Below are 122,153 nucleotides of genomic sequence, written 5' to 3'. Positions count from 1 at the left end.
ATCCTGTGTTGTCTGATCCTGCAGTTATGTGTTAAAGTATGTGCACATGCAAACTCAAAAACGTCTGAAAATACGGAGCTTTTTTCCCTTGAAAACAGCTCCTGATTTTCAGAAGTTTTTTTAAGTGTTTTGTTATGGATGTTTTTGGAGCTGTTTTTCTATAGTCCATGAAAAACTGCCCCACAAAGGCTCAGAAAAGTGACATGCACTGCTTTTTCGCGGGCGTCGTGTAAAAAAAACGCCCCAACAGAACGCTGTATTTCCGATTGAAATCAATAGGCAGATGTTTGTAAGCGTTCTGCGTGTTTTTCCCCCCTCAGGTGCTTTTGGAGGCATAAATGCCCCAAAATATGCCTGAAAACTGCTTGTGCAGAAGCCCTAACTCTACTTTTTGCTAACCGATAGAGAGTAGAAAAGGAGGCTGATGGAAGGGAGTAACACATGACGGCAGGACCCCCTTGAATCTGAGGCTCAACGTCAACCTTTATTGATCGGTCTGTAGATAAAACACAAAATCAGTCACCGCTGGATTCCTTTGTACAAAAGCACCAGAGCGAACATTTAAACTGCGCCTCCTACTGCTACTGTTTTTGTTTAGGTCCACAAGTCTATATGAAAGTTACATGATCTAATTCTGACGGCCTGCAACTACGACAAGGGGGGGCCTGCATAGGGGTTTACATTTATTGGGAGCGGTATAAGGCACCATGCAAATTTGTGTACACCAACTCCGTGTGTGGTGGTACCACCATAGTCTCCACGCTTCTGAAGGGGCATACCGACGTTATTTGGCATGCGATGTCACCTGACATAATTTGTCTCCCCTTTTATGGAGTCTGCAAGATAAATGCTCAACACCAAACCAGAAGTACCGCATGGTCCTGTAAATTTCTATGGGTGTTGTATTTGGGGTCTGTGTACAAGAGTACTAAGCGATCTTGCTCCCCCTAGTGGTGGCTCCATCCAGTCAGAATGGCTTTGCTTTAATGTATCTTTGGACAAACTCAACGTCCTTATTCAGACGACCGTGTTCAGTACGTGATACACAGACTATCTCTGCAGCATTTCCCGGACCGGCCACCGTTTAGGGAGCTAGACTTTAGCATCATAGTTATGTATGATGCTAGGAGTCCCTGCCTTCCTGTGGGAATATTGTCCCGTACAGTAATCATGTTTCCAATACAGGGACACGATCCATATATCATGGACTGAACGCTGCCGTCTGAATAAGGACTGAGGGGAACTTGTCAGGTTGAAATTCAGTCTGATCTGCGGATAGTATGGTATAGCACAGGAGAAGCTGAGCAGATTGATAAATTAATTTGGTGGGAAATGATTCCGTATAATTTGTAATTAATTGATATAAACCTCTGCTTTTTCTGGACTTAGTAGTCTGGTGGGCGGTCCTACTCAATGATTGACATCTATCTCTGCATACGTATTCATACAGGAATGGTGGTCTGTCAGGGTAGGACCACCCACTGGACTACGCAAATTACTTATATATCTATATCCTCCTGCTCCATAACGTGCTGCCTGCAGATTACACTGCATGTTCAAGGTGACAGGTTCCCTTTTAAAGGTTTGCTGATGAGTCCGTTATGTGTGTCCATGGCCCACCACAGGGACCGTGCAGCAGGAATGAGGCATTATACACTTTGCTTTAAATCAATACGCTCTCGTCCTGCATACACATGGGTTCCTCCGGGGGGAGCACTACTATTTACAGTTACTCCCTGCTCTTGTGGGGATGATGTCTCCCTACTCCTGGTAAGTGTAGTCCCCAACATTTGAAGATGTTTTCTAGGGACACTTTGGAGATGACAGGGTGTTGCTTGTTATGGGACTTGGTTTGCCGGGTCATACCCTGAATCTGTTTGGTGAAGGCGTACATAGCCTTTACGAGTGGTCTGTCATTTGCTGTAAAGGCTATGTACGCCTTCGAAAGTGACGTTTATATAGAAAAAACAAAAAAACTTTTGTTCAACTTTCAAATTAGTTTTTATTAAAAATTACTTTTTACTTTTTGAGATACAGCTGCTCTGTCAACAGGATACAAATCCGCTCTAGCTAGCGCTGAAACCGGTGTCTGTCAGGTCTGCGGGACTGACTGGTTATGTGAAAGCAGGATCCACCTGTTAGATGGGGATTCACTAAACCAGTCAGTCCAGCGATCCTTGACCAATTCCGGTATCAGCGTTCGATACAGTTGCTCTGTATACATGATACAAAGCAGCTGTATCTCAAAGCAAGAATTATTTTTAATAAATACTAACGTGAAAGTTGCACCAATCATACAGATTTACACTTTTATTAAAAAAAATGATATCACTTTGGAAGGTGTACATAGCCTTTAAAGTTTTTTTTTGTTTTTTTTTGTTATAAAGCCTGGATTATTCCCTCTTAATCCAGGCCACTAAAATTCAGACCAGACCCTAATCATAGAGACTATACACAACCAGGCTGCTTTAATTAGTCCCCTCTCCTTGTTTCTGGCACAGGGCACTGATGTCCTGATGCTGGGCCGCGTCAGGACGTCATCTGTGGGATGGCTGCAGTTCAAGAGGATCTGAGCCTGCGGAGGAGGAACGAGGAGAGGAGTAGAGTAATTAATATGGTCTATCTAATGGCTTAAACCGACTTTAATAAAAAAATATATATATACCTGCTGCCCCGAGACACACATTTGTCAGAATTGGGCCTAATAAAAATAGGGACAGTCCTGGAAAATGTTGGCACTGGTGGTTACCATGCCTACACTTACACACTATGGTATAAAAGCTAGGGGTGGAATCAAATGGGGTAAATACTCTGCAATTGTTGGCATAATGCTCTCAAGGAATGCAGATCTCTTCATATAACCATAGGGGGCAGCAGGGAGCTGCGGAGACGATACATGAACATGAAAATCTTTGTGTCTGGCGCAGCCTGCAATCTTTACACCGGCTCTTTCTTTTCATTACTGTGATTGGTTGGAGCATGGATGACAGGACAGGCATCAGCTCTCATGATTGGTCCATGGCCGTCATGTCTAGAAATAAATTCAATGGCTCTTGAAGGAAGGATTTGTCACGATCCACGAGATCAATGTAAAACGAATCTGCAAAGTAAGAGCCGGAAAATCCGTTCTCATTGTTGCTGTGATTCGGCTTCTCCAGACATTTGGCACGGACACGCGACAAGTTCTGCGTCAATTCAAATTGTGGACAATAAGTAAATAAATATTTCTGTTCATGTTAGGTATGTCTGTGTCTGGGAAAGCTGGGTGATACATCATGCTGCCACATTTAATAGTACCCAGCTTTTCCAGCAGATTTGCCATTCAGGAGTGGTGGTCACCTGGCTTTTCCAAGAACGAATGTAACGAAGGAATGGATGACTATAACCGCTAGACGGGGGTTGTCTACATGGTTTCATTTGCTGTCATCGTTCCTTCCTCCGACCTGTAGGTAATCCATGCGCTGCCATACGGTGCGCTGTACCACAATGTATTTCGGCGTCCGATGGAACATGGCAAAAAAAGTTCCGTATGTCTCCGAATGAAATCCAAGCCATACAGCGGTACAGTATAGCCCCATAGACTTCTGTGGGGTTGTATTATGGATTTGCATAGAATTGTAATTTGGCTATGTGCATGTGAGATCTATAGGTACTCCCACAAGTGCCCATTCTATGCCATGGCGAGGCCGTGTTCCCATCTGTGAGGCCGCATTAGCAGCAGACTGCAGGCAACGTTATTGTGTTCAGATGGGCTCTTTGTTCTGCCCACAGGATATGCCATAAGTGGCAAATAGGTTGGACTGCCACTTATCGGTAGAATAGGATTCCTTTGCCCCCCCCTCTTCCAGTTGCGGTGCCCGCTAGTCACTATCCCGACATGCATGTGGCAGCTCTCTCCATTTAAGTCTGGAAGTTATAGGAACAGCCGAGCAAGGTTGATTTAGTTCTCTTGATGGCTGGGGGTCCCCCAATATCTTTGGCTTATCCTATAGATTTACCCTTCAGGTGTAGGATAGCTTAATCATTCAAAGATTTCTTAAACTTTCTGATTTCCTCACCATTTTCAAGATCGCTTCTTGCTTCCAGTGTATGACCATGTTCAATTACAAGTGCAGGACTCATCACAGTGTATCAGAGCTCTCTCTTGTAATGATCCCTTCGGGTATGTTCACACGCACTAATTACGGACGTAATTCGGGCGTTTTTGCCCCGAATTACGTCCGAAAATAGCGCCGACAAACATCTGCCCATTGAAAGCAATGGGCAGACGTTTGTCTGTTCACACGAGGCGTATATTTACGCGCCGCTGTCAAATGACGGCGCGTAAATTGACGCCCGCGTCAAAGAAGTGACCTGTCACTTCTTTGGCCGTAATTGGAGCCGTTATTCATTGACTCCAATGAATAGCAGCGCTAATTACGTCCGTAATGGACACGGCGTTCAAGCGCCTGCACATGCCGTTACGGCTGAAATTACGGGGATGTTTTCAGGCTGAAACATCCCCGTCATTTCAGCCGTTACGGACTCCCTCGTGTGAACATACCCTTCATCTGTAGAAGTTAGATGGGATCAGGAGATTTTTTTTTTTTTTTAGCCTGGGGATGTAGATAAAACGTGTTCATTCACTGACCTCAAGCAGAGATCTTGAAATGGTGAAAAAAGTATATTCACGATACATAATAATAAACATAAACGCACATATATATATATATATATATATATATATATATATATATATATTTCCTGATCGTTCCATGGTAGCACACTTAAGGGTTAAGGTACTTCATCCGACTGGATAGAAGAGACATATTACTCGGCAGTAATTAATTAAACAATTAGGAGGTCCCAGGTAACCTTAAATAGAGCCCAAATCCCTTCAGAAAGCAGCATATTTTTTCTCTTCTATGAACATGGATAGTGAAGACGTCTATATCTGATAGCTTCATACAGGGAGTTCCCTCTGTCCCAAAGCTGCGACCCATGAGGACATGGGGGGCTGTATATTGGGGGTTTCCTCAGTCCCTCGGCCTGGCTTCTAAGTCTTACCTGGGATGAAGAGAAGCCACGCTTCCATTCTGGAGCGGCATACAGGTTTCCTGTCCCTCGGCTCCTAGGGATGGGTGTACTAAGAGGCCCACCATCAAAGTAAGGTGTATGCCGGCGCATGCGACGTGCGCTTTCCCGACTTGGTGCGGACGGCGCATGCGCGTGAACGGAAGTCTCGCTGGATCCCGGCGCTTCAACAGGGTACCGCGTATACCTCATTGTGTTAATGTTAGAGGGGTTTCTTCCTTGTTGCCACTTACAGGTTAGATTGTAAATGACATGCCTCTTTCCCCAGATGGCAAGTCCTGCATCTCAAGGGAAACGCAGGAGGAAATGCAAACAATATGTGTAAGGTCGTCAGCAAATGTTGCCGGGGGATTGGGACCAGAGTTTCTGCTCCTCTTGTTAACCTCCTGAATAATCCCTCAATACTGAAGCCAAGGGTTTACTATCTTGGTTTAAGGATCAGCTTACGGACACCTTTCAGGAGATGAAGTCGGCTTCAATGCCGAAAAAATCTAAGGCTATGTTCACACGACTTATTTTCGGCCGTTTCTCAGGCCGTAAACGCTCAAAAAACATCTGCCCATTTCAATGGGAAAACGGCGTTCTGTTCCGACGGAGCGTTTTTCGCGGCGTTTTTTTTTTAAACTTGTGTGAACATACCCTAAAGGTAGAAAGCGGACGCCCTCTCCACAATCCCCTTCTGAATATGAAATATCGGAGGGGGATCTGGATTCAGAGGACTCTGATGGGGAACCTCTAGATAATATTTATCTGTTAGATAAAGACAAGGTCCTGCACTTGCTGAAAGCAGTTAAACGGACCGTGGAGACTGATAAAGATGTGTCTCAACAACTTTATTATTTTCCTGTCAACAAAGACAGAGTCCTTCCCTCCCACCCTGTTATTACAGATTGGGTCCAGAAAGATTGGGATAGGCCGTAGAGATGTATCGATCAAGGGGGGAGGTTTAAACACACCTACAAAATAGATCCCAAGTTTAGTTCTAACTGGGATGTTCCGCCCCATGTTGATGTGGCTGTTGCCAGATTATCAAAGAAATCTGTTTCCTTCAGAGGAATCCTCACTCTTAAAGGATCCAATGGATCGCAGAGCGGATTCGATATTAAAAAGTGTCATCAGGCTCCATCCCGGTTGCCAGAGCCTTTCGTACATGGCTTAGTCAGCTCTCACAAGATCTAGAGGACGGTGTACCGAGAGAGAAGATCTTACATAACATCCCTCTAATGAATGCGGCTGCAGAGTTTTTATGTGACGGACCGCTGGATGTCTTGAAATTTTCTTCTAGATCCCTGGCTCTCTCATGTGGCGCGTAGAACCCTTTGCATCAAGCAATGAACAGGGGACGTGCCATCCAAGAATCATTTCTGTTCCCTACCATTTCATCCCTCTTCTCTCTTCGGACCTCAGCTGGAAGATATCCTTAAGTTGATAAATGATGAGAGAGGGATTTCCTTCCCAGCCCTCCAAAGAGGTCGCCTTTCAAAACTGTTCCAAAAGGTCCCCTAAGGGTAAAAAAAAAATTTGCAGTGGTGACAGGCAGCGTAGGCTCAAAAGCAAGCAAAAGGGTAACCCTCCCCCTTCAGGAAGAAATCCCCCTTTCAAAGAAATCTTAACTTATGACGCCAAGAGAAAGGAGTGTCCAGTAGGTGGAAGGCTAGGAAAGTTTGCTCACCTATGGCTAAAAACGTTCACAGACGCCTGGGTCCAATCCACCATCTAGAATGGCTACTCATTGGAACTAAACACCATTCCAAAAAACAAATTATCAGTCTCATTCTAGACTTCATAAGGAAGGCAGCATTGGAAGAAGTCCCGTGTCATCAGCGGGGACGGGGAGTGTACTCTCCTATCTTTGCCGTTCCAAGAAAGACAAGTGGTGGTTAGTGATAGATGTGACATACCTGATCACATTTTTTGTAAAGAGAAAGTTCAAAGTGGAATCCATACAATTGATCATAAATCTTATCCAAGAAGGAGATTTTCTGGCCACTATCAATCTGCAAGATGCATAACTTCATATCCCGGTCCTGAAAAAGCACAGGAAATTTCTACGGGTAGCAGTTCTTCTTCTTCATCAAGTCTTACATCTTCAGTTCATCTGCCTGCCCTTTGGGATAACCTCAGCTCCCTGAGTGTTTACGAAGGTAGCGGTGGTACTGTCTGCAGTGCTACGAATGAAAGGGATCTCCGTATGTCCATACCTGGACGATTGGCTGGTGAGAGCCCCTGATCTCGCACGGTTTCATGATAAACCTCCAGAAGTCTCATCTAACACCATGCACGAGGTTGAAATACTTAGGCTTCATGGTAGACACACAAGAAATGTCGCTTACATTGTCCAGTGATCGGATATATTCTATCCGTCAAGGAGCTCAACGATTAATATCATTGAATCAGTGCTCCATCCGTCAGGCCATGAGAGTGTTAGGCCTTCTAATATCGAGGCGGTACCCTGGGCGAGGGCACACATCCGAATGTTACAATCCAACGTACTGAAAAGTTGGGACAAGAAAATAGTGTCTATGTCAATGTCTTCGGACGTGAGACGAGACCTCTGGTGGTGACTGGTACCCTACCATCTCGATCGAGGCAGGTCTCTGAGACCAGGTCATCGGATACGCCTCACTATGGATGCCTCAGGCTGGTGTGCATATGTGGGAACATCATGGGTGCAAAAGAAATGGTCCAAATACGACAGCTGCCTTTCATCCAACATGAAAGAACTCAGGGCGATCAAACTAGCCCTGTTACATTTTCAGGCTGTACTCCATTGTCACAATGTCCAAATTCAGTCGGACAACCTCCCCGCAGTTTTTTATGTAAACAAACGGGGGCACCAGAACCAATTCCCTCAAAAAGGAAGGCAGTCAGATCATGCGGTGGGCAGAACACAATCTGAGATCAATCTCCACAGTCCACATTCGAGGAGTGTTGAATCTGAAAGTGGATTGGCTGAGCAGGAATCTGATTCACCCAGGAGAGTGGAGCTTGAATCCGGAAGTCTTCTTTCAAATCACCAGGAAGATGGGCAAACCATCTTTAGATGTCATGTCGACCGCGAAGAATACACAATTGAGGAAGTTCTGCTCCCTCAACAGGTCGGATCACCCATATGCTATAGACAGCCTATCGTTGTCTTTCCCCCTATTCCGCTCATTCCTCGTGTATTGAGGAAAATAAGGGACGAGAAAATGAAGGCCATAGCAATCATTCCTCATTGGCCTAGAAGGGCATGGTTTCCGCTCGTGTTGAATCTTGAACGGCAACTTCTGGAAACTTCCATTACGTCCAGATCTGCTACAGGAGGGTTGGTTTCATCCCACATTAGACAGGTTAGGCTGGGTTCACACGACCATGTTACGTCCGTAATGTACGGAACGTATTTCGGCCGGAAGACCCGGACCAAACACGGTGCAGGGAGCCGGGCTCCTAGCATCATAGTGATGTACGACGTTAGGAGTCCCTGCCTCGCTGCAGGACAACTGTCCCATACTGTAATCATGATTACAGTACGGGACAGTAGTTCCACGCAGTGGCAGGGACTCCTAGCGTCGTACATAAATAAGGGCTTCTCCAATGAGGCAATCAATACCTTTTTATTAGCCTCCAGGAAACCCAGTACAATGAAAATATATACTCGAATATGGCTTATATTTTCTAAATGGTGTCCGGATAATGACAGGTCACCAGATAGTGTCCACAGTATTGCAGTTTCTACAAGAGGGATACCAGAAAGGCTTCAAGCCCAATATGTTAAAAGTGTATTTGACGGCCATTAATACCAATTCAGAGGGGAGATTCTCCAACCATCCACTGATAACCAGATTACTGAAAGCGGTTCAAACATTAAGGCCATACTATGACAATCCTCTGCCCTCTTGGGAGTTGCCCATTATTTTGAAACACGTCAGCCGTGCCCCGTTTGAACCACTTCACAGTATAAGCCTTACGCTTCTCTCATAATAAACACTCTTCTTGATAGCAATTACCTCCGCAAGACGGGTTGGCGAGTTGCAAGCTCTGCCTGTAAAGAGCCTTATCTTAGGATACTACCCGAGTGTGTTATCCATACCTCCCAACTTTTGAATTCGGAAAAGAGGGACATTTTAAGCCACGCCCCCTAACCACGCCCAATATCCCGCATAAACACATCAAATCACGGACAGATCACATTCTCACTGCGGATCTCCAGACTGTCTGGATATCACAGATATTATGGATCCGGTTATATCGTCTTTGTGTTACTTTTCCTATCTTGGGTACAACATTTCCTCATCACGGCGGCAGCACGACAAACCAAAAGGCTCAAAACAATGAAAGTCAAGAGCGAGACCCTGTGGTGGATGACTTTTCAATTGACAGGTAGTAGAGTTACATGATGGGGATTTTTTCTTTCCAGTTGTGTAACTCTGCTACCGGTCAATGGGAAAATCATCCACCAGAGCCCGCCCTCTAGATAGCTCCACACACAGCCCCCCTGTAGATGGCTCCACACACAGCCCCCTGTAGATGGCTCCACACACCGTCCCCCTCTAGATAGCTCCACACACAGTCCCCCTGTAGATAGCTCCACACACAGCCCCCCTCTAGATAGCTCCACACACAGCCCCCCTGTAGATAGCTCCACACAACCCCCTCCCCCTTGTACATAGTGCCACACAACCCCCCTCCCCCTTATACCTTGTGCCACAATGCCGCCAGGGCGGTAGAGGTAGCCGGCCCTACTGCTGCCACTCTGCTCTTCTTTGATGTCACTCACCGTCAGAATTAGGCAGGAGTCTTGCAGCAGTGTTTTCACAGGTGTCGATGTCGGCCCGGGATTGGACCAGTCCAGTCACCTGACCGGTGAAGTCAGATGACAGGTCAGGTGACTGGACTGGTCCACTCCCGGGCAGGCATCGATCCCAGTCAGAACACCGCCACAAGACTCCTGCCTTCTGATCGCTGCTGGAGACGTCTGGCATGCAGGGCTTCTGTCAGCAGCGATCAGCTGTTTTGATACAGCTGCAGCGCCCAGCGGGACATTTTGCAGACCGCCCGGTTTGGCGGAACAGCGGTGAGAAACCGGGACTGTCCCGCCGGATGCGGGACGGTTGGGAGGTATGTGTTATCCTTAGGACAATGCCAAGGTTCTTACCAAAAGTACCGTCCAGCTCCAATTTGAATCAAGAGATAGTTTTGCCAGTCCTATCAATAGACTCCGCCTCTAATGGCCCTACTGATTCACAATTCTTAGATGTAAGGAGGTCCCTACTTGCGTATCTGGTAATAACGGCCCCTTTTAGACAATACGAAGGGCTGTTTCTCCAATTCCAGGGGCCAAATAAGGGGAAAAAAGCCAGCAAAGCCTCACTAGCTAGATGACTCAAGAAAATCATCAGGAACTGCTACTCCTTGGAAGACCTCGAGTCCCCCTTAGATATTTGGGCCCACTCAACCAGATTCACATCTACATCGTGGGCAGAAATATGCCATGTCCCCTTAGACCAAGTCTGCAAAGCAGCCCCCTGGTCTTCTTCCTCGACCTTCATTAAACATTATAGGCTCGACTTATTCTCTTCTGAGGGTTCAGCCTTTGGCAAAAAAAAGTACTAGTGGGAGAATCCAAAGCTTATTACGTCTGAGTCAGATGAAGTATCTTAACCCTTAAGTGTGCTGCGGACTCCAGGAAATGAAAATTTCACGTAATACATTTTCCACATATATAAAAAGTGGATTCATGAACCAGTGTTACATGATTAATAGGTATAAACACAATATCTCCTGGGGCCGTTACTTGTCTTCTATTATTGCCGTTTGTTCTACACCAAGGAGTTGATTCATCCTTTCACTGGTAACGTGCACATGGCCTGATACTCCGCCTGCTTTGAGTGCTGTGTCTTTTTTCTTTATTTTTATATATATATATATATATATATATATATATATATATATATATATATATATATATATATATATAGGAAAATCCCTTTTTAGTTGTAGGTCTCGTGATTGTTACTTTGAACTTTGCTGAAAATGTGCCCACATGAGAAGTTCAAACGTCTATCGGACCAGGAAAAATACATTTATTTTTCTTTCAGCGTGAGTGTCTGTAATGCGTTAAAAAGTCAGGCCATAGATGTCATTTTGTAGGTATTTAAAGGGCCCCTGTCTCATGATGTACTCGCTGAATGTGGGATTTATACACGTAGGCATGTATTCATATACTGTATATTGGATGAAATTGATCTCGTAATATACACGCCACCCCGCAGTAACGTCAGGCGCACCCTTTGTTCTCAGGATTGACCTGTACATTATTTACATCTTCATATAATTACATGTCATTGAAAAGCGTGGGAACGTCGCCATCTTGTGGCTATTAATAGTATAGCCTACCACCCAAACCCTGCAAAACGAAGGCTACATGCAAACCATTATTGTTTTCGTCAGTGTGATATCCACTTTTTAAACCTAGCGCACTGACTCATTCATTTCTATGACCCCATGACTACTGTTTTTTATGGAGCCGTGGGACCAGCCTGCAAAACTCAAAATGGGTCCTATTCCTGTCCGTGTTTTACGTCTGTCCTGCCCAATAGTCTATAGTGACCTCGAAACCATGGACATACGGAACAGATGCGGAGGACACACTGATGAGACACGGACTGCAAAAAAAATAGACAACGTATCCGTTCTAATAGGCCACAAAATACAAACGGTCGAGTGCATGTGGCCTAAGACTAGGACTATACGGCAACATTGGCTGCAACACTGGTCGCACGGCTGAAGACTGCTGTTCTGACTTCATCAGAGTAATGGAAGTGAAGGTGGCTGTGATGCACGACAGTCGCATGCAGTCCTTCAAGTTTGGATTTCTGGTGTCGCGGTAACCTGCGGATCGCGGCCACTTTTTACTTTCATTACTGTGATGCAGCCAGCCTGGCACAGTGATCTTTGGCCATGCAACCAGTCTCGTGGCCAAAGTTTCTGTGTAGCCCTAGCTTAAAGGCTGGTTTTAAACTCTACATCAGTGATTTTCAACCAATGCCATTCTAGCTGTTTCAAAACTATGACTCCCAACATGCCCTGGTGGCCAAAGGATGGCATTTGTAGTTTTTCAAAACCTGGGGAGCCACAGGTTGGGGGCCATGGCTCTAGTTGTGGTCTCTGAAGGTTTCCTCACAAAATGGAGCAATAGCAAGACAGAAATATGTTATTATAGATGAAGCAGAGCTGAGTTTGCGATTTGTCATCGCCCATTGTTATATCTCAATATATTAGCATTTTGTGTAATAGTTTTACATAGGACTGCACATACACATGTTACATTATCTTAATTCAGAGATACAAGTGTCTCATGGTGAACAAATGCTTTAGCTCTGCTACATCTAAGATTCTAGCAGCTCTATAAGAGATTAGCATACTTGCTTGTTTTTTTTTTATTTAGCATTGACATCCGGGAGATTTTGATAAGTGGCATCATGACCATACAATATTTCTGCCCATATTTTTTAGGTGACACCTCCAATCTAATGCATGTGAATTACAAGTAATGCATGTAACTCCATCGTACACTAAAGTGAATTCAGAACCTGCAATTACCTACCTCGCCTCACTTGCCTGCTCTGTCGGGGGTCCGGGAAGACTCCACTTTTCCCCGGAAATAGATATGTTGGCATAACTACATGAAAAGTCTAATATAATTTAGTCATCGTTTTGTTCTTATTTTTATTTTCAATACAAAGTTCTAGATATCCAGGTAGAATTGACCAAATCTGGTTAAGACTTGTTATTGATTGATAGTCCACAGCAGAAGTCGATATGATGCCTTAAAGGAGCGCTCTGCCTTTAGTTCCTATTTTTGAGATTGGAAAAACATAGCTGTAACCATCCAGAAATAGCGCCACTTTTATCCGTTGGTTGTGTCTGGAATTGTGGCAGAGACTGCCCATGTGACTGGGGCTGAGTTGCAATACCAGACACAGCCAATGGACAAAAGTGGCGCTGTTTCTGCACAACCCCGTCAAAGCTCTAGATCACAAATTCATTATATTAAACAACTTTTCAATTTACACTTGTCGGAAACCCTACATGATCCCTGGAAGTTAAAAATGGTGGCAGATATGACAAAACTCTGAGCTCTCACTTGTCCTGCGTTTCAAAAGGACCATCTGGCTCATTCCAATTTTTCTCTTGATTTTTCTTCCGATTCCTCTCAGCCATTACAATTGCAGCAATGACGGTAACTAAAACGGTTATTGTGATCACCAGTACAGTGGCAGTCTCTGCTACACACAGCTGGTTGTCCACCGACACTAGGGCGGCCCCAGAGAGTTGTGGTGGCCCTGCACAAGTAAGGTTTTCATAGTCATCTATATGGAGATGCCTCACACTGGTTATCTTTCCAAACACTCTCTGCAAGTCACAGTCACATATCCAGGGGTTGCCAGATACCTGGATGTGAGTACTAGGGGTTTGAAGGTTGAGGAACGTTTTGAATTTGAGATGACTTAACTGGTTGTCTGAGAGAGACAAGAGCCGTAGGGAGTGCAGGGAGGTGAAGGACTCTACTGCAATGCTACTGATATTGTTGTCTGAAAGGTCAAGAAGTTCTAGGTTCTGCAACATGAAGAAATAACCACCTCTTACTGAATCCAGAAGGTTGGACTGGATGTGAAGGTGACGAAGCCTGGAAAGTCCACGAAAGGCCCCCTGTTCTATAGAACCCAGATAGTTTCTACTTAGGTCCAATTTCTCCAGACTTTCCATGTGTCTTAGACTTTCATAATTCAAGGCAATCAACCTATTTGAAGGAACTTTCAGTTCTCTCAAGGAGCCCAAGCCCCTGGAGAAGTCTTGAGGAAGGCTGCTGAGGAAGTTATTAGAAAGGTCCAACCGTTCAAGGAAGCCAAGTGATCGGAACGATCTCGCTAACACAAACTCTATCTGATTGTCAGATAGAAGAAGGATCCGTAGGGACCACAAGGCTTGGAATGAGGCAGGTTCAAGGCGGCTGAGGTTATTTTGACGAAGATCTAGCATCCATGTGCTATGAGGAAGGTGATGAGGAACTAGGAGGAGATCTAGTCCTCTACACTCCACTAGGTTAGAGGAGTCATAGCAGAGGCAAGACTGTGGACATGGTTGAGAGGGATTTGCATCTGTTGTATAGATCAGCAATAGGAGGGTCAACAGTGCTGCCATGATGGAGAACTTCTTCAAGTCTCTTCTTGCAATTTATCTTCTCATAGCTCTCAAAATAGTAGACCGTAATGCCTCCGGTGTCCTCTTCCTTATACTCTGGAGGTATAAAATGAAGTAAAACTTACTATTATTCTATTATTTTGTATGGTAATTCAAGTATTCTACCTAATTATCACAACCTGGGAAGATATTGTCATTACTGGACCACTTGATTTATCTTTGTCCTAAGCCCCATAAAAAAAGACCTTCCCACCAGTAATAAAAAATCCATTCTATACACAAAGTAACACACAAGACACAAATCCATCAACTTCAACCCATTATCCTACAGTACTGATCTAGGTGAAGGCCAAACAAACCCTATGAGGCAGTTGCCTATGAGATGGCCATGTTAGCCCACTAAGACCCAAGCTGATGGCCTATTTTTTTTTTGGGTCACACAAAAACCTCTTCAATAATGTCAGGAGCCCATGTAATTTGGAGAGGTGCTGATCATGGTGGAAGAAAACATGGGTGGATATCCAATTTTGGGTTCATTTATAACATAAAACAGTGGTCATTTTTGGGGGGTGGGTATCTACAGTATAGGGTAGAGGTAGGGCATTTGTCCCCTATTAATGGTTAATATTATTGTCTATCCTTAAAGGGGTTATCTGCTTTGGACAATCCAGTTTTATTAGAAGGGTTCCCCATTGATCAGATGTAATCTGTTGGAGAACCCAGAAGCAAGTGTTCAATTCCCCTACAGCACCACCACAGGGGAAATTGAGTATTGCACAATTCCTATTGAAATTAATTGGCTGTCTGTGTAATGCACGGACAGGCCGTGTCCTTTAGACCAAGAGATACTCTAATAAATAAAGTTCCTTAATGGGGGACCCCTCTGATAACCCAGAATGCCCTAAATGGGTTATTAAAAAAGCCTTGTAAACCTTTAGATGCCAGCAACCAGATGCCCCCTTGCATTGTCTTTCTTTGTCTATGGGACATCAATACACCATCCACATATATGTAAATAAATATACTACAACGAAGCAGTCAATACAATCAAAATAAAGCAGAGTCCCATGTAGTTGAGTATTTTCATTTAAACTGACTCTATTTGTGATATTTTGGTAATTCTCTGCGTTGAATAATCCCATTCACTATATCTAAACTGTAGCCTCTGCCCATCCCTCTGCATTATATACATCTATAGACTGGGTTGTACCTCCCACCCTCACTAGATATAACTAATATATATATATTGTATATGTATCTATGCCCTGTCCTCTCTATATTTTCTTACTCACCCCTATATTTCTCATTCTCCCCTGAATTAATGTGACATGTCCCTCATCCCATGCCCTGACTATGTAGATGTGTCACATACCGGTGATGACTGCTCCCGGTCAACTCGCCAACGCCTGTAGATGTGGGTCAGATATGTGTCTTGTAACATAAGCTCTACGTAGAAATCAAATCCCTCAGCAGGATTATTAGGGACGGATTATACCCATTCTGTCCCTTCAGCTTCATGGCAACCAGGGGTTTGCAGTCCTAGTATGACCTGCAGTAGGACATCATTTCTTACCTTTTCCATTTAGATTTCATGGATACCTTCTCCATCTCTTATCTTCTATCAAGTCCCTCAATGTTCTAGTTGTTGCTTCCTTCCTGCGCTCATGATTTCACTTCCTTCAGTCTATTATTTCCAGTATCTCCATGACTTTTATCCCCCATGATGTCCTTAGCTTTATGCATAATTAAAGAATAAGGCCATTGTTTGCCTCTATAACCATATACAACCTACAGATAGAAGGAGAACGGGCTCTCACCTACCTTCTATCTCGTCCAGATGTGGTCCCCTTCTTCAGGGACCTGCACTAATAAGCCTTCTGCATCTTGTGGTCTTCAGGAAGGGAACACCTGTAACGAATGCCTTGTCCCTCGGCCGCACAACACTAGCTGCGGCGTAAAATATGCATGGTGATCATATATTATTGATGATGTTCTTTCAGGAAGCGTGGGCTCTTCACTTTACAGGGCAGCGTAATCATTGATACATCTGGTATGTAATCTGACCGCTTCATTACCATCGGTAGCCTTCGCAGCAGGTTCCTTAAAATGTTATGTTGACTTCTTCTTCCAAGGAAGGAAATTGCTTGCCCTTTAGATGACTCCTCCGCTGGTTCTGTAGCTCTTCTATCGAGATATCTGACCAGTACAATACATAGCTTGGGTTTATCTGAATCGTATGATGGCCTGGTTCCTTGACAATCACAGAATGGGTTAAATTGAGTATCTCATTTATAGGACCCCCATTTTCCCACCATTTTTTATTTGAATCTTGGTACTCTGCTGACCCCTAGGACCTAGTATATGATCGCTGGAAACAAAGTTTTCTGGTAACATTGGTACCACCATTTGGAGCAAGTGACTTTGTGTAGCAACAGAGGTGTCGTAGTCATGTAGTCAGGTCAGGATATACTAGTTGAGTGCAGAGTCAAAGAGTACATATAGAACAGAGAAGTGCAGTCACCAAATGTAGTACATGAGGGCACAAACCAATGAAGAAAATCAAACTATCTTAAGTCAAGATATGGAGGTCAGTAGTCCAGATGTGGTATATAAACTCCTGGTCAAACAATCAACCCGGGTCAAACGCAAAGTACATGACGAGCAGCTAATAACAGCAAGTTACAGGGCATAGAACACAATAACTGGCACCAGCCGCAGGTCAGATTCAATGGTCGGGTGATTGGTTAAGTGGACAATTTACTCAACTTATTTTTCATACGTTCCGTCATGTTTTCTGATGTTGTGTCACCATTGTGAAACCTTGACCAAAACTTTCTGTGTTGTCCATTTCTGTAGAAATCTTCCTTTTCTGGAGAATTTTGACTACTTTAAGGGTCAAATCGAGGAATTTTTTAGTGACATAAAGTAAGTCATTTATTATCCTCTTCAACAAGATAGTCATAGGTGGCATGATTATGGACACCTACAAGTTCTAGGACCTCCGAGATTCAAGAGCTTATACAAGACGGGGGACAATACTAATACCCTTTAGAGCTTACGTAACAAAAAATAACTTTTTCTGTGGGGTGGATAATGCAGTAATCACCTTGTATGTGTCTAACATTATTACACAGTCAGGAATTTACCATTTATGAGAGGTGGTGAGAACTTCTTCGATGTCACCTTAAAGGGGTTTTCCAGCTTCTGACAACTGATGACCTATCCACCAGATAGGTCATCAGTACATGATCTGTGGAGGTCCGACACCCGGGCTCTGCACAGATAAGCTGGTCCGGTGCCTCCGTGCACCGAACGTACATGCCTTAAGCAGTTGGCTCCGCCCACGGAATAGCGGCCGAGCTGCAGTACTGTATTCAGGTGAATAGGAGCAGACCTGCAGTTCTGCAGCACGGCCGCTATGCTATGTACGGAGCCAACTGCTTCCGGGCTCCGTACATAGCATTATGTGCCACAACATCCGTTGCCCGCAGGCCACCGGAGCGGCTTATCGGTGCGAGGTCCAGGTGTCTGATCCGCACCGATGACCTATCCGGTGGTCATCAGTTGTCAGAAGGTGGAAAACCCCTTTAACTTGTCAGCAGGGGCAACGTTTTTCCAGAAACAGCTCCACTCTTGTTCATAGGTTGTGTCTGGTATTGCACCTCAGCCTCATTCACTTGAGATTCTGATGCAGTCATCTGATTTAATATTCATACCTCTTTATTAATGGATAAAGGAAAAGAACTTGAGTGTTTTTTAGCATAAGACGAGGTCTATTGTTCTTTTCATTTACCTTTCTTCATTCTAATATGCTGCATCTATTATTCATTCATATCACAGATCATATCAAGATTTATGCAGCTTGTTATTTCAGTCACTTGATGTAATGGGTAACAAAACTTTTTAAAATCTTTTGACATGTCATAGTGACATGTCAGAGGTCTTGATCAGTGGGGTTCTGAGCACTGAGACCCCCACCAATCGATAATATGAAGCGGCAGAAGCGCTTGGGTGAACTTCGTTTCTGATTGGCTTTCCTCAGAAAGCCGAGCGAACAGTGTAGAGACTCGTAGACTTTCTATTGAGTTCGTGCAACGCTCGCTTGGCTTTCTGCACTTCTGCCGTTTAGTTTTAGCGATCGGTGGGGTCTAAGTGCTCCGACCCCCACTGATCAAAACTTCTGACATGTCACTGTGATGTGTAAATTTTTTTTTAAAAGTTTAGTTATCCTTTAAAATTCATCTCTATTCCAACTGGAAGAGTTTATATGATGCGTTATACCTGGTTGACCCTTAAAGAGATCCGGTTTAGAATACCCATTTTCTATTTACACTATTAGCACGTTTTAGTTAATTGAGAGGCATCCCTTATTCTGGACCTCATCAATTAAAGAGTAGAGTGGCTACACAGACGATCTCTCTCGCTGGAGGACCCAACACTTCTGCATTACTTTGCAATACTTCATTTACCCTGTGGTGGCACTGCAGGAGAATTGAACACTTGCTGCTAGGTTTCCCTGAAGATTATAGCTGATCACTGGGGGTCCCAGCAGTGGACGAACTATCCAGCTTATTATCAGGGGACCTATCTAACTAAAAGGTATTGTCAATGCCTTTAACCTATAGCAAATATATGTATGGCAATAAGGACTGGCATGTATGTGTATATATATATATATATATTTCTTTATTAGAGATGAATTATGAATTGGAGCTTGGATTCATGAAAATAAATAGGGCAACTATAGCCAAGGATGGCACAGAAATGTACCCAACCAAGGATGTATGTACCATAGAGGCCGATCAAGGTAGCTGATATGTGGCCCTTTTAGAGGGGAGAGGCCCAGCCCTACTTGGTCCTATACCCTTTGCATTTTAGGTGGTGAGAACCTGTGCAGAATCCCCTCCCCAGAGGGGACTGCATTGTTAGTAAGCAAGGGTTGGCGGGGGGGACGACACTAGGCCCTTCTATCCTGGGTTGCAAAATATGGCACCATAATGGGGGTTCCAATTTAATCTTTGGTCTGGGCACCCTCCCTCCTGTGTATACTACTGAATCAAAATGTCCCGAAATACAATCCAGGTATTCTAGCCCAAAATGGGAGGGGCCATCTGAAATGGGTGTGGTCTCATATATGATTGTTATAACCAAGAGTTATGATATGGTATAAAATCACTGTACAGAGTGGGGGCAGAGTGAGGTTTAGTTCATTTTTTCAATATTGTCTTCAACTTTTCCCATATCACAACTTTTATAAGAAATGAGAAAATCTGAATTATTTGAGTCTGTTTAATGTCAAACTTCCTTTTTTAATCCAATCCATAATCCCCCAAACTCTTCTGTTTCCTTTGCCGCAAAACTAATTTGTCTTTGTATGTACATCCTCCTTCCTTTTATTTCCTCAGTTACAGACCAATAAATAGACAGATAGTAATTTGGCACAGTATCACTCACCCTCCTTACTCACTCACTCCCCCTAGTGGCAGTCCTTCTCACCCCATGCATCCGTTGCTCAAAATATACAAATAACCCGTCTTCTTCTCTTCAAGAACAGTGCCAGTTTTAATCATGGCAAATACCAACTCAATGCCATCAGACTCTTCCTTCTGATCGCTCTCATAGGTCATCTACTGTAACAGGAAGGGATAACCAGTTACAAACATGGCTGCCGGCAGCTTCCTTGCCAGAAATAGTGGCTTTTCATGACTAGCACTGTATGTTATCTGCATGTGCGGTTACAGATTAAAAGATTTCAAGACCCGGCAGAGATTGACTCACAGTTATACAAAGCTATATATATATACAGCTGTGATGTGACAAGCTGGCACGCCTGTGTATATAGATGTATACCATATATACATCTGTATACACACACACAACATACATACACACCTGTCGCTGCTCTGTGGATTGCACAATCCAGTCGTGCACGCACCTCCTGGCATGGGTATTAGGTGCCATCCAAAAAATAAGCATTTTTGGGTACTTCTACATAAATATATGTATACATTATAATATGCACATATTTGAGAAGTCTGTCTTATAGCAAAACAAAGCTAATGCATTCATCCTGGTATACAGACCTTACCCATTACATACTATGCACATTAGAATTCAGTGCATGCTCTAATCACACGCACGGGTACTTCACTATCCAACTTATGTTCGTCTATGTCGCTAATGTTTGCCCCGCTGAAAGCATCGTCCATTTTATGGGCTGAACCAACATCCATGGTAGAAGCATCTGCCAACCTACCAAGAAGAAATTGCATTGCAGAAGTATGGGACACCTTGATCCTAATGCCCCCATAAGTTAATAAGTCGAATATTGGTTCTAACACAAAATGACGTCTTCCAATGTGGGTAGACGAGGGTTACACTTACACTCACTTGCCTTAGTCACAATTGGAAAGAGCGGTTAGGGTATCACAGATTGTAAATAAAAGTTTAGGTGGGTAAAGGTGTGTGGTACACACTGATCTTGAGATACCAAGGGCAGGTAAAAGACAGAGACCACCAGCACAAACACAGCACAGAGATACGCAAAATCCAGGTAGGGAGGCCGCAGTCACTGCGTAGGCCACTAGGGCGCCAAAGACCCCAGTCATTGCAATGTCCTCATTAAGATACAGCCATTGGGGCCACTGAATAAAATATCTTGAGAAGGGGCACAACCCAAGTTCCGGCCTGATGTCCACATAAATACATGGTTGGTGGGAAGACACAGGCCATGGTGCTGTAGCCGCAATTCATCCAGCTGGTATCCATCGTTGCCCAGTTAGAAATCAAGAAAGAACGACAATCACTTGTCAACATCCCAGTTAATAGTACTCCAACCCCACAATATAATTGTTGGGGTAGTAAGTGAGCTATGGGAAGGGGGCAATTGGCTGCAGTTCCATCACTGGGGCAGAAATCCTGCAGGGGTGGAAAAACGATGCCCACCTCCTGCCCAACATTCCCCATCCTTCGTAACATTCGAACTAAGTAGGGGTGGAACATTGGAGGGTGGCAAGCTTCTTCTCTAATTCTGAGACCTGGGTTGGAGAAAAAGGGGAGAAATACATGAAGTATTAATAATACATAGTACAGAAACACATAAAAGGATAATTAGGGTGGGATTGGCACCAAGGGTACCCCCAGCCTTACTAAATAGTTAAAAATAGACATAGATGGGGGTCGGTGAGATAACACTGACCGTAAACATTGATGTAGCAATCCTAAGCATGCCTCTAATCGAAGGTAAGCTATCAGACAAAGCCATCCACCATTAAAGGAATTTAACATATTGGGATGTATTTGCCCTCCTGCAACTTTTACAAAAATATTAAACCTCATCTTGATTGTTTCCACTTTTACCACCATTCCAACTCTGTTACTTAGAGATAGTGGAGGTTTCCTAGTGAGGCGATAGACTGCATGATAATGTACAGTATGTTAGTTATAAAAGCAATATGCATTATGCCCCGTATAAAATAAAACAACATTTTAGGAGGGTTCTTTCAGGACCACAGTCATAAGAAAGCAATCTGTTTAACAAATGACGGTGTTACGGTCAGGCAACTTCCAATGCGGCAGACATACATCGATTGAACGTTACTTTAATGGATTTTGATTATGTCTTCTTGTCTCTGAATGGTCTTCTTGTTTAAAGGGCTATTACACCATGCTTGATCTTGGGCAGCTCCTTCCTTGCATGCTTATTCGAGGCAGGGAAAACTATAGCAAAGGGCCTGCTCACAGGTACCCGTTAAGTATATCAATTGGCAGCTGCACTATATGATAGCCATTGGAAGTTACAAGAGATAATTATAAGGACCTTCTCCTGTAGCTTCTGGATCTCTGCCGCATGTGAAGTCTCCACTTCTTCCAGTGCTTGCTTCTGCATCTCCTCTTTCTTTAAGAAGTCCAGTTCCCTAAAGAGAAAATCAGTAAAAAAAAATCTTATAGGGTGAAATACACATGTCCTGGTTCCCATATAGAGTCATGTGTTATTAAACAATAAAACATGAGGTTCATCTTAAAGAATGAAGACTAGAAGTTCAATCAAAGTCTAGAAGTTTAACCAAAGGTGGTTTGTGACAACATTGCTTACTTTTGCTGGTGCTCCTTGATCAACCTTTTGGCTTTACTGTACTTGCGCTCTAGTCCCTGGTGTTGGGCTTGGGTTTCTTTTAGATGCTCATCCACGGCCTGACACAAGCTCTGAGCCTCCATCCAGTATCCCTGGAGCTTCTCTACACGATCCCTATTCTCCTGGACACTCTGTTGTAGCTGAACTTTCTCCACCCGCCAACGAGAACGGTCTTGTTCCAACCCAGCCAACTGCAGATAGGTAGCCAAATGTGTCAGAATGGATGCAAGGATTAAATAAATAGGCATTAAATCCCAACATGCCAATAGTATAACCCAACTCAAGGCAACTCAGGAAAGTATGGGTTTTCAAACTTTTGCGACATTGGATCGTGTATAAATACCATAGAAGTAGTCCTGTTATTGGACACCTTGGGAGGAGAACTTTATCTCCGGTAGGATTAATACCATTTCCTAATGAGTGGTATCAACGGGAAATGGGCTCTCCACCTCAATAGGCATCCTAATGTTAGCGAACAAGTCGAAGAATCATTCCACCCTTGGATGAGGAGACGGGACAAGTGCTGAATCCATGTGTGCTTGGATAGTGGATTTGGTAAGTGAAGAATTAAATGTCACTTATTGGCTGAATGGTGTTGATTTTTTTTGTATCTAGCATTTATTACAATAAGACCTCCTCATGGGTTGCCCACACCAGTGAGTTGATGGCCAATTAGGTAACACTTCTGCCTCACCTTCCTCTTGAGTTGTTGGATCTCGGCTTCGGTCACAGCATGCTTTATCTGTAACTGAATACAAAAAACACGCCAAAGATTTCAGATGTAGATCACCACGTGGACAAGCATTGTGGACATTGTATGATCTATGTGATTTTGAAGATTTTACCTCTTTGAATTTGTGCACTAGTTTCTCAGGATCCATCTCCACTGGGGACAAGGCATCTTCTCCTTCAGGTAGCTCAAATACTTCAATTGCCAGATCGCCTCCTGGAAACATAGGGCTCATCTCTTCATCTTCCTCATCTGTAGCATATTCCCCTGTCTAGGCAAACAGAAAAATAAATCGGTTAAGGCGGCACCATAAATGTATTGGTGCTGTATTTAGATATAATTTGAAAGCTCCACTCACTTCCTCATCGTCTTCATTACACTGATTATAACGTTGTTCCATGTTCTCCCTTTGCCACCTCTCCTGTTCCAGCGTCTGTTGAATGAGTTGGGCAACCTCACTCTGCTCCCCTGGTTTTTCCCGACCAATTAAAAACCTGATGAAGACCAACATCATAAGACACATATAGAAATAGTAATAAGAGTATCGGCAGTAGTATCCTCACTGTGCTCCTGAGAAACATCACGTGACAAGAAAATATAAAGCCACCAAAAACCTCTTCTCCCTTTCTTCAGTAATGAGGAACCCTTGTATCTAATGAGGAGTTGTGCCCTCACCCTACAAGTTGATGATAGAATTTGTGTCGATGGCTAATATGTTGAACCAGTCAGACTTGTTGGTTGAGTGGCTACGGCTAGCGCACGCTCATAAACATTAGTGAAACTACATTGAGGTTCACCTGGTTGCCATATTGACACATTTGTATAGGTTGCTCCAGTGGCTACTTTGGTGTCCACCTATTTGCCATATTGACACCCATATTGAAGCTCCAGTGGCCAAAGATTGAGTTCCTCTGACATAGAGTATACCTCACCTCACACGTCCCTTGGTATTCCTCAAAACAGATGCTGCAAAGGACTGCGTAACCCCTACCAGACTTGTTCCATCAACTTCCACCAAAAGGTCATTCACCTGGATCCTGTTGAAGAATTTTTAGATATAATTTAGCTATTTTTGGGTTGTTTGGCATAAAAAGTGTCTCTGAGAATAATGTACCATTAAAACCAAACCCTTGCAATTTTAGAAGATAAAGTTGGCCAATCAAAGGATGGCCCTTAACATTAGGACATTATGAACATCAAAAGTTAAGCCTTATCTGGATATTATTGACAGATATTACATCTACAATGCTTTCTATATGACGGTAAAACAGTAGGCACATAATGGAAAAGTAATGTATTTCAAGACAATACCTTCCATCTCGGTGTGCTGCTCCACCTTCGGTCACAGTTTTGACAAATATTCCAAGCTTTTCGAGGCCCATGTCTGCTCCAGCCCCCATCCCAATAATACTGATTCCAAGACCCTCCGAGTCTGCAAAGAATGATAAGAAGAATATGCCAATCCAGTAAGACCAAGAGAATAGTAATGAAGGTATCTAACCAGAAACTTGGCATTTCCATTACTCTGGAATTGTCCTTTTGATTGGATGCAGAAAGTGATGTTCAAATGTCAAATTCATATAGTAAAAACCCATAATTATTATTATTTCTTATAATTGTTTATAGGGGGGGCTTCCCTAAGTCGGAGTCCCCCAACCCTATTACCACTGAGATTTTTTGACACTCCTGGGGAACTTCTACTTCCATTCCTACCTTAAATGTTCTTGGGTTGGGGTAAAACCTTGTATAATTCTTGCCCAGCCTATATTTTGCCCTAGATTTGTTGACTGCTTTGCCAAGAATCTTTAAGCAGGATGATTAGTTTGTCCTAATGCCTCATGTACACGACCGTTGTGCCACTCGGGCCGTTTTTGACGACATCCGAGTGGCACCCGATAGTCTTCACGGACCCATTCACTTTAGCGGGTGAATCGGGTCCGTGAAACATGGTCCGAGTCTCCGAGCCGTGGAAAGATAGAACATGTCCTATCTTTCCTCGGATCACTGACGGGACTCGGACGGCACACACGGTCGTATGTGTGAGGCGTTTCTGTTTGCCTTCCTGCTGATTTGTTCTGAGGAACCCCAGGGAATCTTGATTGGGAAACACTGCCTAAGGAATATGTTCAGACCAATGGAGATGTGTCCAGTGGGTGACAATACCCCTGTGTCTACCCTACTGTAGAAAACCTGCATTGTAACGCATTATGTGCCCCCAGAATTTACAGTCCCGGCTGCCGCAGAGTCAGGACCCAGGGATTACAGTTTGGCCTACAATGGCTGTTTTTTGTAGACTGATGGTGGGGTAATGGGCTTTTTTCCTTTACTCACGAATTGTCTATATTACCATAGATCCGTATAGATATCTCTAAACAAAGATACGAGTAAATGAACGGCGCCCCCAACCCTTGCATCTGAACAAATCAGTAAGTTATAGAGTTCTCTATCATTTAAGCTATACTGGTATTTCCAGAGAGCCCCTTTAATTGTCCTTTAAATACTTTTACACATAAATAATATATACCGCTCAATGACGTATCACGAGGAGAGGTGTCCACAGTCTTATTCACACTTCCCCCATACACACTTCTTACTCATAGCAGAGTCTTACTGTCACCCAATAAGATTCTTTATCTTATTTCTGATAAATATCGGCGGTTTACCAACTTTTATTAGGACTTTAGGACTAATTTAGTTTTTGCTGGAAGTACGTTGTATTTACCGGGAAATGACTGATCTTAAAACCTGTACAAATCCAGAGCGGCTAATAATATAGTTCACTTATATTTATGTAAATGTTTCACATAGAGAAATGTTAGATAAAGTAGTAATCATGGGGGAATTTTTCCTTTTGGACTGCCATTAAAATATTACAGTCAACCCCCCTAATGCGAGATGGCTGATAACAGGGAAGCATATTTTGTATTGGTTGTCTAGGATATCTACTTTGGATAATCCCTTTTGTTAGACGTGTCCCCCAATATTAAGATGATCACATGGTGTCCCAGAGATCAGCTGCAATCTGTCATGGAATATAGCAGCAAGTATTTAATCTGCCTACAGTGCCACCAGAGGGGAAGTGAAGCATTACACTGTTCATAATGAAAACAATGTGCTGTCCGTTTAATGCAAGGACGTGGTTGGTCCTCCAGAGTGGGAGATGCTCTTTGCAGACACTCTTGACTCCGCTAATAGATGATTGTCCACAATGAAGGTCCACCTCTATTAACGCTGAATTCCCTAATCGGGTATTTAAAAAATTTATTTTCTGAACCAGACCACCCTTTAACGATTAAATTATCAATCATTACTCATCGTTAATAATCATTCACACAGAAAGATTCTTGACGTTTAGACGGGATGATTTATGAAGATATAGTCTGTGAGATTTGCTTGTGTCCACACACAATGCTGGTAGCCATTTAGGTGAACACATATAGGCTATAAAATCCGTAGTATACAGTGACGTTACTGATGTATGACTATTATTATTTCGAAATCACTCTGCATTCAGAACTATAGAGCTTTTTCCTCTTAACTAAAACAAAAATTCACCAATAGATACAAGTCTTTGGGTTGTCTCCTCCTAAAGGAGTTCTCTAATTTTGATAATCCACTTTTGTTAGAAGAAAAATAAGTTGATCACAAGGTATCCTGCAGCTGGGACCCTCATAGATCACCTGTCATCTGTAGGGTGACCTGGTAGCAAGTGTTTAATTTAGCTAATTATGGAGGTCATGAATACGGGACACCTCTCTATTAAAGGGGTCATCCTGGACTTAGGATAGGCCATCAAAGTATGATCGGTCGACCCCCAGGATCACCTCCGATCAACAGGAAGAAGGGGCTGCAGCTCCTTTATTGTTTTATCCAGGCTCATCACTGTGCCCCCTTTGTTATGCTGATCAGTGGGGTTCTCAGGGGTCGGACCTCCACCGATCATACATTCATAGGCCATCAATTGCAAGTCCTGAGGACCCCTTTAACATAGAGATCCCTAATAGTTAAAAAAGGGGTTTTCTACAGACGAGAATTCTATTCAGCTATTTGTTAGTCAGACCTGTCTGTGGGAAAACTGGGTAAAAACCTATCTATCTATCTATCCTATCTATCTATCTATCTATCTATCTATCTATCTATCTATCTATCTATCTATCTATCTATCTATCTATCTATCTATCTATCTATCTATCTATCTATCTATCTATCTATCTATCTATCTATCTATCTATCTATCTATCATCTATCTATCATCTATCTATCATCATCATCTATCTATCTATCTATCTATCTATCTACAAAGATAAAGTTTAAACCATATTGTAATTTTCTTGGTTTATTGTATAGTTGAGGTTCAGATGTCTATTGGGAAGTTGCTCAGTACATGCTGCCATATATTTATCCATTTTATTCCCAAGTCCTCATAGCAGTAATATTTACTTCCTGTATCTTTATTCTTATCATTGACCAATGAACATTGAAAAGGAATAGTCAGTGGTTGATAAAAGAGTTTCTCTTTTCCATTTGAAGACAATGAAACATATGGACGCAGCTTAGTGTGAGCCACTGCTCTCATTAAATATTAATATTTCTACAAATGTATGTACATTAGGAGGCCCATATTGTGGAAAGGCGAGCAGTGCAAAGTGGTTTTAGCTATTCTGCAATAAACTCAGAAGTTAACTGCCTAGAAAAGTCCCTCAATCTGCACAACTAAATAAAGAAAAATTTTAATTTGAAAACATATTGCATTAATTACCATATGTCTTTACGGGTCTTTATGTAGATATTGGCCTAGGTAGTCAGCATGTATGGCCTACATTTTTGGAGTTTAAGGACACCATTCGCCTTGAAATGTTGACCTGGATGGACTCAGAACCCAGTGCCGAAGGGAACAGGGCTGTCCCCTGCAACACTGTATGGCTCATATACTCAATCAGTATATGAGGCAACTTGAAGCTCCTGGGCCCAAAGCAAAATCTATAATAGTGCCGCCCACCTACCATGTGCCATTCATAATACTGGTGTCTTATTATGTAGCAGAGGGATCTTTGGGCCCCTCAGGCATCAGGGCCCGAGTGCAGCTGCCACTGCTGTACCACTTATAACTAGGCCCCTGTACTCAGTGAAACTTATACAAATATACAGGGAGTCCATCCTAAACTAGCAAGAAGAATAATATTGCAATGATGGTCCCCAACCAGTGGCTCATGTCCCCCAGCTGTGTGGCTCGTAATACGTGCCATTAGATAGAGCGGGCATTGACCACAAAAGGCTCCTGTACATGAACCGTTAGTGGGCCCCTTGTTTTCCAAGTGTCAATTTGCTGAGAGGGATGCTAGCCATAGTTCACCTCATACATGGCTCTCCAGAAAACCCATCACTGGTGTGCCAATCCACCAATAGAATAGAAACCACAGTTATTTTTTAGTTGTTAAGGTAGCAGTGATCCCCTTTTACCTGCAAGGTCCCTGTGCAGCTGCACAGTTTGCACATATGGTTTGTCCGACTGCCGTGAGTTAATGACTGACTGCATGTATTAATTATTACAATCGGGGACTCCTTATGATCCATCATGGCACTACATGTCACTCCATTCTCCATCCATTCCTCCTAAGGCCATGTATGGGAAATCATGAATTGACAGTATTGTAACAACAATGCCAATCTGAGTGGTATTAGACCTATTTTCTTTGGTGTGTACCACTTGAAACTTAGCATTGCCTGTAACTCTGTCTTCCCTTCAGCCAACCTGTGAACAAGAACAGTCATGGCTCGACTTTATTTTATCCAGTGCAAAGATTCATCTTTCGGCCCATTACCTAAATCGAAGCACCCTCGCCAAGTCAGAGTGGTTTATTGGATCTCCCCCCTGGCATCCAGCACAGGACACATGCCCTGCCAGTGCCCCTAGATAACTCCCTATTGAGCATATTAAACTTTTGTGTTTTCATGGTCCTCCAAGTTTAATATGTTCCTCTTTCTGTTGAATGTTGCTCTCAATCATTTCTCAAAATTTAATGTAAAGTTGGGGACTTTTGAGCTACAATGTAGATATTTGTTGACCATTCATGCAAACCAATTTTTTTGGTCCTCAGAAGCTCCATTTTTTTTTCCTCCTACCCCTTCCTAGTATAAATGGCTGCGTTAAGCAGGGGTGTAACCTTGTCTCTTTAGAGGTGTGGCCTAAATTGTCTTTATTGAAGAGTTATATTGGAATCCCTTATACAGACTGTGATTGGAATAAAACATTATTTCTCAGTATTCCAACAGATGTATTTTATTCTATACCTTTCTCCAGTTCCACAGGGAAGAGTTCCAGCCTCTCCACCCTCTTCTCAAGCTCATATTCCGCTGAGGCAGCCATAGGATCCACATCATCGTTGCGCCGGTCATATTCCTCATTAGAGTATGTGCTAAACACCTGTGAGGGGAGTAAGAACTATAAGTTTCATGGAATCTCATCCTTCATTGTTACACTATCATCTTTCCATTGAATGATACCCAAATTTCTCATAACCGGAGACGCCATAGACCAATTATCTCCATATTTCATTATATCACGTGTACCTTGTGGAGGACTTATCTTGTGTACCTCTTGATACCTTTGATTTTTCTGTTCGGAGCCTTTGGTCCCCTTGTGTTTATAAATGCCTAGCAACCAACTGATCATATTCCGTGAAAATAATCACTTGCCTTAAATTACTCAAATACAAAAGTGTTATTGTGAGATTTGTTTATGGTCACAAGCTGTACAACCTAAGAAGTCCCATTTCGCAGAGTAATAAAAACAAAATAACCCTCTTTAGAGGGCATCTGAAGTCTACTCCCATGAAAGCAACATTTAGGGCACTGAGTGGCTATCAGTGCTAGGGCTACGGCGATGTTGATATACATAGAGGTGGGGGGGTTTAATACGAAACATTATATAGGGCCCCTTGATCCAGTGTTGTGGCCAAGTTTTCCTTTACACAGGGCAAACACTCAGTTCACTACCCTATCCCTGTATCTAAATACCCTGGCCAAGGCATAGTGGCTTGTTTGCACCCTTCTGGAACATGCTCACCAGCCTTCCTCTAGCTATGCCCCTGCCCTAGCTACCTGGTATAGAAGAACTTGGTCTTTGTTTGCACCTCCATCTCCTTTCCATGATTATTGGGATAATTCTTCACATATTTGTGTGCCTATATTGGGCATGTGGAGAGAGGATCCCTACACAAGTTCTTATCACCCATTAAAGTACGTAATCCAGCCAACCTTCTCTACTGGGCTTTTAGCAACTGCATGGGCTGCCTCTATGGCACAGCCGTAGCAAGGCTTTCCTTCACCCGGGGTAAAGGTGCAGTTCGGTGCCCTAGACCAGTATCTAAATACCCTTGCCAAGGCAAACTGGCTTGTTGGCATGCCCCCCTGTGGTACCGAGCACCCGGGGCACATACCCCTGTAGCACCCTTCTCATCTACGACCCTACTTTTTAGTATATATGCCTATGTAATCCACCAGTGATACATGAGATAAAATCCTGCTCAAAGGTATTATGTTAACCTGGCTCAAGTGTATTAAAAGTATGGTGGTTGATAAGAAGCCCATGACCATTATTGCCTGCAGGTCCAGACCACTCAGTCCGTCCCTGACAGCCACCATTGTTTTGGTTGTCCTTAGTACAACTGTTGGATGGCTATGCAGTAAGCTTGTAGTGTCCTCGATCTTGCGTATCCCTCAATAATCCATCAATACTCAATACTCGTTGTTATCCTGTATAGCCCAAGAGTAGGGTAATATAACCACTAGTAGTCATGTTGCTAGATTAAAATCATTAAAATGTCCGGCACTGGCATTTACTGGATGTGGGACATCTAGCTGAAATGACCAATTCAACATTTTGACCTCCCATATTAACAGTAGTAACCATGGGATCAAGCCTTGGACTGTACCGATGACTTCATCAGATATTTTTTACAGCCTATTTATACAATGACAGCACCTGTATGTTTCCCAGTTTGCAACAGACAATTTCAGGTTAAGGAGCATTTCTTATCTAAAATATCATAGGGGGTGCTCATCAAGACCCTACTGTAGCTGCAGTCCTATTTATGGGGCCAAGCTGTGGACTGCAGGTGTTGAGCTGTATCTGTACCCTAGTTATACAATGGCAATAGAAGTATGTTGCTGTGCGTTAAACAGATCATTTCAGGATGAAGTTCTCTTATTCCAGCAACTTGCAGTCTTAAAATTCATAAATCTTGAAGGTGCCTTTTATTTGGGTTGGAAAATCCAATTATATATAATCTGCTGCCACTCAACCAATGAGGCTACATGGGGCCCAATATTTGTACCCAACGTGATGATCGGGACGATAATCAAAACATATAGGTGCATGGCCAACTTAACAAATGCTAGAAGATCATATTGCCAGGACTAGAAAAAAGGGTCTAGTCAGAGCCACGGCTGTCCATGGGCTGTGACTGGTATTGCAGCTTATGTCCATTCAAGTAAACGCTGCAATACCAGATACATCCCATGGACAGATGTGGCACTGTTTCTGCAAAAACATCTGACTCTTTTTTTTTTTTTTTTTTAGTCCTGGACAACTCCTTTAAATGAATGATATATCTTGAATGTCAAACCTTTTTAGATGACATCTGCATTCCATAAATTTTAACAATTGTTTTCAGCGTATTGGAGGGGTTCGCCAATTCTCCATTAATATATCGTCTGAACCTGCTTGTTCAAGACAACGTTGGAGGTGGATGTGACCTTCTGAGATGTAAAAATTACCAGGGCTACGAAATTGCATTAGCAAAAGGGTCAATTACCCTGGAGCCTTTACTATTTGGGGACCTCCACCACTCTATAGAAGCAATATAATGTTGTTATTTGGGCACTACTTAACTCTTTCACTTTGACGCTATTATGTGTTCACTGTATGGCACTATATGGCAGTATTGTGTACCATAATATCTAAACACCTAGGCCATATTATGCCCGTATTAGTCTCCACTTTCCATCTCCCATAAGCAATGGCACCGGGCCTCAATAGACTTTGATGCAGCATATGTTGAGCTTACCTGAGAATGGACCATCGAGTAGTTTTCCTCTGGTGGTCAAATGTTACATGTCTACATTTCTTAGAGACAAGCACTATATCTATTTTGCGGTCCAGGTCTAGTACAGGAAAATCACAGACAACTCAACCTTAGGTTGGCATTTGGTTATTTTTTATCGAAGTTGCACATTCAATGCTCACTTCCAAGGCCTGTACTATGGACCCATCTCTTTACAGGTGCGTGCCAGACTAGAGAGTGGCTGTCATTCGACCCAATTTAGCTATTGGCTTATTGTCTTCTGAGACCTCTTCTGCCAAGAATAGATAGAAGAGGTCTTTTGGTGTAGGCATGAGCCGAGCATAGACATAGTTGCTATGTGGTCGGGCAGTAAAGTGGGCCCACCTCTACTCAGAGAATAGGAAAGGCTTTGGAAAACTGAATGGAATTTGCTCGGAGACTGAAAGAACTGAAGACCAAAATAATCATAAACTTTTGACGTCTTAAACTCAATAGCTGCTGAAAGGGACCATGAAGGAGTTAGTTCCCAGTCCAAGTTTTGCTTAGGGGCCCAATGGTCACATGGCCCCTGGAGTTGAGTATATATGTAACCCTATGCTTGTGATCTATTAACCTACAACATACATGGTCTACACCACCGATGGTCCATGGTCCTTCACTTATTTGCAGAATATTATTAGATCACCTTGTGACATGAAGACCACAGGATGAGATTACCAAACAGCAGTTCCTTGCTAATCTAATAGGAATATGTCACCGACCAGTCATGGATTAATCTGCTGCATAGACTTGATGAAGGCCCTTTGCTTACTAGGTGTCAACCCAACCACTACGGGGGAATTCATTCTGGTCAAAAAAGTCTCAAGAGATTCCTCTGAGCACCACTTGAAGTTCTCAGACAACCTGTTGACCACCAAAACATCACGGTAAACCACATCTGAATCTAAACCGATCTTTTATTGGTCATAGAGTAGAAATGACCCAACGTCCTCCCTGATACCGAAACATCATATGGCATATGGAATGCCTTTATTTTAAAAGCCCCTCGTTAATGAGAACTGCATTTGACCCAACAAACCAGTAGATAATTATTACTACCCTGGGCACATGCTATACAGATGTAGTAGAGCTGTGTTTGTTATTTGGCACATCTCATATGTTTGCTGCGGTTTTACATTAGATTTCATGATCTCACAATCATCCCGATTCACTTCTACCGTAAAGCGTTAAATTCAGCTCTGCTACATCTGTCGTTATACAATTCTGCGAAGCACACGCTTTTTTTTACATAATCAAATAACCCTTTGCATGTGATCTGATCGCTGCTCTGTTAACACATATCGCACTGTAGAATTCAGGCAGTTGTATAATCGCAAGATGCTCGCTTCCCCTTAACAGACACAATAACTGCAGACGTAGGTCTCTTTAACCCTTGCGTCATCAACTTAACCGTACAATGCCCCCATCCAAGCTTATGTGGAACTAGAAAGGCCACCATGTTCTGTATTAACTGGTGTGGCACCATTTGCAACATCTCTAAAAGATCACTACCTATCTAGCTAGACATCCGACATGCCGGCTGGAATACGACTAGCATGCAATAACCAATGTTAGGCTCCATCCATGCAGCTGGGAACCTCTACATATCTCAATAACCCCAATAACAGGAAACGCGGGGGACTCCCTTCCCCCCACACACCCTGCCAGGCTGCCACTGTCCCCGCAGCAGGAAGTGTCATACAGACACACACACTTCCTCCATTCAAACAGCTGAACGTGTCTTATAGTAGAGAAAAAAACCACCAAGAATACAGCTCCGTGCTTATGTAGACAGATATGTACATAGTCAGATGCTAACAATGTCAGTGGTGCAAGATGAAGAGCAGATACGAGGTATTATATTCTTGCTGGTGTCATGGAAACTCCACATGCCTTAACATACACGGTATCATTCCTAGAATCTTTTGCAAAGGACTGTGGGAATATATGGCCTTGTTTAGGTGATGGGAATATTCAATGGTGTCCGTTATGTTATAAGCCCATATATGTTGGTATGGACTAGTTCCAATGACAAATAGTATTTTTTGGCATAATTGTTAAAATGTCATCGAGACAAGTTGAGTAGATAGGGCTGGGAACCCTACATGTCTTACCTTGATGGGGGCTGTGCTGAAGCGTATCTTTCGCGTTGGAGCCGATTCTTCTTCTTCCGACAGACCCTCGATCTCTTGACAACTGTTGACCGCTTCATAAAATCCTTCCTCATCTTCATCCAAACCACTACCCCCCGAGTCCTCCCCTAGTCCACTATAAGCACTGAGTTCTATAACCTCAACTTCGGACCAGTCTTCCCTTTTGAAGTCTTCTTCTGCTACCTCTACTTCCACCTCTTCTTCTAGCTCTGCTTCCCGAGCTGTCACCCCCTTGGCTTCTGAGCCTCCATTTTCAGTCGCAACATTGGTAGACCCTTCGCCCTTCGGTGACTCCGTCTCATTAACTACATCCGTTTCCGATTCCCCACTTTCTTCCACTTCCACCGGTTTGGTTTTACATATCTCCTGGACTGAGTTTGGCTTTTGGGAGGTATCTACCTCCTTCCCGACGACTTTCTTCTCTTCTGTGGCCTTGACTGCTTCTGGCTGGAAAATTCTTGTCCGTCGGCTATTTGGACCTTTGATGGGAATTTTGTGAATGTTATTGCGGAGGTCAGCATTCTCGAAAACTGCGCTTAATTGGCTGACGGTGGGGGAGACGGCATCTGTGTCCAGCTTGTCAAGGGATTCTGTGCTCCCACCGAACCTCACTACAACATCTAGTTTTCTGTCCTGAAACCCACCTCTTTCCTTACGCAAGAAAATTCTGTTGGTGGTCTCCTTTTCTTGGAGGTTCCTCTCAAACACTCGGCGTGCCTCCTGCAGTCTCGAAGGCGGTCTGTCCGTATTTGTATCGAAATGGCTTACCCGCTCGGATACACTGGTCCCCAGCTTTAGCAGGGCGCTATGGTTGACGTTTTCATTCAGGCTGCCGGCCCGCGGCAAAGTCAGTCGAGCTGGCTTCTCCTTGGCCTTCACAGTCTCATTTTCGCTACCTGCTGGTCCTGTCCCCATCTGCAGGAACATGTTCTTAATACGGTGAACATTGGAACCATATTTGCACCTTGATTTGCGCGCTTCCTCAGACTCCACTTCAGGTGCCCCATCTTTAGTACCACGTAGCGTCTGCACCCCAACCTCATATGCATTCCTGTGCGGAGAAGAGCTCCTGGGTCCCCCACCTGGGGTCTTACCCTCCGTCTTCATCATTTTTGGGATGTAGGACGTGGGTACCCAGATCTCATAGTCCTCTTCTCTCCTCCTCCTCCAACCTCCTCCTTTTTGTGTCCGTCACATCAAGCTGAGTGAAGCATCTTCTCTCCTGTAGAGCGGAGCAGTGGGATTATGCAGTAGCACAGCTATGAAGCGGAGCTATGAAAAACACTGTCACCCACCATATCACTGTAGCTGATGCATCCTGGCCTAAACTAGCATCACGAAAAGCAACATCCTCCTTCCTCCTTTCTCTCTATGACCCCCCTCCTCTCCGTGTATCACTCCCCCTCTCTTGCGCTCTCCCTTTTTTCCTGCCTTCTGCAATCTGAAGGGGTTCCTGCAGGGTCCTATAGAGAGAAGGATTACAAGATCTGAACAAAAACAGAGAGGGAGGAAGGGATTACAGGAAAAAAAGAGTGATCCATCTGTCAAAATGTATTAAAGGGCTGAAGAAAGATAATGAATAGTTGAAGGCGTGTGAGCATAGATGTCTGTATACACACACACACACACACACACACACACACACACACACACACACACACACACACACACACACATACACACACATACACACACATACACACATACATACATATATATATATATTCATTTATATATATACGCTCATTATTTATCTAGAATATTTGGATGATTTTATATTTTTACTATATTTGTGAAATATACACTATATATTCTATATATATATATATATATATATGTATATACATACACGACCTTGTAGTTTTTTTTTGAATGGTGCATAAAAGAGTACTCTATAAATTAATCTAATAATCGTGCGCGATTAACCCTAAAGGTTCTGAAAAACTCCAACCAATATGTTCATTGTACTTTAATTAACTATACCCGTCAGATCATGATCACACAATTACGATCAACGATCCATCAGAATTTAATTTCATTGCGTCCATTAATTATCACCATTTTGCGTAAAGTGAAATGGCGCTCCCTTCAGGGTCGGACTTTATAACTACAAAAATGCTGCCCGTCTACAGTCAGAGGAAGATGCCACCAGAGATAAAGTCCTCATGGATGGTACACCCCTAACAACTGTTATTATTAACGGTAGTGGTTTTTGGTCACATTGTGTGAGAACACTCACACACCCACACACACACACACACACACACACACACACACACACACACACTCTCACACACACACTCACACACACACACACACACACACACACACACACACACACACACATATATATATTTATATATAGTTATATACAGACTTAAGACTTACTGCCTGATGTTGTAGTATATTTCACTGTTCCCGCATACAGATTAAAAACTTAATAGGGTTCTCCACTCTGGACAATGCCTTATGACAATTAATCAGAGGGGCGACCCACTATAATGGTCTCTAGCGATCACATATAACCTTTGGGGGGAACTCGATCGCAAGTGTTAAATTTCCCTGCAGCGCCACCACTGTGGAAATGCAGCATTACGCAGTTCCCATTGAAATAAATGGGCTGTCCATGTAATACACAGATGTACTGGGTCCTCCAGAATGCGAGGCGCTCTTTGTGACTGCTCTCTGCTCTAGCTAATAGATGAAGGTCCTTAATATAGGACCCCTCTATTACCTCAGAAGTATAGGACCCCTCTATTAACAGGGCCTTTGAATGTGGGTTTTCTAAACCAGACAAGTCCATTAATTGCTAAGGCTTTATTATTCATTCCTTGGCTTGACCTATGACTCTATAAAGTCAAGCCGACCAGTCAACCAGGTGTATATATACTGAATCCAAATATTTCCAAAATGTCTTTATATCCAAAAAATTACCGATATTGAGCTGTTATAACTATACAGACTTGATGAGAAGTTCCTTTGATTGTAAGCTCTGCAGGTCAGGCTTGACCCTGTATGTTTCATATGTACTAAAGACATTGTCAGGGTGACTAAATGAAAGTAAATTCATATTATCAGAGGGATAGGGCGGAGAGGTTGGAGATTATATTCACTCACAGATATTAGGATGACATTGTGACACAGATAGGTGACCTGGAAAAGACCATCATCTATTTCACTTCAATGTGACATTGGTACAGCGGGAACTACATCATCAAGTGTGGCACTCGCCAATGGCGATAGCGTTTAAATATATATATGAAATGAACACCGCACTCCAACACAGCTAAATGTTAGTTCCTCAACTTGAATATATAAAAAACCATAGGACAAAGGAACCACATCAGGACTTCAATGAAGATGAAACACGGCTGTTTTATTCAACTTTCTCTATATATATATATATATATACACAGATGTAGCAGAGCTGCGGGTTACACTGCCACATTATCCCAGTGTTGTCTTGGTGCACAATAGAATCAGTCAAATGACAAATTCATCCGTGCTACACTATATATGTATAAAATACATGAACAGCCTCCTTTCCACTGAAAACAATGGACATCACAGAAACCTATAAAAGAGAAGATCATACAATTCCTTAGAGTAAAATAAGGATTATTTTACACCACCTTAGTGAAGCCCCGGGGATTGAATGACATTTGGCCAGAATGCCCCCTCCTTACTATACCTACTCAATAAAACATGTAGATATATAGTAACAATTCCAATTATAACTCTCTTAAGCACTTTCTGGGCATTTCGGACGATTGTACAGATGCCGACATGTCAAAACTTTACTGGAAACTATTGGGAATCCTGTCTGTAATTTTATATTGTTTATATATATATATATATAAGTCATAAATTGCTGCAAAGTCAGTGTCTTTAAAAGGGTGGCCTAGTTTAGAAAACGCATTTTTTTTATACCCTATTAGGTAATTCTGAGTTAATAGAGGGGGTCCTCTGTTCAGGATTATCCTCTCTTGGTCAGAGAAGAGAGAGAAAGAGTTTACCTCGTACTGGAGGACCTGTCCTATCCTTCATTTCCCAGATGACCCATTGATATGAATTGGCAATGTGTAATACTTTATTTCCCCTGTGGTGGTGCTGCAGAGAAATAGAACACTTACTGCCAGCTTCCTGCTGATCAATGGGGTCCCAGCAGGGGGACATTTTGTGCTCAAGAGACCCTTTTAACGTAAGTATGGATTGTCCAATGAGGAGTATCCTTTAAAGACAATTTCACCCTGAACATGTTTTTATATGGAGGCAAAAGATTCGGCCTCTAGATGGTATTTTAGATCAAAAGCCACGACTGTCGGATTTGTCTTACGACGATCGGCGGACACCATTGACTTATACTCGGGGCCTTCTGGGTTCCCTTGAAGTTTCGGTCATTTCAACAGCAAGAGAACAGCAGAAACTCCTAACGCCAATGTTAACTGAACCTAGTATTGTTGGGGGCCAGCTGCTACGTGAACTTGCGCGCTTTGCATTTCATAGGAAGCGAATTAGACTGTGAGATAAAACCTATGATAATATGAGGAGAACTTCCAAACTCCATGCAGCTGTTCTGGTTGAATTTGATCCCCCAGCCACAGCGCTTCCAGGCAGGAGTGTTACCCACAGAGCTGCCCTGGTGCCCGCATGTACAACTTTGGGTTCCATGTAAGTCGATTTGGATAGGGAAGAAATGTGTTTTTCCTCACATGCAGACAGAATTGTACTTATTGATCCCATCCCGCAGTGTGAGGAACATTGATCCGCAGTTGTGAGAGCCAGCAGCAATACCGAGGCCCTGTTCATTTAACCATTGCCCTGCTGCATCTGTCCTGTTTCCATGCTCATATCCGAGCACATCGGCTGCTGCTGATGATCCGTTATTATGACTGTAGCATTGGTGTTTTTGTGTCTGGTTTTGCCAGTGGTAGCAGAGAACTACATTTCCCACAATGCAATGCATGCAGAGAACAGCTGGATTGGATGAGAGGAGGGTGGGGGGCTTGTGGTGGCAGAAGGGAGGTTTAGGAGAGTGGGGGTGGAAGAGACGGTGCTGGGTTGCATGGTAACAGGTTTGTAAGCAGAGCTGACAGCAGGATAATGAGGGCTGTGACATGTTGGAGAATGGAGCGCGCATGGCTATTTCTCCGGGTGCATGTGGTGCGCTCTGTTGTGTAGGTGGATGACAATTTGGCCTTCTTAAAGGAAAAAAAAAAATATTGTTAATTTTAGATTGTGTTTTTGTTAATTAGAGAAAAAGTGATGCTTCCTTTTATAGGCTGAAAATCTAGCGTTTAGGCGGCCATTTTGTGGCCTGTTATTTATAGATCAGTAACACATCCTTCAGCTCCGTATACTGAGTATAACCGGTGATGGATGGATTCACAATCTAACTTCTCACATATAGGACCAGGGCTTGCGCCAGAAACAACTGCCACCAGGACATGGGAGAGCGGGCATGGCAATCTAGGTAAACCTCTTCTATGCTTGTCAAGCCTAATGGGGTAAACAGGGAACCCACTCATACCCTGTGTATAGGGAGAACATATAAACTCCAGGCAGATGTTGCTAGATAAGGAGCCCTATGGCCATCAATGTGTGATCAACCTCTGAAACCCCTCCAATCAGTAGAAAGAAGGGTCCAAGCTGGGCCCCACTTCTGCAGTACCTAGCCCAGCGCCATTCTCGTTATGTGGCTGTGTCTAGTATTGCAGAGCCCCTTCATTCTGCTAATCATGGAGGTCCTGGCGGTCAGACTCCCATAGATCATATATTGATGGCCTATAAGGGATTGGTCCTTATGACTGAATCGATAATTGTAGGATACATGTGGGTAGTTTTTGCTTGGTTAAAGGCGTTTTCCAATCTTAGAATGCCATAGGATATGCCATAAATATATATGCCATAGATGTGGGTCCCAGCTCTCCCAACCCCACTTTGTGTGGTGCGGCAGAAGCCAGACGGGGACTAGTGGAGTGAGGGTCACACCTGCGTGCCGCTCTCTCCATTCTCTCTCCATTCTGTTCAATGGCAGTCCCGGAAACAGACAGGCAATGGCTGATCGGCTGTTTCCGTAATTCCCATTGAACAAAATGGAGAGAGCGGCACACACGTGCGACCCTCTCCACCGGTCCCTCTCTGGCTTCTTTGGCCGCCGCATCACGCGAAACCCATTCTCAATATAGGTGCGGGTCCCAGAGTTGGAACCCAAATCTATCAGACATTTATGTGGATAACCATAAATGTCTAAGATGGGAAAAACCCTTTAACTGGACTCCTATTGACATGAATAGGACTGTTGCTTTGCAGCACTGAGGTTCGAATCCAACCAGGGTGACATGTCCGTTCCCACGCTCCAAAAATAAACTGGTCAAGGGTTTTCCTATGAATTTAGCCCCAGTTTTTGGGAGAATAGATTGTGATCTTCATTGGGGTCAGGAACTGATATGAGTGTAAGGGTTACAGCGCTGCGGAATATGTTGGTGCTATAAAAATAATGTCTGCGTAATATACAGGGGCCTCGTAAATAATACCTGTAAAGATGTTCATAAAACTATAATAATGACATAATAGTCATTATTCACAAGCTGCCTCGTAGTTTACACTCTAATAAGATCCCCTCTTATATTCTGTCTGTTCTGCACATTTAATCGCCTGTCCCCCTCCCCACGTCCATTCTCACTGGCTGTCAGGTCACATACAGGTTAATGTCACTTTGCCTGTGGGCATTGTGTCTGTCAAGTGACTCTGTGCCTCTTCCACCACAGGGGGTGAGATGATGGTGATCAGTGGTAAGGAGGAGTGAACGCAGAGGAGGAGGGGGTGTCTATTGTTTGGGAGATGGCACGAGCGTACCGGCCTGAAGGAATTGGGGAGCAGTGGGAGAAAGCTATCTTATTATTATTTGGCCAGCGTTACCCTATTTTATGTAATATATATTATAGCAGTAGAGAAAGGGGAATGAGAGTCCTGGTTATTAGGGACCCCCTAAGTGAGCAATAGAATTCTCTGCAGATACCTCCCTGAGAGAGAACATGCCAGAAAGTGGTTAAAGAATGCTGTGTGGGGCACACAGTAGGCATTATTACTGTGTAGGGGGGCACAACAAGCGGCACTATTACTGTGGGGGCCAAAAAAGGCAGCCCACTCATAAAACCTTTGCACTGGGCCTACCAGAGCGAGGGTGGGGTGGTCAATGCCTTTCGTGCCGTATTTTGTGCCATAGGTTTGATCACCATAGCTTTGTTTATGCAGGGTAACAACTTGCCATGAAGCCAGCAGCTGCGGCCCTACAACCACTGCTGTTATTGTGGCATGTGTCACCGCTATCTCCGCTACTCCTCCACCTTCCCTACATATAATATCGTCTCTGACTGCTGTGTTGGGAAAATTGTTTCTAATTTTTCTGGAAAAGCTCTTTGTCTGTTCTATGGGACACATCTTTACAATGTATATGTCAGGATCTTGAAGGAAATGTGCATTACAATACTTTCTCTAAAGTTAATTTGCAGATATAACTAGTTAAAGGGTTTTGTCCAGGATTAGAAAAACTGGTCTGCTTGTTTTTTTTATCCGGAACAGCGCCACTCTTGTCAATAGGTTGTGTCTGTTATTGCAGCTTAGCCTCATTTAAATTTCAATACCAGTCACAGCCCATGTGCCAAGAGTGTCACTATTATGCAAACTATGCTGCTGCGGGGATGTTGTCAGTGGCACTGCAGGCAATGGACAGACGTCTTTTATATCAATGTAACATTGTAACAACAATGTAAGACAAGAATGGTGAAGGAGTTCGGGCTATACAAGTGTTTCAAAGACTCAAGGTCTGTTCACACTAGTGTCATGGCTTCTGTTTTTGATGGAGCCCTGAAAGCTATGCCCGATCTATTTTCGAGCAGATACTGCCAAATACTGGCGTACCCTATTGACTTATAATGGGGCCCATCAGGTTTCCATTTTTTTTTGATGGCCAGAATAGTTCTACAGACAGGGCAATTCTTGTCATCAAAAATACTGTAAACCAAAATGGACTGGCAATTATGCCAGTGTGAACACCGTCTGGTTTACACGCCTGGTTCACTTGTACATAACCAGCTCTTCATCGACTTGCTCTCTTCATATAGTCCAGGGCTCTCGAAAAGTCCATAGGACAACATGATGCATGACCCTAAGGACCAGTGACCATATGATCAATGGGCCATAAACTAAAGCTGACCCTAGATGGCCACTCAACACATTATATGGTGATTGTAAACCTCTACATCTGTAGTCAATGGCGTACATAGAAGAAGGGTGCCCTCATGGCAGAAATCAAAATGGGGCCACATCCTGGATCTGGTCCATGTACCTCTGGTTTTCAATGTTGTTCTTTAATGTTATGGAGGGAGGAATATTGTGCACACCACCAATGATGAATGGGGAAGGGGCTACATTGATATGGAGCCCTCCACCATAGAACCTATAGCAGCCACAGGTTACGTACACCCATGTCTAATCAAATCAATCAAAATCCTTACAAAATGTATTGGACATGGATTATCGTTCGGTCCTACTCAGGTAGTGTCTATCTTCTGACCACATTTGAGTTTCCACTTGTAGTGGAATAATCTTCTATTGTCCCTACTACTGTCCCCAACCACATGGACCCATACAGTGTACAGTTATCAATACGCTGCGGGTCATGTAGTAGTTGTGGATATGTTCTCCTTCCATATGTTGGGTGCTCTGATATCAACTGTGCGAGGTCTGAATGGCCTGTTGTATATACCCATATGCATGGCTTATTAGGCGCTGTATTTCCGGTTGAATCCCATACATACTTTCAATAGGGAATGTGAGTCAGCCTACAAAGCTCCATTTGTTTCAAGATGGGGTCAACTTTCCTGTAAGGCATGTGACAGTCCAGCGTCTATGACACATAGTCCCGTTGTTCACTGCAATAGATGCTTCCAGCTTGGCCTCATGCACAGTAGGCAAGCTGTAGAAGCTGAGCTGCAGTGTAAAGCATGGGGAGAGAATGGACAGAGCAGTTGCCTGAGTTTCATTAAAATTGTTCTTTTTTTTTTAGACTAAGACTCCAACAGATAATCAAGGCTACAAAAAGGGTCTATTGTTCTGGCATGTCTGTACATTACATAGCAGCTTGTTGATTTCAACGGGCATAGTGCAATGCTTCATCTAACCTGTAGTGGCACCAAATTCCCTCAAAGATTTCAGATGATCGGTGGGATTCTCAGCAGTAGGACATCCTGCAAATAGTATCTCATCGGGGACATAGGGTTTGTCCAGGATTAGAAAATCGTGTCTGGTACTACAGCTCATCCTCCTCTTCATTCATCCTGGACAACTCCTTTAAGAAAGTGACTTTCAGAGGCAACAACTAGAAATATGATTTAATATTTTAACATTTACTACTTCCTTTCTCCTGTTGGCCAGTGTCTCCATTTTTACCTCCTCTCTGCTTGCTAGCTCTCCTCTGTGATAGGTGTGAGTGCCCCCTGCTGGATCTTAAAGTGGAGAATAGTGAAAAAAAAATCACCGGCCACATCATTTAGTAATTTCTCACATATTCTAGCCCAGGTCTGATGTGGTGAAGGTGTATTCTTCATTCTGACAACTTGTTGACAACTTAGCTTATTTCTGGATGACTCTGGATTCTGCTTGGACTCCTTTAGCCTGTGTACAACCTGAACGAATGTCACCTGTCCCAACCTCACACTATTGTCTGAACTACTACGACTCAGTAATATTTCCCCAGACAACTTGGTATCTTGCTTCACAATTCAAGTCCATTCTGTCATGTAAAGGTGAAGAAGAGGAGGTTGCCTTAGACCCTAACCCAGTTTAGCGAATACCCACCCTATCGTAACATGAAGGTCAAACACCCTGGTACGTCGTACCAACATTACATGCTCCCGACATATCAATGAATATAATCATTAATATAAGTGTTCATATAGGGGTTCCCAATGATCATCTGTAATCTGCAGGGGAACCTGGCATCAAGTGTTTCATCTCCCTGCAGCGCTACCGCAGGTCATATGAAGAAATACATGATGCCCTTTAAAATCCATGGCCTGTCCACGTAATGTTAGATGCTACTGAGAAAGAGAGAGCTACTCCTTGTAGCCATAGCTGGCAAATCGGTAGAGGACCCGATTGTGTAAATATAGGGGTTGCCTCAATCGGGGGTGCTCAACCGATTTGCCAGCTATGGCTACAAAGAGCACCTCCCTCTCTGGAGGATCTAACATTACGTGGACAAGCAATGGATTTTAATGGGCATCATGTAATGCTTCATATGACCTGCGGTAGCGCTGCAGGGAGATTAAACACTTGATGCCAGGTTCCCCTGCAGATTACAGATGATCATTGGGAATTCCAGCAGTGAGACAGCCTGTGATCTGCTTGTTTTTGAGAGGATCTTCTAACAAAAGAGGATTTTTCCAAAGCAACCAACTCCTTTAATGGCACTCTGAAGAATACAGTCATGTTTCTTTTGGTTTACTTTGGCTTTTGTTGATTTTATTTAACTTTTTAGATGTCTCATCATTTAATTCAGAGGAACATATTGTTTTAATGGGTTTTCTGGATATTGCGGTCAGGCCCAGGCATGCCACTCTCCATGTGTCACCACTGTCCAGTCTCTCCTCCCCTCCCAGCTGGCATTGTCACTCTTCTACTGCCCGTCCCCTCCGCCATCAGAGCAGATATGGCATCTCGGACTGTGGCTCGTCTGACAGGCATGTCCCAGCTTTTCTGAGTGTGTGTTATGTGTGTGGTGCGTCACCTTCTTCTATCTGTTTATGTCGGTTTTCTGCTTATCTTTACATTTCCTCAAACTTTTTCTTCACCTTCATTTAATTACTTCCAAATTTTTTTGGACCCTGTAAAGCCTACTCTCCCCATCATCCCCTGTCCACAAGTTGTCCCCTGCCTTTCTTCTATTATTTATCTCCTTTATTTTCTTGACGGTAGAACCCCCTGTCTCAGACTTGACAGCTCCACTCTCTCTCTCTCTCTATATATATATATATATATATATATATATATATCTCTGGGATATAAATACAGTAACGCATGTGTGGGCGAACGAGTGTGTATTTATAAGTGTCCTAAAGAACTTATTTATGGACTAGTTTCATTATAAATCCGTTCAGTTCATTGAGTGACAAACCACGCTTGTGCTTATATTAACCAGACGGTGCAAGGCGCAATATATCAATGTATATACTGTATGCAGGTCATTGAACACCTTAGTGACTTGTAATGTTCATAAAATTTACATTAGGGAGTACATTCTATCAGGGCCTGCCTTAGAATAGATGGTGCCCCGTGTGAATTTATCTTTCGGCGCCCCACCCGCATCATAAAAAAAATGCCCTATATAGTGCCTCCACACAGTATGATGCCCCTTTAGTGCCCCCCATACAGTATAATAATATTTAATAATATAATATATTATAACCCCTTCAAGGACACTGTATTTTGTCCACTAAGGGTATGTTCACACGGCAACGCAAAATACGTCTGAAATTACGGAGCTGTTTTCAGGCAAAAACAGCTCCTGAATTTCAGACGTTTTTACAAGTGTCGTAATTGGAGCTGCTTTTCAATGGAGTCAATGAAAAATGGCTCCAATTACGTTCCAAGAAGCGTCCTGCACTTCTTTGACGCAGGCGTAATTTTACACGCCGTCTTTTGACAGAGACGCGTAAAATGACAGCTCGTCTGCACAGAACATCGTAAGACCCATTGCAAGCAATGGGCAGATGTTTCCTGACGTATTGGAGCCGTCTTTTCAGGCGTAATTCGAGGTGTAAAACGCCTCCATTACGTCTGAAAATAGGTTGTGTGCACATACCCTAAATGTGCCCACACAGTATTATGACCCCTAAGTGCCACACACAGTATAATGTTCGCTTAGTGGCCTCCACACAGTGTAATGTCCCCCTCCCCTGGCTGCCACACCCCCCCCCCCTTGTAGATAGTGCCCCCCTATAGATTGTGCCATACAGCCTCCCTGTAGATTGTGCCATAATCCCCAACCTCCTCCTTGTAGATTGTGCCATACAGCCCCCCACCTCTCCCTTGCCCCCAAACAAACAAGAAATTGTACTCACCTAGACCCCATTCATTCCCACAACGAACTGAGCTGCTCCACGACGGGATCCTTGCGTAGGCCGGCGTGATCCTGTAGCCTAGTACAGAATTTCCTAACCTTTTCAGACTTGAGGCACCTCAGGAAAAAAAAAAATCCTCCACGCACCCCTACCAAAAATTGTTTAGAGAAAGGCAGAAAATGGCTAAAAACAAGCACTACACTCTTAGGGTATGTTCACACAGCGTTTTTTGTAAGGCAAAAATAAAATCTGCCTCAAAATTCCTGAAGGAATTTTGAAGCAGATTTTTAATTGACTGCGTTGTTTGACCTTTTTTTGCATTTTTTTTTAAGACGTTGAAGCGAATGCAAAAGACGCCAACTGCCTCATATTCATTTCAATTGGAGGTCAGAGGTGGAAACCACTTGAAGACTTTCAGCCCCCCCACCCTCACTCACAGTAAAAGGACCATCAGCCCCCCACTCACAGTAAAATGACCATCAGCCCCCCACTCACAGTAAAATGACCATCAGCCCCCCCACTCCCAGTAAAATGACCATAAGCCCGCCACTCTCACTAAGATGACCATCAGCCCGCCACTCACAGATTCCCCCTGTAGATAGTGCCACACATCCCCCATGTAGGTAGGTCCACACAGCCCCTGTAGATAGTGCCACACAGCCCCCTTGTAGGTAGTGCCACACAGCTCCTTGTAGGTAGTGCCACACAGCCGCCTGGTATGTAGTGCCACACAGCCCCTTGTAGGTAGTGCCACACAGCCCCCTTGTAGGTAGTGCCACACAGCCCCCTTGTAGGTAGTGCCACACAGCCCCTTGTAGGTAGTGCCACACAGCCTCCTTGTAGGTAGTGCCACACAGCCCCCTTGTAGGTAGTGCCACACAGCCCCCCTGTAGGTAGTGCCACACAGCCTCCTTGTAGATAGCACCCCTCCTTCCTGTATATAGCACCACTGTAGCTTCCTGAAGGAGTGGAATACCCGTGTGGATGTGGATTCCGCTCCTAACCGGAGCACTTGATGTCTCTGTCCATATATGGACAGTGACATCAAGGGCAACTCTAGAAGCGGAATCCCCTTCTACAGGTCGCGCACCCCTAAGGCCAGCCCTGCTATCTATCTATCTATCTATCTATCTATCTATCTATCTATCTATCTATCTATCTATCTATCTATCTATCTATACAACAGACAGACAGATAGATAGATAGATAGATAGATAGATAGATAGATAGATAGAACAAAAAAATCAGGCAGCACTACGTAGAATTTCAGCGAACCAAAGTGGGCTACTTTATTACCCCAGTGGCGCTAGGGTAATAAAGTACCCCACTTTGGTTCACTGAAATTCTACGGAGTGCTGCCTGATTTTTTTTGTTCCATATAGACGGGACATTGGTCGGTTCCCTAGGGCTTGCACCCACAGATTGATAGTGCTGCTGGACTTTTGGATTTGCTAGATAGAGAGATAGATAGATAGAGAGATAGATATGAGATAGATAGAAAAGAGATATGATAGATAGATAGATAGATAGATAGATAGATAGATAGATAGATAGATAGATAGATAGATAGATAGATTGTACCTTTTAAATTTACAGCTCTTCGAGGTTCTGCTGCAGAGAAGCATCACCAAGGCATGTAGAGGCCACCACCATCCTTTACCAGGGATTCGGTGTGTTTTGGTAGTGGGCATAGTTTGGCTTATGGCAACACTTGTACTCACGGAGACTGATCTCATCCATGGCAGATTTAAAACTCCATCAGAGATTTCATTTTTTCTTGATATTAGAAACACAGAGTAACTTTAGCACAGACCCTCGGCTCAATCTGTACATGAGCTCAGATGGTTGCGCCTGGTACTCTGTATATAGGGGGACATTTCTGTGTGTAACGTTTATTGTATTACTCTGATGACTGAAGATTTGACTTCTCCTTCACCCCTCAGTCTCTCTTTGGCTGTGTCTCTTGGGTTGTCTCTGTGATCAGAATGTCTACCCATCAGTGGGCACGCTATTTGTGCACAGGTTGGACACGGAGGATTACCAATATCGCTTCCTAAATAAATCTGGTGAGTGACAGACTGATGTCTATATTATTAAAGGAGTAGTCTGATTTAGAAAACCCATGATCAAATCTCTTATTAGGGAATTCTGAGGATCCTCATCTATTAGCTAGAACAAAGAGTGGCTACAAAGAGCGTCTCTCACCCTGGAGGACCCAGCATATCCATGCATTTCCTGGACTGCCCATTGATTCCAATGGACACTGTGTAATACCTTATTTCCCCAGTGGGGGCACTATAGAATACTGGCACCATTTAAAGCAGCCTGTATTCTGTTTTTGGATTTATAGGGGCTGCTGTGACATCTGTAAGAAGATTGAAGCCATCCCATTGAGCAGCCCATTTAGATAACATAGGCTGTTGTAAATGGTACCAGCATTCAGCTAACAACCCTAAATCAATCCTCAATTCTCACTGTGCTGCACTACCATAGGGGGTTCAACATCCAGATCTCCATAGAAGGCAGAGGATCCAGCCATGTCACACTCTGACAGTGGCCTCTACTGCCAAATAATGGCTTGAATATGTGTTACACTTTGCAGAATGCAAATCACCAGAGTAAACGCTGCAGATATTGAGCTAGCTAAGATTGCTTTGTGATTTCAGCTCTGAAGGCTGCAGAATTGTAAATGCAGCTCAGGAGCAGTTTACTGGCAAAGTATCAGTGCAAAATAAGTAATATGATGTCTGTACAATTTTTGGAGATTATATCCAAGTATAATCTGTAAAACGGAGAGCAGAGGTGAATGTACGTCACAATCATGGAGAGTAACAATAATTGGTTGAGTAAGTGATCATGTGATAAACAATTAAATTAATAATAATTCATTTGGGAGATGAAAATATTGAATTTCGGGCTGAGGGTTTAACCACAAATATTTCAAGAGCGAAATTTTACCGTCAAAAATCCCATAACGTCTTATAGCATCCCCAGTGTTGTATATACACAAACATCAAGATCAGACAAGTGCCATCTGCTGTTCAAATAGAAAAGTGCAAGTGGAAAGCTCTTGCTACATAGTAGCGATAGTATGACTACCTCTGTCACTATGGTAACAGACGATCAATATGCCCTCACTGCAGATAGGGGGAGCTCTACTCTGAAACCTTCTTCTACTATCTCACCAGAGTTTTTCATGCAGAATACAGCAGAGAGGGACTGGAGATCTAAGAACACGGTATAAATGACACTCTATTATCTCATTTCAATAAAGCAGTTTTTATTAACCACTCACTTTGTGTAAACTTCTATTATTCCTTTCCTTTCTTGAAATTATTTAGAAGGAATTGAGATGTATATGTGAGTAGATAAGGATTGTTATACACAGTCCAGTCACATTATTATCACCACCTCCTACTTTTGACGTCGGCAGCGCATAGTCTATGAAGGAAGTGATGTGTCGTGGGCTTGGTGGGTATATAAGGTGTGCGATAGGCTGTCTGAACACATATCACTCGTTGTTGGCATGGGTAAAAGGGGCAATTTATCATAGTTGCAAAAAGGAATGTTCATTGGCTTTCGAGCCGAGGGTGGCGGTATTTCTCACACAGCGCAGTTTGTGAACTGTTCGCGTGCTGCTGGGATGACAGTGTATCGTGACCGGACAAATGGCACCATTAGGAATAACCGACACAGAAACTGCGGAGCACCACGTGCCATTGATATGAGAGGTGAATGTCGGCTACGAAGGTGCGCGAGGGCCGAACGACACACTACAGTGGAGCAGCTCACCGTGAAAATCAACCCAGGGGCTACCAGACGTGTCTCTAAAACAGTTCAGTGAACTCTACTGCGTATGGGGCTCCGAAGCAGACGGATGGTCACTGCTCCTATGTAACAAAGGTGCATCGGGGGGAAAAAAGGTTTCAATTTGCACAGCAGTATCGGCATTGGATCACCTATTGGGTTGCCTTCTCCGATGAGTCACGCTTTCTGCTTCATCGAACGGATGGACGTTGGCATCACAGGCGAGAAAGATCAGAGAACAAACACCCTGCAACCGTTTCTGGAAGAACACGCTGGTGGCGGCAGCGTTTATGGGCTGGGGAATTCACTGCATTCTCTGGGCCACTCACCCATGTGAAAGGCTCTGTACCTATATGTAGATCACGTCCACCCATACATGCGGTCTGTCTTCCCTGGGGCAGATGGAATATTCCAGCAAGACAATGCGACATGTCACACGGCTAGAAATGTCCGACAGTGGTTGGAAGAGCATGACCAAGACTTCCAAGTACTTCACCAATAATTCACCAGACTTGAACCCAATTGAGCATCTGTGGGACCTCAATCGTCTTGTTCGCTCTTTGGATCCTCCCCCACGCTCCCTCCTGGAAATGTGAGATGCACTGCAGTCAGCGGCGCCAGATACCTGAGACGTCCCACCAGCACCTTATTGATCACTCCCAGCCCGTCTAGCTGCTGTCTGTGCTGCACACGGCGGTTACTCAGGATATTAGCTGGTGGTCATAATAATGGGACTTGACTGTGTGTATATATATATAAATATATATATATATATATATATATATAAATAATAATAATATATATATATAAAAGCAGGTGCCCTACCTATGAGGAACTATTAGAGCCACGGGGTCCATATACTGCATATACTGTTCTTAAACGAGGCCCCCGTGATTACTACGTCCGCTTATTTGAACCATGCTCCTGTCTTTTGTATTAACAGTTCGACCTCAACCCATTTCCTTTCGAGCCAATTTGGTGGGTTACCCTGACCTGCCAAGATGGTTGCGTTATACCCAGCGCTCCCCCTGGCACAGTGCATATTTGTATGGATCCCCTACCATGCCTGGGAAGCATGTCATAGAGGTACAGAGATTTCACAGTTGAGTCATAGGGGTAGTCAGCTGCAAATGTACTAATCCCTGATATATTTGTCAATGATTGTTCTTCAGGTCACTAAATACAACCGGAACACGTTTGAAATACTGGGGGAAAAGATCATTTTCAACATTCTTTCCGCAACAGGTAAGTGGCTCATATTGTCATAGTCGTACTGGGGAGCAGAGCTGCCAGATGCAGGGTCCTTACAATGATGCTTGTCCTATCTAAACAACTCCTTTTCTAAATTCGGACCTGATGGTGACCAGTTTATTGTTGCGGGTCCAACAGCAGACATTCAAAGTGACAACGCATTTTTCCTGCAGCAACCCCGCAGGAGAAATGTGGCATTACATGGCATTACCAGCCTGCAGCCGCCCCAGTGCCCGACCATCACTACAGATGGTCGGGTGCTGGATCGCACTCGGCTCTTCCCAGTATCCCTGGTGGCGGTGGGTACCGGGGTAATAATGTGGGTTACTGCTAGCCTCTGCACCTGCTAACACTAAGCCCCACCTTATTAATGGATGCTGTCAATCAGCCAGCAGCCATTACTAAACAGTAGTAGTAAAGTCTAAAAAATACAGAGACATAGAAAAAATATTTTATTGAAATAAAAAAAAAACACACAACCCTCGTTATCCATTTTATTGAAAATAAAGAAAGCCGTCATCGAAGTAGTCCTCGAATCCGACGTAGTCCAACGACCGGACCTGTAAAAAACACAAACACATAAAAAAGCAAAGCAATTATGAACTTACCTTTCCTGGATCCAGCGCTGGAGCCGCAATGTCAGCGAGCTGGGCCCTATATCTAATCCAATCATGTGTGATACTGTCTGCTGGGCCCTATATCTAATCCAATCATGTGTCATACTGTTCGCTGAGCCACTGTATCTAATCCAATCATGTGTGATACTGTCCGCTGAGCCACTGTATCTAATCCAATCATGTGTGATACTGTCCGCTGAGCCACTGTATCTAATCCAGTCATGTGTGATACTGTCTGCTGAGCCACTGTATCTAATCCTATCCATGGGGGGGTTGTGAGTGTGTGTAATAATGGCACAAAATAGAGAGTGGCACTCCAGTGGGCATAATATAAAAATGAAAATGTATTCACCCGTAGTGAAAAGGCGACGTTTCGATCCGACCATAGTCATTTTCAAGCAACGTGCACAAGTGGTATTGGGGTTTATACACACCCGTCTCATGGAAATGTTTACAAATATTCGCATCATTTATACACAATTTGAGAGATCAATCGTGAACAAAATATAAAGCGCAAAGCGCAACCTCATCATAACATATCATAGTTGTAGTACTACAAAGACCGGCATGTGAAGTTCATAAAAATTACATGGAACGTATCTTATTTAGCACCTTCCCGACATTTGACGTATCCATACGTAGCCATTCATAGCCGGGTAGGGGAAGTATGAACGGGTTCACGTAAAGAACCCGCTCCATATGATGCGGGTGTCGGCTGTATGTTACAGCCGACACTTCAGAGTAACTAGCGGGATCACGCTCGATCGCGATCCCGCTCGTTTAACCCATTAAATGCCGCTGTCAGTAGCAACTGCGGCATTTAAATTGTTAGAAAGAATGGGCGACCCCCTCTAGCAACTCATCGCGCCCCCCGCAATGCAATCGTTTCTATGCCTAATGAAGGCCCCGGGGTCCGCCATCTTTGTGCTCCTAAGCGCTGCCTCCGGCAGGGATTAATAGAAGCCTGTCAGAATCACGACTACACGTATATCGTGCAAGCGATCCAACGATCGCTGGTTGAAGAACCCTAGGGGGACTAATACAAAAAGTAAAAATTAGTAAAATCAAGTTTTTTTGTGATGTAAAAATAAATAAATAAACATAATTGGTATCGCCGCATCCATAAAAGTCTGAACTATTACAATATATAATTATTTAACCCGCACGGTGAACGCCGTAAAAAAAAAAAATGTAAACCCAGAATCGCTATTTTTTGGTCACCTTATCTCCCACAAAAAAATTGAATAAAAAGTGATCAAAACGTCGCATGAAACCCAAAATGGTATCATTAAAAACTACAGCTTATCCTGCAAAGAATAAGCCCTCGTACCACTTAATCGACGGAAAAATAAAAAAGTTACGGCTCTCAGGATTTGGCGACACAAAATAATTTACATTTTTTACACTTCGTTTTTTACTTGTAAAAGTAGTAAAATATAGAAATAACTATATATATTTGATATCACCGTAATCGTATTGACCCACAGAATAAAGTTAACATGTAGTTTTAATTGCACAGAGAATTCCGTAAAAACGAAGCGAAAAAAACAATGGAGGAATTGCTATTTTTTTCATTTTCTACCCCACAAATAATTTTTTCCCCATTTCCTAGTACATTATATGGCACCATAAATGGCGCTACGAAAAAACTACAACTCGTCCCGCAAAAATCAAGCCCTCATAGGACTAAATCGGCGGAAAAATAAAAAAGTTATGGCTTTTGGAAGGTGGGGAGAGAAAAACGAAAATTAAAATCTGAAAGTTGTTTACGACGGGAAGGGGTTAATATACAAATAGCAAACGTCTCTAATCACCCAGGAGAACGGCAATAATCACATGATCCTCTATGTGTGTTTGTTACTAGCGCCTCTGCACCTGCGCAATCATTGTTTCTGGTGTGCTAGTCACATGTTGCTGGTGACCAATGGAATTGGAGTAAGTGCAAATGCGCATGTCATTATAGAGGCCAAAATCTCCATCTTAGTAATTGGCAGAACAGGGCTAAAGGGGAAAACCAATAGGATTGCATTATGGTCGGGAGAACTGGGTGTGCCAAGCAATTTCTATACAAGTCCAGGTTTGGAGGTCGCCTGGTCAGTGGAGCAACCACAATTTGTATCCTGAATCCTGTTCACAGTGACGCCCCATTGAATACGCTGGAGATCTATATCTGGGAATCTGTCACCAGTTTTAATCTGCCCTATCTTTGAGCAGCATAAAGTATTGACAGACAACCTGATTTCGGGGGGTCTGTCACTTGTCAATATGATGTAGTCTTCATAAAATGACTGTTTATAAGTTGCAGCGCAGCGCGCTCCCCCTGCGGACAGCTTTCCCCCTGTTACTGTGCATAGAGAAGATAGCTGTCAATCAGCGGCGGTGGGTGGGATTCTCCCGCATGTAAGGTCGGATTCACGTGTGCGTTTTGCGCGCACAAAAGGTCCATAACAGCTCCGTCTGTCACCCTCGTATGATGCGCGACTGCGTGATTTTCACGAAGCCGCCATCATTATGACACTCTGTTTGTAAACAGAAAAACACGTGGTGCTTTTCTGTTTTCATTCATAGTTTTTACTGCTGTTGCGCGAATTACGAGCGTCCCACGGAAGTGCTTCCGTGTGCTGCGCGTGATTTTCACGCACCCATTGACGTCAATGGGTGCGTGATTCGTGAAAAACACACAAATATAGGACATGTCGTGAGTTTTACGTAGCGGACACACGTTGCGTAAAAATCACTGACGGTCTGAACGGCCCCATAGACTAACATAGGTCCGTGCGAGGCGCGTGAAAAATCACTTGCGTCGCACGGACGTATTACACGTTCGTCTGAATAAGCCCTGAGGAATATGGAGGACTCCAGCATTAGCGCCTGCACGTCATTAGGAGGACTCTTGGCTCGTCTCGCGCTGAATCTCATAATCAATGAGATCGGGGTCCCCGGCACTACTTCATCCTACACTAGGATGGAGCAGCATAAACCCGGTGACAGATTCCATTTAAATTAGGTTCAATGCGGCTAGAACTTTAAAAATAAAGGTAATTGTATTTGTGTTTACTGTAAATCCTGTGCCGTCCCCACACCGCCCGTACCCTTACTTACTGCGGCGGCGATTGGATGCCACAATCAGGTGACAGGAAGACTGGGGACAGGTGGGTTCCTGCCGCGCGGGAATGGCACAGAATTACTAAGATAAGTGCATTACAGCTTCCCGCTGACCATTCTGCCCACTTCCCTCTCTTTAAAGGCTCAAACTGTAAACCAGCAGGGGCCCTGACCAATGTCACTGTATGGGGCCCCGAAACTTCTGACGTACGACCTGACGTACATAGTATGACATGACTTGACAAGTGATTGCCATATATTACATCCATACAAATCTATTGGCTTGACAAACTAAACCAAAAATATATTTAAATCTTGTAATACTGCCCCCTATGAACAAAAAAATTGGATCTAAACTTGTAGGAAAGTGTTCGCATTTGAATGGAATTACTGATAATATGTTGTTAACCTCCACCACTCAACATGACTTCACCCATCTATTATTAACCCTTACACCTCATTCTGCTCTTGATTTCTCCAGTATTAATGCTTTATTTATCCCCACAATTGTCAACCTTAAGAGGTGCTACCACCGTATGAAGCAGAGTTTCTGATTGACAATGTGGATATAGAAGAGATGCTCCCACCAGAAGCTCAGCACAACTTTCAGGTCTCTCTGCAGGAACTTTGGAACACCCAGAAACTTTCTATCATTAACGTCACGTCGGCGCTGGACAAAGGGGGTAGAGTGCCGCTGCCCGGACTAAAAGAGGGGTATTTATAAAGTCGTCTTCTCTGTTCTTCAGTCTTAAGTCCTTCAGAAGACGACCTGTGGCAAGTAACAGCTCAATATTGGGCCTTATTGACACGAACGTGTTATATGTCCGTGCTACGCGCGTCGCACGGACCTATGTAAGTGAATGGGGCCGTTCAGACTGTCAGTGAATTTCACGCAGCGTACGGACCTTTTGCGCGCGGAAAACGGACACGTCCGTGTGAACAAGGCCTAAATGACATCATGAGGAAGCTGAGATATGAGGAGTTGTTTGTCAGACTGGTCAAGTGTGATTTTTTTTTTCCGCTTAACAACAATAAAGTAGCTCTGCAGGGTAAAAAAAAAGCCCTCAAAAAATATTTCAGCTCCTTTCCTGTAGTAAAACATCATCACCGTTCATCTCCTGTTCTTCAGTGTGAGGACCTGATAAACAGCTCTTCATATCTCAGCTTCCTAAACGTCTGAAAGTATGAAAAACACACACGTCCATCAAGTTTGACTATTCACCATGTTTTCCCATTTTGTGTGGAAGTCGTCTTTAATGGGGTATTATTTTTGTCATCAATTTCCATGGGATGCGTCGTCGAGCTAATTATTGGGGAGAAAGGTGGCCATACACATCAGTTTTTGTCAGAATTGGCTGACCATCTAATGTGTATGGGGTCTTCTCGACTCTCCTCCACGTCTGGTGAGAAAAGAATCGGGAAGTTGGATTTCAACATGCCCGATCCTTTTGTTCTCGGGATATAAGCCGTGGCCAGAGGTGTCTTTCTCCCCTCTCCAGAATACATACACGCTAAGCCAAGCCGATCATGCATGTGCATGGGAAGGAAAAGCTGTCATAATGTGTAAGGCCACTTTAGCTCTTTACCTATTAGATGACTCCATATGGTCAAGCTGAATAGGCCTCATGCAAACCAACGTGTTTTTGCGGCCACAAATCTGCAGGTGAATTGCGGTCCTAGTCATTTCTATGAGCCCATTCACACGACCGTGGTTTCCACGGTCCGTGCATTGGCTGGGAGCCTGGACCGCAAAAAGATAGGACATGTCCTATATGGGCCGCATTTTGCGGTCCTGGCTCATTAAAATGAATGTGTGATTTGCGGGCGGCCCGCGGATGGCCGTCCGAGTCCCAAATCACGGGCCGTGCGCACCACTACAGTCGTCTGCATGAGGCCTTAAGGGGGGAGTAGGGGGTAATAGCTGTGGACAGAACAATCATTTGGCCAATAGATATCTCACATTACAATGTTCAGTCTTTTAGATTTGGCTTCACTTGCCTATAAAGTATTAGTAATAATAAGGCATTATCTGATATACATTGTATTAGAATTGCTGGGGGTTGTAGTGTGGGCGGTCAGGGAGTACTGGGGGTTGTAGTGTTACAACAGCTAGAGAGCCTCGGGTTGGAGACCACTGCTCCGGGTTGACCTTCTTCTTTAAACGCTAGTGATGATTTACCGTATAGCGAGCGCGTCCTCCATCGGATTTAGTCTTTACAGCTGCAACATCTGCGCAGTATTAATGATCCTACTCAGTCCCTAGAAAGTAATCCCATGCTGCATTACCCGTCATTAATGTCCCTGCCATCCACATCAGTCCACACTCCTTCTACTTGACAGAGCGTGCCAGGGATGCCAGCTTCAAAGGGCATTCAGAAAATGCTACCTCTGTCACCTAAAACAGATGTCATCTGAAATATAAACCCTAATGTCAACCACTGTTGGTTGTTTCTTATTTACATCGGTTTCTGGGAAAGCTGGGTGACTACTGATATCACTGGCATTAAAATAGGAGTTGTCACCCAGCTTTTCCAGGCTCCTGAATGGCATTCCTGCCTATTAATGCAAAGATACATCCCTGGTTTCCATATTTTTTTTTAGCATCACAAGAGAGGTCTAGGAGAAATGCATAATACATGGGAGCTTTAGTGGAGGGCATATGTGCCAACAGAAGGTACCACACAGGGAACCATCCAATTTAAGGCCTGGCCTGTTCTGTATAGATGGAGGGTGGGACCTTAGAATAGATTGCTCTGGTGGGCCCAAGGGACCCCAGTCCGACACCATTCATAATCACAGTGGTGTGAGACAATGTTCTTAACACTTCTACATAAATATCTCACTAAGTATTTGCTTCTGTACAGCGTGTTTGTAAAGGTGGGCTCCGTTGTCCCCTTCCCGGAGTGTCTTTATGAGACCCAAAAGCCGCAGATCCGACAGCAGTGCAAAGAAGGGAAGAGACCAGTGATATGTCCCAAACTATTGGCAAATGACTTCAGCATAGACTGGTGCAATGTGACCTTGGTGAGTACTAGGTGCAGTACTGGATATGACCACCAGGTGGCATAAATTTACACAATAGTCTACAAAAACATTCACCACTGGATTAAAAAATCAAGTATTTTTTTTGTAAAAGTTATACAGCACTAATCTAATGGAAAATGTGCCTTTTATGTAGATATTTGCTATGTAGTGGAATAAATTCTTATTATTAATGAAAAAAAAATACAGAACAACATAGAAAATTCCTTTAATCCAGTATCAATCCAGAAATTCTGATAATCCGGCATTTTTCTCCAGTTATGAAATGACAGCAGCAAATTTACTAGAACATTTTATATTCTTTATGTTTCTGTCCCCGTCTGATAATTCAGAACATTTAATAATCCAGCACCGATCAGCATTTTCTAGGATTAATTCTGAATTTGTGTTGGTTTATGTTACAGGTAGATGAGCCCAAATCCTCCCCTACTCCTCGTAGTTCTGGGCCGCTGGAATGGGATGGAGAATTTAATCCTCCTTCTGATGAACTAGGAGAAACGAACTTCCTCCCAGATTACCTGCTGACTATGTTACTCCCCATTTTCATCGCCCTGTTGTTGTGCGTCCTGCTGTCCTATATCATGTGCTGCCGCAGGGAAGGGGTGTAAGTACTTAAAAATACAATGCAACCATTACGTGCAACGGATCAGTTTTCCATAGTGGAGTCGGACACTGCTTTAAAGGGGTTTTAATATCCTTTATAGGATACGTATGGCGGTTCGGATCAATTTATATGTCCTGGGCACCCCTATTCTCAGAATAGGGCATGCCATAAAGCAATTCTGTCTTGAGATGAAGACCTAGGTGATCACTGAAGTTGATGGTAACCTCATTGAAAAGATTTGAAGACTCGTATGGGACTCTTGGAGGGAGGGATCCAGGACCCTTGGTTGGACCCATTCCCTCTGCTATTGGGTGTTGAGCCCCTCTCCTGAGGAACTGAATTGTTGGCAAACAAGGGTTGGTGGAAAGAAACACTAGGCCCTTCTGTCCTGGGTGGCAAAATCTGGCACCATAATGGGGTCCCAAATGATCTTTGGTATAGGGCCTCCGCTTTCTATGTAGACCATTGAGTGCTGGGAATCATGATGATGGGAGTAGTATTAGGAAGCATGGTCATGTATAAAGGGCTGGAGATCACCATGATTGATGTTGTGATCGGGATCATGATGATGAAAGGAGTCTTGTATTTGGGATCCTGATGAAGGACAGGGGATTAGTAGTGCTGAGGTTCGTGATCAAAGGAGTAATGTTGAGGATCACAAAAGTATCATTGTGACCAAGGATGTAGTGTTGGGTGTCATGATGATTATTAGTGTAATCGATGAAGATCCTAAAATTGTACTTTTATTTTCAGACAAAAGAGAGACGCGGAGGCATCTGAGTAAGTACCAGAACTTCTGACTCTTCCCTTAGTATCCTTTATTCACATAGCACGAACATATTGTACATAGAGATTGTCATAACCTGAACCTAGGGGAACTTCAATATCATTTCCCTAGTAGTGAAGTTTCCCGGAAGTGTTGAGATCTACCGGCAGAATTGGATAGCTCCTGCTTTACCATTGGTGGAGAGTTAGCAAATGTGAAATCCGGTATATTTGTAATGTATTTCATGGCCTTTTTACGGTTTTTATTTATATTTTAGTTCCATTTTGCAGTGTAGAAAATAAATCTCAGACTACTTACTGGAAACTGTCAACAGGAGGGTAGCTGCTGCTGACAGATCTTATTACTGTTAGTAAAGGGGTGTAGGAGGGCTTTTCTTTCCCCGGGTCAAAGATTTAGTTTGCTGCCCTAGCCTTGTATTTGAGTACCCTGGCTAAGGCAGAGGGGCTTGTTGCCATCAGGGGCACAAGTCCTGCCAGACCCCCTACCTACGCCCCTGCTACCGATAAACAGGCACTGCCACCACAGATGACTACATTACATATACACGCTCTTGTCCTTCATGACCCACCACCACTTCTACTTGGATGCCTGCTTGTCCCCACCATTATCTTTTGGCATGAGGTATGAGGGAAAGTGGAAAAGTAACTGCCAGATGTTTCCTTTGACCATAGTTTGATGGTTACATATTATTGGTAGCACCTTTTATGGTACCACTTATCATCTGTTTTACAAACCTCTTGGAGTATTCATTCACTAGACTTTAGATTCACACTGTGTCCATAATGTTTTGTTTGGTTCTTACCCCAATATCATTTATCACATGTCATTGGTTGTGTTTCACAGAATCCAGTTGGTTCACCAATACTCGATCTTCTCCAACACGGAAGAGCTTCGGCATATGGCTGCCAACAGGGATGTTCCTCGACCTCTTTCTACGCTGCCCATGTTCAACATCCGCACTGGACAGAGGACATCCCCGATGGAGTTGTCAGGAGACAGTGCCCGTGTACCTCTCATCCTGTCCCAGCAGTAAACATTCAACAAGGTATGTAAAGGATGAAGACAATCCTATGAGTGTGGGTGTACTACATACATGAAAATGGAGATCTGAAGTCTTCAGATATGGTCATGTTCACTCGACATTTCCTGTGACATTCAAAGCTAATAATAATTATTGAAGATCTGAATCGGTGGCCTCACTGAGATGGAGAAATCGATATTGAGGGGAAAAAAAGCACCACTTTCTACAAGCCACTTGTGGACAGAGGTCCATTCACTAACAATCACTTGAGCTGTGAATATAACTAATGGGTGGGGGTTTGTCATAGGGGAATATGATTGGTTGGTTTGTTTGTTTTCTGGCCTCCTATTTCAGACTGAGCAGTGGGAGAAGGTTTCTATTTCAGCAAGCTGCCTCCCAGCAAGAGGCAAATGGTTCTAAGCCCCACCCCTATTTTCAAAAGTAATATATATATATATGTATATATATACATTTATATTTATGCCATAGTTTTGATTGTGGCATAAAGCAAAAATTGATCAAGGAACAGGATGATAGGATGACCATACCTTGACAAACCATGTATCAGACAACTAACTCTTGTACGAATGTGAAGCTTTCACCTTTGGAGTCATCTTTAAAATCTATTAGGGAAATGCATGAAATAATTTTATTAAACTTTATACAGGAAACTATTGCAATAGTCACAAAAAATTAGGGAAATGTTATGTTATGCAGTTCCCAAATAGATCTGTAAAGTAACTCCAAGAGCTCTCCTAAAAGGTCTGGTTTAGTAAATACCTGTATTCCCCCATAAAATAAAGATTTTGGAGCATTTTTTTCTTAGAACTTTGCATTGTACCGTTCCTCTGTTATTCCTCATTGAAATGTAAAAGTAAATTGACAACTGGGTGTTACCAGTTATGGGTGTGTTCCTAAACAGTCTGACACTGTCCAATCAGTGCTCACCAGGGGCGTAACTAGGAAAGACTGGGCCCCATAGCAAACTTTTGACTGGGGCCCCCCCTCCCCTGGGTGTCACACAACCCCCCCCTTGTAGATAGTGCCTTTTTTACAGCCCCCCCTGTAGATAACGCCATACAGCCCCCCTCTGTAGATAGCGCCATACATCCCCCCGTAGAGAACGCCATACAGCCCCCCGTAGAGAACGCCATACAGCCCCCCCCCCCCGTAGGGAACGCCATACAGCTCCCCCCCCTGTAGGGAACGCCATACAGCGTCCCCCCTCCCAAAAAAATGCGACCTACAGTGTGTCCTACAAAATACATGTATCCCCTCTCCACAGGATCTCCACAGGATAGGGGATACATGAGTGATCGCTGACTGAAAGTCCCCTGAACTTCTCCGTGACTAACCTCTGACTTCCGGCGTCTGCGCAGCTCAATAAAATTGAAAGGAGCGCTGGTCACGCATGCGCACAAGCACGACCGGCGCTCCATTCATTTCTACGGAGCTGCCGACACAGACCCCGGAAGTTCGAGGTTTGTGATGGAGAACTTCAGGAGACTTTCAGTCCCCCGCTCTCCCTATCAATGCCAGCGATCACACATGTATCCCCTATCCTGTGGAGAGGGGATACATGTCCTGTGGAGAGGGGATACATGTCCTGTGGAGAGGGGGGGGATACATGTCTTTTGCTCTATTTTGCGCCTTCAGGACCAGTCACCGTTTAGCCATTTTTAGCACGTGTTGGGCTAATGACGTAATTTTTGCAACGTTTTTTTCTGTAAACAATGCAGGTTTCGTTTTTTATCGTTTTTATACACACCTTTTTTGCTATTTTAGAATTTTTATTCATAAAGTTTGAAAATAATAGTAAAAAAATAAGCTTTTTTACATTTCAGCTATTTTTTTTTTGGTAATAACCTAGTTTTACCCTAAAATAGACCTTTTATTTGTGATCGTCATTGTCTACCGTAAATTTGTATATATTACATGTCTATATTAGGGTAATTGGGTCAGCGCTAGCGTTACAACAATGATTGGCGGGGGGAACGTTTTTTTGGGGTGGGTATTTTATGTGTATTTATTATTGCATTTTTTTTTGCACTTTACTTTATTATTTTTTTATTACAATGGTCTGTTCCTCAAAGGTCAAAAAAGACCTTTGGGGAACTTTATATATATTTTTTCTTTCTTTTACACCATGTTTTTCCCCTGTAGCTGGAGCAGCACAGCAGCCCCAGTTACAGGGGAAATCAGCCCTCTCATAGTGACGATTGTCACTAATAGGGCTGTGCTGGGTCTAGTAAGACCCAGCAGCAGTCTGTCAGTAACGGCACCCGGCGATCATGTGACCAGTCACATGATCACCGGGAGGAATAGAGACAGCGCCGCTGCTGCTGTCTCTATTCCTGTACACAGCGCGCATTCAGCGCTGTCTACAAGTGATCAGAGAAGACAGAAGCAGGGAAAGCTGCTTCTATCTTCTCCTCAGGGTCCCCGGCAGTCACTCACAGCCGGAGACCCGACATTCAGCTGCCCGATCGCGCGGGCAGCAAGTTAAAACCCGAGCCGTAGAAAGTCTATGGCCCGGGTTTTAAGGACCCTGACCGCTGGCCGTAAAAATACAGCCAGCGGTCGGGAACCAGTTAATGGCAGAGCGGGGAGATACCTCCCTGCTCTGCTGTAGTGTTCAGTGGCGTCCCGCTGTAGCAGCCATAGCGGCTGCTAGCGGAGCCTCCGGCCATGCCGGCGGGCGAAACGGGCCCCCTCATGCCGCGGGCCCCGTAGCAGCCGCTACTGCTGCTACGGCGGTAGTTACGCCACTGGTGCTCACAGTCTTAGACTGTGTAGGGACGCACCCCGTTTGACAAGGGGAATGTTAACACCCAGTTGTGAATTTATTAATAAATTACTAGGAGGAATAACAGAGGAATGGCACAACGAAGAGTTCTAAGAAAAGATGCTCCAGAATTGTGATTTTTTTTTGGGGAATAAAATTATTTACTAAAACAGACATGTCAGGAGAGGTAACAGATTTACGCTTGATATCAATATTACCACCATAGATCCCAACTTTGCATGGACCGTATATGTTCTGCTGTATATACAAATACACCAGTCAAGGTGACTTCTATAATGGTCCCATAATTCTGACTTTATAATACATAGACTGATGTGAATCTATAGCGGGGAAGTTATACCTCAGTTCTTGGGTAGCTGATGAGGACCGGGCAACTTTACAAGAACCCAAAGTCCCAAGACCCATGTCTCCTATTTGAAGCGTTGACACATTTCGTCTTCTGTAGCCCGTTCCTCTTAGTTATGGTCCTTAAGTCTTGTGTCTTTTACTTTTCCTAGGAAATGAAGTCATCCGGGAAGTGGAGGTCTGGAGTTTTTTTTTTGCGGCACATGAAAGATTTCTGCAGGATTATGTTTTCCTACTGTACTGTATGTGGTATGAATGCAGTCAATAGTTATGAAAATAAGCAATTCAATAAAGTTTATAATATACTGCATACCACGTAAACACTCATCTCACCTTTCTATTCAGGACTCTAGGAGAGCTGGGTGAACATCCTTGTGGAGTTTGAAATAGTGGCCATACATACTGCGGAGTGCTGTCTGTGGAAATGATATATGTGCCTCGTGTTGAGAGAATATGAGGTTATCCAACAATACTGTTGAACCTATATAGTCATACATCTGCATTTATAATGACATATAACCGTTAAAGGCACACTCCAATTAAAACTGATACACTGTGTTAAGCCTAGTGCCTGAGGGGGCGGGGCATGACACAAGAATTTCAGAGAACAGAAGTCATGCTCCGCCCCCTCAGGCCCTGCGCTAGGCATAAAACAGTGTTACCTGGAGTGTTGTTTTAAATATATAAAACAAACCACTTCACAGCATTACATTTCATAATTTAATTTATTAAATAATGATAATTTCCATCAAGATATAACAATATAAGTATGTGAGGGCTTTTACCACATCAAATTGTGCAATGCCATAGGACATAAAAGTCTTTTGGGTGAGATCTTACATCAATGCTGACAATGGGGGTACTTCGTCCCCATTCCCTATGGTTAGATCTCCACCAACACAATTCTAACGTGGGAAAACTCCTCTAACATAGTTCATAGAGATATTAGGTAACATGAAGAAACACCAATGTTCATGAATATAAAGCCAAGTTTCCTGCTCAGTTCGATTTTTCATACCGAGTGCACAATGCCCATGTGAAGTCTGTAAAGGCCCTTCAAGATGTCAATCAAACATATCATTAATTTCGGTGGGAATCCATCATCAGAAACCTATATTGATCCTGAGAGCAAGACTTTATCAATGGAGCGGTGACCATGAATGTATAATTCTGCTCAACTGTAATGAGTAGGAACTACAGAAACCTACAAATCTGTAATTCCCATTCATGTCATTGGAGAGTAACTGCATATGTGTGACCCCCTTTTTAATCATAATTAGGACCTTCTTGTTCTTGGGAAAAGTAGGGGGCCCCACTGATATGTAATTTAGGAGATATCTGATTGACATGTCATGAAAATATTTTTGTGGAGAGCCCCTTTAAGTGTGTAACAACTACAGCTTGTGTTTTTAAAAGTAGATGGTGCCCGTTCACGTATCTACTGACAGCATGTGTTCTATATATAGTACAACTCATATACATGTAAGGCCCATAAACACAATGATTTTACTGAACCAAGCTAAGATAGTAATCTATGGTGATCTAAGTTTGGTTCAATATAACCACAGTGGGTTCGGGAGTTGTGGCCATAAAAATGGACCCTAACATCTTTGCATTTTAACTATATATATATATATACTCACACACACATACATCAGTTTCTCCTGTTCTACCCATATTCCTTATATTGCTCCAATTATTTGTTTCTTGAATTGTCCTCTGAAATGGTCAACCTGCTTAGGTTAATGTTTTGCTCTCCGTCTCCTTCATCCTTATTTTTCATCATACGGCTCGGACATCTTTTCTTGCCTTGACTTCTCTCTATCCACCCATTTCTGTTTTCCATATCAAACACAGTAATAAAATCCCTTTCTAATTCCAGCCCCATGTCCTGCTGTGTCGGTCTTTCTGTCCTTCTCCAGCCTCTCGTCCTTAACCCTTTACTTCTTCAGTACTGTCAGTCTTTGCCCTCTGTAGTCGTGTCTGAATGAATGTTGGCTGTGTAGACTCGGCATCCCTATCTGTAGCCTCCGTCAGTCCTCTTCCTGTCTGACTCTACTTCTCTCCTTGACACTAATTTTGAACTCTCTCCAGTTTACCCTTTGAAGCCCATGGTGTTTCTAAATATTTGTGTAGAACCACCCTTGTCTTGACCATCCCACTCATGAACCTCTGTAGACACTTTCTTCTGACACTTCTGGAGATGTTCTACTTACTTTGTTGGCCACTTTTTCTCTCACACTTCTTTTAGGATTTCACTCTTTCCTCTTTTGTCTGCCATATAGCAAGTCTGTAGGTTGCCTCCCAGCCTCTTGTACACCTCTCTACACTTTACATTTGCCACCTCCCACAGATTCTTGCTCTGTCTCCTTATCTAAACCTATAATTTTTCTCCATGGAGCAACCAAACAAAATCCAAAAGTTCTTGACCAAGTTTTCTTTCTGATCGCCATTGTCCCTATTATTGTACTGTGTAAATGATGATTTGATCAGAAAACTGACGACCAGCGGTTGCAAAACTACAACTCTCAACATGCCCTTCCAGTCGTAGACAACCATTGGAGAGCTGCAGATTGGAGCCCACTGCTCTAGACCCACTACATCTCTGTCTCCTCAAATATTCTTCTACTGTCTCTGCAGACCCCATCCTTTCTGCATGTAGACCTCCTTTTGTACATGCTGTCAGGGCATACTGGAAGTTCTAGTTGTTCAATCCCTGGAGAGCTACAGATTGGAGATCACTGCTCTAGACCCACCACATCTATATCTCCTAACAGACCCTTCTCCTGTATCTGTAGACCCCACCCTTTCTGCATGTAGACCTCTTTTTTCCAAGCTGTCAGGGTATGCTGGTAGTTGTAGTTTTTCAATCACTGGAGAGCTACAGGTAAGCGCTCACTGCTCTAGACCCACCACATCTAGGTCTCTTTACAGATCCTTCTCCTGTCTCTGCAGACCCCACTCCATTTCTGTATGTAGACCTCCTTTTCCAGCCTGTCAGGTCATTCTGGGAGATGTAGTTTTGCAATCACCGGGAGCTGCAGCTTGGAGCCGACTGCTCTAGACCCACCACATCTCTGTCTCCGCATAGATCCTTCTCCTGTCTTTACAGACCCCACTATTTCTGCATGTAGACCTCCTTTTCCAGACTATAAGAGCATGCAGGGAGTTGCAGTTTTTTAACCGCTGGAGAACCACAGGTTGGAGATCACAGCACTAGACCCACCCCATCTTTTACCAGGCTGTCAGGTTATGCTTGGAGTTGCAGTTTTGCAACAGCTGGAGAGCCACAGGTAGGAGACCACTGCTTTAAACCCACCACATCTATGTCTCCTAGTAGACCCGTCTCGTGTCTCTGCAGAACCCACTCCCTTTCTGTGTGTAGACCTCTTTATCCGTCCTTACATATTCAGTCTTTTCCGTTCTTAGTCTCAATATCTAAGCATATTATATATAACATCATACCAGCATTCTCCATATCTGTGCATGAATCCTCTTCTACTTGGTTTTTCTCTACTCCAAGTGCCCCGATTCTCTCCTCCATCCTCACTCCTTCTCGTCTCACTGGCCTTTGCTCCTCTCTCCACTCCGGCCTCCCCCACTGCTTCCTGTTTTTATAGAACTCCCCACTCCCATCAGATATACACAATGTGCTCTCAGTGCAATACAACAAAAAGCCTTTTTATTTAGAATCTTTCAGTCTACACTTCACATATGGAGAATTTCCAACATCAATAGTCTACAATATGTTCTGCATCCCAACCAGCGCATCCTAGGATGTAGGAATTGTTAACTACTACCAGACCTCAAAACTACATATGCCCTAAGGGTCGTCATGATAAAATATAGTGCTTCATACATATAGATCAAGACTTTGATACTTTACTTTTTTGTATAGTTTACTATTGGATACGACAATGAGAAGCTTTCCATCTGTTGAGGAACTACAACACCAAGTCTGGTTCCTTAAAGTCCCTCAAGTTTAACCTATAATCCTAAAGTCTTAATCCACCTATTACAGCCAATCAAAAACTGGTTTCTATTCTTGAACCCTAGTTGCCCAACCTAAAATGATGTGTTCTCTGATAAATATGTATTATTGTCAACCATTATACAACGTGACACGTTTTGCACAGTTAAGTCATCCATAGTTTCCAATACAGATGTTGAAACCATTGGTTACATAGTTAAGGGAGTTATACATTGTTGGCCTATCTTTAGGATAGACCATTATATGTGATTTGGTGGTGGTCCCACCAATCAGCAGAACAAGGGGGTAGTGAGGCTTACTGAATGGCCCCAGCCCCTTCACTGTGGTACCTAACACAGTGGCTTCTATATACGTGCGGCCGAATTTGCTACAGTTGCTCAGCTAATTTAAGTGAACAGGGATGAGCTGCAGTACCAAACACTAGTCCATGGGTGTGTGACGCTGTGTCGGTGCTGCGACACTCTAGAAACCCCCTGCTGATGGGTGGGGGTTCAGTGCACGGGACCCCTACTGATCACACATTGATGGATGTTACAGTAAAATCCTGGAAAACCCCTTTACTATAATAAAGAGTGGAAAAGTTATTGTAAAATGTTAGTTATAACTTACCTTTCGGTAGTATGAACTAATATATTGTAATTTCCTCATGCAAATAATTTTTTTTTATTAAATTCCCCAAAATAATTTCAAAAATTCTGTTTTGCGTTCCAGTTAAATGTCTAAAAATTACAATAACGGAATAATATTACTAAAAATATCAATACCGGCATCTCAGGCTACAAAGATGGGCAACTGTGTACTTCAGAGATACTTCCGTTGTTACTGATGGGTGGACCATTCTTCTGCCACAATGCATTGTGGGAAGTTGGTTGACAACAGAGGCCTCAGACGGGAGTGTGTGATCGAAATGCACATAGGCTTGTCCAGTGGGAACCTGTAAATCTCCAGTAGCACCTCACATGATGTCCTCTCTTGTTGGTGGCCAGTAGAAAGATCATAATGAGCACCCTCATAATATTTGTCCTGTCCTGGATAGACTGGACTATTTTAGGGATATCGAGTTTCTTCCTTTGAAGGTTCTGCAGAAAAAAACCAGTCTTGAACCCCTCTAGTTATAGGTATATTGGTACCATCAATGCCTCAGTGGTTCCTATTATTGTTTCTCTATAATCCATCCACCAAGTCCGGTTCATGGTTCCTTTTCCATAATCCAGTCGTGTAGACAACTGGTTCTGTATAATTCATGCCAGGTCCTGAGAACATCTGATTCTGTATAATCCATACAATGGATCCTGAGGACAACTAGTCCTGAATTTTCTCTGTTCACCCTGAGGACAACTGGTTCTGTGGAATTCATTAGTGAGTCATGTGGGTGCTTAGTTCTGTTTAGTCCATGTAATGGGTTCTGTGGACAATTAGTCCTGTATATTCCATGCAGTGGGTCCTGCAGACTGGTCAGTGCTAGTTATGTACCATCCATGTAATGGGTCTCCTGGATGCTCAGACCTGAGAGTCCATGCAGTGGGTCCTGTCTATGCCTTCTTTGGGGCACATTGCTATGTAAGACCCTTCCTCTGTTGCCTGTGCTTCCTTTCCTGGTCTTGGCTAATCTCAAATGTTCAACATTCGAGATTTTTATCCTTCTCATCAGGTGTCATCACAGGGGTGGAGCTCAGGGTATAATGCCCCCATTATACCATGTTCTTCATACCAGAAAGACTTGCACGGAGACAAGGAATGCTGTGCCTGTGCTGCCTCCCTCCTCCTTTATACTACTGCAAACACACACAGCCCTTATACTTAGGTGGGGAGCAATTTTACACTATATATTGCAATATACAGGTCCATAAAACTCTCCATGGAGTACAAAAATTAATAATTACCACCCTGGAGTCAAGCTTAAAGGGGCATTCCACCCAAATGATTTGTGTGGATATGACCTATGAAATTCTAATTATTATTAACCAATAAAACCTTTCCACAATTATTCCCTATGACCTTATATTTATTAACATGACAGCCACAGAAAGGACCAGAAGGGGTGAAGAGACCACATTGGTCTTCGCTACAAGGTCAGTCTCTTTATCAGCATTTGGCTGGATTTGGAGATGAGTTTTTGCTTTTTGATTGGACTTTCCTTTAGTAACTTAGCTGAGTTCAGATCACTGGTGTGATACATTGATATTTAGGCTGAAGGCATAAGGGGTTAATAGCAAATTGATTAGTGTTGTATAGCAAAGGAAATTTTTTGGGGGTTTCTTTTTAATGATGACTCAAAAACCCATTGGGGCAATGTGCCTAAGAAATAAATCAATGTATGTGACAAATTTTTCGCAATGTTTGACGGCTTGTGAGGCAAAAGTTAAACATGTAAGGAAACGTTTTGTAAGCTTGATAAGCCGCGTCCATACTGCGCCTCTTCAAAAAGTTTAAATTAAAAAAATTTAAAAGGCCTCAAAAATTCTTCAGCTATTTCATAAATATGTCAAGACCCTGTTATTCCAGTTTTAAAATACCAATATCTTAAAGGGGTTTTTCAGGGAGAAAAAAAAAAAACATTTAAAATTACTCAATATGTTAAAATAATAAAATCTGCAATGCCGTCACCTTTAGAATTCTTCACCATTCCCTCGCTGCCACTGGTCAGGTCCCCCGCCACTTTTCTACTTACGCTCCTGCTGGATGATGTGTCACTCATTGGGATGACATGTCACATGAACGGGCCTGTCGGTCCGCTGTAGTAACATCACTATAGTTGACATGTCACTACAGTGGCCTGTGACTGGACGCACTGCTCATGTGACACGTCATCACTCAGGAGTGTAAGCAAATGCGTCAGGGACCTAAACAACAGGAGTGAGGAAAAGGTGAAGAATTCTAAAGGGAAGGATGTTTTTGTTTTTTTTATATTTTTTAGCATTTTGGCCCCAATTTTTTTTTTTATCCCCAATAAACTCCATTAAGGAAAATAATAAAATAATATTTGGGGGCTGAACTGACCCTCACTTGAATTTAGGCCTTTGCTAAATTCTTTTATTAATACAGAACAGTAATGGCCCATTTCTATTTGTTTCCCTGGGGTTATTTTTATACACGGGCAGTTGGCTGACCTTAAAAGATCTTTGCCCGCAGCCTCAGATGTGGACAGGGATCCCGTTGACTTTCAGGATGGCACCATCCACCATAATCCGGCAGAGTTTAATTCCCTGCTCTGTATCTCTAATCAGCAGTGTGACCGCAGCGTAGGATCTCTGTAATCTCTGTCTGGCAGATTGTTGTGGGATTGAAAGGAGAGAAGGGATCAGATGGAGAAAAGCTGCTGTGGACGGAGCAGCAGATGTGATACATTAAAGTTCTGCTCTATTCCTTTTTGAAGAATTTTTTTATATTAAAATACATTTTTACATTTAACCTTGGCATTTGCCACGATCATAATTTCTTTCCAATATATGCAGAATTGCCCCCTAAGGTCACTGTCCAACTAATCTCTAAATATTGCAGCCTCTTATGATGGACAGATGATCCCTTTAACATTGATATCTTTCGACTTTTCCCCAAAAAAAATTAATTGGTGTTGTAGATCACTCATATGTGCGAGGGAAGGTTGACTTCATCTTTATTCCATATGCCACTATTGTAGAGTTTAATGTCTTAAAGGGGAATCCACCCAAAAGGGATCATCTGCCATATATTTGAGACACGTTAGAAAATAACATTGGTGGATAAAATTGGTAAATTTTGAAGAAAGACTAAATCGATGACACAAAAAACTATTCAAGTCAATGGTGCTCAAGTGGTTCAATCTCTCTGTAGAGCACCACAGTCCATTGTTCTAGAAATTGCAGGTGGTCACAGACCCCACAAATATGATCTTCTGATATGAACCATAACATGTCAGAAGATAATGTTTGGCTAGATTCTACCTATAAACAGGATCTCCTCAATACTAAGTGATGGCATGTCACTAGGCTACATCAGTTACTAGTCGTAAGGGTCTGGCCGCTAGGGACCCACCAATTCCTAGAATGAAGAGACCTTCTGCTGCAACGCATTTTTGTTTTATAGAATTTTTGTTAGAAATTTGCTATGAATGCCGGGAAGGGCGGCATGTCGTCACCATGCCCATTATAGAGCCTCTTTGTTGATAACTGGTGTGGCAATGTGCCAACTTTCCAACCTACTAGTTATCCACCCAATAATAACTGGCATACGCCTACCCAACAACCCCTAAATATCATGTTCCTTCATTATTACAAATTTAGTCCCGGTCCCCAATGGGGTTCACAATCTAATTTCCCTATCTCAGACACCGATTCACACTAGGGCCAATTCTATAAAACTCCATAGAAATTGCATAAGAGGAATCCCACACAAACCTGAGGAAAACATACAAACCATGTTGGTGTTGTCCTTGGTTGGCTTTGAAACCAAGAACCCAGGTCTGCAAAGCAATAATGTGGAGATGGACGCACCACATACAGTGGTAAATGAGAGCAAAGATTGTGTGGTAGACATGCATGGATACATAAAATTTCTGACCATGATCTTCATGGGGGGGGCAGTTTGTGGACAGTAGAGCGCATCTGTAATAAAACCCGTACAGAGCAGAATAATATCCATTCTCCTCTACAAACATACCCACCAAACATGGCACATATGTCATAAAAGCGGAAACTAGGGAAGCCATCTCCAAGATTGGTAGGTTCTTTACTGACTTTCTTCTTGACCCTCGACAACTAGGAGGTCTGTCTGTTCTGATAAGTTCCCAAGTATTTGAACTGGGATGTCATGTTGAAGATAACTGGAAACTTAAGTTTTTAGGTTTTGTCTGGTGGTCACTTTTATAGTTTGGAATGTTCAAGGAAAATGGAGAAGCCATGGCTTAACATGATTTCTTTGTCTTCTGCTGATTTGGATCCAACTACAACGGCAACATCCCAAGATGAAAGTACACCTGAGTAGAAAACTCATACACTCATGGAATCTAGAAAGAAACCATGACTTACTGCTCAACTTGTTGGCACACATTTGGCATTTAGTAACAGAAGTAACCACTATATTGACTATGGTTTATTGCCAATTATGTAAATGAACAATAGGTCTACAAACGATTGTAGACTGGACCTACTATCTGTCTATCACTTAGCTAGGCAACAATGGTGCCAATGAATGATGACCTATTTCTGGTTGTGTTGATTCTAATGAACATTTGAAAGTCCCTTTAGACATGGTGGAATTTCTGGTGACAAGTCAGTGTTTCTTGATGGTGATAAGGGGATAGAAAGCTGTGACATTTTACCTGGTGCAAATTGACATCCCGAAATTATGCATTACATGACCACCCCATCTACATTTACACAATGTTCCCTTGACTATGAGATTATATACCCATGGAAGCAGGAGATTAATATTAATATAAGTTCGGTCAGTGGATGCCAGGCAGGTGAATAATACACTGTCTTACAATGGTATCTTATCAGATAGGGAGTAGCATAACTACTTGTCTTCTTGAGGTGTATAAGCCAAAGCTAACCTCCTAGGAGATTAATAACATCTCTTCTTACTCACAAACCCTCAAGGATGTATGGAGAACACAAAACGGATTCTAAAATTTGTACCCTACTACAGCTACATTCAATTTAGAGTTCATGGGATAGTTGTTGGATAGAGAAGGACCACCGATCACATTGACTGTTTTGGACCATATCACATGCTTTATTTCAGCAATCAAAATAATTAAAAACATCTCAAATTATTATACAATAACAAAACAGGTACAGATCCTTTGGTTTTTTTCAGTTCAAACCCCATGGTAGCACTGTCTAGTTTTGGTTTGGACAAAGATGGAAAGAAAAGGAGGAAGAAGAATGAGAAAGAGCAATGGTGAAGACAAAGAGGACAAAGCAAAACAAGGTGAGAATTACACCAACACAGACAGGACCTTCTGACCTTGTGTTCACGGGAAAGGGGTTTATGGGAAGTGGTAAGATGGGAAAAAAATAGCACCTTAAATTCCTTACGTTGAAGGGGAGTCAGGGGATAAATATGGGCAGTATATCCCTTTTATTGCTTAGCACCAAAAACTGAAGCTATTGAGGAGACCATCAAAGAAGCAGTGAGACCTTAGCACCAAATGAATGGGACATAACAGTGAGGTAGTCTCAGGAAATAAAACACACATATTAATACTCTACACTGCTGACCCTTCTAACACTGGAAGAACCATCAAGAACATATTTGGTGAGACCTTCAGTATGGCAAGGATGAAGCTTAGCATGGAGGAGGAACTTAAAGAATGATGGAGAAGAAGTGAAAAGAGACATTCACACCCAGAGGACAAACCCAACTTTTTCATGATTCCAAAACACTCTCCACACACCTTAAAATTTATTTTTTCATATTTATTTTTTTTGCCACCTGAACAAATGAAAAACAAAAAAAAAACATTTTCTTTTTCTTAAAAAAGGTGCATTACATGAAATTAGCTGGTTTTCTCCTCTTCTGCTCTAGGATCATTGATCCAACATTCTCATCATCTCAAATCCGGGGACAGTCATAATAAAGGACATTTCCATTTTTTCCAAAGGGAAAGGATATCTTCAAGGTTCTGGGAAGGCCAATGTAAGCAGGGACACAGATAATGGAAGAGGTGACAAATCTCCATCCCGTGAACACAACACACACGGGTGTGGTCTGTCCTTTGAGAGATGTTCTTCAAAGCATGACTATCTGTTTGTTTTTTCGTGTAATGCTTACGGAAACAAGAAAAGTTTTAGAGATGAGAGGAACAACAATTTCAAGTCCGCATGAGATATTCTCCTGTCCTGGTATTTGTGTTTTGTTTTTACACGAAGCAGACTGGGCCAATCTCAATTCCGAATTCCTGGTCTGGAGCTCCAATATCCATGGGTGCAACATCAGTGATGGGCAGGCGTGATGTCTTTGATGTTTTGTAGTCAATAACGGTCTTACCCCATTGTCCTGTGTGTTGCTGTAGAAGAAATGAGGTTCATTAGTATATTGCTTTAACATATTATTATAGGAAAGAAAACGGGGCATTTTCAGGTAGGACTTTTGTCTAGTACAAGGGAATAGAATCATGTAATCAGTCATTCTCATCTTAGATACCAAGTAGGGAATGACTTTTTCTTACCGTGCAACCATCCTCTGTGACACTGTATGTGAAGCGGCTGTTGCCCTCTGCTCTGATCTCAATTTCGTTGGAGCCTTGGAGGAGCAGGGCCTTCTTCAGGTTGCCAGTTTCTTGGTCCATGTAAGCCACACTGTTCTTGCAGTGGTAGGTGATGTTCTGAGAAGCTTCAGTGGCCATGAGGCGGAGGAAGGTAAGTTGGATATTAACATCAGCTGGGTCAGATCCCTCACTGCCATATTCAAACTAGGAGTGAGAAAGAAATATAGGTTTATTATACTTCCCAATAAATCAGAACATATTTTATGGACCTAATGTAATCCAGAATTGCTAGGGAAATATTAAACAGTTTGAAGTTCTCTATTGGATCCAATTTCATATTATACTCCTCCGTACCTGGAATCCTTCACTCATTGTCTCTCCGAACCAGACATGCTTCTTCTCACGTGGGTTCTTGCTAGTGTACCAGTTCTTTTGTGGAATTGCGGATTGAGAAGGATACACACAGGTCTCTCCAGTCTCCATGTTGCAGAAGACCTTGATGGAATCAAGAGTGCAGCCTTGATTGGGGTCAATCCAATATTCTCCTGTATAAAAGAAGAGGATTGCCGTTATGAAGTTGATTTAACATGAAAAAAATTCTCAAAGAAAATACATGCAAGGTAAGGGTCATGGCAAATATCTGTATCTTCAATTGCCAGTCTTACCGCTCTTCCAGTCAGAGTGGCACATCTTCAGGTCGCGGCAGGTGCGGGCTGGGTTCTTTTTGGTTCCCTCGGGACTGAGGATGTTCTCAATCTGTTTGCTCAGGCTCTTGAGGGTGGTGTCTACTTCCAGATCACGATCACGCATTACGTTGGCATCATCAGCACGGTAGTGTCTTTCAGATTTCTCCTGAGGAGGCTGGGGCATGAAGCTGAAGTCAAATCCGCCACTTGGGGGGCCAGGAGGACCTGGTGGACCTGGAGGTCCAGGGGGACCCTAGAATGTGAAGAAGTCAGGAAAGATTTAGTCAAAGGAGAATTAACCACAACATAAAGACTAGTCTATAAGTTAAAGAAGTAAGGATACTCACAGCAGGACCAACATCACCAGTACGACCACGTGGACCAGGAGGACCGACGGGACCAGGAAGACCATTAGAACCATCCTTACCAGCGTTGCCAGAAGATCCAGGTGGACCCTACAATTTATAAGCCACACAATTTATCAAATTATAAGTATCTAACATACATACTTTACCAGCACAGATTATACTTTGTGTGCTGATGGCGATGTGCTGGAAAATAATACTTACTCTTGGGCCAGCAGGACCTGAAGCACCAGATGGACCTTGTTCACCAGTAGAGCCCTGAAATAGAGATGGGTTATTTCTATATAGAACTGAAATTTCAAGGTTCAAGACCCAGAAAGGTTTAGCTGTGAGGATTAAATCACTCAGTAAGATGTGTCCTGTATTCTAGTGTTCAAAAGTAAATTATAAGTGTTATTCATTGACCATCAGTACTTACATGGGGGCCAGGTGGTCCGGGAAGACCGTTGAATCCTCTGTGTCCCTTCATGCCTCTTTCTCCTTGTTCACCAGCCTCACCCTTGTCTCCACGTGAGCCTTGAGGTCCCTAAAAATGGAAAATACATTGGTGATCAGAATAGTGTATACGAAGCGTGCTGAAGATGAAAGTAAGTGGAGAAAATAGAACTACTTACAGCGGGACCACGGGCTCCAGAAGGACCAGCAGGGCCGGAAGGACCAGCGGGACCCTAAGAAAGACAAATAGAAAGAAACCAGGAATATAGTTTGCTAGTTTGCATTTTCACAACAGGATGAGCTATCAATATAGCTAACATTATATCTTCATTTTAGTTGGTAGCCTGTATAAATTACATAAGAGTAGCGCTGCTTGACTTTGTGGATTGAATTCTGACCAAAATCTAACTAATAGACCTTAACTAAAAGTTTATTACAACAACTGGCAGTGGAAACATATTTATGAGAATTGAAGGCTAATAGTGAATATAGAGGCTGGGCAATGACGCATTACACAGATGCAGAGGGAGCTACATTGAGGTACCTTATAATAAGATGGTCACTTTTGTAACCATAGTCAAAAAAATTCCTTCAGATTTTACTGGAATCTGTAGCATATTGTTAATATGACAGGCTAGACAAAAATGATTATTTCTGAATTCTAATGTATATAGCCCTACATCTAAAATGTGTTGCAACCAAATCAGCACCAGTAGTCCTTCACTATTATAGGTGACTCTACAGAAACAGTATAAGTTGGAAAATCTTCATATCTGACTATTGTGAATTAAACAAAATATTAAACAAATCCAATAAGGGGCATACTCACAGTCTCACCACGATCACCACTCTTTCCAGCAGGGCCAGCTGGGCCGGGAGCACCAGGTGCACCAGGAGCGCCAGGAGGACCAGCAGGTCCAGACTCACCACGATCACCCTATAAAGGAAGAAATTATTGAATTGATGCTCAATTTTTTTTATTATACAAAGTTAATTGAACCAAATATATGTATCTAAACTCATAATTGGGTGGTATTTACCTTGGGTCCAGCAGAACCATCACGACCAGGAGAACCTTCAGATCCAGTAGAGCCCTAAATTAAAAAAACAGATAATATGTGAGGACCTACTTGTCTGACATGCCTCAATTTCTGATCTTGTCCTGAGCAGTTTATGAGAAATTTTGGTTCTCTATCATTCTTCTTCTTCATCTTCTTCTAACTTCTTCTTATTATAATTAGATGAGAAATGTCAAAATTTTTTGCATGTCTTATCACCTTTACAGGTCGTAGATGTAATGTGGTTAATTTCACATTTTTTCCTACTGAAATCTACATTTTTCTTCTTCTGTTATGTACATTGGCCAAACTAGGCTGGCCTTTGATGAAGCAGGTTGACTATGTAATATTATCAATGATGCTCATCTTTCCTGAATCTATAGAACTCTAGATGGAACATTAACCAAGGTTCACAAATACTGAATTAGAGAATAAAGTGGACAAGAAATTGTAGAAAGTAGAGAGGGTGTTGATGGGAAACTAAGAGTATTGAGTCCAATGCCTAAATTTATTAATATTATAGAAAACTTACCTCACGACCGGGTTCACCAGGAGGTCCAGCTAAGCCTGGTGGGCCAGAAGGACCTGGGGGACCACGTTCACCACTTGGACCACCTTGGCCTTGTTTGCCAGGTTCACCCTAAAAGATAAGGTGGACAAAAACAAATGAGTATTATTACATGGTAATCATTGATGTGTATGTGTCAATAGTGGTCAGTGTGAATATTCCATATTCCATTATAGCTGGCCTTGTATTCTTATATGTGCGATTGTGGAGGAAGTTACAAGCATACTGAGATACTAAGTGATTGTCTGATATTGCCTCCCATTTTTTGTGATAGATTCACTATGGAGTAATACAATTTACTGTATGTGTTCTTTTCTTTAAGAAGGAGAATCACTGTACATATTGTGGCCTACCAAGAAATGAAAATCATTATGAAATATTGATGTGTTTCTTTCTATGTCAATATGATACTTACAGTAGGTCCGGGAAGACCAGGGAAACCTCTTTCTCCTCTCTGTCCAGGAAGACCAACGGTACCACGGGTTCCAGCAATACCTTGAGGTCCGGGAATACCAGCGGGACCCTACAGAGTCACAATCAGATGAGTTTTAGAAATGTATATTTCAACCCTCTAGAAGAACAAAAAAACCTCAAATTTTCAGATCCATCCCTGTGCACCATGGACCTTTTTTGTCAGGGTATGGGTATATATGCATAGGCCAAAAGCCTGAAGTACTTCCCAGACTTCCATAAAGGCTCTAATTTTTGTTACATCAAAAATAAGGGATGTTTGTACAATTAGGGGACACTTACATTAGGGCCATCGCTACCAGGAGAACCTTTCTCGCCAGGGGGTCCGGCGGGTCCAGCAGCTCCAGGTTCACCAGGACGTCCAGCAGGGCCAGTCTCACCACGGGATCCTTTTTGTCCTTCCTTTCCAGCTGGGCCAGATGGGCCAGGAGGTCCAGCATTTCCCTAAAGATGAATCAAAAGTGATTATGGAGTTTATAAATTATTTAGAAGTATGTCCACTACCTTTACTTATATCACTAATGCTATAGTTTACAGTGTATGTGTATTCTATAGACAGTAGCAACATAGAAGTATACATTTCTATGTATAGTTATTAAATGTGGATGGCCAAAGTTGGTACTTACAGAGGGGCCAGGGGGTCCAACACGTCCAGCAGCACCAGGGAAACCAGTAGAACCCTACAAATGGGAAAGGTACACATCAGGAAATGAAGTCTAACAAGGCAATGGTAGCTCAACCAGAAGAAATGCCATGTGAGGCTTTACTGAGCAATATGTAGATACTGTAGTAGTAAACATGGAGGGAGACAGGTTGGAAAGAGCAATAGATAAAAATATTTTATGGGTTGGAGTTAATGCTAACCCTAACCCCAAAAATAAGAGTTTATAAAGGAGCTAAACCAATGTATAGCAATGTAAACCAATGGATTTATTGGCCTACTCATACTTACAGGGGGACCAGCAGCACCACGAGCACCTTTGGGACCAGGAGCACCAATTGCACCCTAAATAAAGAAAAGCAGGCATAAATTAATAGATATTAAGTATAATCTTGAATTTATTAGTTTTATAGATCTAACATAAACCTACAGCAGGGCCAGAAGAACCAGTAGGACCAGAGGGGCCAGGAGGACCAGCTTCACCTTTGGGACCATTATCTCCTTGTTCTCCCTTGGCACCAGGTTGACCATCAGCACCCTAAAGAGAGAGAGGTACAGGTAAGCATGTGTAGTAATTTGGTAATATCTACATTTCCATGGTTGTCACTTGGTATGAATGAGGCAGTTTCCATGACTAATAAAGGCCATAATAATTTGACAGTGCCCAATATCAGATACGAGGTGCGAGGTAATCGCCAATTTATTGTGATACATTTCACCTATTTTCGTGTATTGAACAGGTTCATAAAAAATCATTATTGATCACAATTGTCTACTGCCAATATGAGAACATCAAACTAACTGGTTTGCATAAATTGACAGACCCATAGTGTGTCTATGTTCATGTTGATATAAGTTGAGGACAGTTCACAAATAATGGCGTAGATAAGCTTGCCTGCTATGTGTAAAAGTTTCAACATCTTCTAGTGTAAAAATGGTGACAATGATAATATCTTGATGTGTGCAAGAACAAAAAATATATCTAAAATACTCACAGGGGGACCAGCGAATCCAGCAGGGCCGGAAGGACCAGGTTCACCACGCTCACCCTATGGGAGAATTAAGGAGAGCATTGGTATAAGGCATTCAATAAAGGATCCTGAAGATGATGATTGTCAATTGATTTTATAGAAGATACTTACGGGAGCACCACGGGCACCAGTGGGGCCAACAGCGCCAGCGGGACCAGCTTCACCCTGTAAAAAAGAACAATTGGGTATTAGCATTGGTGAATGTTGGAATAGTATAATCATGGGCCAATATAGGACTGGTATATATATCATTAATAATGGATATAGGTTGTGATTAAATAAATGGGGATAGAATATCAACCACGTTCAAATTATTTCATTATATGTAACATGCCATGGGGAAGACATAGGCTTGATGTTCAGCTGAGGTTGCCCATGCAAAAGTAAAGTATGTCTGCCATAGGCCAACTTTTGGTATCTATTTATTTTGTGAATTTGTTATTTGAATTATCTCTCCTATGAAAAGTTAAGGTATTAACTTTTTTGTGTATGGGCCACCTAGTTAACATCTACTTACTTTGTCACCAGGAGAACCAGATGGACCAGGTGGACCAATTGGGCCAGTCAGACCTCTAGCTCCATCTTTGCCAGGGGCACCGTCGCTTCCTTTAGATCCTTGATCACCCTAGAAGAAGAAGGTTGAGAGATTTGAGGATTGAGAAATACTGTATAATGTAAAATATTGTAGTAAGAGATAAAGCTTCTTGAAAGACCAGGTGGATGAAAAAATATTTAGATCACTAAATACAATATTCAGATATCACTGTAGCCTAGAAATCGTGGATTGGCACTTACTCTGTCACCCTTAGAACCAGGCAGACCACCAGCGCCGCGCTCACCAGGCATTCCCTGAAGACCAGGTGGTCCTTGACCACCAGGAGAACCTGCAGCACCAGCTTCACCCTATTGTAAGGAAAAGATGAGAAAACATAAGGAACTAAACCAATCATTTGTAATCCAGATAAATGTGGCTCCACTACCCATGCCTGCCAACATAACCAAAAAATAATGGTTCTCTAATGGTCCATACTATGAATGTTTTTGATTTAATATTTTACATTTCAGTCTTTATATTTATCGTTATATGTTTTTATCTGACATGAACTAAACTCCCTACATAGACTATTACATAGACATCCCAAACCATCCACTTAATAGTGTTTAATTACACCAAACCTCCAAAGATTCAATTGAACCCTCTCCATTTGTCATGAGAAGGTAAACTCACCTTAGCACCATCGTTACCAGGAGCACCATTAGAACCACGGGCTCCCTGAGGGCCTGGAGGACCTTGTGCACCACGTTCACCAGGGAAACCTCTTTCACCCTAGATGAGACAAAAGTAGTAAGTGTGAAACAGTAATATTTAACAATCTAGTCATCATTATGGGTAATATCTCTAATAATTGGTTTAAGTTTAAGAACTAAGTAGGGTCTCTTACTGAGGTTTGCAAATTCTAATATGGTAGAGTATCCTGATAGTATTACTGATCAGAACATAAATGTTCCTCCTCAGAAGAAAGAATGGATTATTAGGTACTCAAACATATTACCCTATTATTCTAGACGAACCCATTTCTATACAATGACCAGGTAGCAAAGGGTTGACTATTGGACATTATGAAGTCAATGGATGGTAATTAATGTATAAATACATGATACTTACTCTTGGGCCAGAAGGACCATTGGGACCAACATCTCCAGGAACACCCTATGATTAAAGAGATGAATGTTAATATCATTAAAACCACAATGGGACTAAATACTGAAGGTACAATCCAAATAATAAAATTATTCTTGGCAAAATTTTATGACTTGGAGGTGTAAGAATTGTGTAAATAAATTCATACTGGACATGGTATGCACTAGGAGATGCCACATTGGTGGCAAAATGTAGCAGACTCCGTAATGGGCATAATTTTTTTTTATTTATCCTGCATTTATATCCTCACCTGTTCACCGGGTTTGCCACTCTCACCAGGAGCACCTGGAGATCCGGGAAGACCCTGCAAAATTCAAAATAATGTTGAAATATTGTGTTTTTGTCACTAGTAACAATAGTTAAGTGTATGGTACAGCATAGTTACCGAGAGCTGAATATTAATTTCCAGGACCACTACTGAGCATGTTCAGTTATAAATAGTATTAAGTTGGGCTTATGGTATTGCCATCATGTTATGACTACTAAAGGTGGTCAAGACATGAATATTGTCCACCCCAAAGAACATTGGGGTAGACATTATGCTATGTATGCCATGATGTAAGGCTGAGAAAAATAAATCAATGAACATAGATTTCAGGCCTGGAAATTAAGGACAGTTAGCAGCTATGCTCTATGTACAATGACTTACCTGGAATCCAGGACCACCAGCGGGACCATTTTCTCCTCTCTCACCAGCGGGACCCTACAAAAGAATTGAAGCATTGGTCAGATCTACTGGAAAATCAATATTTAATGAAGACTAGTGAGCACTGGTAAGAAACTATGATACTTACAGCAGGGCCAGGGGGACCTTGAGCACCAGATTCACCATCTTTGCCAGCGGCACCCTAAAAAAGGTAGGACAAACAATTGATATAATATATTAACCAAGGCTATCAATCTACTCTTCAGTTCATGAGTGTATGTTTTAATGAGTCTGGTTACTTTGCAGAGTTGGACTGACCTCATGTTATTGATGTTATTGATGTATGGTGTGGATAGCTACTCACATATAAGATCTAGATTGGTAGAGGGATAAGTGGACAGCGCTCCCATATAGGTGGTAGTAGCCGTGAGCTTCTGATCATATATGTCATGTACTGTATTATCTGAATCTTGGAAGATATTCCCCATTTCTATGCTTCACTGTTGACTATCCCTTGGTTTTAGGACAACTTCAGAATTCCAAGTGTAGGACTAAAGTCAAGATACTCACAACTGCACCAGGGGGACCAGCAACTCCTCTCTCTCCAGACTTTCCAGGCTCACCCTATGGAGGTAACAAAAATATATTAAAAATATAACTATACACAACAGTCTGGTCTGTGTAGGTACAAAAACGTTGATTAATGCCCAATACTCTATATTAGAGTATATAGAATGAAAAATTACTTACAGCAGCGCCTTTAGGGCCAGGGAATCCCATTACACCAGATTGGCCTCTAGCACCAGGTGGGCCAGGAGGTCCAGGGCGGCCATCTTGACCAGGGGCACCCTATATTATGACGGAAGAAAATAAAAACAGGTTAGAATACAAATATAGTCAAGTATAACAAGAGTAGATGAAATTATGGAAAATAAGGACGACAACTTACAGCGGGACCAGTCTTGCCATCAGGGCCAGGGCTACCAGGGCTACCAGTCAGACCCTAAAATAGTAGAACAGAAAGAAACAAGTTTAAGTTTTATATTTTATATGTAAAGTCCCATACAATTACTTTTGTAGCACTCTCTGTCTTTTTGAGTTTTGTCCTGGTACAATCTCTCACCTTAGCACCGGGAAGACCAGGCTCACCAGGGCGACCACTCTCACCAGCAGATCCTTTGGGACCAGCGGAACCAACGGGACCACGTTCACCAGGGGGACCCTAAGTTAAAGCAAGAGCGAATGTTTAGATAAATGAAAGCACATAACTTTTAAGTCCTGGGGATGGCCACACCAACTCCAGTAGTAAAAACTGAACACCCTATTAAGTGTGTAGTATACACAAAAACAATGTGTAATAGTTGTAGACAGTCAGCCATTGAAGTCTTCTATTTCCCACCATGTGGAACATTCAATGAAACTCAATTTTTGTGAAAAATGTAGACAAAGTCAACATTAGGTTGTCCATGGAATAGTCGTCTTACCTTGGGTCCAGAAGCACCATCAGCACCAGGGAAACCACGGCTTCCGGGACCACCCTATTAAGGAAAAAGACATGGTCAAAAAAGCTTTTCTTAGGGGGTGGACATTAAATAATATAACACTGACTGATGAGAAGACAAGAAAAATCTGATGTTAGGCCAGTTTCTTACAAACCACGGCCCAAGATCCATCTGAATGTCAAGCCAATTATTCATGTAAGGTTGACAAAATGGTCTTCATCTTGTTTCAGTAATGCTCAATGAGTATAAGTAAAAAATTATTTGGGGAATCCATCAATAAATGGCCAAGGAGATAATATATCATCTGAAGAACATCTCTATAGTCAGAGAATAATATTACAGTAGTTGAGTATTCAATGGTTTAGATTGCAGAAGTTGTTTTTGGATTTTCTTTTTTATATATTAGCATTTTTGTATATTTTGCAAAACAATACACAGGATATGAGATCCTTGCCGTTAAAATGACATATGAAGGCAGCCATTTTGTGGGCTGGATACTAAATTGCCACAATAAAGACAGCCAATCATTTCAGCAGGAAATAGTGACATCACTACATTTTTTACATGATGTCACTTATGTAACAGACTGGTCTGGCTTGTCTAAGAAATGGCTTCCCCTAGTACTTTCTATTGGACTGACCACATTTTTAAACTGAAGCTGATAACCTATTGGACATGGGGATTATAATTGGGGAATAGAACAACAAAGTCTTATTTTTTTTTACTCGTTCATGTGATTTCTGCAATTTACCATGGATTTATAAAAATATAGAGGGCCAACCAATACTTGTATGGGATGTTGACCTTGAAAAAAATGATAATTTATTTTGAAAGTGCAAGTTATACACTAAGCATTACATTTATCTACCTATATATAGGGTTCCTAAGGTTTAATTCACAATGAGATTTCATGGTAGACATTTACAATTTTTTTTTAGGCCTTCCATACTACAGAAAATCTGTGATGTACAGTAACTGAGAAAATGGGTGAAAGAAAGTGAAATGGTCAGTAAATATTAGCCATATTGGAAACTTCCCAAAGTCCTCAATAAAGACTCTGGCAAGGTGATGAAACTGGGATGGAAGACTTTTTGGTGTACTTACACGTTCGCCAGCAGGTCCGGGACCTCCAGATGGTCCAGGTTCTCCACGGGATCCTCTCTTTCCTTCTTCACCAGGGGGACCTGGGGGTCCTTGAACACCACCGGGACCCTTAAGAAGATTATAAGTTGAGCATTTTGGTTCCACCATGATCAGGTCAGTTCAAATTACAAAGTGAAAATGAAGAATATACTTACAGGTTCTCCTTTGCCACCGGGTTCACCTTTGTTTCCAGAGGCACCAGGTTCTCCCTAGAGTAGATATAATGTAAAATTTTATTTCATGTTCAATTATATACTCTGGTAGAAAAACTGCTGATATGCCAGAAGTGGATTATATAATATATCTCCAAATGGTTACCAAATTTGTAAGGTCATCTTTATAGTGAGCCTCTTTATTGACCTACCAAAGACTACATGCAAACATACATAGACAATCACAATGATTGGTGTGTGTGCAACTATACTAACACAATTGCATTTTACCGAAGATGTCTTCAGAAGGACAAAAAATTGGATATATTTTTAGCGGTATACTTACATTGTTACCTTTGGGACCAGGGGATCCACCAGGGCCCTGAGGTCCGGGAGCACCACGGGCACCAGGGAAACCAGGAGCACCAGCAATACCAGGAGCACCCTATAGTATTGAAAGAAACATAGCTAGTTAGTCAGGACAAGAACATATCTGGAAGATGTCGGTAGAGATATAAGTGATGAGTGAAAAAGACAACAAAATTGTAGGTGGTTTGTACTGAGGTATACAGCATGATATTGGTTATTCAGGAAAAACAATTTATAAATCATCATGGATACTTACAGTGGCACCTTTGCCGCCAGCTTGACCATCAGTACCAGGGTTTCCCTAAAATGGAAAAGACATCAGTCAATTGTGTTGTCTAGTTGATGATGATTCCATAATATTGAGTTTGAAGTTGCCAAGGACACTTACAGCAGTACCAGGAGAACCAGCAGGGCCAGGAGAACCAGGTTCACCACGAGAACCTTGAGGACCATCAGAACCACGGGATCCTTGGGGACCAGCATCACCCTGTGTGTTACAGATTATTGGTCACTGAGGAGCATAAATAGTATCATCTAGTCTTCTAATATGTGGATGTGACCAGCAGTGTATCCTGCTGTCATGTTTATGAACATAAATATTGGTGGATATGAAGTGTGTCCTTCATCTTAGGAAGTCTTACCTTGGGACCAACACCACCAGGGAATCCAGGAGGTCCACTTGGGCCAGTGGGGCCCTAAAATAACAGAAAATTTGTAAGTCACAGTAGAAGACATTTGCTTCCAATGTTCGATAGTGATTACAACTGAGGCCCAGGCCTGAGATGAATTTACTCTACCAGGACATGTGAATACATTTGATTTCAACTATCATGAGATTTGTGAAAATGATAGATTTTTTTATAATAATAATAATAATAATAATAATAATAATAATAATAATCCAAGTTGATAAGCAATAAAGGCTACTTACATTGGGACCAGCAGCACCAGGAGAGCCATCATTACCACGAGCACCCTACAAAAGTGAAGGAAAATAGTTCCCATTAATACCTCTTACATTATTCTTCAGTAATCCTTTTGGAGGTAAAGACCTAATATACTTACAGCAGGCCCAGAAGGTCCGGGACGACCTCTCTCACCAGGGAGACCACGTGGACCCTAAATAAGAAGATCAAAGACAATGTTAAAGACAATTTTGAAATTGTCTACATACTGAACCCTAAAACCCTTATGTTATCTTGGTGTCTGATGTTACCATTTAACCTAAGTTTCTTTAGTGTTGCAAAATATGATCTATCCCATATGGATTTTGGATATAGGAGAAACCATACACAATGGCTTTGGGCCTAGTGATCTACCATGGCCTACTCACTCACCCACCCACCCACCCATCATTTGTGTTCTGTCTGTAGGCATAATATAAATATATTACCAATTTATATACTGGAGATATATATTCCCTATATACATATAGATATATTTATGGCTTTTCTCTCTAATTTATCAATTGCGGAACCAAAAATACCACTCACCGCTTGTCCGGGAGCACCATTCTCACCAGCGGCACCAGGTTCACCCTAAAACAGATAGAGAACAACAAATTTAGACCACAATATTCAAGATTTTGGTCACTCAGTCATTACAAATTATTGCTACATAAGCCTAAACTTACCTTGGGACCAGCAGGACCAGTATCACCTTTAGCACCATCAAGACCGTTGAAACCCTATGTATGGAGAGAAGTATGGAATGAGAACTTGCACCATTTTTGAAGGATAACTAAACATATGGAGGATGTCTTGATGTTGAACTCACTCTGTGTCCCTTCATTCCTGGAAGACCAGCAGTTCCTGGAAGACCACGGGCACCCTAAAATTCAAGTGGGAGCATATTAGGTACATATACAAGAAATAATTGCGCACATACAGTCTTTCTGTTTCCAGTGAATATACTTGAGTTGCTATATTTTAATCCTTAAGAAATATTGTAATAAAATATTAGAATAATCTTACCTGTGCGCCTGAGGGTCCACGCTCACCAGGGCGGCCAGGTTTGCCAGCTTCACCCTATTGGAAAGCAAGACGAATTATTGACAAATTCTACCGATGGATAACATTATTTGCCCTTTATTGCAATCTACTATAATATCCAAGACCCCTTTTTAATCTTAAAGTCAAGCTCATGTGAAGTAGGCATGAAAATGTTTATGTTTATAATATGCCAGTCATATTAGTACACCTGTGCCAGCATGCCAAGCAGCTCAAGACTCTCGGTTGGCCTAAGCCTACTTTATAGCAGGTGGTTCAAGCAGGTTATGGCCTATACTTTATCTACTATAATAAAGAAAGAGTAAAAAAAAAAAAGTGTATTCCTTATTATTGAAAGATAATATAACCCAGTCTATAAATTTGTGCTGGGTACCTCTAAAATATAAGGGTCCGTCTCTATTTGGACTTCTAAAGGTACAAATAAATTGGCCTTTTAGGTGTCCAATACTTACATCTTCACCGTTCTTTCCTGGAGGTCCTGAGGGTCCACGGGGTCCCATAGCACCCTAAAAAAGAGGATATATATATATATATTAAGACTTCTTTTTGGGTAAAACTTATATCAATGCCCTACTGGTATAAGCTATTGTAGAGTTAACTGTATATGTACTATCAGCAGATATTGTAGTCCACCTAATACAATTGTCTTTGTTTTTTTGCATTGTCTATTGTAGGAGATTTCTAACAGACTGGCATTCGTTTCAAAAAAGTCTGTCTCAATAAAACTCGAAAGGGGACATAATGGTTATCATATTGTTCTCGGTACAACCAATGATGATTGAAGTTGGTGGGATTAAGGCCTTATTTACAGTCAGTGTATGGGGCCTATATAGCAAATCAGTACCAATGAGAGCCAACTTGAAGAAAATTTGGAGCAAAATATGTTAAGGGACTCATTGGGTCTGTAGCCATTTTGTCACTTTCTTTGTGACATTGACACTATGTCATCCATATAGATATTGGTGCAGCAAGGACGAGGTCGTAGAACAGAAATGGCCTTTTGACATTGGCCGTGGAGCAAATAGGATTTAACTGGATCTGGCCTTTCCACTTTCTCCAAATCCATTTTGCATTGGAATACATATTCAAGTTTCTGTTCAGTATTTGAGCACCAAGCGCTAGAGTGCAAAAAGATACTTACAGAGGAACCAGGTTCACCGGGTTCACCAGGGGGTCCTTGGAAACCTTGAGGTCCCTGTGGAAGAAAAAGTGTAGCAAGGTTAGATCTTCTGCTATACATCCTGCTCAGAGAGCAATGGTGGCATGATGTCTACTAGTCAAAAAACGGTAGATACTTACAGGAGAGCCAGCAGGACCAGGGGGACCGCGAGGACCCATTGGACCCTAAAATAAAAGAAAGAGAAGTCATGCTGAGTTTGGATCTTCTGAAATATCTCAACCTTAATATATTGTCCCATCTAATAGAGGATTTTCCCAGTCATTGTTCTAGACATCATCCATAGTAATCCACCCAACATTGGAGATACCGGTACTTTAAAATGCTATGATATGACCATGTAATTTTTTCTTCCAGAAGTACCATATCGCTGTATCATGCCAACTGTGAATTGCAATCAAGTGGCTTCTTACCATTGGGCCGGGCATGGAGATACCAGCAGACTTCTCATCATAACCGTAAGACATTTGAGGAGCAAAGTTCTGTAGAGGAGAAGACATATACATTGGTTAGATATGAACAATGGTCTATAAAAATGGAGGTACAAAAATATGATCTGGTGGGGAACTTACTCCGCCAAGGCCGGGTGGACCAGGAGGGCCTGGGGGTCCAGGAATTCCAGGTTGTCCGGGAATGCCATCTCTGCCAGGTGGGCCATTTAGTCCCTGTGCAGAAAAATAAAATTCCCAATTACTTATAGTTATTTAAAAGGTATTAAAATATCACAGAGCGAGACTACCTCCACATAAGAGCTGTAACGTAATTACTGATACTTATTGTCCCAGAAAGTCTGGAATGTCTTAGATACAAGTCTGGACAGAATGGAGTCAATTCTGAGCTGTGCGCTTGGGTTTTCTTAAGAGAATTAGACTCTCTAAGGGCAAGGATCAGATTCCTGCAGGTAAGGACCTGTTTTAGAGGCCAAGGCTCCTCAGCTTTTGACATAAAGGTCATCAGCTTATTACATATGTCAGTTTTTGTCAACATCTACGTCCAACAGAAGACCGCAAGATATGGCCAAGTAGGATATCTAGACCTCATCTCCGACACTTACCCTATCGCCTTGTGGACCAGTCTCTCCCTTGGGTCCCTGAGTAAAGAAAAGAATATAAAGTTGAGAAAAAAGGTGTAAGTACAAACCAAAGCAAGTGAATACATGAAACACGATACATCGAGTGTTCTTAGATACTGATCACTCACCTCAACTTGGGATTCGGGGACTGTAGGGTAGAGAGAGAAAGGGTTTAGTTACTATTTATCAGCTATAAGAACTTAGATACATGTGAGCTGGTGGTATAATATGGTTATTATATTGCTTTTAATCTATTGAATGTTTTAGTATTAAAATCAATATGGCGTCTTAAGTTCTAACTTCTACTGTTCCTCAAGGCCTACGTTGGCCACCACCCCTCATAGCAATGCATTCAAGTAGAAAATGTATTTTCCGTCATTGCTTACAGTCAGAGTCAGGGCAAATTGGGCAACATTCTCCGAATGGGATTTCTGGGTTTGCGCAGGAGATGTCTTCACAGATCACTTCATCGCAAAGGACGTTTCCGCTGTCGCATACGCAGATCTGGCAGGGTTCAGGTTTCCATACGTCTCGGTCATTATACCTAGTACCTTCATAGGTGCATTGAGAAAAGTTGGCTGCAAAGACATAACGGGAGGGGTTCATTAGATTAAAATGAGGATCAATGTAAGATATGGTGTGGAACTTATAAGCAGTTGACCAGTATAATTGAATTCCAGTTGGAATCCCACCTGCGTATATCCTATAGCGACCATAACCTTCACATTAACCTGCAAGGGTTAAACTGTAGGGGGGCACAGCTGGTTTTTTTCAACTACATCTGGTTTAAAAGCAAGAAAAAAAATCATCATCTGGATCCTATCAACTAGGCTCAGTGACAAGGGTGAGAGCTGCCAAATGGAGGGTGGGAGGAGGAAGGAGAACAAAATATTTGGAAGAGATCAGTGTTTTCCAGGCTAGGGTCTCTTCCAAACCAATGTGCATCATAACTGCTCTTGATCCAGGAGGGACAAAAGAGGGGGAATAATGTTGCGTTAAGGGCAGAGGAAGGAGGAGGAGGAATAATGGAATTTGAGAAGGTGAAAATGTTCTGGGTGGGAGTAGAGGCTGGTGGTGAGATCCTGGGCTGGAGGCGGCACCCGTGGCCTTCAAGCAGATGGGGATGTACAGGATGAGGCATGTTCAGGTACAAGTGGAATGTTAATAGGGGCAGAGAAGATCATCTCACAAGAGCAGAACTGACATATATACGTTTACTGCCTCAAGCTACAATAAACATCTTTAGATGAAAAAAAAAAAAAAACTTTGCAAATTCAATAAATGCAATAAAAAAATAATATAGAATTAAAAATAAATGAAAAAAACATAAACATAATGTAAAAGTATCCAAAAATAATTCAAAAGCCCCAGGCAGGTGTTAAACAATAGTTGCAAAACTATTTTTTTTTTGCACCACACCCATTTATGCCATTGCAATACATCCGAGTGCCACTAGGTGGCAGTGAGTTATAGTTGGCATGGAACTTTAATAAATCTTAAAAAGAAGAAAAAATGAAACTCCATCTATTACACAGTTTCAGAATTTCAAGCCGGTAAATTGGAAAGAATAAATAAATTATAAATAGTAACTTGATGAACACTTGTGATTTGTATAACGTAACAATAGATTTCGCATCTCTCCTGAAATTCCTGTCTTGGCCACCAGGTGGCAGCAGTGTAGTAACTTGGACCAATATGTTAAGTTAGCATCCTGATGCTGGAGTTCTGAAGTTATGTCTAGACTTTTATATACTGGAATCTGTTAACATTCCCAGATGAATCATCCACCATGTTTTATTATCCAGCTCCCCCCCTCCCATCTGATGAGTTTAACAGAATGTAATGAAAACCACATGCAACTTTCTGCCCCTTAAGCCCAATTTCCAAGCACAGCACTCAAGGCAATGATGAGATAATATGTTTTCAATAAAAACAATGCATGAAGTCATACAGGAAAAGAGGATAAAGCGGAATCCCACCCTACCCATCACCTTCACAGACCCCCACATACATTTAACCCACCAAGTACATACACGCATTAAACACAATGTCTATGACTTTTAGGATTCTGAATTAATATCCAACATCAAACTGTAAAAACTTTTGCTAAAGTTAGTTTTCCAGATGCAGCAACCTGTAGCTCTGCCAGAACTGCAGAACAACAACTCCCAGCATTGCACCAGGACTTGTGGTTCCAAGACATCGGGAGAGCAACAGGTTGCTTGCATGCAATACATTGTCTCTATGAGATATCATATATTTCAGGTGCACCCATCCATGGTGATGTAGGTGACCATCGGAGAACTGGATAGAAAATAGGAGTTGTACTCACCATCATCTTCTCCTTGACATTTTGCTGCTAGGATTGTTGCTGCTATTACTAGCAGTATTCTTGTATCCACAAAGCTGAACATGTCTAGATATCAGACATGTAGACTCTCTGTGGTCCTGATTGTCTTAGGTCCTAGTCATACAGGGGTAGATTTAGTGGTATATTTCCAGTGCAGACCCCAGCAGAAACTTCCTACTGTGTCCCAGTTGGACGGGGTCCCCTTTTATATCTATCCTCTACTTAGAGAGGTGGGGTCCTGGGATCCTGCACTCTCTATCCTTTTTTTTTAAGGTTGGAACATTGGTCCAGCCCTTTAACCAATACCAATCTCATACACAGACTCTTCCGGAAAAAAAAAAGGACTTCAAACAAAGGCGGCTCCTCCCTGTGCAGAAGGCGAAGGAGTCTTATTCTAGTTTAGTCTTTCTTAGAAGAGACAAGATACTTTGTATTTCACATTGAACTTAATGAAGGTTTCCTAACCCTGCGACAATACCCTGTGAGCCTTTTAGTGTTGGCGTCAAGGTCCCCCGCGCCCACTTCCCATTTTCTAACTTCTTCTGCCATTATTTTTTGGTCTTTTCATTGGTAATGTAGAAGTTTATTTGACTTTGTCAGATGTAGCAGAGCTGAGTTTATTCATCCGGTACATGGTATAAAATCACAATAGGATATGTAGGATTTTTTTCCATAGGACTGCATTTGATTTGCAGTTATGTGACAAATCCAGCTCTGCTACATCTATAAAGAATGGCGCGGAGAGAACAATAATATCATTTCCATTGCATTTAAAATTATACTAAAAAAAGACTCAATAGATAACAATGTGTATGAGCAGTCAATATGTAGTCACAAATATTTATATGGGTTAATGTTTGGGAGAATTTTTCTAAATATATATATTTAGATTTCAATTTATAATATTTCCATAAACTACTGAACTGAATGATTTATTTACTATATATCTGTGAAGGACTAAGTGTTTAAAAGAAGAATACACAATAGCAATCTTTACGTTAGAAATGTAGCAGAGCTGAGTTTGTCAGATGTAGCAGAGCTGAGTTGACACTGTGTTATCCGGGGTTTACCATAGGAGTACAGGTAAACTTTAGGAAATTAGAAAGTAACACCTGAATGATTAGCTCAGCTCTGCTACATTCTTCTATTATTTTCTCCAAAAAAGTGATGATTAAAGTCAATCTATAGGAAATCTGGCTTTTTTTTTTCCTCGCTATTTTTGGCAGTCGCTCACATTTGTTTCTGTTTAAGAGGAGCCACGTTGGACGCTTGAAAATGATATATGAAATATGTCATTTCTTTTCTACAGGCAGCAATTATAGGGAGCAGCGTATGTTTAGCCGGCAGTGACTGCTGAATGAACCGTCTTCATTCTGGACAATGATATAGAATTAATAGGGATTTTATCTTTTTTTTCTTCTTTTTTTGGGATGAGTTTCAGATTCGTGGCTTTGGTTTATACATCATATATGTGGAAAATATCTGGTGGGTCATGGCTTCCCCCCCTGAAAAATCATCTATTTGACATGGGTGTCGGGACCCCATATATAAGGAGTTTACGATTAATCCTATAATAAGATAATACATCAAGGTTCATGGATCTGAAAGACAAAGCAATTCCATTATGGGCCCCCCAGGAAGACTTCTTTACTGGGGTCTGGCTAAATATACTATTAGGCTCTGTCCACGTCGCAGATCCGATACCTGATACCTAAAATACCTGCAAAAATAACACAATGATAGACACCATGACGGAACCCAACATAACTGGTTAAAGTCAATAGGGTCCATTGGCTGCTGTTGGTGTCCGTCATGCCAGGGATCCACTACTACCGTTCTTTCATTGTTCTGCTTCTATGATGGAGCAAAACAGCGGAAAACCCTAACGCACATGTGAACGAAGCCTTATATTATGTTACTCTGCAGAGAAATCAACATGGCAGCTTCCATTCATATTCCAGGCGTTGCCTCGTGAACCAGATCACGCAGGTCCGGCATCTATAACCCCGGCGATCCGCTGTAGGGAAAAAGTAGCATTACATGGTGGCCATTTAAGTACCCCTCCTCGTTGTCTTCAGCCTCTGTAAACCCTTAGTGGCTGTTAACCCCAATATAACACTTCTTGTCACAATCTTAGGAGTCCAGGCAGCTGAGATACGGGAGCTGTTGGGTGAGGTCCTCACACTGTAGAGCTGCTGTCCCTTGTCCTGCCTTTGATATTGAGGGAATAGTGTGGCCATTGGTGATTTTTTCTTTCCTTGGCTAACAAAATAACGGGGTAAAAAAAATAATCTATTTTACCAACTTGTTCTCGCCCCTATCACAGGTCGGCCAAGGCAGAGCTGAAGACCCCACCACACCGGACCCATATTTCAGCTTCCTGGACCCATTTTAGTGTGACATGGTCAGTGTTGGTCTGGGGTACATCGAGCCCACCAGAACTAGTTATTCGAAGGCTTTACCCATCTGCATTTCCAGAACCCAACAGAACATATTTATATCCCCTATGAATTGCATTGTAAGCTGTACCACCACCGTTGCACACATAGGTCATATAACCAATAACTTATCTGTGAAATAACCCAAAAATGGGATAGACCCCCCATCAGCAGGGGATTTTCCCTTACGGTTGTCTATGTTGAACCCCTGTTGTGGCTGGGCCTCATTATTATGTCAATAGCTGGGCCCATCGGAGGATGTCCTCTATGCGGCACATGCCAACCCTGCATGGAGTGGGGAGAAGGTGCGGGGAATATTGATATTCAATGGAGGAAAGTCCTTGTGATTGGCTTGTAATGGTCTTCTGAAGCCATTAGCATCATGTACAATCCATTTTTTTTATCAATTTTGAGCATCCTATGAAGATGATGGTCCCTCAACAATGAATGAGATCATCGTTTATAGCTGGAGACTGGTAGTCCATGGATCAAAACCATGTCATATTCTCAATAATAACCCAATATAAGTTGGCAGAGTGAACAGTGCTAAAAAAATATCTGTTTTTGTACAATTCTAGGAAATACCAGCCCAAAAAGTCTCATTCTGCGTCACATTTTGGCCATGGTAGGGTCATTGTTGCGATGTATATGCAGTCCTTGGATGGGAAACTATAATTGTTCCATGCACCAGTGGTTCTCCCTGTTCTCAGTTGTGTTCCTACCACGGCGAGCGCCAGCACCAGGGTAACCTGAGCAGATTACAGGATCACTGGGCTTGAAGGGCACGTGGCTACTTGTCAACCTCGAGTGGGGTAGACAGGTTATGTGGGTCTACATAGACCTGGAGCCAGTGATGGTTTCTACTTAAGAAAAGTTGGCCTTCAAAAAGATGAATCCAGTCTAGCTTATGTGTACCCCGAAAAATCTTTCTGCTGATAGTGTATCCAAGAACTCATTGTGTGACCTTATTATTGTGCAGATCCATTGCCACCGTGGTAGAAAGATGCCCTGCAGTCTAGTCCACTGTAAACTGTCGGTCTGCACAGTCCTTAACTATTTTTGTGTGGCCCTATGGTTCAGATGAATAAACTCTTATCATGTCCCAAATAATATTATTTTCATAGAGAAGCAACCCCCCCCCCCCAGATCTCAAAATTGGGTTTTATTAACAATTTTCTTTCAATAACAAAATCAAAAGCTGAAATTTGCATTATGTATGCCAAGCCGCAGAAGAGTTAGGGTATGTGCCAACGACAACGCCAAATACGTCTGAAATTACGGAGCTGTTTTCAGGAGATAACATCTCCTGAATTTCAGAAGTTTTTAGAAGTGCAGGCGTTTTTCGCGGCGTCTTTTACGGACGTAATTGGAGTTGGTTTTCAATGGAGTCAATGAAAAACTGCTCCAATTACGTCCCAAGAAGTGTCCTGCACTTCTTTGCCGCGGCCGTAATTTTACGCGCCGTCTATTTACAGCGACGCGTAAAATGCCAGCTCGTCTGCACAGAACATCGTAAGACCCATTGCAAGCAATGGGCAGATGTTTGCCGACGTATTGGAGCCGTCTTTTCAGGCGTAATTCAAGGCGTAGAACGCCTCCATTACATCTGAAAAGAGGTCGTGTGCACATACCCTTACTGTTCAGCCTGTCAAGTGCAAGAATAGATGGATAAATGATAGATAGATAGATAGATAGATAGATAGATAGATAGATAGATAGATAGATATGTGATAGATAGATAGATAGATAGATAGATAGATAGATAGATAGATAGATAGATAGATATGAGATAGATAGATAGATAGATAGATATGAGATAGATAGATAGATAGATAGATATGAGATAGATAGATATGAGATAGATAGATAGATATGAGATAGATAGATATGAGAGAGATAGATAGATATGAGATAGATAGATAGATAGATATGAGATAGATAGATAGATAGATAGATATGAGATAGATAGATATGAGATAGATAGATAGATAGATATGAGATAGATAGATATGAGATAGATAGATAGATATGAGATAGATAGATATGAGATAGATAGATAGATAGATATGAGATAGATAGATATGAGATAGATAGATAGATAGATAGATAGATAGATATGAGATAGATAGATACATTAATTTGATTGATATAAAGTGCTAGATAGACAGATATTTCTTTCCCTCTCTTGGACACGTTGTATTGGGGGATGGGATTCATTGCTATGAGTATTGTGTGATATAAAGTGTAATTAGAACCGCAGTACAGCCCAGAAACCCCATCCAAGTCCAGCTTGGTTCAGCCCCACACAGACACGTTGCATGATCATTTCCCTGGCCCTCCCTGTGATTTTTTTTGTGTCTGGAATCTGTCCAGGGCAGAGATGTGTCTTTAATTTTTGAAGCATGACAGCAAAGAAAAGAATGCATTTTTTTTTCTATATGTAGAAGCAGAAAACAGACATTGCCACCTCACCACTAGTAATCTGACTGCAGAGGCCGGAGGAACCAATGTCTACTCTATCTATCTATCTATCTATCTATCTATCTATCTATCTATCTATCTATCTATCTATCTATCTATCTATCTATCTATCTATCTATCTCATATCTATCTATCTATCTATCTATCTATCTATCTATCTATCTATCTATCTATCTATCTATCTATCTATCTATCTATCTATCTATCTATCTATCTATCTATCTCATATCTATCTATCTATCTATCTCATATCTATCTATCTATCTATCTATCTATCTATCTATCTATCTATCTATCTATCTATCTATCTATCTATCTATCTATCTATCTATCTATCTATCTCATATCTATCTATCTATCTATCTATCTATCTATCTATCTATCTATCTATCTATCTATCTATCTATCTATCTATCTATCTATCTATCTCTTTCTCTCTTTCTCTCTTTCTCTCTTTCTCTCTTTCTCTCTTTCTCTCTTTCTCTCTTTCTCTCTTTCTCTCTCTTTCTCTCTTTCTCTCTTTCTCTCTTTCTCTCTTTCTCTCTCTCTCTCTCTTTCTCTCTTTCTCTCTCTTTCTCTCTCTTTCTCTCTCTCTGTGTCTGTCTGTCTGTCCGTCCATCCATCCATCGTCTCTTACATCTACTTATACTTTACTCCAAATGTTTAGCCACAAATAATTGGTTAATACCATCCTTCTATTAATTTCCCAATGACTGGCAAGCCATTCAGACAGCGGGCTCATTCACTAAGGGCAACATTTTTGGCCCATAAGAACGTTCACTCGCACTGGACTAGAAATGTCACCCGCTAGAAACAAGTAGAGGTGTGAGGAGACGTATGGTAACACGTGCATGGTGCAAACATCTCAGAATTCCAGACTTCCATCAGTTTATGACCTTTACAATGAAATAAACTTTTTTAATATCGGCTTCTCGGTTGTGTTACATTTACAGCTTCAGTGTAACTTTCTAGTCATCGGCATGCTGGGAGTAGTAGTTTTGCAACAGCTCGGGAGCCACAGGTTGGATGTTATTTCTTTAAATTTACCTCTTTATAGTCACCCACGCCATCTCTATATTATTACAATACTCAAGTCTCATTTCTGAATGTCGGGGTAAAAAAACTTGAACCAAGTTTAGGACCTTTTTTCGGTCTTGTCACCCATTTCTTTTTTTGCTCTGTAAATGCCTTCATTTCGCCCTGCCCTCTACCTGGTTTTCCTTTTGGGCATACCCTTAAAAGTCCCATAGTGGTAAATGCCCAAGAAGACTACCCTACATGGCCATTTTCTGTTGACCATTGATTTCCGTGCTGGATGAAGACAAATGTTATCGTCAAATTCTTATTGCCATTGCAAAGTAGTTTAATGGGAAGACTCACTTAATACCGAGCTCTTAGGGCATTACTGACCCTTCTAAGGCCACGTCAGATCTTGTAGAGAACATCTGAGGTGCGTTCTTTAGCTCAGGGAACATCACCTTGAAAGGTTTGTCTATCATAATTATCATATATATTTAATTTTTAGAACTTAATTTTTGAGGGAAATTTCAAGTGCGTTCTTCAAATCACCGAAACCTTTACAGAATCTCTGGTTATCTGAATTTAGGCAGAGTTATAAAAAAATCCAAGCAGTGTATGGGGAAATTCTGGTGTCCTACAGACCACTGGGACTCATTTCATGTATATTGGCCCATGGACAAATTCAGCCCACTTTAGCTCAATGGAGAACTCATTAGGCAATGGGCCTCATGTATCATTCAAAAATGTTGCAGAGCTCTGCCTTTAATTCCTAAACTACCCTGGAAAAATGGAATGTGGGCAATGATTGTTTTCTATATTGTGTAAAGTTAACAGGAATATTCATGAGAAGCAGCAATTAGGGGGAAATGCCCCCTGGGAAAAATAAGTAGCCAGTATTATATATGATTCATGATAGGTGGGGGCCTTGCTACAGATTTTACATTGGGGCCCAGGAGCTTCAATGACTTGTAGATCTTTGGACATTAACAGATCTGTTTTGGTCTTTTGGTCCTCATCAGCACAGAGCAGAATTATGGTTGAAGTCTAAGTACATGACTCGGATATATTAGAAAACAAGGGACACACATCCATAAACAGATCTGTTTGGGTCGTTTGGTCCTCATCAGCACAGAGCAGAATTACAGATGAAGTCTAAGTACATGATTCAGTTATAAGAAAACCAGGGACACACATCCATGGACAGATCTGTTTGCGTTTTTTGGAGAGTTACAGACGCAGTCTAAATACATGACTTGAGTATTAGCTACACACCCATCTATGGACAGATCTGTTTTGGTCTTGTGGTCCTCATCAGCACAGAACAGAGATCTGGTTAGCTATGTGAGATGCTGTATTATAGCCAAACTGATTTGTACAGTGAAATATTCCAGGCGCGGCCATCCATCATGTGTTTGCGTGAACATATGCTTTTATTTGTTTTCTTATTGGTCTTTTTTAACCATCCGATTTGTCCCCAAAAAATGGCGGAGCTGTGATAGGTGACAGGCATCTGGTAAAGAATAACATTTAAACATCTTCTGACATGTCACCTCTTCTGACATGTCTGCTTTAGTAAATACATGTGTTTCCCATGAAAAAACAATTCTGGGGCATCTTTTTCTTAAAAATCTACGTTGTGCCGTTCCTCTGTTATTCCTCCTTGAAATGTATGAATATATTGACAACTGGGTGTTACCATTGCCCTTGTCAAAGAAATGTGTCCCTACGCAGCCCCACTCTGTGAACACTGATTAGACAATGTAAGGGCAGATTCAGACGAACGTTGCGTTTTTGCGCGCGCAAAAAACGCAGCATTTTGCGCGCGCAAAAACCACTTGACAGCTGCGTGTGTCATCCGTGTATGATGCGCGGCTGCGTGATTTTCGCGCAGCCGCCATCATAGAGATGAGGCTAGTCGACGCCCGTCACTGTCCAAGGTGCTGAAAGAGCTAACTGATCAGCAGTAACTCTTTCAGCACCCTCGACAGTGAATGCCGAACACAATATCGAGAAACCTGTTAAAAAAAAAAGAAAAAGTTCGTACTTACCGAGAACTTCCCTCCCGGCCGTTGCCTTGGTGACGCGTCCTTGGTGACGCGCCTCTCTTGACATCGGGCCCCACCTCCCTGGATGACGCGGCAGTCCATGTGACCGCTGCAGCCTGTGCTTGGCCTGTGATTGGCTGGAGCTGTCACTTGGACTGAATTGTCATCCCGGGAGGTCAGAATGGAGGAAGAACCCGGGAGTTATCGGTAAGTCAGAACTTCGTTGTTTTTTTACAGGTTCATGTATATTGGGATCGGAAGTCACTGTCCAGAGTGCTGAAACAGTTTAACTCTTTCAGCACCCTGGACAGTGACTATCTCCTGATGTCGCGTACCGGAAATGTTTTTGCCGGGTTCGGTCAAAACGAGTTCGGCCGAACCCGGTGATGTTCGGTTCGGTTGTCCGGGTTCGCTCATCTCAAAGACACTCCGTTTGGATGTTTGGAAACAGAAAAGCACGTGGTGCTTTTCTGTTTACATTCATCCTTTTGACAGCTGGTGCGCTGTTTCAGTCGGTTCGCATGGAAGTGCTTCCGTGCGACCTGCGTGGTTTTCACGCACCCATTGACTTCAATGGGTGCGTGATGCGCGAAATACTCTGAGATATTGAGCATGTCGCGCTTTTTGCGCAGCTGACAAACGCTGCGCAAAAAGCACGGACTGTCTGTACTGCCCCATAGACTTGTTTTGGTCTGTGCGTGGCGCGTGAAAACCACGCGGCCCGCACTGACCCAATACACGCTCGTGTGAATCCCCCACTTAGTCTGTATAGGTGCACACCCCTAACTGGTAACACCCAGCTGTCAATTTATTCAAACATTTCTAGGAGGAATAACAGAGGAACGGCACAACGTAAAGTTTAAAAAAAAAACGATGCTCTAGGTTTGTTATTTCATGGAGAATACAATTATTTACTAAAACAGACATGTCAGGAAAGGTGACAGGGCCACTGTAAAGCGGTTTTCTCATCATAGTAAGTGATGGCATTAAACTATGACTAAGATTGCTGGGACCCCCTCAGATCTCAAGACAGTATTTCCCTGAACAGCGACGCTCCTGTACACCCGCTGTAGAGGGAACTGCAACATAACCCCATTCACATGACCGCATTCCTGCATAGCGGGTGACCAGGAGCGCCACTGTGCAGGAGTCATGGTGAAGGGACCACCGTCCCTTATTTCTCTGGATCGGTCCATGAGATTGAACCCCCACCGATCAGAATGGTTTCGGATGGCCATAATACGGCCATATTTTAACATCTGTATAACGACTGTAAGGACTGAAGCATGGTTCTACTGAACTGAACCTAGACCATCATAGATTCTGTGGTGATCTAAGTCCGTTTCAGTAGAACTGAAGGGTGGGCTAATATTGACGTTAAAGTGCGCCATATATACTAAATATACAGAAACGTGGTTGCTTCCAGTGGTGGGTGCTTTGTGAACCATAATCACAAGGAGATTGCAAAAGTTCACATCTGTTTTTAACGTGCAGCAATATAAGTAATGGGCCATAAATCAGGGTTTAATCCTAAGAGGCTGGGCCTACTGGGGTTTGCAGGTCTTCCCAACTGAAAGGTAAAGTTGCAACCAAGTTCTGTGTCAATATTATGGTGGGTTCTGAGTCAACTGCGTCTACAGGAGGGAAATAGTTAATAGTCCATTACATTATGTCACTGGAGAGGGAGGAGGACGCAGCACAGGAGGAATTCACATCAGTCAGGAATTCTCCCAGGGGCAAGTTTAACCCATGCACTTCTGCCTTTGATTTGTAGCGTTCCTCTCCCATGTGGGAAACATTTCGTTGGAGTGTCAGGGGAGCTGTGGGCTGAGTATAAGGACACCCACCTGCTGAAATAAACTTTACACCTTATGACTTAGCTCCACCTTAACGTACAATAAGACTCTTATTAAAAAAAAAAAATTATTGGTATTTATAAGCTGATCTATTATAGTTCTCGTTTGGAGCATTGGTATTACTAGCAATTGTTCTACTTGTACTTTTTCCAGGAACAGCACCAGTCTTCTCCATAGTATATGTCTCGTATTCAAGAAAAATAGACCTGAGCTGCAATACCAGACATAACCTGTGGGCAAGAGGGGCGCTGTTCCTGGAAAAAAAAAAAGCAGACCTTTTTTTTCTAATCTCATACAACCCCTTCCCTTGCAGTTGTATTAGATACAAACCTGAGTTTTAAGTTATTTCTATAACGCAGATCGACTGCAGTAATGGTCAAAGCTGCTCCATGATTTTGCAGTTGTCCATGGAATATCCTAGACTCGCAGATTACTCTTCTCTCTCTCTACAGGGCGCCATGTATTGAAATATTGCAAACTGTGACACAACTATGATCCAATATGCTGCTGGAAATGGCCACTAGCAGGTTTTGTAAGAGGTCATCTTCCAATTTCAGAACAAGTGATATGGAGCAAACCCTGAACTAGTGACCAATTGTCCATCAGAGTTGTCTCAGACAGACCAGACCCTTTACCTTATAGCTCAATTGTCTTTTTTTTTAAAAACCTGAAAAACAAGGAGATCTGGGAAGTGTATTTAATTGGTGACATCAATGAGAGAGGAAGTAGCTAACTTCTCCTACCGAAATGTCAATATAGTTCAATATATTGACAGCTCTGGACAAAAGGGCCCTTTTTACACAAGCCAATGACCAGGCAAATGAGTGTTCATATGAATGCTCGTTCCGGACCTTTGACCTGTGTAAACAAGATAACGATCAGCCGATTAACGAGCAAACACTCGCGTATCGGCTGATCTGCTTGTTCATGCGGCCAATAAAATAAGCCCTAGTCGGCAGCACATCTTGCTGCCGGCAAGATGGAAACGTATGGGGATGATCAGCTCGTTGATCGGCGCTCGTTTTGATGATGACAAATTAATTTAATAGAGGAATAATGACTGTACTGGGCCATGTAGGGGGTCATCTTATACCACCAGAAAAAGTTTTGTATATCATAAGCTCTATCAAGGTCAGGATATTGTCTAGTGTTTGCCCATTAGATCCTGTAGAAACATCTGGATCTATGTGACCAACTTTGAAATGTCCAGTTTCTATTAGGGTAACTTTGTGGTAGCAAAAATGTTCTCACTCATGGTCATTCATGTTAATATTGTCTGTACTAGCCAATCATGGGGGGTTAGGCCAACCGTCTAGTGTGTATTAGGGCAGTCTGACTGTCCCCGAGTGGCAGACGATGGTGTAAAGAAGGATTGGGCATATTGGATTTCAACGTTCCCGATCCTTTGTTTTCAGTTGAGATAAGGAACCTAATGAAAATCTTTTTTTTTTTAGCAAACCGTGAGGTTCCAGCTCGCAGATCCCCGCCTAAAATATCTTTTCACATGTCCCTTTGGCATGTCAGAAAATATATCTAAAGGTGGATCTTTTTGCCTATTCATATCCATATTAGATTTGGGGCCATGACTCTTGTTGGTGTCCCGCTTCGTCTTCTTATCTCTCCATTCAGTTTTCTTTTATTGAATACATGTTCATGTGGAGTTCATGGTATTCTTCCTCCATGAGTCCCTGTTTTAAGGCACCGTTTGACCACACTTGATATAATTTATCGTTTTTGACATTCTCTAATATATATCAGTGTAGGGTCACAATGGTGACATCCACCAGGATCTTATTGATCCATAAGTATCATGAATCCCATTGTTAGTTAAGCAATCTAGATAGGCAAATATATAGTTATTAAACATCCATAATACATGTACCGTTCTCCACTCTCTAATATACTAATGTATGAAGACCCCAAACAATACAAGGTGTGCTTCACTGAAGACAGTAGTTGGGTTGGCCCATCAGAGTGCCAAAGGATCCTGCTGTGGACCCAGGCTTTGGCTCAAAAATGTGCCCCAAAGGACTAACAGGAGACAATCGAATTTACACTATCTGGCCAAAAGTATGTGGAGACCTGACCATCACACCTAAATGAGCTTGTTGGACCTCCCATTCCAAAACCATGGGCAATACTTCAGAGTTGGGCCCCAATTGACGGATTATCCCTCCTCCACCAAATCTTACACTAGGCACTATGCATTCCATTGGGTAGTGTTCTCCTGGCATCTGCCAAACCCAGATTTGTATATCAGACTGCCAGATCGTGATTTATCAGTCCAGAGAACATGATGCTCCAGAGGCGACGTGCTTTAGGCTGGGTTCACACGACTTATTTTCAGGCGTAAACGAGGCGTATTATGCCTCGATTTACGCCTGAAAATACGGCTACAATACATCGGCAAACATCTGCCCATTCATTTGAATGGGTTTGCTGACGTACTGTGCCGGCGACCAGTAATTTACGCGTCGTCGTTTGACAGCTGTCAAACGACGACGCGTAAAATGACTGCCTCGTCAAAGAAGTGCAGAACACTTCTTTGAAACTTAATTTGAGCCGTTTTTCATTGAAGTCAATGAAGAACAGCTCAAGATTACGGGCGTCAAAGTGCGAGGAGGAGCTTTTACGTCTGAAACGACACAGCTGTTTTCTCCTGAAAACAGTCTGTCTTTTCAGACGTAAAAGCTACTTCTCGTGTGCACATACCCTTACACCACTCCAGCCGACGCTTGGCATTGAGCACAGTGATCTTAGGCTTGTGTGGAGCAACTATGGAAACCCATTTTGGTTAGGGTTCTCCTGGCATCTGCCAAACCCAGGTTTGTCTATCAGACTGCCAGATCGGGATTTATCAGTCCAGAGTACACGATGCTCCAGAGTCCAGAGGCGACGTGCTTTACACCAAACCAGCCGACACTTGGCATTGAGCACAGTGATCTTAGACTTGTGTGGAATGACTATGAAAACCCATTTCATGAAGCTCTGGATGCACAGTTCTTGATGTCACTTCTAAAGGCGTAGTGAAGTTCACTCAGTAGTGAACTCAATAATTAAGAAGAGGGTGTCCACATACGTTTGTCCATATTGTGTATTATCTCTTTCCGCCTAATACAGCTATATTGATCCTCCTTTGGGTCTCTTATGTGGAGACATGAAACTTCCCCACTCCTTCTCTATTACCTTTAAGGTCCCCTACATTTAGGCACTGTTTTTTTAGGCATCATCCTGTATGACGCTGATAATTTAGCACTGAATACACAGATACACACTAGAATATAGGAATGTGTGTAGACTGCAAGGGTCCTTGCCATATAACACAATGGGGACTCCTGGGCTATATAAGATAGAGACAAGGACGTTTAGCTGCCCGTTCATCAGCACAGGGAGGCGAGGATTTCCTGAAAATGGGCACATTACACCTGTGCCGTCTATGCCATATGTTGTGTTAAGCAGATACAGATGTACATTGAGGTGTTTATTTACTCAAAAGTCTAACAGAAAGTGGAAGTCTTATTCCAGTGACTCCAGGGACATGGTGAATTAAACTTAAAATAACCATTAGCACACTCACTTACACTGGATATACAGCGGCAGAACAACGCTGTCTGTGTTCTGGAGGGGAGAGCGTCAGTGTATGAGCGGGCCTGTAACAGCATGTCAGTGCAAACTTGTGTATGAGACCATAGAGTACATGAGTGTCTGACGCTGATCCGCCTCAATCACTAGGTCTATATAAGGATCTCTGTGTACGTGGGTAACTAGGGCAACAGAAGTGACTGAAATATAATATATCACAATTATAGAGCACAAAGAAGTATATATGTTCTGTAAATTATAGTCATAGAACTGTGTAAAAGATTCTACATATCATAGTTATAGATTGTAGGATAAATGCCTTATTGAACTATAGTAGTCTGCTATAGAGCTGCATGATGGATACAATATAGTGATATAATAGTAGACTATAGAGCTGCATGATGGATACAATATAGTGATATAATAGTAGACTATAGAGCTGCATGATGGATACAATATAGTGATATAATAGTAGACTATAGAGCTGCATGATGGATACAATATAGTGATATAATAGTAGAATATAGAGCTGTGTGATGGATACAATATAGTGATATAATAGTAGACTATAGAGCTGTATGATGAATACAATGTAGTGATATAAGAGTAGACTATAGAGCTGTATGATGGATACAATATAGTGATATAATAGTAGACAATAGAGCTGTATGATGAATACAATGTAGTGATATAATAGTAGACTATAGAGCTGTGTGATGAATACAATGTAGTGATATAAGAGTAGACTATAGAGCTGTATGATGGATACAATATAGTGATATAATAGTAGACTATAGAGCTGATGATGGATACAATATAGTGATATAAGAGTAGACTATAGAGCTGTGTGATGGATACATTATAGTGATATAATAGTAGTCTATAGAGCTGTATGATGGATATAATATAGTGATATAATAGTAGACTATAGAGCTGCATGATGGATACAATATAGTGATATAATAGTAGGCTATAGAGCTGCATGATGGATACAATATAGTGATATAATAGTAGACTATAGAGCTGTATGATGGATATAATATAGTGATATAATAGTAGAATATAGAGCTGCACGATGGATACAATATAGTGATATAATAGTAGGCTATAGAGCTGTATAATGGATACAATATACTGATATAAGAGTAGACTATAGAGCTGTGTGATGGATACAATATAGTGATATAAGAGTAGACTATAGAGCTGTATAATGGATACAATATACTGTTATAATAGTAGACTATAGAGCTGTGTGATGGATACAATATAGTGATATAATAGTAGACTATAGAGCTGTGTGATGGATACAATATAGTGATATAATAGTAGACTATAGAGCTGTATGATGAATACAAGTAGTGATATAAGAGTAGACTATAGAGCTGTATGATGGATACAATATAGTGATATAATAGTAGACTATAGAGCTGCATGATGGATACATTATAGTGATATAATAGTAGACTATAGAGCTGTATGATGAATACAATGTAGTGATATAATAGTAGACTATAGAGCTGTGTGATGAATACAATGTAGTGATATAAGAGTAGACTATAGAGCTGCATGATGGATACATTATAGTGATATAATAGTAGACTATACAGCTGTATGATGGATATAATATAGTGATATAATAGTAGACTATAGAGCTGTGTGATGAATACAATGTAGTGATATAATAGTAGACTATAGAGCTGTATGATGGATATAATATAGAGATATAATAGTAGACTATAGAGCTGTATGATGGATATAATATAGTGATATAATAGTAGACTATAGAGCTGTGTGATGAATACAATGTAGTGATATAAGAGTAGACTATAGAGCTGCATGATGGATACATTATAGTGATATAATAGTAGACTATAGAGCTGTATGATGAATAGAATGTAGTGATATAATAGTAGACTATAGAGCTGTGTGATGAATACAATGTAGTGATATAAGAGTAGACTATAGAGCTGCATGATGGATACATTATAGTGATATAATAGTAGACTATAGAGCTGTATGATGGATATAATATAGTGATATAATAGTAGTCTATAGAGCTGTGTGATGGATACAATATAATGATAAAATAGTAGACTATAGAGCTGTATGATGGATACAATATACTGTTAGAATAGTAGACTATAGAGCTGTGTGATGGATACAATATAGTGATATAATAGTAGACTATAGAGCTGCATGATGGATACATTATAGTGATATAATAGTAGACTATAGAGCTGTATGATGAATACAATGTAGTGATATAATAGTAGACTATAGAGCTGTGTGATGAATACAATGTAGTGATATAATAGTAGGCTATAGAGCTGCATGATGGATACAATATAGTGATATAATAGTAGTCTATAGAGCTGTGTGATGGATACAATATACTGATATAATAGTAGACTATAGAGCTGTGTGATGGATACATTATAGTGATATAATAGTAGTCTATAGAGCTGTATGATGGATACAATATAGTGATATAAGAGTAGACTATAGAGATTTGTGATAGATATAATATAGTGATATAATAGTAGACTATAGAGCTGCATGATGGATACAATATAGTGATATAAGAGTAGAATATAGAGCTGTGTGATAGATATAATATAGTGATATAATAGTAGACTATAGAGCTGCATGATGGATACAATATAGTGATATAATAGTAGGCTATAGCGCTGTATGATGGATACAATATAGTGATAGAAGACTATAGAGCTGTATGATGAATACAATATAGTGATATATAATAGTGCACCATAGAGCTGTATAATGGATATAATATAGTGCTATAATAGTAGACTATAGAGCTGTATGATAGATACAATATAGTGGTGTAATAGTGCACTATAGAGCGGTATAATGGATACAATATAGTGATATAATAGTAGACTATAGAGCTGTATGATGAATACAATGTAGTGATATAATAGTAGACTATAGAGCTGTATTATGGATACAATATAGTGATATAATAGTAGAATATAGAGCTGTGTGATGGATACAATATAGTGATATAATAGTAGAATATAGAGCTGTATGATGGATACAATTTAGTGATATAATAGTAGTCTATAGAGCTGCATGATGGATACAATATAGTGATATAATAGTAGACTATAGAGCTGTATGATGGATACAATATAGTGATATAATAGTAGACTATAGAGCTCCATGATGGATATAATATAGTGATATAATAGTAGACTATAGAGCTGTATGATGGATACAATATAGTGATATAATAGTAGTCTATAGAGCTGTGTGATGGATATAATATACTGTAGTGATATAATAGTAGACTATAGAGCGGTATGATGGATACAATATAGTGATATAATAGTAGTCTATAGAGCTGATGATGGAAACATTATAGTGATATAATAGTAGACTATAGAGCTGTGTGATAGATATAATATAGTGATATAATAGACTATAGAGCTGTATGATAGATACAATATAGTGATATAATAGTAGACTATAGAGCTGTATGATGGATACAATATAGTGATATAATAGTATTAGACTATAGAGCTGTATGATGGATACAAGATAGTGATATAATAGTAGACTATAGAGCTGTGTGATGGATATAATATAGTGATATAATAGTAGACTATAGAGCTGTATGATGGATACAATATAGTGATATAATAGAGCTGTATTATTAATGTTCTAAGGCTTTGTATTAGTGCACATTTAGTATTGTATGATGAATAATTTTTACTATAATAGTATACCATAGATCTGTATTATGTATGTTTAATGGCCCTGTAGAATGCTCTCTAGTACAGTATGATGAATGCTTGTTAACACCCTAAGGCTGAGTTCACACGGGGCGGATGCGCTGCGTAATAGCACGCAGCTTATCCGCCCTGTGCGCCGCAGGGAATTCCGGGTGAAAAACTGTGTTGCGGAAAACTGCCGCACTTAACCGGCCTGCTAGCAGGCTGGCCTCCTGTCATTGGATGCAGCGGTGGTCACATGGGATGAAACGTCATCCCAGGAGGCCGGCCTGGAGGAAGAAACACAGACTCCTGGGTAAGTATAAGATGTTTATTTTTTTGCAGCGTTGCATTTTTTATGGGGCGGAATCACGCGTGTTCCTAGCCCGCGTGCTGTCTGTGGAAATAACTGACAGCACACGGACATATGCAAGTCAATAGAGCTATTCTGATATGCGGGATTTTTCATGCAGCGAGTGACCGTTGTGTGAAACTCACTGCATGTCCTATATTGGTACATTTTTGCGGACCTTGTCGCCCATTGAAGACTATGGGTGTGTGAAAACCACGGACAGCACACGGACGATATCCATGTGCTGTCTGTGTTTTATGCATCAGTTGCTAAAGAAATTAAGAGAAATTAAAAAAAATAAAGAAGTGCTTGCAAAGGAGAATTACAGACATGAAAAACGCATGCCACACGCAAAGCACAATGATGGCACTCGGACATGAAATCCATGAAATTCGGTTCGTATTTTGCGAAATCGGAACACGCTCGTGTGAATAAAGCCTTAGGGTATATTCAGACGTGAGAGATTTGCTGCAGAAATTTCTGCAACTGAGAATAAATTCCATCCATCTCAATGGGGCTAATTTTGCAGCAAGTTCATGAATTTCGCAGGTCCCATTTAGATAATTGGGAGAATCGCAGAAATTTCTGCAGCAAATCGGCCTCGTATGCCTTTGCCCAGTAGTACGTCATAGGTTTATATTATGAATGCTTTATGGCAGTTAAGCACTATAGTACTGTATGGTGAATGCTTGTTACCACTGGAATAGTATACCACATAGCTGCGTAATGAATACTATATACTACTATATTAGTACCCTATAGATTCCGCAAGATTATCTGGAATTTTACACAACCAGAAGATGAAGACTGAGCAGAGATAACCAGTTTGGAGACTCCACTTATTTTATTACAAAATGATTGGATTGGGATTAAACCAAAGGTTCCCTGTAAAGGATTTGCCAGAAACAGCTTCTATGTCGACGCCCGTGGTTAGTCAGTCTGCACCTGCTCCTAAGTCTGATCGAGTGACCCCTCCTTCTACCAATCTGTCTGGGAGGCTGAGGAGTGGGAGAGCCTATCACAGCCTGGCCAGACGGAGCTAGCTCATGCCCTCTGTCTATTTATACCTTCACTTCCTGCTCCTCCTTTGCCTGTGATTCTCCTGTTTCCTGGCTCTGCTGCTGCTGCTTTAACTATTTGTCCCTGCTTCATATTGACCCTGGCTTACTGACTACTCTCCTGCTCTGCGTTTTGTACCTCGTACTCTCCTGGTTTGACTCGGCTCGTTCACTACTCTTGTTGCTCACGGTGTTGCCGTGGGCAACTGCACTATTTCCCTTAGCTTCTGTGTACCCTTGTCTGTTTGTCTGTCGTGCACTTATTGAGCGTAGGGACCGTCGCCCAGTTGTACGCCGTCGCCTAGGACGGGCCGTTGCAAGTAGGCAGGGACTGAGTGGCGGGTAGATTAGGGCTCACCTGTCTGTCTCCCTTCCCCGTCATTACATTCCCACTGTGCTGAATGCCATAGCAATTGTCAGATCCTTCATGAAAGATGAAAGAACTTGAAACGGTGTTCGCTAAGGTCAATTCCTACTTGTTAGAAAGCTTCCATTGACAATAAGCAGATCACAAAGAGTCCTCCTGCTGGACCACCACGATCAGCTGTAATCTGTAGGGAAACCTGGCAGTAAGTGTTCAGTTTCTCTGCAGCGCCATCACAGGGGAATTTAAGTATTACGCGGTGCCCATCCAAACCAATGCGTTGACTGTGTAATGCAGGACAGGACAGGTCCTCTAAGGAGAGGGACACACTTTGTAACCGCTCTCTACTTTGGCCACGAGATGAAGACCCTGAACAGAGGACCCCCTCTATTAACTCAGTATTTTCTAAAAGGGTGTGTGATAATGGGTTTTCTAACATAGACTTCCCATTTAATGCGAAGAAACTAGTGCAGAGCTACCAACTTCACAATTTTGACAAGTCTAGGTCATTGGAGTCCACTCTGAATGACATCTTCCTCCTGTTCTGCTGTTGAGGATTTCCGAAACCTTTAGGTCTTTTGTCTTTCTCCATGGGCAAATCTTGGCAGGTCCTACTAGTAGTCAAGCTCTTATCATCTCATATGTCCTAACCAAGAAAGGGATCCCAATGAGCATTTTGGTTGAATGGAGACCAAGTCATTGGCCCAATGACCCAACAATGAGCCCAATAAGGACAGTATATAATGTACTGATTTAATGTAAGGAATATTTAGTACAAATTAAAAAAAAATCTACACGGAAAATTTTACTTTTGCAACCGACATGCTTGACAAAGGAATATGCTCTGTTTTATATGGGCCAGTGACAAGAGACAGGTTATGCCTGGACCAGGGATGTGAGGTATCTGAACTGAAGGCTGTAACATCACTTTTTCCACTGTGTCTGACTTTCCAGATTCTTCAGGAGCAGAACGAGAGGGAAGGGGGAGAGACACAGAGGCAGAAAAGAATTATAGACTAAAAGTCAAGAGGGGGGTGAGGGTGGAGAAAGAACAAAAATAATACAGGAAAAAGGAAAGAATAGCAAGACGGAGAAGAAGAAAGGAGCGAAAGGGGTGAAAGTGAAGAAAACAACACATAACGTTCTGGAGATGGGGAGACGTGGAGATGGACCAAGACTGGGATTGTACATTAAAGAGATAAGACGACTCTTGGTGTCCACACAAAAAGCAATCGGGATGGGTTGTGGGCACCCGAAAGAGATTACGAGTGTCTACCACCACACTACTAATCCACTAGTGTACGTTAAATCCATAAGACTCCTCAATTCCATTATGGTTGCCTACGTCACGTACAGATTTTAGGCCACATCACACCGGTATGGCCTGTTAACCCGTTGAAGTCTGTTCTTTCTATAGCCAGGCATGTGTTTAGTGTGTGGGGGTCTGAGGTCTGCAGATGGAGAAGTAATACTTTCCATATCACTGCCCCAGCAGCCAGCACTGGGATTTAAGGGGGAGGGGAGAGGGAGACGCAGATCCCACAACCCTGGAATTCTGGCTAGAAAGTACTGTTTTATAGATTACAGCTGGGATATAATATGTGAGGGGGTGGGATCCCGCTGACGATCAGGGAGCTGGCTGTTGCTAGGAAGAGAAATGGGCTACAAGATGTAAACTCATGAAGTAAGAGCTTCAGCAGAGCAAGTACTAATCACATACGGGCCAATCTATCAACTTTTCTACGCCGGTTTTCTGGCGTAGAAAAGTTGCAATTTCTGGGAAAAAATTTCGACTTTTGGGCCATTTACGCCACTCTTAAAACTTTTCTAAAATGCGGACAGTGTTTAGTAAAAGGGGCAGGGCTAGAAAACTGGTGTAAATTACAGCGGAAATCTCTGTGGTCAGGGGTGTAGCAGGGTACAGACAGGCCCCATACTAGGCCCCGTACCGCCCCCTATGATCAAATAATTAAAGCAAAGAAAGTAAAAAAGAAAGATTAACAAAATTTACTAACCTCATCGCTCCACCCTGGATCTTCTCAGGCTCCATCATCAGGCCACAACACATACAAGGCCCTGACGCCGGGCAGTGCCAGGGCCTTTTATGCGAGGCAGCACACAACGTTCTGACGCTGGATGTTGCATTTAACGTTGCGACGCTGCTTGGCGTCAGGACCTTGTATGCGCAATGGTCTGATGATGGAGCCTGAGAAGATCTGGGGGGAGAAGCGGAACGATGACTACACCATATTATTTTATGGTTGATCAGGCGGGAGGTGTAAGAGGGATGGGGCCAGGCCATGTGACCAAAATTGTTATCAATGAAGGCCCAATTTTTATTTTGCTTTGTATTCCACCTCCTCTGTATATAGACTTGAGTGAAATATATATAAGCATGGTATACTAAGCATACACATGGTCCTAAGGTTTTAGTCAAGGGCTGAGCCAACTCTCTTGACCACTTTTCAGCCATGTGTGTACCTGGGGTGGTAGATAGTTTACACTGGCCCCCGGATGCCAGGTGGCAACATGCCACTCTGCCTTTGCCAGGGTATATAACTACAGGAGTAGGGCAGCAAAGTGAATCTTTACCTGGTGAAGGACGGCCTAGCTGTGACTCTTCTAAGGGCCCATTTTTTTGCAAGCTATTACTGTGGTGAGAAGACCTCTATAATGACTGAGGGGGTCACCTTCCAGATTCATTTTCTAGCGTATTTTTTTTTATCATTAATGCACATTGAGGTCTTTATTATGCTATATATATATATATATATATATATATATATATATATATATATATATATAGTGCCAATATATTCCACAGCGCTGTATAGAGATTGTATGGGTCTTTGCATTCCCATGTTTGTTCCTATATTTCCCATTTTACTGCTTGTACAGTAGCTAGAATTGATACCTGCATTGGGACCGTGCATTTGATACTCTCATGCATATAATTGATAGGATCTTCCTGTATTCCCTTAGGTTTTCTTCTTGTGCATTGTTAAGTTCAAAAACACATTGGTACGCCCTAATTTTATTCCTAAAATATTGAGACAAATTAGATCCTAGGCTCAATAAGGTATGTACGCAAGGTGGAATTGTTTTTTTTTGGGCCCACAAGAGGTAATAATTCTTAGGGCCCACCGTACTGCTCTACAGAACATCTGCACATCATTTCATGGAGGACATATCATCAATAAGGTCTAATAGGTTATTTGTGGTCCGATAGCCCTTAAAGACTATGGATTGGCTCCAAATGGGTTTGTCTTCTTCTGGACCTTTCTAGTATTGGCCCATTATTGGGTCAGAACCAGGCACCACCAGTGGATCCTCTGGTACTCTGGTGGGCCTATCCAACCCTGTATGTACTCGATAGGCGATGCTCTCCACATATGTTATGTTAGACGTCCGAAGCCTCTTGGCCAGCTGGAATAAAACCTTACTTTTAGTGTTAGACGTTTCAACAGACAGTAAAACACACAACTATTTCAGAGAGGAAACTGTGAAAAGAATCTAGCACCGTAGGGAAGATGTCAGCCTCATATTTCTTAATGATGCCGATGCCTCCCATTGACAGTGGAGAATGATTTTCCATTCTCTGTTTAGGGTTTGATGTCTGAGTTTTTACTCCTCGTACTGTAGATGTGGGGGGCGTACTAAGCTTTTAACTAACTCATGGGACGTGAAATCCCAACATTTTTCTTTGCAAAAATAGTAAGCCCAGCACCTCAAGGATTATAAAAATGTCACGGTATAAAAATTCTGACGTGTTTGGGAGATAATAGTGGGTCTCATTTATCAAAGCTGTCTAATAAAAAAACTGGAATTGTTGCCCATTGAAATCCATCATGGACAACTCCCATAGAGCATTGAGAATTGTGTATGGAGCGGCGGTCGAACATCTGCGCTTCTTCTTCATTGCAGTCTAGCGATCAGTTGGGGACCCAGCAAGGTAATAAATATTATCGTCTGGAATACCCCTTTAAGAAGTGAAGGTTGTCCATTCTATAAAGCTTATCCTGATAGCCTACTTTAAATATATATAATTCACATGAGTCAGGGGTAGGGGTATGCCTAAAAAGTGACAGGTGATACTTGGGTTACTAAATATACTCAAGTGTTTATCAATCCCTTCCCAAGAAAGCACTGTATGACTTCATACAGGTGAAAGGGTGGATAAGGAGAAGTTGAAATATGGTGCCCTAGCCCAATGCATTATGGTTCTCCATTTTTGGCCTGTTGTAAAGAGGTTCCGTAAAAAACAATAAGAAATTTGGGTTTGACATGTTAGGTCAACATTGTCAAAGGCTTTACTTGGACTACCAGAGGAGATAATTCTGAGGTCCACTCTTCAGCGATACCCAACCTGTGCACGTCCACTTTTAATTTAATCGTAATCCTTGTTGGTATCATTGTACACACAGGACTTATCATCAATAAGGTCTAATAGGTTATTTGTGAATGATCGTATAAGAAATGGACCCTAGGGGCAAAAGATTGGCTCCAAAGTCAACTCCAGATGGGTTGTCTTCTGCTGGACCTTTGGGACCCTGTTGAATAAGGGGCCCATAATTGTGTCACAGACTAAGCCCACTAGCGGATCCTCTGGTGGACCAGTCTGACCTCGTGTAAAGTCCAACAGTGTGACTCTAAGATGAACACTACTTTCTCCTGGGTTAAAGGGGCAATGACAAGTCTTAATCTCGGGTCAATATTCTACCACCTCAACTCCAAGGGTTGCATGGGGCACCTCTGTGATAGGTGACCAATACATTTACTATATATATATATATATATATATATATATATATATATATATATATATATATGTATATATTATATGAGATTTGAAATATGCCTTACTGAGTCGAGTGTATCATACGTGAATCACTGTAATGAGGGACTAGCATAATGCAATAATAGATGGATGTAATGCCGGGAGTCCAATAACAAAAGGGAGAAGATCTTCTCTCTAGAATTAGCCACGTGAAGGTTGTCATTGTGTCAGGAACCAGGGCGGACCATGCATTCTTCAAGGAAGGGGGAAGGGGAGAGGAGGTCCAGCCACCTCATCTTAAAATACTCTTGTATACCATGATGCGTGGCAGCCACCCTGGCACTGATGGGAACCACCTCTGCACACATGATAACACCTCCAACTATAAGGAAGATTTAATAAGAACCATGCACATCGCTGCCGGATTATTAATAATAAAAAGCATTGAAGTTTCTGTGAGTTATTTGGAAACTTTCTTCTTCTGCTATCCAACCTCAGGCCAAAAGTGAAAAAATGCTTAATATTTGCCCAAATTCAGCACACCAGCCCCCACTTCTCAATGTCAAGTCTTAAAGCCACAAGGAATAGTCGGTAGCAGCCTCTAGGCTTCTGCAGGTTTCAGCTTGTCCCCAGCAACTTGTCTCCTGGAAAATTGTGGTAAGAGTTGGAGCTAAAGAAAAAGAAGATTCATCTGTGCAACACCTGTGATATTCCCCTCATTGTGGTTCCCCCCTTGTTCTTTACAATAAAGGTATAGAGCGTGCGGTTCAGGATGCCAAGAAATAAGGAACCCGGAAATCTTATTGTGGGCATCGTGTTGTCTCGGCTTGCCAACTTCTCTTTAGGAGTCCTAGAAAAAAAAATGGCGTATAGGTACTGGGATCAGTAAGGGACTAGTCATTTTTCCACCCAGCAATTGCCAGTCCAGTTTAGGGATAACACTGTTACTGCTGAGGAGGTATTGTGAGGTGTCCAGCAATTTTTTTCAAAGGTCGATCATTTAAAGGGGTTGTCCAGGCTTGGAAAAAGGGTCTGATTCCTGAAACAATGCCTCCCCTGGGACTGGTATTGCAGCTCAGTCCCATTCAAGCCAGTTGCAATACCAGACACATACCATTTAAAAGAGTGGCGCTGTTTTTTTTTTTTTTTTTAAAGCAGACCCTTTTTTACAATCATGGACAACCCTTTTAATCATTTTGGTGGTGAGATATTTTGGATATTGGGGTCTACTGGAATGAAACCTGATTTTTTAGGCTTTGAAGGGAGTTGCACTCTAATTTGACAATTTATACGTGGGCATTAATATAAGCAGCAGAGAACGCGACACATAAATATCAGGACTTTCACTCAGAGCTTGGGGTCTCGACATCTACTCAATGCTAAATTATCTCCTTCCCTCCTCTTCTTCAAACTTTTTAGGTCGTGTTTGTCAATTATGTTTCTTGCCCGGCCCATATTCCTCTAATATTCTTCCAATTCTTCTTCAAACAAAGGAGCTGATGGCAGCATACGAGGGCACAGTGTATAGGAGCTCATGTACCAACCTGTAGTGGACAAAAATGTGCATTTATATAGACATATATGACAAAAACTCAGGGTGTTGCCAATAATAGTCAATCATAATTCAGCTTTCTTCTCTCCGATGCGGATGAGCACAAAGCAGGGATCTGATTGGTTATTCCAGTTTTTACCAGCACTAGTTTTATATATGAGGCCCAGAGTTGCCCATCTCTATAGATGTTTTGCTACTTTATGTTTTTTGCTTCTTTTATTCATTTAATATAATATATATATATAAAATATAGCTTAACCCTTTTAAATCTTTTTTTTTAATTTGACCTTGTTTACATCATGATGTCTTAAGATGTACGCTCAGCATATATACTAGAAAAGCTCCTGCCGTACACGCTATATGTGCCCATAGAGTTCCATTAGCCCAATGGAGGCCAGAAGAGTGTCCTTCTGGCCTCCGTCTAGCTGCTGTACATCAGTATACCGCAAAAAAATGTATGAGATAGTGTAATAGACTATTCTATACCACATAATCGAAAACCAAATATACCGTCCGCACAGTATACGTTTCTTTGACATGGGAGCCTAAGGGTGACGGATGTCCCTGTATAAAATAGATCACAGGCATTTGTTAAAAATATACGTTAAAATGAATGCCACAAAAGTGACGGATGCCTAATCCTAATTTTTTCAATTAAAATTACTTCTTCCCATCAGATATTGTTGCGAAACTACAACTCCCAGCATGCCCTGGCAGCCTCACACATTCAGGGCATGCTGAGGTTGTAGTTTTGCAAAAGCTGGAGAGCCATAGGTTGGAGATCATTGCTTTAAATAAACATTTTGGGCAGCATTGATACGTGTTATGCCTAGTGCAGGCCCCGAGGGGGCGGAGCATGACACAGGGATCCTGCCTTTGGTGTTCTTTTAATTCCTGTGTCATGCTCCGCCCTCTCAGGGCCTGGATTAGGCATAACACAATGTATCAGTATCTGGAGTGTTCCTTTAACAATTCTCACTTTTCTGATCAAAAGCAATAGAATAAATACTATAAGTTTAAGGTTTCTGGTTTTATGTAAACATAATATAATGAAAAGCTCTACAACTTTCTAATGTGTTTGTAATCCTCACCATTTTAAGGATCTCTGCTTGCTGTCAGAGAATGGAAATATTTTTTGATTACATTCATAGGCTGAAAACCTGTCCTCGTTAGTTCAGCTCTCACAAAGCTGATGGGCTCTTAACAGTGTATCATATCAGACTAAGCAATCCTCTGTGAGCTACACACACAGCAGCAGCAGTAAAAATCCTGAACTCCGGGCTGCCCTCTCTACCTTCTCTAGTACATTGTAACTACCCTAGCAGCACTGTGAGCAGGATTTTATGCATATGGAGCAAGGAGGTGCCCCACTCTTTTATACATGAGCCCCATTATATATTGTTTTATCCTCTTATTCCTCAGCTATTGACAGGTACAGAAAACAATGAACGTTTGCACTGCCATATATTTTTATGTGCAATTTCCTTAGACATCCTGATCATAGGCTCATGTTACAGATAACAAATTCAACGCTTAGGTTTCCACCTGGCCTTGGAATATAATGCTGCAGATATATGTTTGCTTTTTGAGATTCGTGTAATGATCTGTTAAAGGTATGGTCGCTGACATGATACATCAGGGGAGTCCTGCAGCACTGAAGAGGGATAGCCATATTGGAGAGCGATAGATAGATAGATAGATAGATAGATAGATAGATAGATAGATAGATAGATAGATAGATAGATAGATAGATATGAGATAGATAGATAGATATTAGATAGATAGATAGATAGATAGGATAGATATGAGATAGATAGATAGATAGATAGATAGATAGATAGATAGATAGATAGATAGATAGATAGATAGATATGAGATAGATAGATAGATATGAGATAGATAGATAGATATGAGATAGATAGATAGATAGATAGATAGATAGATAGATAGATAGATAGATAGATAGATAGATAGATAGATATGAGATAGTTAGATAGATAGATAGATAGATAGATAGATAGATAGATAGATAGATAGATTAGATTAGCTGAGTTTATATAATGCTGTAGAATTCGTTGTTCTCGGTGTAATATAGTCATTGGTGTATTAAGGATACTTCCCATAATGCAAATCACCAGTGTAAGATCTGTGCAGACATTAAGGGACCAAAAAATGCCAAACGATTTCAGCTGTGAACATTAATGCAGCTCTGGACTATAATACAGTCTGTAACTCGGGACCGGTACCAGATAACTAATGTATTTATAAAGCTACCCAATGTTTAATACAGAACACATCTATATATGAACTGTAGAACGGAACATACCCTTAAAGGAGACTATGACTAGACGTTCATGTTGGGTAAGGGCACAATGTAGCCAATGCACTGAATACCAAGCACACAGTATACACAGTATATTGCCACATACACAAGCTCATTGACATAGAAGGTGGGCTAGCTGCATTTTCCATAGTGCCTCCTGCAAACACATCGCAGAGAGATACCTGCACACGTATCGCTGTAACATTATCTCGCTCCAGCAGGTCAGGTATGGGCCAGAAAGAATATAGAGAAATATGCACCAGGTGGGGGTCCGTATGGTAGCAAGTCTGAGCATAGACAATGCCTGTGGGGGAAGTGTGATGGATGTCTGACACATACATGCATTTTCTGGGCTGTAGCCGACAGCGTGGAGGCTTCTTTCTAGGTATAAGAGACAAGAGATGGAGGGAATCTAAAGGGGTAACGCCAAATGCAAAGTATAGGGAGGGTCGTGTCGAATTGCTGCAAGAAATAGTGATGATAGAGCATATAATGTACCAGTAACCCATTCATTATAACTCGATACATGGAACCAGCTTATTGGGGGCCATTATTTCCAATGACAAATTTATAAACGTGAAAATGGCGCAATTATGTCTTACACATGCAATATATGGACGATAATAAATAGTGCAGATCCACTTAGTAATGCATAACTAAGCAGAATTACAATTCAGGACTCCAGGAAAGCTGGGTGACAACACTCGTCAGCAGGAAGGGGCGGGTGACCCAGGCAGACAAGGCAAATTGCGCCATCCACACTATACTCAACTATCCGCCGCTCAGATAAATCAGCGTTGTCTCCCTATGCCACACTCACCACTATATGTTCCCTTATACACAAGACTCCTCCAGCAAGTCAGTGCCCCTATATACAGTCCTCCACCTAGAAAGTGGCACCATATACAGCGCCTTAACTAAAGGGTCCCCCGATATATAGTGACCCAACCATAAAGTGCCCCCATATACAGTATTCCAATTAAAGGGTGCAAGGCTGGCCTTACGTTAGATGGTGCCCTGCGCAATACCTTCAGTTGGTGCCCCCTTCCACATTGTACAAATAGCCATACCATACAGGGCCATATGTTGGCCACTTCTATACAGTTGCCTATATAATAATGCTATACTGTGTTGCCACCACAACCATACACTGCAAATATAATATACTGTACAGTGCCTAAGCAGAAGTGCCACACAATGCAATGAAGTAAACACCACCATACACTGCCCAAATAATACCAACATACAGACACCAAATAACAGCTCCATATGTCATTTAATACCAGTTCTATACAATGAATAATAAGATTTCGCTTGGTCACAAATCCCATTGGGTTTGGCAACCGCACAGGTTGCCCAACCCTAAGGCCAGCCAAGATACAGGGTGACCCATATGCAGTTCCCGCAGCCAGAGAGCCCCCTATTGCTCACATTCTCTTATTAGTGGGCTATTTAGGAGGAAATGCGCTATGAGCAGCCAATCAGCAGCTGTTCACAGGTCATTTCCTGGGTCACTGCATGCATGTTGGGAGTTGTAGTTTTGCAACAGCTGCAACCCACAGGTTGGAGACAACTGGTCTAAGGAAATGCTACTTGGTATATATGAGCTTCTGTTTTTTTTAAAGAGCCCCTCAGACTTTCATGAATGCGTGGACAATGCTTTGATGTAAATGGATTTCAGCCTTGTTCCTAGATCTAGTGGTAAGAAATAGAATAAAGTCCGTTCTATTTAACTTCTAAAGACAAAATGATATATGCAGTTTTTACATATGCTTCCAATCCAAACCCAGGTAGCTATCATATCTTTGAGATCTAAGTAATTGAAAAGAGTTGAGTAGGATTACAGAAAGGGTTCTGCTTGTTTTCCCTGAAACAGCACCACTCTTGTCCAGTGGCTGGGTGATGTATTGCAGCTTCACTTCCTTCACCCGAATGGGGATGCAGCAGCCATTTTTGTAGCTCTGGAGCTGTCATTGTGTCACAGAGTCACCCAGAGTCCTTCCGTAACCCGAAAACATCCTTATTGTTCAATTGGCCCCAGTGTGTGTGTATTTGCTTTTTACATCGTAAGGTTCCCCGGACACAGGGATTGATATGAATG

General features: G+C 42.1%; 4 protein-coding genes and 1 long non-coding RNA gene across 7 annotated transcripts; 2 read left to right on the top strand and 3 right to left on the bottom strand.

Moving 5' to 3' along the window:
• Positions 1 to 12,731: 12,731 nt before the first annotated feature.
• On the bottom strand, positions 12,732 to 14,348 carry LOC142665941 (uncharacterized). The gene has a single exon (XM_075845768.1). It carries the CDS (start codon positions 14,257 to 14,259, stop codon positions 13,198 to 13,200), a length of 1,062 nt encoding a protein of 353 aa, XP_075701883.1. The 5' UTR covers positions 14,260 to 14,348; the 3' UTR covers positions 12,732 to 13,197.
• Positions 14,349 to 19,534: 5,186 nt separating this feature from the next.
• Positions 19,535 to 35,778, bottom strand: PPP1R9B (protein phosphatase 1 regulatory subunit 9B). The gene is made up of 10 exons (XM_075846380.1): positions 34,342 to 35,778; positions 29,415 to 29,547; positions 24,435 to 24,555; positions 24,056 to 24,160; positions 23,482 to 23,617; positions 23,239 to 23,394; positions 23,088 to 23,141; positions 22,355 to 22,584; positions 22,079 to 22,175; positions 19,535 to 21,296 (listed from the first exon to the last, which is right to left on the bottom strand). Exons 1-10 carry the CDS (start codon positions 35,488 to 35,490, stop codon positions 21,243 to 21,245), a joined length of 2,235 nt encoding a protein of 744 aa, XP_075702495.1. The 5' UTR covers positions 35,491 to 35,778; the 3' UTR covers positions 19,535 to 21,242.
• A 3,638-nt stretch (positions 35,779 to 39,416) lies between these two features.
• SGCA (sarcoglycan alpha) lies at positions 39,417 to 64,243 on the top strand. Of its 3 annotated transcripts, XM_075846383.1 has the most exons (10): positions 39,756 to 39,853; positions 48,449 to 48,571; positions 51,256 to 51,398; positions 51,485 to 51,557; positions 55,807 to 55,999; positions 58,150 to 58,309; positions 58,732 to 58,931; positions 59,685 to 59,711; positions 60,562 to 60,763; positions 64,043 to 64,243. In XM_075846383.1, exons 1-9 carry the CDS (start codon positions 39,760 to 39,762, stop codon positions 60,749 to 60,751), a joined length of 1,203 nt encoding a protein of 400 aa, XP_075702498.1. In that variant the 5' UTR covers positions 39,756 to 39,759; the 3' UTR covers positions 60,752 to 60,763; positions 64,043 to 64,243. The 3 variants fall into 3 exon arrangements, with proteins under 3 accessions (XP_075702500.1, XP_075702498.1, XP_075702499.1); XM_075846385.1 differs by lacking the exons at positions 39,756 to 39,853; positions 48,449 to 48,571 and adding an exon at positions 39,417 to 39,455 and having other exon boundaries at positions 64,043 to 64,238; XM_075846384.1 differs by lacking the exon at positions 48,449 to 48,571 and having other exon boundaries at positions 64,043 to 64,241.
• Positions 64,244 to 74,261: 10,018 nt separating this feature from the next.
• On the bottom strand, positions 74,262 to 92,655 carry COL1A1 (collagen type I alpha 1 chain). Its single transcript, XM_075846341.1, has 51 exons — positions 92,453 to 92,655; positions 90,507 to 90,698; positions 90,249 to 90,268; positions 90,103 to 90,138; positions 89,621 to 89,713; positions 89,462 to 89,530; positions 89,171 to 89,215; positions 89,013 to 89,066; positions 88,324 to 88,377; positions 87,836 to 87,889; positions 87,639 to 87,692; positions 87,496 to 87,549; positions 87,356 to 87,400; positions 86,928 to 86,981; positions 86,794 to 86,838; positions 86,504 to 86,557; positions 86,251 to 86,349; positions 86,119 to 86,163; positions 85,840 to 85,938; positions 85,497 to 85,550; positions 85,303 to 85,410; positions 84,181 to 84,234; positions 83,820 to 83,918; positions 83,646 to 83,699; positions 83,447 to 83,545; positions 83,267 to 83,320; positions 82,845 to 82,898; positions 82,700 to 82,753; positions 82,301 to 82,354; positions 82,015 to 82,059; positions 81,577 to 81,675; positions 81,144 to 81,251; positions 80,866 to 80,973; positions 80,460 to 80,513; positions 80,313 to 80,366; positions 79,748 to 79,855; positions 79,609 to 79,662; positions 79,283 to 79,336; positions 78,939 to 79,100; positions 78,601 to 78,708; positions 78,150 to 78,257; positions 77,600 to 77,653; positions 77,389 to 77,496; positions 76,739 to 76,792; positions 76,543 to 76,650; positions 76,329 to 76,382; positions 76,107 to 76,214; positions 75,739 to 76,012; positions 75,428 to 75,618; positions 75,035 to 75,277; positions 74,262 to 74,872 (listed from the first exon to the last, which is right to left on the bottom strand). The coding sequence occupies exons 1-51, from the start codon at positions 92,532 to 92,534 to the stop codon at positions 74,726 to 74,728; spliced, it is 4,335 nt and encodes a 1,444-aa protein (XP_075702456.1). The 5' UTR covers positions 92,535 to 92,655; the 3' UTR covers positions 74,262 to 74,725.
• LOC142666339 (uncharacterized) lies at positions 78,616 to 81,367 on the top strand. Its single transcript, XR_012851662.1, has 3 exons — positions 78,616 to 78,741; positions 79,723 to 79,875; positions 80,877 to 81,367. It is a non-coding gene; the product is annotated as an uncharacterized LOC142666339 (long non-coding RNA).
• Positions 92,656 to 122,153: the final 29,498 nt, after the last annotated feature.

This window comes from Rhinoderma darwinii, chromosome 13 (genome assembly GCF_050947455.1).
Source record: "Rhinoderma darwinii isolate aRhiDar2 chromosome 13, aRhiDar2.hap1, whole genome shotgun sequence".
In the NCBI taxonomy this organism is placed as follows: Eukaryota; Metazoa; Chordata; class Amphibia; order Anura; family Rhinodermatidae; genus Rhinoderma; species Rhinoderma darwinii.
The sequence above is the reverse complement of the archived record's forward strand: the minus strand, read 5'-3'. Positions and strand labels throughout refer to the sequence as shown.

Bases quoted from the DNA above. Each gene is read 5' to 3' on its own strand.
- PPP1R9B (XM_075846380.1), bottom strand. From the start codon at position 35,490: ATGATGAAGACGGAGGGTAAGACCCCAGGTGGGGGACCCAGGAGCTCT. The intron at 24,161-24,434 runs GTATTGTCTTGA...ATTCTTCAACAG, and splicing joins GCAGCACACCGAGATGGAAG to GATCCAGGTGAATGACCTTT. The intron at 22,176-22,354 runs GTAAGCAATGTT...TTTTCTCTTTAG, and splicing joins ATCAAGGAGCACCAGCAAAA to GGAACTGGACTTCTTAAAGA.
- SGCA (XM_075846383.1), top strand. From the start codon at position 39,760: ATGGATTCACAATCTAACTTCTCACATATAGGACCAGGGCTTGCGCCA. The intron at 51,558-55,806 runs GTAAGTGGCTCA...GTCAACCTTAAG, and splicing joins CAACATTCTTTCCGCAACAG to AGGTGCTACCACCGTATGAA. The intron at 58,932-59,684 runs GTAAGTACTTAA...TTTTATTTTCAG, and splicing joins TGCTGCCGCAGGGAAGGGGT to ACAAAAGAGAGACGCGGAGG.
- COL1A1 (XM_075846341.1), bottom strand. From the start codon at position 92,534: ATGTTCAGCTTTGTGGATACAAGAATACTGCTAGTAATAGCAGCAACA. The intron at 87,693-87,835 runs GTAAGATTATTC...CTTGAATTTTAG, and splicing joins GTGGACCCTCAGGCGCACAG to GGTGCCCGTGGTCTTCCAGG. The intron at 76,651-76,738 runs GTAAGTAGTTCT...TTCCATTTTTAG, and splicing joins CTGGAGCCCGTGGTCCCGCT to GGACCTCAAGGCTCACGTGG.
- LOC142665941 (XM_075845768.1), bottom strand. From the start codon at position 14,259: ATGGCAGCACTGTTGACCCTCCTATTGCTGATCTATACAACAGATGCA.